Here is a 144179-nt window from a genome sequence, read left to right on the forward strand (position 1 = left end):
CGTCTCACGTTGGAGGAAAATACTCTATGGGGAAATCAAAGAGTGAGAAAATGAAAAATGAATGATCTACATTACCCAAGGAATTACCTTGAGGCGGCCCTTTTCTTAGAGGCAGCTAGCCTCTGGTATCCAGGAGGGGGAGTGTCCCCTTATAGTCACACATACATCAAAGGGGACGCTCGCCGTGCGCCTACTTCGTCCTCTCCTTGGACCGCTTGTGAACGCTTGTAAACTTAGTATTTAAGGGCTCACCAGAACCTAGGAACTCATATTCCTGCAACCTAAGAAGAAGAGGACTGCTGAGCTGAAAAACCCTGCAGAGAAGACGGAGACACCAACTGCTTTGGCCCCAGCTCTACCGGCCTGTCTCCCCACTTCTAAAGACACTGCTCCAGCGACGCTTTCCCCAGGACCAGCGACCTCTGAATCCGCAGAGGACTGCCCTGCTCTAGAAGGACCAAGAAACTCCTGAGGACAGCAGCTCTGTTCACCAAAGACTGCAACTTTGTTTCCAAAGAAGCAACTTCAAGACAACTGCGTTTCCCGCCAGAAGCGTGAGACTTGCAACTCTGCACCCGACGCCCCCGGCTCGACTTGTGGAGAACAAACACTTCAGGGAGGACTCCCCGGCGACTACGAGACCGTGAGTAGCCAGAGTTGCCCCCCCTGAGCCCCCATAGCGACGCCTGCAGAGGGAATCCCGAGGCTCCCCCTGACCACGACTGCCTGACTCTCAGATCCTGACGCCTGGAAAAGACCCTGCACCCGCAGCCCCCAGGACCTGAAGGATCGGAACTCCAGTGCAGGAGTGACCCCCAGGAGGCCCTCTCCCTTGCCCAGGTGGTGGCTACCCCGAGGAGCCCCCCCCCCTTGCCTGCCTGCATCGCTGAAGAGACCCCTTGGTCTCCCATTGATTTCAACGACAAACCCAACGTGTTTTGGCACACTGCACCCGGCCAACCCCGTGCTGCTGAGGGTGTACTTTCTGTGCTAACTTGTGTCCCCCCCGGTGCCCTACAAAACCCCCCTGGTCTGCCCTCCGAAGACGCAGGTACTTACCTGCTGGCAGACTGGAACCGGGGCACCCCCTTCTCTATTGAAGCCTATGTGTTTTGGGCACCACTTTGAACTCTTCACCTGACCGGCCCTGAGCTGCTGGTGTGGTAACTTTGGGGTTGCTCTGAACCCCCAACGGTGGGCTACCTTGGACCCAAACTTGAACCCCGTAGGTGGTTTACTTACCTACAAGAACTAACCAATACTTACCTCCCCCAGGAACTGTTGAAAATTGCACTGTGTCTAGTTTTAAAATAGCTATATGTGTTTTATTTGAAAAGTATATATGCTATTGTGATTATTAAAAGTTCCTAAAGTACTTACCTGCAATACCTTTCATGCAAAGTATTACATGTAGAATTTGAACCTGTGGTTCTTAAAATAAACTAAGAAAATATATTTTTCTATACAAAAGCCTATTGGCCTGGAATTGTCTCTGAGTGTGTGTTCCTCATGTATTTCCTGTGTGTATGTACAACAAATGCTTAACACTACTCCTTTGATAAGCCTACTGCTCGACCACACTACCACAAAATAGAGCATTAGTATTATCTCTTTTTGCCACTATCTTACCTCTAAGGGGAACCCTTGGACTCTGTGCATACTATTCCTTACTTTGAAATAGTGCATTCAGAGCCAACTTCCTACAATAGCAATATGCCTTCAAAGATAAGTAGGAGTCCTAGGATTCATTTGTATATTTGGGGATAGGATGTGGCTTTGGGGGCGGGAGAAAACTTTGCCATCCAAGGTTATAGAGCAAATCTCTGCTCTCGTTGCTGTCCTTCATATGGTGACCCCACAGTCCTCTGTGATGGCTACTATGTGGGACTCCAGGGGGCATTAGACTCTCTGGAGGCCGATTGTGCTTGTTCTGCATTTAAGTAACCAGGACAAAGACTAAGGTGGCTGTTAAATTGTAGAAAATATTAATAATTTTAATAAGTGAAGGGGCCCATGTTCTGTTTTGGATCCCATTGGTGGTGTGGCCTGGTATTGAGATTGCTGAATACCAAGGCTGTCCCGTTTTGATTCTACCTGATGTCTCTTTTGTCCACCTTCTTACTCTTCCTCCCTTTTTATCTCACTCATGCAGGCTTTTTTCCCAAACTTTCGTTATCACTTTGTCATGTTTTCCCTATCTTTCTTTTCTCCTCTCGTTGTCTTGTTTCTGCCTTTTTTGCTTTTGCTCTTGTTCTAAATTTGTTGAAGGCAAATACATCCTAGTCCACAAAAGTTAGTGCTGGTGCTCGTCAATGGCACCTCTCGAAATTATTTTTAGGGGTGGGGTGTAAATAGGAGGGGGCACACAATGGGCCCAGAAAAGGTTATAGGGCTCATCTACAACAGGCAACTGTGGAAAGTGTGCATGCATGCAGTGCTTGATTTGAGCCGGTGCTTGACCCTGGGGACTACTGGCACTCATTTTGGGGAGACCAGCTCTTATTTTTCTCCATCAGACATTTAAAAAAGAGGGCCAAACAAAGCAGAAAGATGGAGGAGACGGAAAATCAGGTATAAAGGTGAAAAAGCAGGAACCTGAAAGAGTGTAACACAGGTGCAGGGAGAGTCTGCTAGTGGATTAAAGAGGGATTCACGACTGTGTAGACCTGGTATTGGGGGCACCAACATTTAATTGCACCCACTGAGAGATTCTGAGCACAGCTTTGGGAACTGGTACTCATTCTTTTACAAATTAAACACTGCATGCCTGTGCATATAGATATGGTACATATCTAGGTGTACACATATACAAACATGCATTAAAAGTCATGTTCAAACATCTTAAGAAAAGCTGTAGGCTTAGGCATTTCCTCAAACAATTGACAGGTACTTGAATAATATATTCCAATGTGTGGCAAGGCGAGTTCTGTCCTTGTTGCAGCCCAGTAGGATGCTCCATTTAACCGCAGTGGTGGTAAGTCACCAAGGGAGAGCCAGGAGAAAGGGTTCCATATGTCCCTCCCACCAGAGACAACAATAATGCCACCTCTTTTGAGGTGTCATTAACTAAACAATGGTTTTCCACCGCAACTGCAGTTCCAGCCACTGCTACAAGCCAAAGCGAATTGTAATAAGGAGGGGATATCCCTTTCACGCCTCTTACAACTGCATTTCGAAATGGGTTGCTAAGCCCAGTTGGCAAATTGGACAAACCTATCCGACTCACAAAATGGATTTAATACATACAAACAGGCCATTTTGAAGTATCAAACCCTGTGATTTTGCAAATCAGAGCGGTTTGCAATTACAAAATGGCATTGTACATCTAGCCAGTTGTTCCTAATCTGGATTCTCCATGCTTTCCACCCAAGGTGCCATATTCCAAAATAGGTCAGAGCAGAATATGAATGGTTTTCTCAGATTTGAAGAAAGGCTCACACTCAAGGAAGTTCCGTCACTTGACCTGCTATGGTTTTACCACCGAGGATACAGCATTGTTATGCCCTGTTCAAGAGAAGGGGAATCATTGGAACACGTGCTGTATGTTTGCTCAAACCTCTGCCACATATATAATTTTACTTTTGTGGTTCAGTCATCATCTCAGCTGGGGCGTACGTGTTTATGTGGTTCTCAATCACCCATGTATTCATTGCATGCTGTAAAACGATGACTGCATTTTGGAATTCCAAAAAACAACATGTTTTTTAAAAACTGATCATAATTTGCTGTTGATATGTTTAAATGCTTTTGTATTGTGTTTTAGGGAAATTGTTTATTATTTACTATTTTATAAACTGTGCGTCTAAAACTATAAATCAACTTTAATTAAAACTAAACAATATATATGATGAACGTGGATTAAGAGAGAATATGCTGAAAAAGCTGCAGCATGGGCTATGCAGTGAAAGGGCTTTAGACATTTCTAGATGCTCTAGACCAGTGATACTCAAAGTACAGCCCGGGGGCCGCATGCGGCCCATCTGACCTTTACATGTGTCCTCCAGGTCAAGAGCAGCACTGGATTGCTGTTTTCTTCATTGTTAAATAAATAGGCAATCCTGTATTTAAAGCTTAATTGGAGTTCCTGCAAGGTCGTAACTAGCTTATCCTGCACAGCCTAACTTTAAGAAACACCTATATTTTTAAAGTCGTCTTGCAGCAAAAGTGTAAAAATCTAAGGTATTTTCAAAGTTCAAAGAGGGTAGTTCATTAACATGAAGAACCGTTTCCCGCTAATACATCACTTTATACCAGTGCACTGAGAAGTATTTTTTAAGCATTAGTTTTCAAACATGAATTTACCTTCATTCTCCCCCCAACCCACACCCTGAAAATAATGCAAGTCAGTTGTTAAGTGCACATTTTGGGCTGGGATCCTATAATAGTATAGTAATAAAACATTAGTTTATTAAATCAAACACAGGAGAAGTTTTTTTACAATGCACACACAGAAGTGTTGTATTTCAATTATTTCAATGTCCTTTTATATATGATAAAGAAGAATAAGGAGGGATAGTGAAATTAAACGATTGACTAGGATCACACAATATAGGGAAACTGGGAATAATCCCAAATTTTCTGGTTTCTCATTAAGCAATCCAGCCAATGGATGTATATGCTTCGCCTCCCCTACCTACACCCACCTTTCAGGCACCGCCTCCCCCTTTCCTGGTTTTAAGCCCCCACCCCCCAACCGCCACCCTTGTATTATCAATGCGGCCCTTGGTCACATCTCAGTCAAAACCTTTTGGCCCCTGGGAAAATGTTTGTGAGTACCCATGCTCTAGACCTTTTGAAACATTCTTTGATTGAACTGCAGTTCTGCAGTTCATTCTGCTGCGTGATGATGTGCACAACACTTTACAAAAAATTGGGTTTCTTAGAGGCTGAAGCTTCCTAATTTAACTTACATGTCATAGAAAGTAAAGATTATTTCAAACGTATATGCATTCCTTTTGACCTTTGGAGTGATGAAAGCTGGAGTGTGAACCAAGGATATCCCTGGGAAATGTGTTAATACTAACCCGGTATGGCATAGAGTCAGAATATTCTGCAAGTTCATAACTCTCCAGGAAAGGCTGGAAGGCCCTCCCCAAGATTTTCTTTAGAATGGAGACTAACGTTTTAGGTAACAGTATACCTTTTGTAAATACTGGCAGTACCCTGGTGCATTGATTTTCTACACTAGTAAAACGTTTTTGTATACATACAAACGTCGAGTGCTGCCCCCTCTGGACTACTATCAAGGCCAAGCCCTCAGTCCACTGTGGAACGAAAGTAGCTTCCCATACATCAACCTCCCAGAGTAGTTCTTTGTGTCCCACCTGGACGCTCCGGGCTTGGCTAGTTGGTCTCAGATTGTGAAGGTCTGGTTAACAAAAGGCTTGGGCAACAGAGGCAGACCCAGATGCAGTTCACTCACCAGATCTAAACTTTTCTTGTCATGTCAATCACGTAAATGTGTTGTTTGTTTTCTTGGAGATTTCTCCTAAAGCACGAGCGACACACACCGAACAACCATACTATTTATGAAAGTCCAGGACAGGAAAAAAACACGTGACATGGTTTCAGAAAGCTGTCCCTAAATATGGTGTACCTTCCGAAGCCACGTCAGCCAGTGGTCTGGCCAATTGGGTCTCTGATGGCGAACCGCCTCTAAATAAGACACGGGGACCGAGTGTTTGGTGGACGTGGCACCAGCTAATTTTTGCCTGATGCCCTGTTGCCTTCAGTGACTAAGTAAAACCCCTTCATTGCTTCCCGGGTGCCCTTTAAGGAGGGCCAGCCAGATGCACATCAGGCTGACTCCATTCCCAAAGGAGCTGTACTGCCCAAACTGCTACCCCACGTGTTCTCGTCACAAAACAAAAGCAGTCCCAGATTCATTTCTGCCTCCTTGGGATCATTAGTAAGTTGTAGCACCACAATAAAAAATGCAGCCTAGAAATATAAGCTACACCGCCGTGAATTCTCTAAAAGAGGCAAAATACATCTGCGCTTGCTTCTACACTCTCAAGGGAGGACTTGCCATAGCAGAATGCGCAGGTCTACTTCTCTTGGAGAGAGGTCAGACTTGTTTGCAAATGATTAGTCCTCATTTAAAAGGGCTGCCACTTAGCACTACAGAAACATAATCTTGCAAAGTTGCAATCAAATAAATGTTTCACTGCATTTATCTTCACTTCCTGATGGTATAAATGGTTCTTTAAGTTGATGGATCACACTCTATAGCAATCACTCTAAGTTAATGGATCACACTCATGGGGGTAGGGTGAAGGAAGAAAGCCATAACGTTCAGTAGGGTTCCAGAATGGGTGAGACGGGCTTTCACAGAGTGAAAAAGGATTACACCGCCTTCTTCATGCCAGAATATTTTACCACCACTGGGCCATTGACCAACTGCTCACTGCTGGTCTGTGGGATCTGTGCACAGGGGGCAGATCAACACGACCGTTCAGGCTCCCAATCTGGGGCAGTTCTTTGGTGTCTGAGGCTCATTTTTACCCTCTTGTGATGCAAATGTTGTTCTTCTCAATTTCGATGCAAGACCTCTACACCGCAGATTCTTGTGGTGTTTTGGAAAGGCCCCCTCCCCTAGTTATCCTCCTCAGTTAGCTCAGCTTTGTTCATGTTCTCAAGGTCACGGCAGCAACCCTCCCTTCCAGGTAGATCAGTTACTTGTCTTCCAGGCATGGCGGAGCAATTAGGCACATTCATGTTCTGAGACTAATGTCCAACCTTAGGCTAAAAGCGCTACTAGCTGTCCTGATCTGTTACGACACCCAATTCAAATGAGAGAAGCACTGCCAACCAGCCCACATGTGACTTTTGTAGTTATCTTTCTGGGGCACCCTAAACTGAAGGGAGAAGATGATCAGGGGTTGTGTATTAGGGAGTCACACAATGATATTCCCAGTGAAGGTTTGCTTCTGCCTGGTAGATCAGGAGACTGACTTACACAGGTAGCAAAACCATTTCGACAGGAACTTGCGGGACAAAATCTGCATAGATTTCTGTTCAGTACCCGACTGAATTGTAGAGGTGAAAAAGCAGACATTGTAAATTAGCCTCAGCCGACCGTCAGTCTCACATACCACAGAGGTGAGCCCACTGGGAATCACATAGGACCAGCCAGAATGATGGCGCGGTGATCTGTACTGTAGGGAGGCTTTTAGCCCTGAATTCAGAGGCACGAGCTTCGCAGGAAGTGTCATCCTGAGCACGAGCCATGACATCTGTTGCTATTCTGAGGAACAAATATCACAACTTCAGACACAAGTGGGTGAACAAACTATCATTTCCTGTAGCATGAGGACATGTTTTGCAATGTGACAAGCAACTTTTAAAATAACAACACTCTGAAACTTCTAGACTCTGACAAAACTTCCCTTTTCTCTGGAACCTGCCAATGAACTTATGCATATTTTGTCTTAAAGCTTTTCCTGTTTCTACATTGCAAGGGAAGCCAAGAGTCATCAGGGACCTTGGGTAAGCACTGTAATACAAAACAATGGCCCTAGACATATGAATGCAATAATGCTACCAACCAAAGAGTTATTTATTCCAAACAGCAATCAGAAACATGGGGTCAGATGTACCAAGCTTTTTTACATTCACAAACGGTGCGAATTGCAAAATTCGGCTGTTTGCAAATGCAAAAATGCCTTTCAGAATGTATAAAAGGCATTCGCAGTGCAATTTTAAGGAATCGCTAAAATACCGCTTCCTTAAAATTGCGACCCCATTTATAGAATCGCAAATTGCGATTCTCTAAGTTGGAAATCGCACATAGAGAATTCCTATTTGAGATTTCCAAAGCTCATGTATCAAGCATTTTCTAAATGCGATTTGGGCATTTAGGGAATGCAATTACCACAAACTAAAGTTTGGTGGTAACCATGTGCAAATTTTACAAATGCATTATGAATGCATTTTTCAAATTGACATGTAGCGCACACATGCCCCTAAGGCATGTGTGTGCTTCAAATGTCCGTAAAAATATATTTGGGATGCAGCAGACCCTGGGATTTGTATTTCCTAATTTGCAAATTCCTAACTGGAATTTGCAATTTGGGAAATGCAAAAACATTTGCAACAGGCCCATAGGTGCGAATGGGGTTGGATTCTCTATTTGCGATTCGGTATTAGCATTTGCGAATTTTAAAAAATCGCTATTACCGAATCGCAAAAATCATACATACCATTTTGCATTTCTGAAATAGCGATTTCTTAAAATTAAGCTATTTGAGAAACGCAAATAGTTTTTTTGATACATCTGGCCCATGGTTCTTTAGAAAAGCATTATATAAAAGTGCAGTGGGTGAGTGAAAAACGTGCTCGGTTCTCTCTCACCGGTGCTCCCTTATCGGTAATACACGCCCGGGACAGTAGTGATCAGAAGTGCATATCTGAAAATAAGAATAGCACAGCCCGTTATTGGCTCACCAACAATATAGATAAGGGTCCGCGATTTCAGTCATTGACATATGTGTCCTTAAGTAAAACTGGTATGCATAAAGTTGAAGAAGCACTTTTTCTATCATGTGGTATGCTAGGCTGTCCTGTTTACTCAATATTATGACATTGTATAGGTTGTCAACCCTGCCAACAGCATAGAATGTTGTTAAACTTCTACAATTTTGAATTACACAAGTTTAATGTGTAGCCCTGCATTCTGGGACTTGTGAAATGAATGTTTCAAGAATGCTCACCTGAAACCAAGCTGTCCAGCTATCAGAGAGTGAGTGAGTTTGCTTTACAATGTGAATGCAAAAAAGGATTAGGTGCATCTATCTCCTGTTATCTGCTTACATTGTTTACATGTGACATTGTTGAGAAGTTAAAGTTAAATAGTTTAGAAGCTAGACTGGAGATGACCTAGTAGTACCTTGGCTGTCCTGTGTCAGCTTTTAACCTATAATAATGGATAAACTCCACTGAAATCTACATCTAGAGCTAACTTGAGGTAGCAGAGAACATACTGAAGACAGAGAAGTAGCTGAGTCACCTCAACAACTGCATGTGCTGCATGCAAACCACAGTGTTTAATTCCGGGAGTTAGGTGTCTCTACTTCAGATATACGATTAGAAGCGTAATCCCCAAGGACAGGCATTTCCGAAACAAAGGCAGTGCAAAGTGGGCACAAGAGTTATTGCACCCTTGTTCTCTTTGTTGTGGTGGCAGGGGTAGGTATAGATTCTGTTTTGAAGAAAGCAGTGAGGAATGACATTTCAACATTCACAGGCATTGTGCTGATTGGCCATAAACAGTACAAACTGGTATTTGTTTTAATGTTTTTCATTCTTCCTTATTATCATGTCTACGTCATATTCTATATTCTTTACATCTCCTGTGTGTCTGGTCCTATCGTGAGCTGTCAAATGAGTTAAACCTAGATGCAACTTTTTATTGATAGTTTATTCGTCTCATTTGTGCACTGTTCGAGAACATCACTCGCAGAGATTGGACACGTGAAAACACTGCATGTAAATTAGCACAAAAAATGAAGGGCGGCTTCTAGAAGAATCTTCGAGGTGGGCAACGAGATATAAGTGGATGGGACTTCGTAGCAAGTCTCACAGCATTTTGCAATGCATGAAAAAGGCAGCATTTTAAGCATCAGCAGGAGAAAAAAAATCTACTGAGAGACCTTAACTAGCCAATTATGTTTGTCAAAAAACTCAAATGTGAGTTACCAGAGCTGCACATCTTTGAATCATACCTTTAAACAACAGAGGAATACATGTTAACCCTTTCAGACAGAACCACTGTATGTGTTTATTTCTCAAAAGCTACCGAATAGATGTTCACCTAACAAACAAAAGCATACTTCCTGCATAAAGGTCTACTTGCATGCCAGGTCTCGTGTACATTCGTTTAGCACGTTTTGCTGCAGACATGAGCAACATTTTCAATTGGAGCTACAATCGGAAAATACATCGTTTGTCAAGCCCCAGACCTCCCTTTAACCATTTTCCCGTCCACATATCTGCACCGAAATTGACATGCTGGGCCATCCCTGATTAAGCTGACTGAGTGCCAACTGTGAAGCAAGTTATTGATGGAGTCAGCAGTTTGAGGCAAACTAGAAAATCATTCTCAATAGAAAGCAGGCCTGAATCGTAACTATACAGATCTATCTATCTATCTATCTATCTATCTATCTATCTATCTATCTATTTAGAGAAGAAACACAAAATGGCAATATTACAGGCTACCTCTCATCTATTCTGTACATCACTTGTTTATGATGAGTTAGGTATCTTGCAAAGGGTGTTTTTGAAACAGGGAAATGTTTGGTGGAAACAGTAGCTTGAATACTGGACTAAAGAGTTTGCTTACATGTAGTAAAGGGAAGAGGAAACTTACTTAAAAGGATCATTAGAGTTTGGCGGAATGATGCATCAGCCATAAAACAGCGGATAAACCATTCCACTAAACCTGCGGTTTCCCCGCCCCCGTCAAACGTGGAGTACGGCTAGGTTTCTGCCAGCAAAACCTCAGCCAGCCCCAACTGTATTCCAAGGTTTTCTTGTGTTCTTCCAAAGAGAAGAGCCCAGGACCTGCTCGTTAGTGCCTATCTGTAGGTTTCTACCTTTCACATTTTCTTGCTTCCAATTTTTGCATTAAACAGGTGTTAGACTTTAATGCACTATCCAGCGTGTCTGTTTTAATTTCAAGTGTAATAACAGACCAGACCAAAGTGAAAAGTTTTGTCCTCGAAGATTGTTGAAGTAAAATCTTCCTGCCCGCCTACTTGAAATCTGAGCACATTTATTAAGCGAATTATGAAAAGTGTTAGATTAAAGTGACAAAGGTTTACCCATGATCGCATTCAGCATCTAATGCTGACTCTCTCACCAGTATAGGGATTGTTTAAGACTTTTGCATACAAGCACCATTGGGGCAAATGTGAACAAGCCCCGAAGCAGTTACATTGTAGGTGTACAGCGCTGTCATGAGAAATGTGCCAATGACCTCCAGAAAAGACAGTTAGGGGCATATTTAAGAAAAGTGGCTCTGCACAAAGTGGAGTGCCATTTTTCTTGCGCTCCTTAGCACCCCCTTTAATGCCACCATGTTTGCACCGCATTTTAAATACGCCACACCATGGCAGTACTTAGGGGACTAGCATCAAAAAAATGTATGCTAGTCCAGCGCTTTGCAGGATTAGCGTAAAAAATGTTGACGCTAATCCTGCTAAGCACCCAGAGGCCCATTGTAACCAATGAATGACTGCTCTGAGCAGGGGTTAAAAGTGGCAAAACAAATGGTGCAACGAAATCTCCTAGATATTCTTGCGCCATTTTTTTGGCTTCCCTAATAGGGGAACACCCCCTTTGCATACAATATGCTTGGCACAGGCATAATGGATCAAAAAGGGCTACAAAGTGGTGCATTGTGCCACTTTGTAAATATGGTGCAGTGTTTTTGGCCTTCTGACGGCACATTAACACCAAACAATGACGCTAATGTAGTGTTGGAATGGCAAAAGGGGCTCTTAAATGTGCCCTTTAAACTTCTAGTTCAATGCTTATATATCCTCGCTTAGAGTTGTCAAGCCTGAGAATGAGGCAAAATCATAATGGCACAATTTGTGTGACAATGGTTAACAAAGGCAAATGAAATGACATAGGTTAGCATGGTAAACTTAACAGTACATGCAATCAGTTTCTCTATCATGGCCTTTTAGGGCTTGGAGAAGTAGCTAACTGAGAGTAGCATAGCTATCAACCAGTCCTTGACCTGCTTCCATGACAGGGACAGGCGTTCAATATTCTAGGACAGTGATACAAAACCGTAGCTGGTTAAAGAAAAAAGTGTTGAAACTCAATCTTTAGTTAATGAAACAACCAACAATTTTATTTAAGTAGCAGTAATGACGAAAACATACGAATCAATGTTTGGATATGCACATTATAAACAAGACGTAGCAGATCTACCTTCAGAACTGGGTCATCCAATTAACAGGTAGTAACAAGTTGTCTGACACAAAACAATATTGCTATCTCTAGTCATTATATTCCAGCCCCTCGCTCCTGTTACACCTCTCGGTAGCTGACATTATCATCTGTGAACCTTCCTGTACTATGACCCCACCCACACCTACTAGAAATAAATAACCATACTGTCCCCGGTGTCCATACTGGGTTCTATACTCTTGCTGGCTTCTGCCCCAGGAGTCCACATTCTTGCCGGCTCTGTCCTGGTATCAGTCTTCCCTCCAGCTCCTGCCCATGGCATTATTACAAAGCATCACCATTCCCTTGCAGCGCTTGTAGATTGATGCTGGCATATTCCACATTCTCGGAGTTGTACCTTCCATCAGATACTGGCTGTTTGCACTCAAACCCCAGGTTACTGTATGTGGCCTCCTCCTGGTCACGTCGTGCATGAAGAGTGAGGGTAGCATATTTAATCTCTTGGCTGTTTAGTTCATGGGAAATGGTTCCAGAATTATTTTCTGCTGGTGTCCCGTTCTGCAATCAAAAGAGAACAGAGGGTTAATTATATTATGAAGGTATCTGCACCAACAGCCCTAATGCTGGTGGCACCTGCATTATAAAGTGTTTTCATTCATTCATGCATTCATTCACTCATTTATTGTTAGGCATTGATAATAGTTATCTTGTGCACTATATCTTAGAGTGTTGCTCAAAGCAATGGTTCATGGGAAGAAGAAAGGCTAGCACTATGCTTTCAATGTCTCTCGAGCTCACTTGCTGACATACAGGTGGACAATGCCTAAGTGATATTCTTTCCAGATTACACAATTGCTGTACAGAAACAACGCAATGCCTTTCTGGCAGTGACTCAACGATTGTGAGAGTTGGGACTTGGCTACTCTCTGTACTGGCACATAACACCACACACTTCTTCACCACCCCAGAAGAAGCCTGGACCTGGCTCGAAGGCTCTGATGTCCGTGCCAACCATCTTATGAAGGCGGAGAAAGTAGGAGAGGGGAAGTCTCAGCGCAATCACCGGGGACAGCGAAGGCTGCGTTCAGAAACAGGGAGAGGCCCCTCTGCTGTCCCACACCCGGAACAGAGAATCGTGGAGCGGCGCAATGCCTTACAACAAGTGGCCGGGCTCGCGGACTCAGGGCACTGCTCCAGCCAGAACACCCTGGACTCTCTATCAGATGAGGAGAGCTCCATTACTACATGGCCCTCTGTGCAAAGCTCGCACATCCTTCTGGACATAGCCCCACAGACGGCAGACACCTTCATCTGATGTAGTCTACCTCCACGCAATTGCAGCTGCTGTTTATGTGTAGAATTATGCAATTACGCGTCTGCCTACCCCTGCTGTAAGGCCAGCTTTTTTTCTATCTTTCTTGACGCTGTCTGGTTTGGGTGGCCACGTGTTTTAGTGTGCTACTCTTATGGTATTTGCTGTGCTGTTGCTACAGTATATTGTTCACTACCACCTCTCACATAACCCATTCCCCACTAGGCAGCTCATGACAATAATTATCACACATCGACATGATCCTCTGAATGCACTGTTGGCATTAACAGATAGGCATATACTGTTTACAGCACCTACATACACTAAAACTTTTCCACATGGCTCACACAAATGTATTGACATGGAGTATCTGCGGCATGCACAACTCAGCACGCAGGTGTGCTGTATACTCCTATCTGAAGCGCCGCAATGCTCATATTGCCCTACTACAGGAGTCCCACCTGACAAGGTCAGAGGCAGACGCACTTAGAAGAAGATGGCGTGGGAAGGTATACTCCACAAACTACTCCTCATATGCACAGGGTGTTGATATGGTCCGACCCGGAGTCCCATTCGAACTGGTGGAGCATGTTATAGATGCCGATGGCCGCTATGTATTCAGTAGAGGAAGATTAAGTGGCCGCCACATTCTTATTGGCAACATATATGCCCCCTTTGTAGATCAGACTCCCTTTCTGCTCACACTCAATGGATTACTTGCACGGTGGAGCGATGTTCCTTGGCTAATTGGTAGGGATTTTAATTGTGTATTGGATACACATCTAGAGAGATCCTTTCCAACCCTGGTACACACTACCGCCACTTCAAATGCTCATTTTCTGGCAACCTGGCTGCGCCACTGGCGACCGACAGCCATCTGGCGCCTTTATAACACTACCACCAGAGTGTGCTCATTTTACTCGGCCCCCTCATGACTTGCATGTCTGCCTTGATGGGCTACTTTGTATGGCCAGTTTGATCCCAGACGGACTATCTGGGGCGTACTCACTCCGACCACAACCCCCAGTACCTCCAACTTGATTGGGGGAGACTGCCCAACCTCCTGTTCCCACGTGGGACTACAGCCTGCGGCGCTGGAGGACCCAGCATTCCGTGAATTGACCGAACAACAGATCACCAACTATTTTGAACTTAACGAAGGTACAGCCTCATCCTGTTCAGCGGAATGGGATGCATTTAAAGTTGCGTTGCATGGTCACTGCCTGGGGCTCAGCAGGGGCATGCACAAACAGCTGGATATGGAGGTGTTTGCTGTGAAACGGCAGCTATTACACTATGAATCAGAAGTAGCACGGAATCCCAATGCTATAACACAGTTACAGGCCAAGCATAAAATTCACTCAGAACTTCTTGAAAGATTGAGATGCTTAAATTATGCTGCACACTCAGCTAACACACATACAAAGGAGGATACAGTGGGGTCTCTACTTGCCTGGTTAATACACCAAGAGAATTCACCAAACCTAATTATGTCCATCCACTCACAGTCTGGCACTCTGTTATATGCACAGGGTGCAATTTACGATGCATTCCACCCACATTATGTGTCATTATATAATTCTGCCTTGCCCCCGTATCAGGTGATATTGACCTGTTCCTCACTGAATTTTCTCTACCTCAAATCACAGCCAACTAATGTTCGGAACTAGAGGGCCCTATAACGCTCCCTGAAATACAAGATGCCATCCGCTCACTTGCTAATGGCAAAACACCTGGCCCTGATGGGCTGCCAGCTGAATTCTATAAAGCATACTCTACTCAACTTGCACCCCAATTGCTTAAATTAAATGAGGAAGCCCTAAACCTAGCACGTTTCCACCCTACACTTTGGGAGGCGACATTGGTTTCCCTACTAAAGCCGCATAAAGACCCTACTAATCTACACTCGCATAGACTGTTAGCGCTCTTAAACACGGACTATAAGATACTAGCCAAAATTGTTGCAATGTGACTGACCCCACTGGTGCCTGTATTGGTACATGAAGATTAGAACGGTTTTGTACCAGGTCACACAACATCTCTTAACATATGCCGTTTTTTCCGTATACTGCGATATGTCCCATTTCACTGGCCACAAGTGGTTTGCCTCCTGATAGACCTAGAGAAGGCGTTTGACTCATTGGAATGGTCTTTTCTTTTTAAAGACCTACCAAAATATTGGTTAGGCTCTCGTTTTCTCCAACTAGTGAGGTTATGATACACACTCCCAACAGCCCGGACCAAGTTTGGACACCATGGGCCAGATGTAGCAAAGGGTTTTCCCCATTCTGTGTCAATGGGAAAATGTGTTCGTACATATGGCCCCATGTGTCATCACCGATTGGAAGAGGTACGTGACAGGGGTGTCCTTTATCACCTTTACTCTTTGCCCCAGCGATGAAGCTCCTGGCGGTCGCACTCTGGAAGGCAGGGAATTCCTCAGGGGGATGGGATCCACACAGTGTCTCTATATGCGGCTGACCTTCTGATGTACATCAGGGACCTAGCGGACTTCACCAGGGATATAATACCCCTATTTGATACGCATGCGAAGGTCTCCGGCCTACAAGTCAACTGGGCTAAATTCTGTGTTTTCCTGTTATCACCCACCATAACTGATCTAGGCCCTATCTCTGTTGCCCCTGGACTGGTGTGGCAGCAGGATACATTCAGATATCTTGACATTCAAGTATATCATACTAACACTGATCTGTTTGATGGGAATTTAACGCATGCCACAGCAGCTCTGCGCAACCAGATGACGTTCTGGAAGACGTTGCCACTGACAGTGATGGGCAGGGTGGCCCTTGTTAAAATGATAATCCTACCCCGTCTGTTATATCACTTTGTGAGTTTGACACTATACATCCCAGCCTCCTTTTTTCCCTCCTTGGAGCAAGATATACGCAACTTCATCTGGAATACCTCCTGCTGTAGAGTGGCCCTTCCTAAACTATATCGCCCAATGACCCTGGGTGGGTTGTCACTGCTTAACCTAGAGCACTGTTATCTAGCTGCCAAGCTACAAAGGGTAGCTCGCTGGTTCTCATCCCGACACCTATCGGATACTGCTACCAACCTGCCAGCATGGTCACGTTATAAACTGCTCAATTTATTCCACCCTTTTACCAAAGCTCCCACACCAGAGCCTTTACTACTGAACCTAGCACACTGCTGCTATCGAAGGTGTTGTTACCTTACTAGGGACATTGTTCCTTAGCACCAATCTACATCGCTACTGGACCGCAGTTCTGAACTGCTTAGCACACTGTGTGGGCCACTATACCACAGACATGGGAAGCATGCATTTTAGGATTGTTCCTTGTGGACAAAAAGCGAAAGTCACGTCCCGTTTTCTGGATCTGGGCTTATTACTGGCTAAACACCTCATAACTCGTAAATGGCGATCCCCTGATCCGCCAACAGATGAGGCGTGGGTACAATCGTTAACTGGCTGGGCAAGAGCGGAGGGTACAGCTCTTTGTCGTGAAGATACACTAGGTCTACAAAAATACCCACTTGCATCACAATGGGATTTAATCCTAACAGACCTTTGCACCCCATTAATCACTTTACTGCACAGTCCTGACACCCTGTTGCAGGCGGTGGCTGCCTGTGTACAGCCTTTTCCACATAACGAGCCATAACTCTGCTTGAATTGGGGCACTAGACGAGCAGTGCCCCTGACTGCATACTAACGCACCAGAGATAGACTGGGATGAGCGTGCATGTTGGAGATCGCTGATGTACAGATATGGTAAGTCAACGATCGTCAAACTGCATTTATTGTGTAATGCCATGCATATGCTTTGCCTGCAACCCCTCCCCTCATTTTCGAAATTGTAAGTTGGTGTAAATTGCATACATGTGGTTTATACGTGTTCTCGTTATGTTACATGATAACTGTATGCATCGCTACACAAATGCAATAAAATAAAATTTTAAAAAATGGTTTCAATGTCTCTGAAAAGCTTGTAAACACTGTTGATTGGTGGTGGTAGGTGAACTGTGTGATCACAATTCTTCCAGTAACCCCTGGTGCAGTTTGGTTACAGGGCCAATGAGTTTCTAACATTCGGTGGAGATGCATATTACTGTTTGTTGCTGCAGACCCTGGAACCTAGCTTCAAGGATTCTGTACCATGTGTATTCCACAGGGGCCTGGACAGTGTTGTAAAATATCTCTGGAGTCCAGACCAGAAGTTCCCCTTCAGTCAGTTGTGTACTGGATGGTGACTTCTTGGGTATTTCTGATGTAACTGCATACATGAAGACAGGTTCATGCCTCAAATCTGCCCCCATCATGTGGGACAGGCACACCCTCAACCCATCCTTCAGTCTCTCCTCTTCCTTTGCGCTCCTCATCCACCTGCAGCGATAGACAAGAGTTTCTTTTTTCCCATGGCTCCAGACAAAGAGTTGGATGTACAGGTGAGAACAGGCTGACTGTTAAGCTGAGGACTTACTAAATCACTGGGTGTAGTAAATGTACATTTTTATCATTTACATTAGTTATTGACATGAGTAGGACCTTGCCTGAATCTCCTTATTCTCTTGCACCATCTAAGTCAGTATGCATTTCATTTATATTGTGCAGGCTTAGCTGTAAAGCAACGGAGAGCTGAACAATATGGTGGTGTTACATCGAGCAGTCCAGATGAAGGGAAAGAGCGGAAAGAAGAGTGGGGGTTACAGGGGAGAGGGTGAAAGTACTTCAGTGAGGTTTACAGGGAAGAGTCAGGTAGTGGGGGAGAGGTAGAGCTCTGGGAGATAGGGTGTGGTGGATAGTGGTCGACATGGGAATTCTTAAGGGGTTCTCTGCTCTCCAGGTGACCTGGCAACATCAGTGAGCAGTGCTACTTTCCTAGGACTGCAGGTATGTGCCACCGACCACCACTGAAGTCCCTGCCATCATCTGTAGTCATATTTACACAACGCATGGCCACATTTTTATGCTGACCCTTTGTGGGCATCAATGAGGTGAGCACCTCTGGGAAGAAGAAAGATCTTTGGTCAGCTCAGATGAATTATCTTTTGGAACAATCAGTAAACAATATAAATGCTGCTCTATTGCTAAGCTTTCCCTTTTGTTTCTATTTCTAATATCTATTGTTGCAGTATATTATTAAGTATGTAAACTATTTAGTGATTTAGTGGTACGTTACTTATAGTTGCTCAGCGGGTCACTAGGTGTTTCCTATGCCATCCTCACCATGCTTCTGTAACCTTCCTCAATACCATTTGAAGTTTGTCCTCAAATTCCCAGCTTCCCATCTTACCATGAAGGCCTCCTGGCCTGGACTGCTGTGTGCATCACTGCTATCTGCAAACGAGATAAGCATAATATTGAAGTTTAAACCACATAGAAACAAACACATTCGGTAAATTACTTGTTAAGAATCTCTTAAAGTGGGCCATTTATAAAGCACTGTTGAGCCACAAAGGTGATGGACTTTATAGATGATTCAGTATCACAAGGAGACAGTGCTTATAACTGCCGTAGGTCTACAGGAAGCAGAGAGGGACGATGCAAGAAACAAAAGAGATATTCCTATACTCTAAGAAAAGAATCGAGAGATGATGTGATGCAGACATTTAAATTCTTCTGAGGTATGAAGAAAATAGAAGGGGGCATGGGGAGGCTGCAGACACTTTAATGTTCTTGAGAGTGTACTATAACGTCTGGGTACTGGAGGAACAATAGGTAGAGCATAAATAGCAGATCACACCTATATTACCATTTTTCCCAGCCACCATTTTCAGGCCACTTTGTGGATTCTGTACCGGGACTGAGGGCAGGTGAGTGGTTTGTCTTGATGGTTGATGTGTAAGACTGCCCTGTTGGTGTAGTTAGGGCACACCTCGTGCAACGTGTTGGAAGCCCCATGAGTATTGTGAACACTAGTCCAAGGGTTTATATTACTTTCTTAGGGCTAAGCCCAAATGACCTAGAAACAACTGGTCTACCACATAAATATGGCCGAGATACCTTAAGAGTAAAACCAGTGCAGTCTTGCAATGTTTTAACAGTGCACAGAGGGTAGGAGGTTGCTGGTGTGGCTTCCCGTGCACAAAAGAACGGGATTGTGTGCAGGGCTGACTTAAGCTCTGGTGGCGCGCAGTGCAACAATGTTTTTTGGCGACCCCCTCCCCCCAATGACCTCCTACTCCATGGATTCCCTCACTACCACCCTCCAACAGTGCCCCTCATCTCCCCATTGCCCTTCTCTCACATGCATTTCATTGTTTTATAGAGCTACTCATTCAAGTGTAGGGTGCTAGAGCACTTTAGATCACCAACACATTATACAGATGCGTATGTGGATCGGTCTATATGAAATGTTACATAAAACAATGAGGATTACACAGAGTAGGAAACTCCTGTTATCCATACCATAAGAATATTTTAAGAGACTTTGGTCTGGAGAAAAACGTACCACAGTGGATGGGGTTGGCTTTATTTAGAAGAATGTATTTCTAACCAAACTAACCCTTTTTAGCAATATTAGGATAACGAAAGACTAGGGGCAAACAAAAAAGTTCCAATCCTGACCCTTGCAGTTTTCATGCAGTTCTTCGATGACAGTTCATAGATCACTGTGCTCATTAGGGTTCTAATTTATGACCTGGAACTTACAAAAGGATCTCTGATAAAAGCAGTAACCCTCTGAATACATAAATATAAAATGCAGGGGCTGATTTAAGAGCCCCTAGCGCCTCCTTGCGCCACATTTGTGTAATTTATTTTACACTACCGTGGCCCAATGAGGCCAAAATCACTGCGCCAAGTTTACAAAGTGGCACAATGCTTACATTGTGCCACTTTGTAACCCTATGCGCTACATTATGCCTGCACCAGGCATTATGCATGCAAAGGGGGGCTGAAAAAATGGTGCAAAGAAATATAAAAGATTTTTCTTTGCTGAATTGTTTTGGGCACTTTTAACGCCTGCGCAGAGCAGGCACTAAAAGGAGGCACACCATTGTTTACAATGGGCCTCAATGGGCTTTGCAGGATTAGCGTAAATGTTTTTGATGCTAATCCTGCAAAGCTCCGAACTAGCATCAACAATTTTGATGCTAGTTCCCTAACTACTGCCATGGTACACCGTATCTTAGATACGGTGCACACATGGTGGCATTAGGGGGCGCTAAGGGGCACAAGGAAAATGGTGCTGCACTGTGTGTAAATCATGCCCACAGTTCTGTGATCGGCATGGTACAGGTTCTTTGGAGCAGGTATATTATTATATTGCTACTTTATGATGTCAGAACTGCCACTAGACAAAAATAATTTCTCTCCAGCAGAAACATTAATCACCAGTGTTGCCTAGACATTTTAATTGTTGCCTGAAAACTGCATAACCGTAAGTTATTTCTAAACACAGTACAAAGACACACACACAGGTACAGAAGTAATCGTTGTACAAGAGCGAAGACCGAGCTTTGAAAGGAAATTAATTCTGTAGCATTGCCACAGACATCGACATAGGACGACTGAAAGTCCGTACATTAGCATACTTGCCTCTGTCAGTGGACAGTGTTATAGTTCTAGAAACATCTACTAGGCACTCACCGATGACTCTCTCATTCTTCCGTTTCCGGGCCCATAGTACATAGAAGAGTGTGATAGCGGTGAGAAGGAACAGGACGCCCACGCCCACAGCAATCAGTATAATGTACAGATCTGATAAGCTGGAATAAAACAAAACAAGAAAGAGACCAGCTACACAAGAGCAAAGTATGCAGTGAGAGGAACTATCCAGGCTGCTTCAATGCTTTCAGGACCAAGCCGGAAACAGCCTGAATAGTAATGCATGCATGCATCATCCCACTTTCTAGATACTGAAGCCCTCTGTCACTTATCAGGAGGAGGGCTACATGTCACTCACCATGTCAAGACTTCATTCATGCACCATCTTCCCAGGTATCTACTAGTGGATTCAATGTATGGAGGAGGGGAAAGGAAGGTTTCCCTACAGTAGATGATGGTGGTTTGGGTACTGGTGTGGATTGAAAGGATGATCCAGAGTTTCAGGGTTTGCAAAGGCCAGCTATTGTCTTTTTGGCATTGGTAAGGTATGGAACGGGGGCGTTCATCGTACAGGGGTGAGGAAGGCCTGTGTATTGTTCTAACCGGTGGGACAAATCACCTTGAATTGGATCCTGGTCGGGGAGTGGGGTCACAGGTTTATTCGTTAGGCTGGCCATGCGTCTGGTGGCTCCACCGTGTAGGCGTTTGAGCAGCAATTTGATTTGCATATTTAAATCTTTCTTGTCTTTGTGAGTCAAGTCAAGCATCTTCTAAAAACTGTAATCTGGGTGACAAATCCTAAATTTAGTATCACTTTATACAACCCTTATGGGTCCTTTTTAGGACGAGCCTACCAGTTAGTGCAAGCTGTCTGCTTTTAAAAGGCCTATCGTGAACTCACAGCGAGCCCAACTATTGCTTATCATTGGCTGCCTTTGTTGTCAGTCTAATTTGCTTGCTGCTTCTTTGATGGCTTGCCATCCATTCTTGCGTTTGTCGTTTCCATGAAGCATAGCTTCTTTAAAATATTTTGATTGGCTAGCTTGTATTCTTTCACTGCTCACTTTTAGGAAACTGCTTTCTTTTCATGCTATTCCGCAACACCATGAGAGTGTATGTGTTTTCCTGCTCTCTCCCATGCACTTTTTCCTTTATCATATCCCCCACTCTCCTTGCTCTCCCAGACTAATTTGGACTGACAAAGCACATCACACAATCAGTCTCTGGGGATTACGTTATTTTGCTAATTCGAAACAAACACTTAACTTTCTAATTCGCCAGGGAGCATAACATTTGCCACAGCCTGGGAATGCATTGTTGTTACTTAATGGGTCACCTGCACATCCTTACTGTTCATAGAGACAGTGAACAGTACACTATTTGATCTTCATCCCCGGGATGTGATAAGATCAGCTTAGCTGCAGTGGCACATCCATCAGCACAATACTAAAAGTAAGTTAGGAAATTACCCAGTCTTGCTTATTTTGGGCGAAAAACTGTGTGTATTTTTTTACTCCCCATGCTAACTGTATCTTTTACCTCGGTGAGGTTTAATAAAAGTGTATCGTAAGAAGTCCCTTCACACAAAGATGGGCAACTCAAATTTGGGACTGGTGATATTATTGCTTCGGTGTGTTTGTTTGTTGTCCTTGTCTACTGCTTTCTGTATCTTCCTGGGCCTGTATCTGGTTACAAGAGTAATATCTGGAAGACTGTATCAGGAATATTGCCCCCTTTCTGCCCCTTGCTCATGGAGAGCACATATTTGGATTGAAGCTGAAGCAGCAATCCCTCTTTACACGATGGCAGAGAAAAATCAGGTATTGCACCATTTCACCTATATGATCATAGGTGGGTAGCTAACATTGGACATCAGAAACTCATTTGGAATATATAACAGTCCAGTTTGGTGTATGATTCCCCTCAAGTCTGTAATTGATACAGGCCAGGATGACAACTTTTTTATCATACATTTTTTTTACTTGATGTGTGTGGCCTCCTATCACACTCTGTTGCCACATCCATGTCCACACGGTTGAGCCTCACTCATAGATATTCTCCTTCTGGAGAAAAGAAAACCTATCTACTCTGAAAACACTATGAAGGATACCACCTTTGTTTTACGGTGATGCATCTCAGAAATCAAGTCCAAATACGGTGGTGATAGGAGACAAAAGCTTCTACTTTGAGAACAAGAATACCACTAATGCCAGATGTTGTACCTGAAGTAGGAGCAGGAGAGTGACACTAAAACAAAGCAAAGATTTTTTCTCTAAGGTCAGTCAGTCAAATAACTTTATTCGGCAATTGCCATAAAAGTACAAACCAAGACACATTTCACAATCTATAAATAGTAAAATAAAGCTTAAAAACCATTACTGGAAGCACCAGATGAACATCCACACTGAAACCCCTTGACATACATAGATAGATATACTAGACATGATTAAAAATCACAAAGTCAGAAAAGTACAAATGTTGGCGTTAAAAGGATATACTATACGTACATAAAATATTTAAAAAGGAATAGGCCTTTTCCTAATGCGTAAAGAAGCTGTGACAAAGTCTAATACATGGTGACAAATTTGGATATTAGGCAACCTCTGAAGGTATAGCAGGGCTTCCTTATAATGAATAGGTCTAAAAAGACGTAACGTGGGTAAAATAAAGGTCCCTCTAGGTGCAGCATATAAAGGGCAAAAAAGAAAAAAGTGCAAAGTGCTCTGGGTTGATTTGGAGTCACAGGGACAAAGCGGTAAATCCTTTTTCCAGAAACATGGTTCAGGGAAAGCTACCTTAAAATGAATTAGATTAAGTCTAAAAAGTGTTAAAAAGGAAATTATTTTAAAACTTGAAAACCAAGACAAATAGGGTTCAAGGCATGGAACAGTCACAATCCGAGAATAAGAATCAAAAGATTTCAATTTCAGGGAACTATAAAATCTCAGCTCTGATATGTGCTTGGAATAGGTAGACTTCAAAACAGACCTAGAGTTTGTGGTTAATAGATGGGGATCATCAAACATATATCTAAGCCCTAGGTTCTCAAAGGAGTTTTGCAGAAACATAAGCCAGGGAATCCTATTTGAGTATTCCAATTGAAGACAATCAGTGATACAGTCTTGGACCAAACTTGCCATAGGATTTGACCAACATTTGATCCACAGCAGTAGGGGAGCCATAAAGACCCTGTCCTCCAAAAAGCACTGACCCAGTTCTTCATGGCAGATTATGTTTGCGGTGCATTTTGGAACCAACAATAATCTGCGCAGGAATTTATTTTCTACACTCTGAAGAGACGGTATTTTATTAAAGCCCCAGACGCCTGCCCCATAAAGGACTGATGCAGTGCATTTGGAATTATAAAGAGTTTTCAACTGAGCAGGGGGTCTGTGACCTAGTTTATTTGAAAAGCGAAAAATTGCTTCATTGTTCCTTATCAACTGTAGGAGCTTAAAATTAATGTGTGTCTTCCAGGACAAAGAAGAACTCATGTACATGCCTAGATAACAAAATTCTTTGACCTTATTAAGAGTGTGCCCTCCCATAGAAAATAGTTTAGACTTAGTGTTGCGTGGGCCACAAGTCATAACAAAAGTCTTTGTGTAATTTACTTTCAGATCCAGATTCAGCATAAAATCGTAAAATACATCCAGTAGTCCCTGTAAACCGTTTGCAGTACGGGCAATTAAAACTGCATCGTCAGCGTATAATAAAACTGGGAGGTGTCTCTGACCCATCTTCGGTATGTCCTTTGCATGTTTTAAAAGTGAATCATAGAGCCCATTTATATAAATCAGAAAGAGAAAAGGGGCTAAGATACATCCCTGCCTTACGCCCCTAGTTGACGGGATGGGGGAGGTTCTCTGCCCATGTGAGCCGACCTGAACAGAAATTGTTAGGTCTGTGTGTAGGCGTTTAATAAGCTCCAAAAGAGGCGGATCGCAGCCTAAGGCTTCCAAAATTTGCCATAACTTTGACCTATTAACCATATCAAAGGCACTGGTTAGATCAATGAAAGCCATGTGAATAGACTCTTTTTTGACTGTCACATATTTGCTGAGTATCAGCTGCAAGTTTAAAACTTGCTCAACTGTGCCTACACCAGGTCTAAAACCAAATTGAATAGGGGATAAAATATGGGCCTCGGACACCCAGTCTTCTAACCGGGACAAGATCACTCTACCTAAAATCTTTGCCGTCGAATCAATAAGAGAGATTGGTCTGTAACAGGAAGGATCTTGTCTATTACCTTTTTTAAAGATAGGAACAATAATGGCCGATTTCCATGAAAGGGGCACGTTACTGTTTACCACACTATTCAAAACATTTGTAACTAGCGGACCCCAAAGATCAATTTCTGATTTAAAAAGATCAGCGGGAACCCCATCTAAGGTCTCCTCATCTTTTCTCTCCCCATCTGCAACAGATTATCATAAATACAGCAAAACACACACTTAACCTTAAACCACACTTCTGGGCCCTGGTGCCATTGCACATGCTGCACTAATGATAGCTGTGCCCCTGCCAGAATGACTGCAAACAATCAAACATTCAGGAACTTTGATACAGCCAACTAGAATACTCAACAGGAAATTGGGCAAGAAATCCCAAAACATGACCCACATGTTGCCAAGACCTTCATGCCTAATGAAGAAAGTGTAAGCCTGCACACAAAGGGGCAGATTTAAGAGCCCCTAGCGCCTCCTTGTGCCACATTAGCGTAATTGTGTTTTATGCTAATGTGGCCCAATGATGCCAAAATCGCCGTGCCAAATTCACACAGTGGTGCAATACATGCATTGCGCCACTATGTAACCAATTGCACTACATTATGCCTCTGCCATGTATGCAAAGGGGGTGTTCCCCCGTTAGGGGGTGAAAAATGGCACAAAAAAATCTAAGAGATTTCTTTGCGTCATTTTATTCGGCACTTTTAATGCAGGCGTTAAAATGAGACATACCATTGTTTACAATGGGCCTCAATGGGCTTTGCAGGATTAGCGTCAAAATTTTTTATTTGATTTCTAGTCTCAAAATTTTTGACGCTAGTTCCCTAACTACCACCATGATGTGCCATATCTTAGATACAGCGCTCACATGGTGGTGTTAGGGGAGGGCTAAGGGACGCAAGAAAAGTGGCACTTTTCTTAAATCAGGCCCAAAAGGTCTAGTTGCCAAAGACAGAATTTCATGCCTGTAGTATCATATGGACTTTCCTCAACTACCCAACTAAAGGGGATATTAAGATCCAAACATAATGCAAGATTAAACAGGAGTGTTTTTGAACCCACTTTAATGCCTGTGTTTTGTAGCTGCAGTGCAGCAGTGCAGCTATAAAAACAGACCTTTTGCTTGCAATATACATTGAGAGGGTTTTGGGTCCACCTCTTTCAGGTATTGGGTTTCTTCAACCTCTTCCAGCCTTTGCCTAGCGACATTTTTTCAATTATACCGTGGTCAGCCCCATGGAGTATTCATCTGTCACCTAACGCTAATGACCATTTGGGTGTATCTTTAGCCTCCACTTACGTGTTTTTATTGAACAGCCTGAGGGACAATCTTACAACTCTTGCCCTCTCAGCCCAGTGCTTCTGGCTTCCTCTAGTTTGCCTTGCTTTGCTTCTTCCTGCCCCCCCTCCTTTTACTGTATATACTTCATTCCCACATCCACCACCCACCTGTATCTTCCTTTTGCCAAACCTTTCTTTCCAATGTGCTCCTTCTTCACCTGAACCACAACCCTCTGATATCTCTTTCCTCTGTGTTCTGCTGGGTATTTTTTCATAGGAACAAAAGGTGGACTATATTGAAGGCTCCCCTTTTTCCAACACCATTCTCTTTTTAGTTCTCTGCAGTTGAAAGACCTCTTGGAGACCATGGCAAAAACGTACAGTTGGCTTATATTGCTTACCATTGCTTGGCTTTTTTCCACTCTAATTTGCTTGCTTTTTACTCTATTGCTTTCCATCCTGTTCTTGTGTTTATCCCCCACCTGGGGCATCATTTCCTTACTATTCTTCTGAATGGAGGACTTTTATATTTGCCCTTCTCACATTCAGAGCACTACTTTTCCTTAAAGCACTCCTTGAGAGTTCATGTGATTTCTAGCTCTCTCATGTGTGTGGCCGTCCCAAGGGCACCCCAGGTTGCTCAAACCTTCACTCTACCTCAGCTTGTTAATATTTTTTGATTTTTGAAAGACTTCTCCCCTCCCCATGCCTCTCTCTCAAGCTCCTCCTTTGCTCCCTTTGCACTTCTCCTACAGCCGCATTGATTTCTCTCTTGACCACTCGTCCGTTGGTCCCCAGCCCTTTCAGGAGCAATTTCTTTTCATTCATTTTATTTACTGTTCCAAGAGGCATCTACCATTTTGGAATGGTAAACCAAATAGATAAAATGGGGCCTGCATTGTCTTGTATGCGCATACATACTTGATGATGCATGCATGAGCATATGTCATCACACATGCATGCATATACATATTGTCATGGTCACCAGCAGTGTCATAATGTGTACTCCATAATGAACACGTTCATGTTATTGCATCTCATTTTTATGCTACACAACATTAGCAAAAAGCATTTATTTTTGCGGATGCGGCACATCATCTGCAAAACGCCTTGGCAAAGCAGTAGTCAAAAAGTTGAAACCTATTGGTTTTGCCAATGCTTGTTATAAAATGTTATTATAGGTGACTTTAAATTGGTTGACAAAGCTGCCGAAGGTACGACAGAGTTAGTTGCTGCAAAATCAATGGCAATTTGCCAGCCTGCCCACCCAACCCTAAATCACTACGAAAGATTTCAATTAAACCCTTGAAGCACCATGGGTAATTGGCCATACCCACAGACTTTCTTCAAACATTTCATTTAATATTCATTTTCCCTTATCATAAGCTTCTTCTAGTTTCAGTAATTGTTTGCACTTTATCTTGCGACAATGTAGAGACTTGCTGCTGCTTGCTTCTCCAAATATAATTCGGCTTGCATCATCGAGCTCGAAGCGCTGAAGTGTTGTTTCAACATGTAACACCCCTCCCCCCCACACTTCTCCTGCAAGCCAGTTTCCTAGCTAGAGAGATGAGCGAATTATGTACAGGATAGACGGAGATGTGCTTACTTTACACAAGATAGAGAGCCATATGCACAATTTGCACAGGATAGAAGGTGATGTGCAGACTTTGATAGAAAGAAATGTGCATATTCTGAGCAAGATGGGTGAGAGACACATACTAGACATGACAGGAGATGAGCCCATATCTGTACAGAATACTGGGGATGTCCACATAGACCTTTTCATGGAGGAAGAAATCACAAGTCATACCTGGAGCCCTCAGAACTCGTTATTTCTTCATTTTGGCTCTCATCTGTGCTGTCAGTGGCTATTCTTACTGGGACGTTTGTAAAATCTGTTCGAAACACAGATAAAGAGGATTGTAAACCACTGATGCTCGCATTGAATTAGAAATGACAGCCAATGCAGCATGTCACTTAAACTAAATGAAGACAACAAAACAGGCCTGAAGGAAATGTTTAAGCCAAAGCTTTCTGACCCCTCCCCTCTTTCGAGCATCGCCCATAATTAAGTATGCTACACCCAATGATCAATGCACACAGTAACCATTGCACAACCTGCAGCACCCCTTGCTGAGCATAAAGCCACCATTGCAAAACGAGCAGCATCCTACAACTTGAGGCATCACTGATACAGCATTCAGTATTCTTGTCACTGTGACTCAAAGCTGCAATTCTCCAATGGAGTAGTGACAAACGGGTCCCCTTGCAGCACTCAAAAATTATTCGACTCCGTTGTGGACCTTACACCTGTGGTCAGTCATGCTCATACTCCCTCATGAATTGCAAAGAATGATGGCTGTTTTACCATCTTGCCATTCAGATGTGATGAGCAGAGGTAGTCCTGGGTGCTTGAAGGCACTACTAGGAGAATTCTAGGGGCTTATTTACAAGACCTTCGCATCGCTGGTGTGTCACTTGTTCCCATATAAAAAGTGACATATGGTGGCGCCAGGGGCTTGTAAATAAGCCTCTTAGTGCCTTCCTCCAAACACCTAACATCATTACTACCTCCAAAGAGAGACTGGTGTGTCCCTCTTCTATGGAGACTCGAGGGCAGAATCATTTTCTGTGACCTTTTTCACCTCACGCAGACCCACCTTACCTGGGCTTGGTCTAGGCATCTTGACCTCATTCTCTTTCTTAAGCTGATGACTGGACCCTTCTTTCTTCAGCTTCTGTCCCTCCTGGGAAAACTGGCAGCTTCCACAGCATTGTTGAAATGTTGTTGACTATGTTTCTGAAAACGTTTTACTCCACCACACTTAGGGCCTGATTTACAGGTGGGTTGTGAGGAAAACCTGCTAAAAACCAGTGAGTTTGCCACTAGCCCACCATTTTTTTCCCTACCTCATATGGAAGCACCATCTGCAGGCGTATAGTAGGAACCACCTTGCCAACAGGCTAGCCATCGCAGGAATACCAGTTCATGGCCTCAGAAGGCCCACATGGTTTTCACAAGCCGGAAAAAATGCAACAATGTCCTTAGAAAACAGCCAGAGCATGGAGGATGTTACTTTGAGAAAAATACTAGTGACCGAGAACACTTTTGGCAAAACATTCCCACCACATTGGCACTGAACTTTAAATTTAGCAGGACACCCTCTGCTGGACCGGTGTAGGTGGGACCTTCAAAGCCCTTGTGTCTTGGTGGCAAACCACCGTGACCTAAATGAGGGACATGATGTGACCCAAGTCTTGCACATTCTGCCCTACCAAGCCTGCTGATGGAGTGCTACTGAAAGTCAGCCAAGAGCTGCCTCTATCCCACAGGACAATTGTCCAAGAGAGGGAAGCCAACACGAGCATATACAATGCATCATACACTGACCTATAAATGTGTGTTTGACCCCTTGAATCCAGAGTCATCCATAAGACTACTTTGCAATACCTTTGATTTTTAAAGTTCATGTAGTAAATGGGTTGGGGAGAGGCCAAAGCACCCTTCAGGCACCCTTCACATACTCATACTTCTGTAGTTACCTGAGTTCACATCAAGAATAGCCATGTTGCAATTTGAATAAGATAACTCAGTGGAGCCCATGCCCTTTATGGACAACTCGGTTTTTGAATATGGTAAGTCACTTTAAAACTCAACGAAAGCCCTGGGGCTTTTGGGGGAAGAGGGAGAGAACGGTCATTTGCAGCTGAAACTGCATTTCATCATGTCATTATCCAGTATTTCTTCTCTGACCTTGCCACTCTCCTTCCAATCCTCCTTTTGATTCTGTTGTGCTTTCTAGGAGTTCCCTCTTGAAACCAACTTGGACCTCCTGCCTCTCAAACATTGATTTGTCTAAGCTGAGAGCAGTGGCATCAGACAACCTGTGGTTATGGGACAGTATTGGGGGTGGAGACTGCTGTTTACCACTAGTTCCAAAAGACCTCAGTTTATATTGCACTGCAGTTGGATAATATTGTTTGTCCTTTTGCACACTAGGGGCCATATGTACAAACACTTTTTCCCATAGACACAGAATGGGTAAAAACCTTTGCTACATCTGGCACTAGATTCTCTATAAGTAGTTAGGGTGAACAGTCTACATTTATTTGGCAGAGTAAGACTTTTGTTTACCACTAGTGGCTCCTATGCTTATGTTGAGAGCTACTTCGGGGATAAAAAAAATCACTGGTGAGAGGCCTTGTTAATTGTTAAGTAAAGATATTCTACAAGTCCAAATCCTTGCCTGCATGCCAGCAAGCACAAGTGACTACCATCGTCATACTTAAAAGGCTGACATATTAGCTGTTTAAAGATGGTTTTATATACAGGATGCAATCACAGATGAAAGAAAGCTGAAGAAGTGAGATTGTTTATTTGGTGGCAGTGGTGCTGGGTGATATACAGTGCGGGTTTATGAGGTTGACTGGGTAAATGCTTATGCCGAAGATGATATTCTCAAAAGAGTAAGGGACTATCAACTGCTGGAATGTCCCAAAAATTTCTTCTTTGGTCTGGTTTATTTTGAGAAATTGGACATGAGTTATGTCACAACAGGTTAATTATGGTAAGCTCAAATTTCTAGTAGCTTTAATGGCTTTTTAACAGGGCTGGAGTTGGAGGTAGTGTGTATGGTTTTTTATGGATATGTTTTACCATGAAAAAACATCTTACACAAATAGCAGTAGTAATGGAGTGCAGTTCAGATCTGAAAAAATAGAATGATTTTCTTAAAGAGAACTGGTGTGACCCACTAGTTGGATTCACTTTGCCACCACAGAAGTAATGGCTATTTTGAAAGATGTAGGGCCTGATTTAATAAAGTTGTCCTGCATCCAATGCAGTGCCACTTTTCTTGTGCCCCTTAGTGCCATCCTAATGCCATCATGTGTGCGCCATATTTGACATACAGCCCACCATGGTAGTAGTTAGGGAACTAGCATCAAAATGGTTGACGCTAGTTTGGCGCTTTGCAGGATTAGCGTAAAAAAATTTACACTAATCCTGCAAAGCACTTTGAGACCCATTATAACTAATGGTGTGCCTCCTTTTGCCGCAAAAATCTTTTAGATTTCTTTGCGTCATTTTTTCGACTCCCCTAACCAGGGAATGCCCCCTCCTTGCACACATTATGCCTGGTGCAGGCATAATGTGGCGCAAGGGGTTATAAAATGCCGCAAACTATCTAAAGCAATAGTTTTTACCAAGAAACATCAGTGAACTATGAGACACATGTTGTGTAAACTCTGTATGTGGCACACATTATTACAGAGGAATATTACAGTCTATTAAAGCAATCACAATAGCTTATTGTACAGTTGTTATTGCAAACTCCTATTTGAAAGTGCTTTCATGCACTATAAGGATGAAAAAGGAGTTTGGGTAAAATAAAATATTTGCCTAAGATTATGCACTGTAAGCAGAGAAGCCACGATTTACCCAGGTCCTCTGGTTTCACTTTGTACAAATCAGCCAGTAAGTGGGTATCCATTTGTCTTTCTTTATGTTAAGGCTTTAACTTTACCTTTTTGTGTATTTTCCTGCAGTTTTGATGTAGTGCAAAGGGCATGCAAATCAGAAGGAAGAAGCCACAAAGCACCTCGAATTGATAACACCCAGAGACTATAAGGGCCCATCGTGAACCTTCAGTGGCAACTTTGCACTGAAAGTTTGGACCCTGACATTTGTATGTGCATGCAGGCGAAGGATATTGAAAGGGGCTGAAGGGCAGAATGGTGCTTAGTCAAAACAGATGAGAGTGGTGGGTTGCGCAAAGGTTGTGTCAGCCTGGTGCAGATTTTGGGCAGTATTTGGTTGAGTGCTATGGGAACAAATTAATGAGGACATTGGTGAAGAACACATCAGCGGTTTAAATGACAAGAGAGAGAATCAGTCATAATTTCATGTTTAACAACCTCGTGCAGTCAAGTTCAGTGACAGCTCCCCAAAAATGTTGTGCCACCTAACGTGAACCCTCAATGGCCTGGCAATACCCTACCCCCAGCCCTAGCACTCTTAAACTTCACCAGCCACCACTGGTGTGTTGTTTTACTTTGCTCGATAAGGAAAGGGGATATGTGTAGCACATGGATTTTAACATCCCCGCATTGCTCTAAAGCATTCCACATGAGGTACTGCTACATTATTTGTGCAGGTAACTTAGATTCCACAACTGACAGTTACGTGTGTTTGATTGTGCTGGGCAATGGGAGGAGCTTCACTCTTGAGTAAACTACCCGCTGCCTTACTATGTGTGTACCGTTCATACTTCAGGCCGCTTCACGTTCTCTCCTGGAAGAATCGCAGAGTTCTTTGAGAAAGGGAGGAACATTTAAAGCTGAAGGGACTACACTAGACGTCATTCTGTCTCAGTAAGTTAGAATCCTAGCATCCTGCCTTCATCTAGTTTCTCTTAGCTGGAATGGGTAGCTGCTAGGGCTGAGGAGGAAACGAACACGAACCTCCAAATTCACGAGACCTCGCGCTGGTGCTATGATTAAATTCAGGAAGCATGCAGGCCCACAAGTGAGCTCACTGCTTCACCTTAAGGATACCAGTTAAGACAGCCATGTGGAACTGCTTCCTTGAGTAGGAAATCACTCAACAAGAGCCACTGTGCTGTTCTTCTTGGGACACGGGTGCCTCTTGGCTTGGGATACAGAAGCTGCATCAGTGTTTCTAAGCTGGCGCTCCTTTAGGGATAAACATATTTAGCCAGGGGGGTCCTGCTTTCACGGGGGCTCACACTACCTACCCAAGCTTCCTTTGCAGCAGAGGCTTCCTGATGTACTGCGAAGCGCCCGGAGGCACATTTAACAGTCTCTGCGCCCCCATCCTGTTCAACATCTAAGTGGTTCCTCTTCATATGTTTAAAAGGCCTTGCTTTTTACACACACTCACCCTTATTTTTTCTTGACTTTTGTTCCCGGTTTCCACATGAGAGGAGAAACCTCATCCTTGTGGTAGGAGTGAGTGGGCTCTGGTCTGTTTCTTTAGTTCACCAGTCTGTTTTCTGTTTTTGTTTTTTTACAAAGATCCAGTTGTGGGGTTACAATACAATTCTACTTCTTTGTCGTCCTCCTTTGTTATCCTGCTAATCTTATCCACTCCTTTCTGTTTTTTCCACGTGTAATTTGCATTAGTATTGTTACGCGAAATTCCTGAAATTTCACTCTTAAATATACCTTAAAATTACAGATTTGCATAATCTCATGGTCATTTTGAGTAATTACACAAAAGCAAATTACGTGTTTTAAACACCCCTAGTTACTTCCACAACCTGTCTCAACTTTAATAAAGTGATAATACTAAGAAACTTTAGTCTTTGGACTGAAGATCTGGTTTCACCGGTAGTCTCACAATGAATCACATCTTTTCTTCTGTCCCAGCTATTATCTGGCCCTAATCACTTAAGTGGATTCACCCTTGATTTGGTGTGCATCACTCCTAATATGGCCGACTGGAAGCACAACCCTGAATTCCCAAGGACGGACCACATAGCAGTATTAGTCCATATATCTTCACCATGTTTTAACTCAAGCCCACCTGCCTTCGCTTGCCAGGAACTGGTCCAAACTCTTTTCTCCTCTTGTAATGCGTTCTTTAGAGGCAGCTCAGTCTAATTTATCTGACAACTTAGAACTCAGTGCTTCTTACTTTAATGAATGGATTGCCTATGCTCTTTGTCCCAATATCTTAAACCTACAGCTTCTCAAGAATCCATACAAATCCTTGGTGTAGGAAGCTGGCTCTTTATATAGCGGACCAAAAAGAGGTACACTGTGTAAAGCACTGGTTCCCAACCTGTGGTCCGGGGACTCCTGGGTGTCCACGAAGTCTCATCCGGGGGACTTCTACTGCCTCGAAAATTAAATAATATTAACATATTAATAATGTGTATATAAATAAAGTGGTTAAACGTACAATTGAACATTTTAAAATATATTGTAAATGTCAATCAATGTGAAATTGGAGGCTAAAATTTAAAATAGTATCCTCAGATAGATTCATGGGAGCAGTGCAGGTGCCTCAAACAATATGCAGTATGGATGATGCCTGGCTTCAATGGAATTTAAAAAAGCTTCAACCTTCCTATTAACATTAATAATTTTATTTTTTTAATTTTATTTGTTTACAAATTAAATAAAATGTGTTATCATTTGTATATGTTTTTGATGAATGCTTGTTTCTGTATTTGTTTGGGCATTGTTTTGCATCAACAATGTTTAAATTGGGGTCCTCCCTTCCAGTAATGACTTTGTGGAGGGGTCCCTGGATTCCAGTGATGATTCAGTGGGGGCCCTGGGTACCAGTAATGATAAATTGGAGGTCCATATAAATCAAAAGGTTGGGAACAACTGGTGTTAGAATCCAAGCAAACCCCAAAGGAAATACAGAAGCACAAATGACACCCCAAATGCTCTCTTTTGTGTTAGTGTGGGCGAACAGTTAGGCATATCAGAGGGTGGTGCTAAGCATGCAATGAACACACATAGGTAGTAAGTGAGACACAGACTCAATAAAGAAGTCTAACACCAACTTATAAAAATAACACATACTTTTATATAAATATTGACACCAAGATCATCAAAATTCAGGAAAGTACTTTTGGATATATTAATTTTTACAGTTTTCAAAAATTGACAGTGTAATTTTTTGAGCGGTAATGTTATCCTAGGGGGGAAAACATATACTGCATTTGGACACTTCACAGCGACTTACGGGACTGTGCTACAAGACTTAAAGTGAGTATGGGGCAGGGTCCAAGGCCACACCAACAGATCACCTTGAGAGGCTCTGGGGGGGTCTGGGTTCAGAGGTGTGTTACGGCGCTGGGTGTACCATTCACTTCAATGGGAAATGGGACAGTCGGGAAGTTGCTGCTAGTGGGGACTAGAAGGTGAGTCTGGGGGAACCCACAAAGGGACTCGCTCCTTCAGGTCCTCAGGCACGTGGGGACACTGTTTGTCCACTTCTCCTCGGGCTGGAAGGCTTGGGTGCAGCTGTGTCTTTTGCCATCGGGTCTGGTGCTGGAGTTACTCGCCATTGCAGAGGGGGCCAATGGAAACAGTCTCCAGGCATGAACTGGCGGTCCAAGCCAACAAGTGGGCTCAGGTCATGAGGCTAGGAGACGTGGGGACAACCATGGTCCTCTTCTCCTCAGTTCAGGGCGGACGGGTGCAGAGGTATTCTGAAGCATTGTATCTTTGTCTCCAGTTCACTTCAATGGAGATCCATCCAGTCAGAAAGAGGCTGCAAGCAGGGGCTGGGGGAGGGCAATCCTTGGGAACTCTCAGGGGGGCTCAACCCTTGAGATCCTTGGGCACGTATGGACACTGTTAACCCACTTCTCCTCGGGGTGGGGGCTTGGGTGCAGTGTAGGTAGCCTTATGTATATGTGACTTCTCCAGGGCACAAAGAAGTATCTGCAAGACTGGATTGTTACACTTTCTCTGAGCGCTGAACAAGCCTGCTGCCTAGGAGGACCAGTAAATAGCATACACTGCAAGAGTTGTGCTTCACAGTACTGTAGATAACCAGTGTTCTGTTGCCCACTCATGCTATCAATCAGGGACAGATAAAAAGGCTGATTGGTCCAACAAGACATCTGACAGAATTCTATATTTATAGTAGGTTCTTTAAGCTACCCTGATATCCTACTACATCTGTTCAGTTTTAAAAGTAGTCACACAAAGTTGCTCATCGTTTAAGTAAGCACCTTTTCTAGGGTCGTTTTGTTTGTGAAGTTTCTGTGTTTCGTCCTGCCACAGGATAGCATTTCCATGGTGTAATAAATAACGAGTGTTGGTATTGTATGATTACTGTTATTGACTGAACACTAAAGGCCCAGCCTAGGTGCATGGAATTGATCCTGATACTTTCAGGTTACACACAGACCAGGTACTCTAAATTATAAAATGATTGCAGAAGTGGGAGGAATATTTCATCAAATGCTCTTACCAGATTATTCATTTTGTGTTCATCAGTTTTACTCATAACATTATTGCAAACAGAAATAAAAATAAGGTGTGCACTCTGTCTCAAGTAATCCTCTTATCACTGAACAGTCACAGAACTCTCCTGTTAACTGTGCCTAGGATGGAGAACAGCTTTGACTGTCAGAAGACAGCACCTCTGAGTTGGCTGCCATGCTGGGAGAGAAGGACAGTGCTACATGTTTCTTAAAAGGTGCCAAAATGGAGCTTATTTTATTTAGGTTTCAAACTGCATTTGTGTCACTCAATGCTTCTCTTATGCTCCAAAAGCACACTGAGGGGGCAGACTGTGATTAAGATTAAATAAATGTTACCACAGTTGTTTACCTCTCAGAGGCCAGTGTACCATTCATGCCACCAATGATGTACAATGCAATGAGTGTCCACAATATATACTCTGGTTTCATCATCTAAAGCTTGTCATATCATGACTGTCCTGATTAATTCTTGTGTTGCTTTAATTGCTTCAAAATATTTATTGTTTTAGTTTGATAATTAGTTTGAGTTCATTCTTTATTGCTGATGGTTGTGTCATTGTTACTGAACACAAGCAGTTCAATCCCATAACAGGTAAGCAGCAATTACAGGTTGAATGATGGATGTTTTAACCAGTTAATTAAACTACACTAAGGGGGTTATTACAACTTTGGAGGAGGTGTTAATCCGCCCCAAAAGTGACGGTAAAGTGACGGATATACCACCAGCCGTATTACGAGTCCATTATTTCCTACGGTATATCCGTCACTTTACCGTCACTTTTGGGACGGATTAACACCTCCTCCAAAGTTGTAATAACCCCCAAAATATCCACTCCATAACACATGGCTAAAAGACAATGCCATTGCCAATGCAAATACATCTCAGCTTGCTGAGACCTATTGGCTTTGCCAAGTTTTGCACTCCAGTAGCATCTCATCTCGCCCCTTTCTATCTCCCCCAATGGCCGACCATGACTCCTATTCCCATCCAGGAGTCTAGAGGATTAGACTAGTATGGATAAATATTTTGAAGGCCATACTACTCTGGGCACACTACATGTAACTCTAAGGACATTGGGTAAAGAACTTCTGATTTCTGTATGTCTAAATGCTTAGACTTAATAGGATAACCATGTTAAACCCTAGAGTTAGAAAAACATTCACAGCTAGTAATTATAGTAACTTTGATTTCTAAGGTTAAAGACATTTTTGAAAACAACACATCTAAAAGCTTTGAGCTCTAGTGACAGAGCATCTTGAAACTCCAAGGAAGTGAACTAGTAGGTTTACACTATAGGGATCTATAAGTTTTGAGCTCAAGAGGTATGGTATCTTAAAAATGAAAGCATTTTGAAGGCTTATCAATATTTAGAAGCTTTAAACATGAATGATACAGTATCTTTAAAGTCCAAGGAAGGTGGTATAGAACCTTCAGAATATGATGATGAAGATGGTTTGATCTGTAGTGGCACAATCACTCTGTGCATTTTTCCAACCAGTGTATGTTTCCAATTCTCCTTTCTTTTCGTGCTGAATTGCCTCCCTCCTTTTCCTTCATCTTTTCTTGCCCATGCCAGTGCTTTTAGGCTTTATGTAACAGAGAGATTTTAACTGTCTCCAGGTGAAATCTCCTTGTGGACTACACCAAAAACATACAGTGGGCTGAAAGCCAGTCCGTTGTTTACCATTGGTTGACTTTCTTGACACTCACATTTGCTTGCTTCTTATCGACTGAGTTGCTTTCCTCTTGTGTTTGATTCTCTCCTGTGTCCTAGCCCCTTTCACATCCTTTTGCCTTAGTTATGTGTATGGCACTACTTTTTTCTTTTTCTTTCAGTACTCCATGAGAGTGCAAGTGCTGCTTTCCACTCCTAAACATCCACCCCTGTGGGTGTCCCTGGTTGGTTCCTCATTTCTTCCTCTCCAGCTCATCCATTGCTTCACCCACCCTTTCTCCACCAGGCCAGCATCCATTGTGTGTGTTTTTGAGGGCCCAGTAACTGTCATTTGCTGCCTGCTCACTCAGCAGTGCAGAGAGTAATTACATGCAAAAAAAAATTATAGTTTTATTTACTGATCCAAGTGGCATCCACCATCCTGGATTGGTAAATAATTTGAAAAAAAGAAGAAAATGGCACCCACCTAATTCCGTTAGTGTGATCATTAGCACACATCAGCACACATGCCAGCTCAGAACCACAACTGTACACGAAATCTCAGAATTGACAGCCCTGCACAGTAACCAGGTAAGCAGACTATATCATATAAAATACCATAAAGAGACCTGCAGAGCTGTTTGAAGCTACAACCTTACTGAAAACCAAAAAAACTGTGTTTCTGGTTGTCACATTTCATCATCCAACACACTGCTACGTAACATATCCCATAACACAAAAATCGCACCTCGATGGTCATAACAGACAACACGGAAACACTTCCACATAGGTTCACAACAAAGACAGTAGTCTTCCAACCACACACCCTACACTGTCTAGCATGCCACTCATGTAGGCAAGGGCTTCAGTGACCTGCATAGGGATAGTAAGGGCTATGTAAATAACGCTACACAATACAATACATTCTCTCAACCAACAATACTTCCCTTCCTTGTCTTCTCTGTCTCTCGCCAACAGCTACTCCATCAATCCCTCCCATCTCTTTTCCATGCACACGTCCTCTCATATCACTCTAATGTCACTTCCTAGCCCTCTCTTCTCCACCCATCTCCACAGACCTAGCCATCTTACTTCATAGCACTTCCAGCACTCTGTCTCAATGTTTGTTTCTATTCAGGGCTACACCACTTCCTATTACTATGATTCCACTCATCAACCCGAGGTTGAGAGAAAATAAAGACATAAAATAATCCCTCAATGCGACCACATGACAGATGCCCAGCACAGTTTTACAGGTATTTGTATATTTTTCTTTGCTTCATTGAGATAGTTGGTGGTTGCTTCAAAGTGCTTTGCTATGGAGGGAAGGGAGGCTACAGGAGGTGAAAACAGGAGCATTGAAGTATTGTCTCATCACACCTTCAGTATGATCCAAAGTTCATTCGTTCAGGGTTTTACTAAATGTAATATGTCTGATATTGAGGAGGGGGGATAAAGTGAGTGCCGTCTAGGGAGAGGATTCTTGCATTGGAAGCATTCTTCACCCAAACCATATGCACCTCACTGGATGGGCTCATTGTCTGTTTTCAGTAGTGAGCATCGGGCACTTTTGGAGCATGTTCATTCCTTCTACTCGCCTGTTAGTTGTAGACCAGTGAAAGGTTATTTGTCCTTGGGAGGCCCCTCCCCCAGACTATTCTTTAATTTGGAGGCAGCGTCCGATTGAGGAGGCCCTGTTTCTTGAAACATGTTGAGTAACGATCAAGATCCATCTGGACCCAGGGACTGAAACACCTTCAGACATGAAGGTGGGTCGCAGAACTGGGAAGAGGAAGGGAAAATAATGATTACCAAGGAGTAATAATGAAGTCCCTAGTCTTTTCAACCCAGTTTCAGAGATGAGCACGGAACACACCACAGCTGCCAAGTGCGTACTAGGGCCTCTGTAGTAGTGCACACGTATTGGATAAACAAGGGAAGATCTTCTGATTGTAAAATAGAAGGAAACCAAAAAAACCTCAGTCACTACCTCAACTGTTAATGGGAGGCAAATGGAAATAGATCAACCCCTAAAGCCTCACTGCATAGGTCTGCAGGTGCACCACCTACCAATAAGCAAAGTATTCTCCGTGCAAATTTCCTTCGAGCATATGGCAGGCACATAGATACCCTCAACAATGTTAGTTCAGCACGACCCAGTTCAGTGCCATTGTTCTGAAGTGATATTCTAAAGGGGAGGATAGAATAGTCTTCAATCACTTCCGTGGTGGAAGGCATAACAAGCTAACAGACGCTACACACCTACTAGAGCACTCTTTAACTTGAAGGAATGCAATGTAGACCCCACAACCATCAGAACCTAGAGTATGAACCCAGCTTCATGACCCCAGTGTCTGACTCAAAGCTATTTGCAGCAAAGTACAAAATCACCCAAGATGAGAGCACTTTAAACAAAGGTATGTGACTAGCAGATACTAAAGTTTGTAACAAACCATAGGTCCTGTCTGAAGTAGACTGAAGTAAACAGGCATAACCCTACATGGACCATGGATAACGAACAAGGCAACTCACAAGGAAAACCAGGTGCCTGGGTGCTTCCTCCAGGATCCTAACGATTACCTTGTCTCCTTAAGGGTCCAGGTTCCTTCGTATATAGCCCATATACAGAAGCGTCCTCATAAGATCTTTATAGGTATGAATATTGCTAACTGGATGAAACCTCTACCTCAGACTTACACTCTTACTCTTCCCAGTAACACTCTCAGTCCTACTTTCCTACATTATACAGTGATGGAGTATGTACAAGCAGTCTCTCCCTTTTATCGACTGGTGAAACTGAAAAATGTCTATAATGGTATCATGTGATGGAATCTTTCTAATAGGTTATCCCTTCCAATTCTTATCTCTTTTTGCACACAGCTAACATTTCATTCTCATTGCTTGGTGCTCTTTGTCTCATGACTGAATATTCACAAGCAGTTTCTCCTCTATACCAACTGGTATATGGGAAACATGACTTTAACAGTAACGCTTTCCTAAGGTATTCCTAACAGGCTGTCCCAGCTAGCCTTACCAATCTCCATTAGCGCAACATAACTACATAACACACATTGCCAGCTGTCTTTAATACTCCACACATAGCAGTTGTGGCCATGAGCTCTTTATCTCTAGCATCCTTCTCATTAACCTACATTTATTATAACAGGGTAAAAATGTAACAAAGATTTAATATGGAAATATTTATATTTGTACTGTGTCCAGGCTTTAGCACACATATTGGATTCACATTGGACCGCTTTGACTGAGAATCAACCCGTCCAATGGTAAACGACCCATATGCTCATTACTATCCATGTACTCAAGGATATGCATTAGAGAACTACAAATTACTAATCATTTGGAGCAATAGAAAGTCTTCAAATCACCTGCACAGGATCACTATGCCATTTTTATTGCCCAATGTCTTGAACAGTTCATGTTTGCTGTGCTTCACATAGTGGAAATCACTTTGTTTGTTCATTAAAAAGTAGGTAAAAATTGTTCTAACATTAAAGACCTTTTATAAACATTGATGTGAAAACAGTGTGAATGCGCGTGTTACTATGTATCAGTTGCAGCCTTGGAAAAAGCCCCAGGTCTGTGCCTTTTATCAGTCTCTGATTTATTGTGCATTGAATCTTGAAGAGTACTATGTGACTGTAAACTTATAGATAGTGGGATTTTCAAACATCTGTAAATACTATCAACCTCTAAGTAGGCAATAGGGCCTTACCCACAGCATGGAAAATGCAGGGCAAACTATGAGACAAATGTGTCTGTACTAATCAGGCTACTAATAGAGACATTTAGGGCACAGGGGCCCCTTCTTCACTAATACATGATCCTGGATGGAGGAGAAACCGCAGCCCTCATCATACTGGATCCCTCTGCAGCGTTTGATACAGTATCACACCACATCTTCCTCAGACGACTACACACGATTGGCATCCAAAGACCAGCCCTCTGTTCTTTCGTGAAAGGAAGAACGCAGGGAGTCAACCTGGCTCCATGTTTCTCAGAAGCCTGGGAACTCATATGCAGAATGCCTCAAGGCCCATCACTCCGTCACACCATCTTTAGCACCTACATCGCCCTTCTGGCCAGTGACATCAGGATCCCTACCTACACAGATGATATGCAACTCATACTGCCCCTCTCGGGCAAAACACTGCCTGCATGTATGAAGTACCCAACTGGATGAAGTTCAATTGCCTCAAACTTAACACTGACAAACAGAGATAGTGATTTTTTGAGATAACACCTCCTTCTGGCACTCAACCTGGTGGCCATCTGACTCACTCCCCGATCACACTCCAGAAACCTGTAGATCTTCACTGACAACAAGCTGAATATGTCCACCTAGTCAACTCTGTTTCCTCACCCTGAAGATGCTGAGGAGAATTTTCAACATGGTCCCAAGCAACATCAGAAGAACCGCCACCCACACCCTCATCACCACCAGACAGGACCTTTGAAACTCTCTCTAAACCGGGATGACCAAACATCTCACTAGAGGACAGCAAACCATCTAGGATGCCGCATTCAGACTTGTTGTTAACCTCCCAGGCAGGACCCACATCACACTACACCCGAGGGAGCTCCACTGGCTCCGGATAACACAAGTGCGTACACTTCAAGCTTCTCACCCACACATTCAGATCACTACATAGCACAGGCCTAGTCCGCCTGAACAGCGGCATTTCCTTCCACCAACCATCTAGGCTCCCCTGCTTAGCCAGACTCCTACTCATGCTACAGCCCAAGCATACACACTGACAGAACTGGTTGTCATGCCTTGTTATTTATTACTCTCAAAGCATGAGCGACCTCACACTCCACTTGAGGGTCCTCTCCTCACTTCCTGTATTCTGCCAAAGACCTGGCTTTTCGACTAATCCCCCACTCCTGTGGCCAGACTCCCACTTCTGCACAGCACCAGGATACCCTTGAGGGTGATTTTGTGCTCTACAAATGCATATAGCATAAGATAACACAACACACAACTGCACTGTTTACACTGTCAGATGATGTAGAAAATGGACACCAGTTGGGTACCAGTCAGCAAATTGTATGGCATAATCTCCCATTTATATAAGGCCACCTGATCCTGATGTGGGCCAACAGCTTCAATGTTGAAAATGGAGTAAGGTACCCAGAAGTTTCTACTGACATGAGTATAGCATAACTACAACCTCTCTCCATCCTGCAAGCCTGTGTCTTCAGTGACCTGGAAAGCACTGGGAGATCTGCAAATGGATGTGGTGTTCAAACATTTTACATGCCATGATCCAAAATACAGACCACAATGAATTCTCCCCAGACTAAGCAGGTTTGGAGGATATGGGATTTCCTGCCTAGGCTGGGAGGATATGGGATAGTCATCATAGTCAGTCAAGTGTTACAAATAAGGACCGTATGTGCTGCGCTTCCTTCACAAACAGCATTTCTGTGAAGTAAATGAAGGTGTGCACAGACAGCATGTCAGCCATCAAGAAAAGGCCATTGCGTTCAGTTCATTAAACTATTTGTTAATAAATATATTTAGTTTGACTAGCTTTTCCATTGCCCATTATGTGTTCTAGTAAATGAAAGCAGGGAAACCTTTGTCACATGTGCTCATGCACAAAGCCAGCAGTGATGAGGGATGGGGCTGGAGGAAGGGTCAAGCTACACTTATGCACAGAGCAAGCAGTGATGAGGGAGGGGGGTCGGAGGACAGGTCAAGCTTCAAGTTAGGAGGGAGTTAGGCAATGGCAAGCAACACCACAATGCAGAGCAATGGGACGGGATAGAAACAAGATTTACAGGCCTGATTAGAGAATCACTCAGAGCAAATGTCAACATGAATTTTTGTGAAAAGCACTGTTAACCAAAGAAACAAGATTTATAGGCCTGTTTAGAGAAATGCTCAGAGCAAACGTAAACATGAGTGCTTGTGAAAAGTGCTGTTAAACAAAGAAAAAAGTAGTCCCGGAAACAATTCCTAAAATAGCCGCTATGTATGGATAAAAGTAATTTGTCCCTACTCTCGGGGGGGGGCTCAACACAGGAAGAGGCATGACGCATGCATGCCATGGACAAAGGGGGATAAAGAATAGAAGAGTGACGATGGAGCCAGCAAATGGGAAGCCTGTGAACGGGCTGAAGCCCACAAAGTAGATACAACATGTCTCTTGTGAGACAGCCCATGCGCTGTCTAGAGCTGAGACCTAAAAAGGGGCAGTATGTCAGTGGAACTGATCACAAAATAATCAATTTGTCACTCTTCAAGATTGGACCTGCCCTTAATTACAGAGGCCACATTTCACCAAAATTAACTTTAATTACACTTCATAGGTTATGTCCTGCCTCCAACTTGTCACTCAGGTATTTTTTAAAGCTGTCTTCATTATTTTTATGGTGAAGGTTAGCTGTAAGGACAGATGGAGCAGGCCCAGAAGCCACCTGTCTCAGCACCCCTTTTTAGGTGGAGCGTAAGCGTTAGACCTCGTGTATACTTTTAAGTACACTTATACTGTGGGCTTAAAGCAATTTCATTTGTTGGTTGCACTGTCCTTTAAAAATCCTTGTTCGCTAGTGGTCAGTTCTGCCTCTTTGGCCCTTCTTTTTCTGTTTCAGAGCAGGGACCAACTACTGTATAATTACACTTTGTCCTGTTTATCTCTTTTGTAGGGGACTTTTTTCCATTTTTGCCTGCTCTTCTTACACTGTGAGTGTGTGTTTCAGAGCAGCCACGCTTCCTCTGGAAAGTCTACAGCAGGTCTCCCTTCCCTCCCTAGCTCCCTCTGCAAACAAACTACGGCAGAGAGGGGTGTTTCCAGGGCCAGCTCGCCCTAGCTCTCTTTGTCATTTTCTTTTGGGTAGTCCCTATCAAAACGTTTAGGCTTTTCATGTTGGCGTAGACAGTCACCATCTTGGAATGGATATGTTTTCCTGCAGTTGTCTATCAAGTATGTTATGTCTTTGCTGATGTTAAGAATCCCGTGCAATGCATTGATTTAGTATTTTTTGTAATCTTCAATTGAAAGATTTATAGAAGGGATGTGTGCTCGACTAAAGTCTTTTTGAGTTGCAGAGCTATGCAGAGATTAAAACGCAACACACCCAAAAACAGAAGCTTTAAATACAGTCCTTTGATGTGTCGACTGTGTTTTGTAGTTTCCCTTCTACGATGTTTCCTTACGGTTTTTGTTTTCCCACGTCTGGTGATTGATGTTGAGGCTGGGAGCAAACAGCTGCTGATTTGATGATTACAGTTGCATCTCCTAACCTTTGGAGCATTACAGGAATATTTATTCATCTAGTCCCGCCTAATGGCATTTAGTGCATCTCCACAGAAACCCGACAGTGGAGTAATGCTGTGAGGAGGCTGCCTAACTATTGCACCGTATGTTTATTACCTTCACGCACTGAAAGGGACACTTCGTTTGGTCGCATAGAAACACCCAAAGTGTATTTTGTGCTGGGGAGACTTTCATGTGTGCATCATTATTGATGCAATTGCAAGTGTTGTGAATATTAAGAAAAGCTTTGTAATAACAGTTCACATGCTGCTCTGGCAGTTTTATCACATAAGCTAATTTGCATAAGGATAATGATGCCTTGGCGTCTAAGCAGTGTAATTAGTGCATAATATATGCTGATAGTGCAAACTGAAGCTGCTGCTATAGGTGTTCTCTAGACATGTCTTTGTGGTGGTGTTAAATCTGAAAATCTGCATGTGAGAGTGTAGCTGAAAGCATATCTGCCATGCTGTTGCACCAAAGTGATTTCTTCTGCACAGGGCTACTGTCACAGTTATGACACACAGATTCTTTACTCAACAAAGACACAATTTGTGGGGCATAGTGATTCTCAGGGTTTGTCATCATTAGCTTATGAGGTCTGGTATTGCTCAGGTTTCATATGTGAAGTCATTTTCTAGAGCATTTTTTTGTGTGCTTGCCGCTTATTATCATGCTATGTGCTTAAATGTATTTTTAGGTCGACCGCAAGCACTTTGACTTGTTGTAATCTCTATGTGGGCTTTTAGTCACTCCCACCGAACGCCCATCACTATCACTCGTTCATGGGCTTGCCTTTCAAAAATCCTTTATCATTGGTAAATGCTTTACGTTTGTCCCTCCTTGTTTGAGTGTGACCAAACTTCTTTTTCCTTTTGTGTCTCTCCTTCGCTCTCATGCTCATGGTGGGTATGGCGCTTTGAATCGGCTCGCTTATGCCAACTGTTTTACTTTTCATTTTCAATTTATGTGGCAAGAAAAGTCCAGTTAGGAATTGACAATGCTAATAGCTCTAACTCGAGTAAACGTGAAACCCATTGCATTGCCAATCCTTGTTTCGGATTGCAAGCAGGACCAGGCCCACTTAAAGTACTGGAGGAACATGATCCCTGTGGAGAGAAAAAGAACAATAACATAGAAGAACATAGTAGAACAGCACAAAATCAATGGCTTTGGTGATTCTTGAATAAAACAAGTACTCATATGCAGATGACTTGTCCAGCATTTTCTCTGCACCTTATTAACAGTCTTATCTGTCTTTGTCGTATGTCAATTGAAATCAATTGAGTGGTAAAACATTTGAACAAACACATAAATTAACAAATTAACAAATTAACAATCTGAAACATTTACAAAAATAAATTAACACATTTTGTATCATGGTGCATTCATTGGTCCCAACCATGTTATGTTTTAGTACACATCCTGAATAAGGCGCTGCTTACTAGACACAATTTACCAATATATGTTGACACAACTATTGCGATATAGCATTGTGTATAAGTTGCCTGACTAATGTTAGAGAATTTTCCAACCAGTTATCATGACTGCTGATACATACATCTATACTGAAAAACTATCAAAAATAATATTATTCATCTTTCTGTATATCAAAATTGTGAGAATGAGCCAATTACACTTAAACTGACAATATATCAATAAATCAGCAATTCTAGGAGGAATCATGCTTTTCAAATTTCTTTCAAATTGAACAAGTAGCTTAATTTATTAATTTGGAAATTCTGAAGAGCAACTGTAACCCTGGGGCAGGGTACCTTTACACTAATATGACAGGATGAAAATATGAAACATAGGCCTTGCAAGTGTATATTATTGAAAAAATGGAGTAAAACCAAGAAGCCCCAGTGAAGAAAAAAATTAGTGGAATAAAACTCCATCACCTAATCTGTCTTTATTCACAGAGCAAATTGCACAAACTAGAATGATACCTTTGGAGGCGTTACAAATCGGTGATGAAGAAAGATAGATCCAATGCCATGTATTGTTCTTAAACAAAGACAAAGGCGTTTAACCAAGTGCTCTAGCTGAAATGCAGTTAATGAATAGTAACCAAGTGGGAGGATATAAGTCCTTCTTGACTAAGGGCCAGTCAGGCCTCTGCATTTTATACTAGCTGAAGCGGAACTTAAGAAATGTTTGAAGCCAAAAGTTAATATCATTGCCATCAAGGTGAGATGTTACTGTAAGTCTGAATAATAGATTTCAAAGAAGAGGTAAAGGGAGGATCTTACTAGGAAAGTAACAGTGACAAAAAAGGTAGCAACAGTTTTGTTCATGTGAATCTTGATTGATAGATGGTCAGTTTTATAAAGAGTAACAATAGCTTGGGAACTGAGTATCCTGACACTAGGGAAGCCACCTCAAGTGAATAAGAAAAAATGAGTTTTGAGAAGTTTCTGATAGAATAAGAGAAAGTTTGCAAAGAAAGGAGTTGATCATTTCATGCTTTAGCTTTTCCAGCAGAAGAAGTTCTGCCACCAAGTGCGAGATGGCAGATGAGCTGAGGCGTAACCCAAAGATCATGAAATAGAAGGGCCAGTGGATGAATTGCTCATTGACAAAGGCACAGAGGTTCGAAGAGACAGTGCTTGTGAATTATAAACCAATGGAGAGCCCTAGGATGATGAGAGATCCAGGAGCTTCTCTTAAGCCAAAACACTAGCTGTGCTGCTGCATTCTAGATGGCTTTAAGACCATAAAGAAGTTACTAAGCAAACCCACATAAGGAGAGTTATAGTAATCCAGCCTGGACGCCAGGCCTGCTTGTACAACTATTTATAGTATATAAAAAAGGCTGGAAGAAATAGAAGGATTTAGATAGAACTAGCTTTAAAACAGGAAGAAGTGAGCTTGGAATTATGTTCCTTAAACGAAAGCTGGAAGTTTTGAACGACAATGAAACTGGGGGTTGAGCACATAGGGAGATGTGACAGACCAGATTTGCTGGAACACCAATTGTGTCCTCAAATGGAGAGATTACCTAAGATCAATATCTCTGTTTTGGAGAAGTTTAAACTTATTGAATTGCCATGCACCCAACCAGTGAAAGCCGGGTTAACAAACAAAGTAAAGCCAGCCAGGCACTGCCTCTCGCCCCAGCCCCTAAAAGCCTGTTTAGGAGGACGAGATAATTCACATTTTTGCATGGCACAAAGAGGTCAAGTAGTATGAGTGCAGCTGCTCTACTTTCAATACGTTTCATGCAAAGTTCGTGGACCATTCTGATTAGAACAGTTTTTGTTCCATGCAGCAGGTGAAAAGACTGAGCGATGGGGATATATGATAGAATTAGCGTCCAGGTAACTGGAGCCCTTGAATTCCAGAAAACTGTCCAGAATTTAAGCGGTAAAGTTTAAATGATTTAGTCTGACAATTATTAAATTCACTGGAATCAGGCGATTTTTTAAAGAAAGCAGATTACCAGAGTGTTTTCTTTTCCCAAACATCCAGGATCATTCCCAAAGAAGGATATCACTTACAGCGACTGTATAATATGGGTCAATTGATGGGGCAAGGCATTCCATTACTTCATAAGGATGGATCTCATGGACACAAGTGGAAATAGATAACATTTCAGACAAGACGCCATCTTAGGCAATGATCGGAAAACAAAATGTATGTGTCTGTGCTGTTCCGCAGGAATGTGGAGCCAAGGTTCAGGGTGACTCTCAGTAGATGCTCAAGTATCTGCAACTACAAGGCAGCTCCGGGGAGTGCTCTCATGTTGTCACTTACTTTAGTGGGTGGCATCTCGTGGAGGTCTGCAACACTTTCTCTCATGAACAGTTCTGCCGGACCTGGTTCCAGCTGGGGCAGACATGTTTGTGGGCTCTTGATGCACGAGAAGACAGGGCAAAAGGAGAATCAAGAAGATTATGAATGCCTGTTTAAAGGTCTTTGCCGGTTTTATGATTTCTTTTGCACGAAAACCCATCTCCAGATGTCTGATTATTCAACGTACAGTAAGAATGAGAAACCGGCAGCGTGGCTTGATGCCGTTCGAGGATGGCTGCATTCTGCTGAGCTCCGTGACCGCGACTGGAGTTGGGAGACCAGGCAGATTCATTTGGGCATAATTAATGTCCCTGCAGTTGGGAGAACTCGAGGGAACATGCCTGGATTGACGTATGCTCCTTGAAAGCACTTCAGAGGTACATTTTAACCCTCTAATGATTTTTATGGCGGTCGTGTGTGGATTTTCATTGCGGTCGCCATTTAGTTTTTTTCTCTTTACCTCACAATTCTTCTTTTTGAGTTTGCTTCGATGCCTAAAGGACTTTTTCTGCATTTTTTTACATAAAGGTGTAGGTTTTTATGCTCTCTGCTCATTGTGCCTTATCTTTTGGAGCAATTTTGTCCAGCTTTACTTTGTTTTTTCGTTCTACTCTCTTCTCTGAGGTGAACCTTTACTTTATAAGGTATATACTTTATGACATTTTTGGCCAGAATTATATATTTTTGCTTATGGGCAGATCCAGGAACCTTCAGTTGACTAACAACAAAGTACAGTGTAATAAAAATCCTGACAGTATTCCTCTATTAAACTCCTTTGCTCCTTTATCAAATATGGAAAGTACAGGAGATACTTCTCTCGATGTTACACCTTCAACACCTGTTTCTCCTCCTGCTCTGGAAAATAAAGTTTTGTCTAAGCTTCCGGTAACGGTCTCGACATCCACAAATAAGAGAGCTAAAAATGATCCTTCATCCCCTATTAAGGTAGTAGATACCTTATCTATGGAATTACTTCTTGTGCAAATAAGAGCGCTTAAACCTTATATGGAGGATACCAATAAAAAAATTCAAATATTGGACGACAAATGGTCTCTTGTGGAGAACAGAGTCTCTTGTGTGGAACGAAGAGTGGACGTGTTTGAGGATTCAGTTTCATCAATACAATCTTTACAATCTGAAGTTGCCATGCTGAAAAAGCATGCAGAGGAGATAGAAAATCTAAACCGCAGGAATAATTTATGTATTTATGGTCTTCCTGAAGGAATTGAAGGTTCAGACCCTTTATCTTTCTTCCAAGCATTTTTGCCCAAGATTCTGGACCTGCCTATTTCTCCTGTTATGAATATACAACAAGCACATAGGCTTGGTCATCCTTCACTTTTGGCTTCAATGTCAAGAAAACCGTGAGGAATAATATTGTATTTTTTGGAGTGTACAGACTTGCTGAAGGTTCTCAGAGCCGCAAGAGCCAAAGGTCGGATCACGTGGTCAGGGTCCAAGCTTTTTTTGCTCAAGATTATGCTAAGTGGACGGCAGACAAACGGAAGAAATTTCTAGGTATGTGTCCGGCATTGAATTCGCTTACTGCTCGGTATGGTATTTTTCATCTGTGCTTGTTCAAAGTGACTTACAACAATAAGACTACAACATATGAGGACCCAGTGTTACTTCAGCAGTTTATTGACTCTTGTAGAGGTGAAACAATGGACACTTCCAAATTATCAGAGACTTGAGTATTAAATTATTTGTTTTTTCCTTTTATCTTGCTCCTATTCAAGGGATGTGGCCTTTGTTGGTTCAATGTAATCTTAATAGTGTTCGATTATTTAAGAGATTTAAATGTTTCCTTTGTTTCTCTCTTTTTAGATCTTTTATGCATTCAGTCTGCCCGTCTTTTGTGGTTGTAACCTGTGTGGTCGGATCTCCCTTTCCTTCGGTGTCTGCGGTTATGGAGTGGGGGTTGCGTCGTCCTCCCTTTCTGGTTTCACCACCCTCACGTTGTTTTTGTCTTATAGGTATGTTTTTATTACCCGTTCAATGTTCTTTCTGGAGTTTTAATGTTTTCTTCTATATTACATTTTCTTTGTTTTCTTTAATGTAATCTTCTCTTCATTTTCTTTCTTCTCTTTTCTCTTTTCTTTGTTCACTTGTTTATACTACTATTCTTCACTTTCTGTACACAAAATATTTTCTTTTGGTTCAATTTCTCCATATTAATAGGTGGTCTATATGCATTACTCTCATGATCATATTACTTATTTTTTATATTAAATGACAATTAGATTTCTTTCATGGAATGTTAAAGGGTTGGGATCCCCAATAAAACGTCAAAGAGTTTTAACTCATATTTTAAAATTGAAAGCTGATATTGCCCTGTTACAAGAGACTCATATAACAAGTGCTGAGATGAACAAACTTAAAAGACAATAGGTGGATCATGTTTTTGCTTCTCTGGGTACGAGGAAAAGAAATGCGGTTACTATACTCTGTCATAAAGCTTTGAATATTTCAGATTTTTCCCAAGAGTCTGATGAGCAGGGTAGATGGGTTATAGCGTCAATGAATATTAATAAAGTGCCTTTAACTATATTTAATGTTTATGCTCCAACCCAACCTGATAAATCTTTTGGGAATGAAATATTAGCTTAGTTAATGACTCTTTCAGATGATTATTTAATTTTTGGAGGTGATTGCAATATGGTTATGGATTATGGATCCCTTCCTTGACCGTAAATCTAACTCTAGATTTGTACCATCCACCATATTTTCACAGTTTACCTCCATTCTTGAGCAAAGAGCATTAACAGATGTTTGGAGATTGTGTAACCCCACATTACAGGAATTCTCTTCTTTTTTTCCAGTGCATTCTTCCCAATCGAGGACTGATTATTTATTTGTCTCACAGCATCTCATGCAACATGTTTTGAGATCAGAGATTGGTACCATAATAATATCGGATCATGCTCCAGTGAGTTTGGATCTTGATATTATGCCATATCAACAGCCAAGTAATAGATGGAGATTTAATAACTCATTACTTCTTAAAACTAATTTTACTAAGCTTTTTGAGAGGTTTGTCACACACTTTTTTGTAGAAAATGATAATCCCCAGCTATCTGTTCAGATTATCTGGGATGGTTTCAAAGCGGCCTCTAGGGATTTTTTTTTTTTTTGTTGCCAATAAACGGAAAACGGTTAATAAAAAGTTATTTCACTTAATGGATCGCATTAAACAGCTAGAAAACTGGTATTATCCTTCCAAGTCTGAAAGTTGTTTTAGGGAATTACTTCAAGCTAAATTCACTTTTAATAAAAACTCGACTGATATTGCTAATTCTTATCTTCTTAAATCCAGTGCTAAGTATTATGGGGGCCAAAATAAATCAGGAAAACTTTTAGCAAATTATCTTAAAATTAAAAAAGATAGAACGAGGATTGCATCTATTTATAATTCTTCCCACCTTTTACTACACAAAAATGAAGATATCTTAGATGAATTTGTTCATTTTTTCACACAGTTATACACCCATGAGTCTGTTCCCATGCAGGAGCTTATTGGGGATTACTTGTCTACTATTTATGCACCTGTACTTCCCTCTTTTGAGTTTACTGCTCTCGACAATGACATCTCTATTAAAGACACTCTGGATGCACTAAATCTTATTAAAAAAGGTAAAGCTCCCGGCCCTGATGGCTTTACTATTGAATTCTATTTACATTTTTCTAAATTATTAGTTCCAAGATTATTTAATCTTTTTATTTATTTTGTTAACACAAAATCTTCTGGAGGGTCTTTTCAGGAGGCTTTAATTGTCCTTATACCAAAAGACAACAAAGATCCAAAGTTTTGTAAGAATTATAGACCTATATCTCTAGTGAACTTAGATCATAAAGTTTTTGCTAGGATTATTGCGATGCGTCTGGAATTGATTCTTCCTAGGTTAATTGGTAAAGAACAATCTGGCTTTATTAAGGGACATCTATTATCAGACAATACACCCTTATTTTTTAACATATTAAGTAAATCTGTGACGTACAGAGATTCACTTTCTGCAATTGCCCTTGATGCTGAAAAAGCTTTTGTGCGTGTTAACTGTTTTTTTTATTTTTTCAACTCTTTCATGGTTTGGCTTTGGAACTAAAGCCCATATTTATACTTTTTTAGCGCCACATTTGCGTCATTTTTTGATGCAAAAATGGCGCAAACTTGCAAAATACAATTGTATTTTGTGAGTTTGTGTCGTTTTTGCGTCAAAAAGCGGCGCAAATGCGACACTAAAAAGTATAAATATGGCCCTAAATTTATGAATCGTATCTTATTATTATATTCCTCTCCTAAGGCTGTTATCTATTTAAATGGTCTCATCTCTCCCTCGTTCTCACTTCATAGAGGAGTCTGTCAGGGATGTCCATTATCACCGCTTCTGTTTGTTCTTGCCTTGGAACCCTTTTTATTGAAACTTAAGGCTAATTCAAATTTATATGGTTTCCGGTTCGGAGAGTGACAGATACAATTTTCAGTTTATGCTGATGATTTCTTACTTTTTATGTAAAATCCGAAATCTTCACTTCCTTCTTTTCTTTCTGAGGTAGAACATTTTGCTTCTATTTCAGGGTATAAGTTGAATTTTAAAAAAGTGTGAAATTCTCCCCTTAAATAAATTTTGCCTTCTGGATGATTTTAAAGCTTCCAATTTTCACTGGAACAATGGCAAAATTAAATATCTTGGTCTATGGTTTAAACCTTCATTTCAGGATACGATTTCTTGTAAGTTCCTGCAATTATTCTCTAGCCTTGATTCTCTTATATCTAAATGGAACCCTTTATTTCTATCCTGGTGGGGTAGATTAGATTCTCTAAAGATTATGTTACTTCCTATCATTCTCTTCTATTTATCAAATATTCCAAATAATTACTTTAAGTGGTTGAACTCTATTTTAACTAAATTCTTATGGAATAATAAGAGATCCAGAATGTCTCTTCAAAAATTGATGAGACCTAAAATTATCAGAGGAGTTAATTTTCCGAATCTTCGCTCTTATCATATAGCTTTTTCTCTCAAGCAGGCTTCCTGTTTATTGACCGAAGATGTTTCTACTTTTTTACCTTTATGGGTTGTGGTTGAAAAAACCTTTGTTGCTCCTTTCACGTTTCCGGAAGTATTAACTCTGTCAAAAAAACCTTCATCTACTTCCCTCCCGATTTTGAAAAATTCATGCAGAATTCTACAACCTATTTTTGCTTCATATGATGGAGGCAGAATACAATTTCTGAATTTGTCAATCTGCTACAACAAACTCATCAAGTTAAATAATAAAACCATTTACTGGAAATCGTGGCATTTGAAGGGGTTGAAATGGGTTCACCAACTTTTTGACAATGATTCTCCTCTTTCTTTTGAGTAAGCACGTTTTATTTTTTCACTTCCATCCTCTTTTAATAAGAAATATGATGCTCTAATACATGCTATAAATACTTCTTATCAATCATTTTCAGTCCAGCAAGCACCATTAGTTCGTTCCTCTCCAATTAAGAACTTGTTGCTACAGTCTGCCTCAGCTTCTAGTATTTACCAAACAATTACAGCTCTTCCTGCAGATAGACCTAAATCAGCAATAGAAATACAATGGGAGAAAGATTTGGCTATTTCACTTTCACCCTCATTATGGAATGAAGTGTGGATTAAAATATGAAAGACCTCAAGAGCAGCTAATGCAATTCAAACTTTATTTTTATATATAATAGACTATTAATTACACCTTCATCTTTACATAAAATTAATTTAAACCTTTCGCCCGCTTGTTGGTCTTGTAGTGAACCGGTTTCAGACTTCACATGCTCTTTGAGTGCCCATGTACTTTTCAATTTTGGGTTAAGGTTTGGAATCAGATTAATATTATTTTTAAAACTCAAATCTCCTTAACTTTTGCAAATATATTTTCAGGCAGCCTTGCCACAGACTGGTCACGTTTTCCAAGAAACGCTATTGTAATTTTAGATTTATTGTTGACTGTTGCTTTTCAACAAATTGCGAAAACTTGGAAGGACTTCTCTCAATTATCCTTTCAAGCTTGGTGGTACGGTATATGTTATAACCATCGGTTAGATAGAGCTTATGTTTACCCTGTGTCCCTGGGTATTAAAAGAGACATGTTATGGTTACCTATTACGAATTACGTAAACTCTTTGGCTTACTCTTCATGTAATCATTTTCCTAGAAATGAGGAGGCTTCTAAACCACCATGAATTGCTTCTCTTTACTTTTTATTGTACTTATCCTACTGTTTATAACTTTTTCTACTGATATATTTAATATATGCATGTATATTTTGCGATTTAAAGTATTAATAAATGCATTATGCTTCTCATGATGTGCCTTTTAGGAAATTGAACTGTTACTGTTTTCTTTTCTCTCTTGTTATCAAATGTATTTATATCTTTTGACTATTGTATGAATCTTCAGTAAACTTTCTATTTCAAATTTAAAAAAAAGAATGAGAAACCAATCTAAAATGATCACACACTTCCTGTGATGTTTCCTCTTCCTTCTTCCATGTATTCCAGCATATAACAGATCTGAATAATGTACTCACTGTGTTGCCATACAGTCGTAGTATTATTTTCACTGGGTTTCACATACCCTTGTTTCCACTTTTGTCGCTTTTGTGATGTTCCATTTCTGTTGCTTTGTCAATCGTGTGTTCACCATCAGTACTGTTGTGCCTGCTTTTCCCTGAGCACTTGTTTCCTGGTGATTGCACTATTTTCTACAAAATATATGCTGCATGGACCAAGATTGTGCAGTGCATTGAGACTATTGGAGGGTGTTACCATTATCTTAGACAAACCAGGTAAAAGAGTCCAGAGCATAAATTACATTCAGCCCTTGGAATTTTCTTCGACTGGCTTTCACGGTAAGTCAGTAAGCTGAAGAGTGATCAATATATTAATAAATTTATGATGAAAGAAATCAGAAACATGAGAGCACATTTCTTGAGTGTCTGTTGAAGTAGTAGCTCCAGGATCAGTCAGTTTTAATAACAATATTATAGATTTATTTATTTTGATGTGTAGAATGTTCAGTGTATTGTTGATAGAAAGCAGCTCAAGCAGAATAAAGGAGTTTTTGTAGTGATAAAGTTCCTCCATATAAGGAGGCCTTTTAACAACATCTTAAGGAATAACCCAGAAGGGTTCTAAATTCCTACATATGCATTTGGCAACTGCTGGTTCTGGTTTGTACCAAGTGTAGGAAGGTGGGTTCTGGTTGCAGTACTCCCCCCTCCCCAACCTTTTGCCTGGTGTTTGATACAATTTTGACTGAAGTGCATTGGGTTCCTGCTAACCAGGTCCCCAGTGCCAGTGTTCCTTCCCCAAAGCAAGACACCTAGTCAGTTGATCCTCAAGTGGCCAGGCCATTTAGGACCTCTGTAAGTCCCTAAAAATGGTACCCCTGGTACCTAGTGCATGGGTCCTGAAGAGAGGCTCTAAGAGCTGCAGCACAACTTGTGCTACTCAAAGGGACCCAGCACCAACCTTATACAGACTGCCATTGTAGGCCGCGTGACAAGGTGCTCCCTGACAGTGAAACCACACCAAGGCACACAGCTGCATGTAATATTTGTAAGTCACACCTACAGCAGGCCTTACAGCCCCAAGGCGGGATGCCTTATATTACATGTGTGGGTATATCTGCAATAGCAGTTATGCCTCTGCTCTGTCTTTGTAGATTTTTAGACATAGTAAGTGCACAGAGAAGCCATTTTAAGTTCATGTGCTGGACACTGGTCAATACTAGTTCCCCACCTATACAATGGCTTCACTGAAAATAGAGATGTTTGGTATCGAATATCTCATATTAATAAGCCCTCACTGATTTCAGTGATGGATGTATTAATACATGCACCCAGAGGGCACCTTAGAGGTGCCCCCTGAAAACCTACCATCTACTGGTGAACTCACTGGCTAGTTCTAACCAGTCTGCCACCAACAGACGAGAATCTGACCCCCCAGGGTGAGAGCCTTTGCTCTATAGAGGTAAAAAAAAGAAAAAAAAAGCCTGCTCGGGCAGGTGTGTAACACACCCCTCCCACCAGGATGACCTGCATTCCAAGCCTACCCGCCTTTGGTATGTAGATCAGGCCTCCCTCAGAGGGAGATGCTGATCCCCATGTCCAAGGGCCCATCTGGCACCTGGACAGGCGGGAAAATTAGCTATGCAGGAGGCGTGTTGAATTTCCAGGCAGGACACATCCCTCATGTGACCAGCCTGAAATGCACACAGCCATAGAAATTCCACCATCTTGTGTGTGGTGGAATTAGGAATTAAAGGACATGGTGAGGCCCATTCCTCAAAGGAAGTGGTCATCTAGGATGTGTAGTGACCCCAAGAGTAGGTAGCCCATTGGCTACTTCCTTTCACTCCCCTTTATGCCCCCTAAATTGAGTGGTACCCCCTGATACCAGATCCTCAGATCTTCGCTGGACACAAAAGAAGGAGTGGACAAGAAGTCTTCTGAACCCGAGAACTGAGGAGCATGTCTGACTTGGTGCCAACCCTATCAGCCTATATGCCTGCTGCACTCGACCCTCTACGGAGCACCTGACCTGTCTTGCAGCAGCAGCCTCAAGAAGCACCTGACCTGTCTTGCAGCAGCACCCTCCAAGAGACCAAGAGAGCTGCCAGTGCTTCACAAACCACTAAGAAGAACTCCCTTGGAGCAGAGGAGCTGCTTCCATGCATCTGCAGGCAACGCAAGAAAGAACTGTGAGGGTCAGGACTGCCAGACCCCGACACCAGACATCATCACTGCACCCAAGCTGCTTAGGCCAAGCTGAAGAGGACCAACGGTGTCAACATGGTTCCCAGACCCTCTAGAGATGAAGCCCACCTTGTGTTTACCCATTGTGGACTTCCCAAAGGCACTTACAGCCTTTTTCTGCAAGCCCCCCAGCTAACCGCAAGCACCCCCTGCACTGGTACCCGATGCCAAAAGACATCACTTTTGACTTAGATTTTCATCTTTCTGATTGCAGTTCAATTATGATACTGCAAGGCACGTGGGAAAGTTATATATTAAAGCACACTCTGACTATGAGGCTTCTACAAGCCGTAAATTTGAGCTACTGAATTTGGCACACAACACTGAAAAATATTTAAAAGAGCATCAATCACCACCTAAACCACATGGGCTCTCATTTCTTAACAAAGCGCTATTTGTGCAGTTTACACAGCAGCACAGATAGCTAATGGTGTGAGCTTGTGGCAAAGCACAGGGTGTAGAGCAGAACCAGGGCATTGTTTGCATTAGTTTCACTGACCTGAAAATGCAGTTTCTCATGAGCACTAGCGCAATCAACTTCCTTTAGAATACTGGCAATATTTTCTTTATTTATTTAAAGAACCCAACAGTGAAGGACTGGGGTACTATCAGGTGTGGGAGCAGTGGACAGCAGTCAAAGCACGAGTCAGCTGTAGCCAGGGAGGGGCTAATGGGTAGGAGAGCAATAGAGGATTTTGGAGAGGGTGGGGCTTAACCAAAGATATGGTCTGAGGGGGTGGGAGAAGCAACCGGTAATAAGTAATTTTGCAAACAAACAACACCAGGCACAAAAGTGTAAGTCTGCTCCCCAGTGCCTTAATAACCACTTTACCGCACGTTTGTGGAAACAATGTGTTTATAATTTAATGACGAAATTAATTTTCATGAACGCATTCTAGATGCAGCTGAAGAGTAAGTTGAAAAAAATAAACAGCAGATGGCAAACAATGTGGCTCCCTGCAGATACCAGGAGCTTCACAGGGAGTTGTTAAACATGGGGCTCTTTTGACGTGTGTCTGGTTAGGGGCAGCCATGCTGCACTGTTAACATCTGCTTCCACAAGCTGGGCTCCAACCATGAAGAGTCACTCACTGTCTTCATTAGGCACAAAAAAGAAGGTATACAGAAACACAAAAATGCTGACTTCGATTTTATAAGCTCCTTTCATGAGTGCTTCCGAACAGGCACTCGTTCTCGACCGTGTTGACATAAAAGTGAACAAGCTGCACCAGATAAGACGGTGGGATGTTGGTGATAATATAAAAGCAGGACAGAGGGTGGTGTGGTGTGGCAGAGGGTGGGAAAGCAAGCAGAAACAGCTAGGACGGGGGCACCACAAGCGACGTACAGCAATGGCAGTGGTGAATTAGGGACTGCAGAGACACGCAGAAAGTTGATAAACAACATGAACATGCCTTGTTAAAGAAGCATAATTTTAAAAGGCTTACGCCCCTGCTGCAGTTGTCACAAATGTACTACAAAGCCTCGTAAACCAGTTCCTGAGGGATGTAAATGGTCTTTTTTAGGGTTGAGCCTGCGTTGCATGCACTTGCGCATGCGTTTCGCTTGCGAGACACTTTAGGAGTTAGAAAAGGGTTCGGAGCCCCGTCCATGTCACGTCAGTGTCTTTCATTGGTTCGTGGGCTTACCTGTTAAAATCTACTTGCTTTCATTAGTGGAATGCACGCATACGTCATGCCTTTTCCGGTGATTACCCCTCCTCGAGCGCAGTGACCAAGTACTGAAAACATTTGAGGCTCGCTGTTTCCCATCAGGTTTGTGGACTACTTTTTATCTTTTGTTCGCAGCGCAATCTCGCTTGGCAGAAGTCGAGCACTTTGCATAACATCGACCCTGTTACATAGTTAATTGCACTTTTGTTGGTTATGTAGAAAATTGCACTTTTGCCGATAGGTTTCACTACGAGTGAACTGTGACAGCGCGATCTCGCTGTTTTTTCCCATTCAATGTGGCAAGAAAAATCTGGTTGGGAGTTTACAACTGCTAATAGCTGTAACTCGGAGAAATGAGAGACCCTATTGCATTGCAAATGCTTGATTAAAGACCTGTGAAATACTCGGTGAGGCTGAGTTAAGAGGCCAGATACTGCCCACAGAACCCACAGCAGCTCAGGGACTGTGTGTGCGCCCTGGAAACTGCATCAGTTCGGACTGAGACACATGAAAGGGAGGGGAGCTGCTAAAGCCTGCTGTGGGCACATATCATACTCCCCAAACGGCAGCAAGACGACGGACTGCCAGAGACTGGGAGCAGTGGCGCTCATGGAGGAACAGGGGCACTATCATGGGATGAAAGTAGCTGCTGGAGAGGAAAAGGGACTGGGAGGAGGATGGGCAAGGAAGGCGCAACAGGCAGACTGTCTGGGGGCTCCAGGAAGAGCTTTTGGAAAAAAAACAGCTCTCATGTGGAGTGTTCAAACAGAAATAAAAAAGTAGATCCATGGGAAGGACACAAGTACTTAGTCCCTGCTCTGGGGAAGGCCTAAACACAAGAGGAGGCATGACGAATGCAACAATGGAGCATGCACATAGGAAGCCCTTGGGCAGGCTGAAGCCTATAGATTGAAATCTACATCTCTCTTCGAGACAGCGCAAAAAAGGGTAGGCTGGCAGCGTGTTGGGTTGTGACTGGCAGGAAATGGTTATGGAGAACGTAACTGGATACAGTAAGCATTGGATGGGCTATTCAACATGACCTGGACTCACCTTCGGAAATACGCAGGACTATTTGCTTCATTACCAGAACTTCTTTTGTGTAATATAAATACACTCCGCACCAGTACACTCCTGCATCCGGCTTCTCTAGCTTCTGAACCGTGACAGATATCCGTTGTGTTTCTTTGTTGTCACTTATAAGGGTCCTTCCGGATGTGGCCTTTACTCGTGGCACACCCCTCTGCAGTGATGTTATGAGAATAGTATCACAAATGTTTCGCCCTGTCTCTCTGCACCATATTTTCCCGTAATTCTTATAATCCTCTCCATAGCCACAGTGCACAGTCACAGTCTCTCCTGCGCCGCGTTGTATCTCCTCTGTGCGCTGTCCTGAAAAACAACAAACTGGTTAGACCGCCGGAAGACAATTTGTCTGCGTCACTTGGGGAATTATCAATCAGCATGAAATTGAGTTATTTACATAAGTATTGTGAAGGTGGCCGAGCATGACGTTAATGCGCAGAGGACTTACAGTAAAGAGGGTCCGGGGTCAGGTGTCCATTAAATTACGTGAGGTATAAGCGATGTCAGGACTTCCTGTCAAGCCTCCCTCTCTCCCACCTCAATGGTTGCAGCTCCGGGCTCATCCACTGCCTTGCTGCAGGACGCCTCATCAGGACCCTGAAGAAACATGAGCCCTATCCTGATGGACCTCGGCTGGCTGCAGTGCAGACTGACCATTCCGGTGACGGGAGGCCAGCTACTGAAGGCCCGGGGCTGCGCCTGGTGCCCCTGTCACTCTTCTAAGCGCCCCGAGATTTATGGCAGCAGCCACAGCGGGGACATAGAGAGGGGAGGAGGGAGACAGACGAGAGACAGCGAGAGCTAGGGGAAGACAGTGAGAAGCTGGCGAGAGGTCAGAGAGAAGGTGAAGAGAAAGAGAGGAGAGAGACAGACAATGGATGGATGGAAAGAGAGGGAGAGGGCGAGCGCTGATTTGAATAGTCTTGCCAGGGCTGCTGCCAGCTCCCAGTCAGGCCCTGGTCAGCTCTCCTTGCTAACCTGCAACACTTTCAAAGTCAACTGCACTAGCTGCAAAACCACCACAACTAGCACCCGGGACTACCTGGCTCAAAGGCTCCCGACCTCAGGTGTCTTTCCGCAGACCCACAGACAGACGCCATCAGACAGGAGGCGAAGAAGTGCAAAGTAGAAAAAAACAATCACAATTAGCCTTCTCCATCTGTGCACTCATAATTGAGAAAGAGCTGAAGACACACTCCTTTATGGAAAACTACACCACGATGAAGTAAAAGTCGACCTCTACTCTTACTAACTGATTATCTTGATCATTACCTCTCAGCATATACTGTGCTCGGTGGCCTCTAGGCTTGGTTTGCAACATTCAAGTACTGGAAACGTGCATAGGCGCCTTGGGCAGGGTGCTGACTGTGTGTGTTGTGGTGTCAGAAAGGCAAGATGGTGGAATGGGGTTTCCTAAAGATAGCAGAAATGCTGAAGGCTCTCTCATTTTGACCCTTCACCAGGAGCAGCTCCTCCATTAGGACGGATGAGCATCACCCCTCTGTCTAAAATGTCCCCCAGGGATGAAAAATAAAATGGTAAAAAAGTTAATTTATTAACATTTTATTTTCCATCCTCTCGTCCTGAAGTGCGTGTCAGGAAGGGGAGGGCCACTGCTGCTGAGAGGCAGCAGTGAGCAGTGCATAGTTTAAAGTATGCATGTCACTGGCCAGATGTCTTGCGATGGCCAGTCAGACATGCACATTTGAAACTTATTTAACCTAGCTGTATTACGACAGCTGGATTAGAGAAAGCACAAGCCTCCAGTGCTCTTGAGAGCACTGAGATAGGCAGCTCCCTCCAATCCTGGCACTGCTCTCATGCTGGTGGCCAGCATGGGAGCAGCGCCAGGATTGCATAAGGGAATTTGCTGGAGCCCGAGGAGACCGAAGCGAGGAGAGCATTGGACGTATTGCAACAAGCAAAGCAAGTGGTTTTTTTTTCTTTTTATTTACACACACCACTCACCTTGCATGCATGCACATTCGAACACCACATTTGCCCGCGCCCTAAACCCACTCTGCCTACATGCCATCAGTCCCTGCCCTAAACAAGATATTTTCAGACAGGTCATCTTCTAGACTTGTATATCTTTATATACAAGGTTTGTTATTGTATTTACAGAGAAGTGTATATGAGGAGGAGGTTTACACATTTAAGTTACTCAGTTTCATGGTAAGGCATTGCCACTGTCATGGGACAATATAACTAGGACCAGGAGCCCAGCTCTGAGAAAATAGGGAGGAATAGTAGATTTGAATTTAGGTTTCTGACTAGATGCTGTACTTTGCACAAGTTCGAGCAGCAAGGTGCAGTTTGAATTTGAGATCAGCGGTGAAGCTCAAATAATTGAACAAACAGGACCAGTTTGAATAAAATGTCTAGGTGTGAGGACTAGGCAGACATATTTGCCCTGGAGGGGAGATCTTCTGGGGTAGAGGAGGAGGAATTCAGTGTATGCAGTATTAAGTTTCGGAAATTTAGATGTTGAATAGCTTTGAAACTTTCAAATGAAGCTTAGCATACTGTTGAGTCCATTTGTGCCAAGCGGTTCCATGTAGAGTGTGAATAGAGAAGGCAGTAGCCTGACTGCTCTCGATTGCACTCTACAGGCCTCATTCACAAGGTCCTAACAGCACACTGCACCCCCAGAGCATCATCTTTGTTTGGTGCTCTTGTGGCACCTTGTGTGGCTTTTCTTGGCCTTGTAAATATGGCACCCTTTCACGCATAACTCTGCATGAAAGAGGCACTCCATGGGTGTTGCTGTGGGTGTTCCCTCACAATACCCATGGAACCTGATGGAATCTGACGCATTCCCAGATTTGCAAGGCTGGGAATGCATCAGACTCCGATGCCACCTCAGGGGTGGTATTAAAGTGGTGCAACAGGGAGAAATAACATTATTTGGAGCAATGTGAGCTGCATTCTGCAGCACTTTTAGAAAGAGGAAAAGGTCATTAAAGATTGTTTATGTGCAGGAAGGTCCCTGCACTAGACAGCAGTTTGTGCACCAGCACTGAGGAAAGTACAAGGATGCGTTGAATTTCTGTAAATACGACGCATCCCTTCACTTTCAAAATGACGCCGCGCGGCGCAGCAAGCTGGCTTGCAGCGCCACGCTGCATCATTTCCTTGTAAATGTGTCCCTATGTTTTTAGAGGTAGAGCCCGGGATCAGGTGTCAGGAACGATAAGAACCAGTTCAATACTTGACCCTCTATGGACACAATTTTTACCCTGTAAACAAGATGGAAACAAATATCTCATGGTCAGTAATTCAGTAAATCGTTCACATGTCCGTCGAACATCCAGAGCATGTCACATTAAAATGAAGATACGAAAGAGCGGCACAGCAATCTGGGATCTAGCTGGATCTTCCTTTTTTGTGAGTTGGCATATCAATGCCTCTGGAAGTGTGAAAGTTTTATTATTTCATAAATTACAGCAGAAATACACTGCCATCATAAATAATGATTAAACCAGAGGAGGTAGATGAACAGGAGCATACATGCTTTGCAGCGTTCCATTTGTAAAGTACATACCTCCAAGTCCACAGCCTAAACACACTGTAAGTAGAACTGTTTCTCGAAACAAGTCGCCATGATAATGTAAGGTCTGTGACAAGGAAGAGGCATGAAGTGGTAATGCAAGTAGAATTAGTCATCTGAACACAATCACATGTGGAGGCACAGCGTTGCTCCATCTTGCTAACTGTGGAAAGCAGAGCCCTGCATGAGTGCCCATACAGCATGTGCACTGGCAGTGTTTTGTTGCAGGTTTGAGGGCTCATTCACATGTTGAGGTATGACATTGTTTGTAAAGAGATGATATTGGATGGATAATATGCACCAAGACAGGTATGTTTCAGAGGCCCCATCAAGGGCACTGGCTTCCTTTTATTTATTGGTTTTCTGCATCTGTGGTTGACGATATAGGAAAATAAATCCCTCTCTCCAATACACATGATCAAGGAGGTGGAACTCTTGGGGGATGTCAAGATGGATAGAGATAAATAGAGACATAAAGAGAGAGAGAAAAAAAGAGAGAGCGTTATGGGAGGAAAATGGGAGCAAAGGACAGAAGGGGGAGAAAGAAACTGGGGAGAGCAGCCAAATGTTTGTACATGAGATAAACCTGATAGAACGGAAGAGGATGGCTTTTGTTGACAGCTTCAGTATCTTTTGGCTGCCATTTTCAAAGAATTTGTGCATTAGGCGCCATTAGAAGCAGTGATTTGGGCTAGGCTAATATGACATTCTGGAGACAAAGAGATGTCTAGGTGGGTACATGGCGGTGATTCCAGGGGAATAGATCTTATACCTATTCTGGCATTATAGAGAACAAAATCTTTTTTTCTGGGATGGGGCAAGGCCAATTGCAGCTGTAAGGTTTATCGAAGTAAACCTTGTGAGCCATGACGTGTTCACTGGACTGTGGCATGACTATGTTGCCATTAACCCCTAAGTGAATGGCAGGTCTTGCAAGGGCATCTGAAGGTTGGCAGTGTGGTATGGCTGTCTCAAAAGACCCTGGATCCCGCTGCCTAAAGGTGTATATAAAGGTTCACAAAGTATTTGCAGCTATGTTATTTGACCTTTGTTGAGATGTGTTGTGGTGGTGACATGACCTTGTTTCATGGTACTCGAATTAAGGTATTTTCAAGCACACCTCCAGGCCAATTAGGGGGGGACAGATGTGCCCCCCTTTGGTTGCCTTTGGCATGTCAAGGTATCTTCACAGTAACTAGGTAATGGCTGTTTGGACAGGCACTGCACCACTTCTGTAATCCTAAATCTCTTTTAAGAGCATGCAGAAAGTAGTCAGCTTCTTCACTGACACAATTCCAGTAAGAAGTGATCTTGCAATGATGGAACCCGAGAGTAGGAAAGTCCTCCTTATTGCCCTGGTCACCCCCAAACCTTTTGGACAGATACTGGTGGTTACTGACTCTTGGCTGTGCCCTGGGAACTGCTTACCAGTCTCAGGGCCAGTGCATTGTGTAAAGTGGATATGCAAATTAGGCTAATTGTAATTGGCAGTATCAACCTATCTATAAGTTCCTTATATGGTAGGGCATGTAGGTTTAGGGACCACAGCATAGGTAGTGCACCCATCAGTGCACTGCTGAGGTGCCCAGTGTAATTTTAAATTTTCTAAGAAATATATGGCCCCAAGGGGGGAAGTGTGGCCCTTGAATTCCGCGGCAACAGTTACTTCTAAAAAGAACATTCTAAACCCAAAAGGTCAAAGGAACTTATGATATATGTCTTTTTTATTCAATTGTTAACGTGATTGATTTAGCAAACTTAGGTGCTCCTAAGATAACGGTCAGTGAAATGTGATTAGTGTGAAAAAGTGTCTAGTGTTATCTACAATATATACAATTTGTGATTAAAAATATATAAGAGAAAGAGTGAACTTCTATAGGACTCCTTCAATCCAGGTGTCCTGAAGTCACTCATTACATTCTGTAATAATCCAAAAGAATTAATGTTGACGTTTCGACCCCAAAAAGAGAACCAATAAAAAAGGGTCATCATCATGACAAGATTCATGTTTGTACAGGTAGCACCTAAAATAAAAATAGATTCAATCAGTCTTCGCATTTAGCTGAGCCATATGAGTGAACAAAAGAGGATATCCCATTAGGGACTACTTACCCTCATCAGAACAAAAATCAAGCTTCTATTTGTGTTGCGTCCAATTCACAATTAATGATTTCTCTACATGAAAAAACATACAATAATCTATTATACTTCCTATTGATCAACCTTATTATTAAGAAGATAAACAGGTAGTGAGCCAAATCTGTTTCCCTCCACTCACCCCAGAATCCAAGCCAAATTCTTTCACTCATTGTAGTTATATGAAAAATGAGTCTTATTCAATGTGTGTTTGCCTTTCACACATCTGTGGGAATTGTTGTAAAATTTGCAAAAACAACCCCTACTTCCACCTACAAAGAGCAATGAAAAAACCTGTATCAACGATATTACTGACTTGGCTCTAACACAATAGGGAAAGTCCCTAAAAACTTGGCCAAACCAGGGATCACCTGCAGGTATCATGATTATTATTATTGTATTGTTCAACCCCAATATCCTCAAAGAGGCCGAAATATATAGCAATGCTAGTGCACTAGCTAATCGTTATTGTTCGTAAAACGGTGAAAAACATTTTTGGGCTGTATAATATCTAAAGTTATTTGTTATAACTTGATTTCAGCCCGAATGACTAAATATCTAGCAGACCATAAAATGTAACATGAAACCGTGTTTGACACTAATAATGGTGGGAAGAACAAAACTGAATAATGTAAGTAAATAGTGAACAACTTCTAAATTCATGCCGTATGTCACTCACTGTATTGTACAGGCATCACCTAAGATCGAATCTGTGCCCAAAACGATAAGATACTATGATCCCATATTTAGTGACATTACAATCTCTGATCTCGTAGGTAATATGTGTATTCTTAAATCAAATCTGTGACAAGACAAGAAAGTATCATAAAACAATTTTTTGTGCCAAAACCTAACATTTCCATAATGTATCATTGTTAGAAATTGGATCTTTGGTTGACAGTCAGGTTACCCCCTGTTCAAGCAAGGACCCTCACTCTAGTTAGAGTAAAAGAGAATCACCCTCAGCTAACACCTGCTTACCCCCTTGGTAGCTTGGCAGAGCAGTAGGCTTAATTTCGGAGTGCTAGGTGTAAAGTATTTGTACCAACACACACAGTAACTTAATGAACTCACTACAAAATGACACAGCACAGGTTCAGAAAAATAGGAAATATTTACCTAAACAAAACAAGACCAAAACAACAAAAATCCACAATACACAAGTCAAGTTATCAATTAAAAAGCAAAAATAGTCTTTATGTATTTTAAAACACACACTAACACTGTTAGCGTGAAAATGTACCTTGGGTGCGTCAAAAATAACCCTGCACGGGCGAGTGTGTGTCAAAAAGGGCTTGCAATGCGTCGATTTCACTCACGAGCGAGACCTTGCGTTGTTTCTCCTTTCGTCAGGTCAGGGCGTGTCGTTCCTTCTCTCCGCAGGACAGTGATGCGTTGATCCGGTCAGCACTCTCGGGTCCGGCAGGCCTTGTGTTGTTTTTACACGCCCAGCGGTACTTGCGTCAGAAATCCAGCTGCACGATGTTAAAAAAACCACGCAGCGTGGGTTGCGATTTCCCAGCCTCCATCAGCGATGCTGCGCATCGTTTCTCCTGCTCCATGCGTTGATTCTTCGGTCACGTTTCCAGCGAGCGTCGATTTTTTGCCGCAGAGCCGGCGGTGCGTCATTTCTTCAGCCGCAGATCGGAGTCACGTCGATCTTTTCCCCGCACAGTGCTCTGTGCGTGGATTTCTTCCTCTTAGGCTGCCAGCTTCCCCTTTCAGGGTCCCAGGAACTGGATGGGCACCACAGGGCAGAGTAGGAGTCTCTCTAGAGACTCCAGGTGCTGGCAGAGACAAGTCTTTGCTGTCCCCGAGACTTCAAACAACAGGAGGCAAGCTCTAAATCAAGCCCTTGGAGATTTCTTCTCAAGATGGAAGGCACACAAAGTCCAGTCTTTGTCCTCTTATTCTGGCAGAAGCAGCAACTGCAGGATAGCTCCACAAAGCACAGTCACAGGTAGGGCGGCTCTTCTTCCTCAGCTCTTCAGCTCTTCTCCAGGCAGAGGTTCTTCTTGTTTCCAGAAGTGTTCTAAAGTCTGTGGTTTTGGGTGCCCTTCTGATACCCAATTTCTCCTTTGAAGTAGGCCTACTTCAAAGTAAAGTCTCTTTTGAATGTGAAATCCTGCTTTGCCCAGGCCAGGCCCCAGACACTCACCAGGGTGTTGGAGACGGCATTGTGTGAAGGCAGGCATAGCCCTTTCAGGTGTGAGTGGCATCTCCTCTTCTCCCTCCTAGCACAGATGGCTCATCAGGACATGCAGACTACACCCCAGCTCCCTTTGTGTCACTCTCTAGTGTGAGGTGCAACCAGCCCAACTGTTAAACTGGCCCAGACAGGGAATCCACAAACAGGCAGAGTCACAGAAATGGTATAAGCAAGAAAATGCTCACTTTCTGAAAGTGGCATTTTCAAACAAACACACAATCATAAAATCAACTTTACTAAAAGATGTATTTTTAAATTGTGAGCTCAGAGACCCCAAACTCCAGATGTCCATCCGCTCCCAAAGGGAATCTACACTTTAATCATATTTAAAGGTAGCCCCCATGTTAACCTATGAGAGGGACAGGCCTTGCAACAGTGAAAAACAATTGTAGCAATATTTCACTGTCAGGACATATAAAACACATTACTACATGTCCTACCTTAACCATACACTGCACCCTGCCCTTGGGGCTATCTAGGGCCTACCTTAGGGGTGTCTTATATGTAAGAAAAGGGAAGGTTTAGGCCCGGCAAGTGGGTACACTTGCCAAGTCGAATTTAAAGTTAAAACTGCACACACAGACACTGCAATGGCAGATCTGAGACATGATTACAGAGCTACTTATGTGGGTGGCACAACCAGTGCTGCAGGCCCAGTAGTAGCATTTGATTTACAGGCCCTGGCACCTCTAGTGCACTTTACTAGGGACTTACTAGTAAACCAAATATGCCAATCATGGATAAGCCAATTACATACACATTTTGTAGAGGAGCAATTGCAGTTTAGCACTGGTTAGCAGTGGTAAAGTGCCCAGAGTTACAAGAACAGTAAAATCGGAGTCCAGCACACATCAACAACCTGGAGAACAGAGGCAAAGAGTTAAGGGAGACCACGTCAAAGATGAAAAGTCTAACAATCATGAACTAAATACTTAGTAACCTTGTAATCTCTATTCTGAGTTCATGTTTCGGTCAGATAGATGATGTTTTGTTACATAGTAACCCCAAAAAACAACTGGTGTGAATCGAGCGAAGATGGAGACTTACTACTCGCTCCGTAGATGGACGCCAACTGGTAAATTTCCTGCTCTACAAACCCGGCTACATTAAATGGAAACAGTTGCACGTAGCGTCCTCGCGGAGGAGTCGGAATACCCTCTGGTGTCCAACGCCATTGGAAATTCACAAAACTTTCAACAACTCGCACAAGCCTTACCCGGGAAACATCCCATTCTGAGAACGAGTCGCTAACCGACACATTAGTGTAGTGAACTGAAAAGGGAACTATTTCATTACTGCTGAATCAAAAATATTGAATGAATAAAATGAAGAAACAAGCAGCTGACACGGAGGACATAGACCCAAAGGGTACAAAGTCCCTTATATAAACATGAAGGAAATTTGGCTCCACCAGAGTTAAAAAACGGGGCCCTGAGACTGCGCAAAGATAGATGCAAAGACAGAGATCGAAACATCCATCACACAGCAGACACGTAAGTATATCAAGTCTACTCTCTATGTGGTGAATCTAGAAAAAACAGAGGCATTCCTATTGAACAGTGATTACGGGCCCACAGAGTTGAAATAAAAGCCCGTGCAGGAGGATACTTGGGTCCCTTATCTATGTGGATCTGTGTAGTGAATCTAGACTAAACAGTAGCATCCATTTTCTAACAGTAATAAAGGGCCCATAAAGTTGGAATAAAAGCCTGAGAAGGAGCAAGATAAGGAACAAATTAGGTAACCTATTCATTCATTCACAGGCAACAATGGCCAGTCACTATATATATGAAACCGCAAGTGAAAGACCAATTATAAAAGGTCTTTATGTACAATTGCAATTAATATGTGAAAATTAATGTCATAGCCAACAGTGAAGTGAATATTTAGAAAAGGGCTTAATATTTCATGTACTATTGTAATTGATCTTCATACAAAAAAATATATATATATATAATGTGTTATTGTCACAACTATCTATGGAAATCAAGAACTAACTCACATCATGTATAATAATGTTCAAAATGTTCATAATTAGATTATCAACTATAGTCCATTTGATTCATGTCACCTAGAAAGATGCTGACTGATGCCAGTCCTCCAGACTATTGAGACCTCTTGCCACTGTCCCACATCTCTCTATCCAATACATTTCACGCTTGAAGAGTAGCTTTTCCTTTTCACCTCCACAGGGTCCCATTTTCACTTGTTCCACGACTTGCCATATTATTTCCTCGCTGCTGTGTCCTTGATTTAGGTAATGCTCCACAAGTGGTGCTCCCATGATTTTACACTTACTCCTGTTTTTATGTAGCAGAATTCTACACTTCACTTTTTGGGTTGTCTTTCCTATATACAACAAATCACAGGGACACCAGATTGCATAAACAACGCCTTGTGTGTTGCAATTAGTGAAGGAATTCAAGTTGACCACATTATTATCAAAGGGAAATTCTTTTGTATTCAAACTTAGTGTGCATGTCAAACATTTATCACATTTGTGATGCCCTAGTGCAACTGGAAGACCCCATATTGTGTTGATGGAAGGTTGTGACAAATGTGGGAATGCTGCTTTCATAATGCATCTTTCAGATTTTTTCCTTTTTTGAAAGAAAATACAGTAGAGTTAGATCTTTTTCAGTCAAGAAATCCCTTACTAAACCCCGATGTTTATTCCTTGCCTCATAATCAGCCATAAATAGATTTGCTAAGTCTGGAGCAAAGCTTGCTCTCATCGCTACACCTTTCACTTGATAGTAAAAAAGGTGTCAAACTGAAAGTAATTCTGTGTTAAAGCAAGTTCTGTCAGTGTTACAATAAAGCACGTGGGTACATGAACTGGTTGTGTACGTGTGTCCAATACACCTGTAATGACCCGTAAAGCTTCTTGTTGGGCAATGTTAGTGTATAAAGACTATGTCCATTGTAACCAACAGATCTGTAGTTTTGTAGAAGGACATGTCCTCAAACATCTTGATTTAATGCATGCTGTCTCTTACATATGAATTTGTCAGTGGTACAAAAGATTTCAGGAAAAAAAACACATATTAGCAAAGTGGTTCCAAAATGGTACCACATCCTGACACTACCGGTCTGCCTGGAGGATTGTACAATCTTTTGTGTATCCAGGGTAGAGTATAAATGACGGGAATTCTAGCATGTTCCACATTAAGAAACTGAAATTCATTTTTGCTAATGAATCCTTGATCAAGTCCCAGTTTCATTACCTCAGCAATTTTACATTGCAAATTCTTAGCCGGATCACTCTTGATTTTAATGTAGCAGCTAGTTATCACTCAATTGGTTTAAAATTTCTTGTTGATATTCTGTAATGTCCTGCAAGACTATACCAACTCCCTTATCAGCAGCTTTGATCACTATGTCCGGATTGTCCTTTAGCTTTTTTAATGCCAAATTTTCCTCTCTTGTCAGATTATATTTGGCATACTTCCTCTTCCTACTTAGGGTATCCACTTCCTTTAAAACATCTTTCTCTAAAGTTAATATTTCGCTAGGCATAGTGTGCGAAGGGGGTGTAAATGTTGATGGGGGTCTTAAACGTGTTGAATCTTGGGGACTACTAATAGGAGATCTCCCGTAAAAGTGATTGAGACGCATCTTTCTGTAGAATCTTTGTAGTTCGAGCTATACCTCGAAGAAATTTATGCATGCTGTTGGCACAAAAGAATGGCCCTTGCTAAGAATTGATATCTCATCTGCCGTAAGGCTGTATTTGGACACATTAAAAATGGGAGCCATGTCCTCGGTACTAGTCTTATGTAAAGTGTCATTAAGCAAAACTTGATCTTGAGAATAAGACCCATTACCAGGTTTTTTTTTAAACTGTTTGAGTGGCTGGCTCAACCAATTGATTAAGAGCACTAGACTCTGCTATTGTTAATGTGGCTCTGTCTACTGGTGTTTGATGTGGAATGTGAAGCGAGGTAGAAAAAGGGTCCTGTTCCCTCGACAGATGGGCATCAGTAGTACCGGGTTGTGGTTCCATCATGGTTATGTTAAGTCTGAATCTGAGTAACACATTTTTCACTTGCAGGAACAATATTAGTTGTATTCCCCATGAATTCTGCTGACGTCTAGTCTTCCGTTCCCCGTGAGAATCTCAGCCAAAACCTCGACCTCTGTTTCTGCCTCCGCTCCTCCTTCCTCTTTTTCTCACCATTTTATGAACAATAAGGGATCAGTTTACACTAATAAGCTAGTTCACTAGCATTGCTATATATTTTGGCCTCTTTGAGGATATTGATGTTGAACAATAGAATAATAATGATGATACCTGCAGGTGATCCCTGGGTTGGACATGTTTTTAGGGATTTTCCCTATTGTGTTACAGCTAGATCAGTAATATCGTTATACAAGTTTTTTTCATTGCTCTTTGTAGGTGGAAGTAGGGGTTGTTTTTTGCAAATGGTATAACAATTTCCACGGATGAGTGGAAAGCAAACACACATTGAATAAGACTAATTTCGCATATATCTACAACAAGTGAAAGAATTTGGCTCAGATTCTGGGGTGAGTGGATGGAAACAGATTTAGCTCCCTACCTGTTTATCATCTTAATAGGTTTGATCAATAGGAAGTATAATAGATTATTGTATGGTTTTTTCACGTAGAGAAATAATTGATTGTGAATTGGACGCAACACAAATGGAAACTTGACTTTTGTTCTGATGAGGATAAGTAGTCCCTAATGGGATATCCTCTTTTGTTCACTCATACATGGCTCTGCTAAATGTGAAGACTGATTGAATCTATTTTTATTTTAGGTGCTACCTGTACAAACATGACTCTTGTCCTGAGGACGACCCTTTATTCATTGATTCTCCTTTTAGGGTCAAAATGTCAACATTAATTCTTGTGGATTATTGCAGAATGTAATGAGTGACTTCAGGACACCTGGATTGAAGGGATCCTCTAGTTCTCCCTTCATCTTATATATTTTTAACCACAAACTATATATAGTAGATAACACTTGACACTTTTTGACACTAATCACATTTCACTGCGCCATTATCTTAGGAGCACCTACATCTTCTAAATCATATTAACAATTGAATAAAAGTGATATATTTCTTAAGTTCCTTTTACCTTTTAAGTTTAGAAGGTTCTTTCTAGAAGTAACTGTTGCGGCGGGATTCAAGGGCTACACTTCCACCCCATGGGGCCATATATTTCTTAGAACATTTACATACCCTAGTCCTGGGGTTACTCAGTTTGCCTCATTTTCTTTATGCAGTGTCATTTTAAAGGCAGGCCTGCCTTGCTGGCTACTTTTAAACTAAAGTTAAATGCAAATACGACTTTGGAATTAAAAGTTCTTCCAAAGTCTTAAACAACCTTATTTTTACATATACGTCATCCCTAAATTGTGCCCTGTGTGCCCCTAGGGTTGGGTGCCATGTAACTATAAGCAGGGACCTTATAAACATTGTTTTATAAGCCCTGGTGAGGTAAAATAGCCAAACTCATTTTCCCTCACTATAGTGAATGGCCTTCATAGACTAAAATAAGCAGACTTTATTTTAATTAACAAAGTCCCCGTGTCAGATACCTCGAGCTTGATTTAAAATTAATTGTTATAATAAATCCTACAATTGTTGGATTTAATATAACTAGTTCAGGTAAGGAGTTTTAAACTCTACCTGAAAAGTTGCCAACTTCAGCTCTGTAGTGCCCTTCTCTGATTGGCCAGCCTGCCTTGATGAGGTGTGAAGTGGTCTGGGCTGAACTCCAAGGATGTGTCTGGGGGAGGAGATCTGCCTCAGCGGATGTGGATGCTGGAAGGGGGGAGGGGTGCCAAACTGGTCTTCAAAGGCAGGGAAGGATATTTGGAGCAACCCAGCACCTCCCTTACATCCTGCAACCCCAGATAATTATGTGCCCTCTTGATTAGGAGAGGGCAGGAGAAGGGTGTGTTTAGAATTTTTTGCGACACCAGTGGGTGGGCTCAGCCAGAACTAACCTTCAAAAATCATTTTCAGCCATGTTGGATTTTTGAAGAATGTTGCTCCCTGGGACTGATTTTTGCCACACTTCCCAGAAAGTGGTCATCACAGGGGGAAGGTACCCTGCCTCTGATTGGACAGCCAGGACCCCTCTGTTTTTCACCCAGGAGCAAGGATAAATATGGCAGAGCTGCACCCACAACTCAGATCCCTACAAGGAAGAACATCAGAAGAAGATGGACTGCCCTGATGGACCCCTGACCTGCACCTGGACACTGCACTCTGAAGGACTGCACCAGCTGCACACTTGGGCTTCACCACAAGAAGGACTTTGCCTGGCTTCAACATGTTCAAGGAGGGACTCCCTGTTTGCTACAGGTGAAAAATTGCTAACCATAGTCCCCTGTCTCAGATCCTGAAGAAACTGACCTGGTGACCACTGTTCAGTGGCCGTTTTGGAGTTTGAGCCAGGTGCATTCTCAGAGTTGTAGTTCACACCCTCAAGGAGCAACTCAGAGCTTCTGGAACCTTGGGGTGAGCTGTGGACTCCTAAAAGATCTTAAAATACCTTCTTGAAGAAGATCCAGAAGTTTGAAGAAGATTGGAGGGCCTTTTTGAAAAAGCTCTATAGAGGGACAGACCCGCCGCAGTGATCCTAGCCGGCTTTCCTCAACCGCGATACGGCCTGACTTGCAGGTTCATCCAGCTGAAGAATTCTCCGAAAAAATTACTAACTCCGAACGTAGAAAGTTTACTGGGACCTCCTGCGCAGTCTATCCGAAGAGAGCTCCAGGGACGTTGGATCAAGATTCAGGTTCGGCCCGGTCGAACGATTTTCATCTCAAAAAGTCATACAAGTTCGAACGTAGAAATCTTCACTGAGGTCTCCTGCGATGTGTATCTGAGAAAGGGCTCCAGGGAGGTCGGATCGGACTGGCAACTTTGTCCCGCTGAAGAAAATCTTCAAGAAAACGACCAAGTGCGAAGGTAAACTTTTGACCGAGGCCTCCAGTTTGCTGTAGCCAAGCAGGGCTCCATCACGGTTGGCCTTAAACTTTGACTTTGCCCTGGTTGACGTGCAACCAGAAAACCAGATTGGCGTTATTCTATTTAATTACTATTTTTTGATACTTGAATGCTTTACACACTTTGGGTCTGATTACAACTTCGGCGGAAGGGATTTCTCTGTCCCAAATGCAATGGATATCCCGCACACCGTATTACGAGTTCCATAGGATATAATTGACTTGTAATTCTGTGGGCGGGATATCCGTCAAATTTGGGACAAAGTAATCCACTCCACCGAAGTCGTAATCAGGCCCTTTGTCGCCTAACTTAAGCCTTGTCGCTCGTTGCCAAGCTACCAAGGGTTGAGCTGGGATTAATTTATTGAGACCCAACTGAACATAGTGGGGATTAGTGACCTATTGCTAAGTGTAAGTACTCACCTGCCTTTACCAATAATCCACTTTCCAACATATTTGGTGCGCAGTGATGGGATCCAGTACTTGTGTTCAGTATCACACTACAGTTTTAAGTAAAGCAAATTGAAATCCTTTAAATTGTCCATGTGCAAAAATTGTTTTTTATTTTTTATTTAGATTAATTTCCGTTTTGTGATTTTTCTAAATTCTTGATTCCAATTTTTGCAAAATGTTTTTGTTGACACAAAACTAGGGAACCATGGAGCTTGATCTGGCTGGCTTATCCACAACAACAGTAGTCCAGCTTAGGGAGTTGTGTACTGAGAGAGGGTTGCCTGCAACCACTAACCTCAGAAAGAATGTTTTGATTAAATCCCTGACAACCTGGGTGAGGCCCAAGAAGAAGACACAGAGGAAGCTCCAGGGGAGGAAGACGTAGGGGAGGATGCCAGCTCAAACCACTCAGGGGAGGGAGGGCATCTGAGCCTGGGTGAGGATAAGCAATACATGTCCTCACTGCACACTGATACCAGGGCCATACCCAAAGATAGTTGGGGGTAGGAGGTCCCTTCAGAATGAGAGAACCAGTCCCTTAGAGAAAGAGAGATTGAGGCCCAGCTAGCATATATCGCTTTGGAAGCAGAGAAGCTAGCCCTGAAAAAGAAAAAGTGGGCAAAGGAAGAGAAAAGAGATGGTGGCAGCGGCAGAGAAGTTGAGATGTTCAAGGGTGGGGTGTTTTGCCCCAGACTACCCGGGGGGGTGGTTCCTGCCTATGTAGATGGGGATGATATAGACAAATGGCTGGGAGCCTTTGAGAGGGCCCTCCAGATGAGGAGAGTTAAGGCTCAATACTGGGATTCACTTCTATAGGAGTTGTTCCCCAACTCTGGGAGGGACAGGCTTCTGACCTTAAGTGGGGAGGAGGCAGAATCGTACCCTAGTATGAGGAGGTGCTTAACAAAAAAGTTTGGTCAGACCACAGAACAGTATAGGCTCAAGTTTAGGGACACCCAGAAGACAAGTACCCAGTCCTGAGTTGATTTTGTGGACATCTCATTTAAGGCACTAGAGGGCTGGATAATGGCAACAAGGTAAGTACTTTTGAGGGGCTTTACAATCTGATTATGAGGGAGCACCTTCTAACTTATTGTGCCCAAGAGAAGCTCCGCCAGTATCTAGTTGACTCTAAGTTGACCAACCCCAGATAGCTGAGGGAGGCAACAGATGACTGGTTAAGAACTAGGGTTAACCAGAAACCCCTAGGGTGTGACCAGACAAAGGGAGGACATGGTTCTTCTCAGAGGAAGAACCAAGGGAAAGATGACAAAAAGTCTAAAGATTCCTCACAAGAGGCCCCAATACCTTCTCAGGGTGGCAGAGCCCCGAGCCAGGCCACTTCGAAGGGGTACCAGGGTACCATTATGATCCTGTTAAGGCAGGAAAGTTTCAGGAGCTTGCTAAGGGTGGCAAGTGTTTTGAGTGTCCTCAACCTGGACATAAAAGAGGAGATGCTATCTGCTCCAAGAAGCCCCCACTGGTGGTCAGTCCCATGGGATTGCTAGTGTAGGTGTGGAGGTGGAAGTTGGCACAGGGCTGGGATCAGGGTACACAGAGGTCACCTTATTGTCTGTGGGTGGGGTGGAAATTGCAACTATTGCCATCTTACCTCCCAGCATGGAGAGGTATAGGCTGAGACCTAACGTCAATGGGACTGAGGTGGAAGCTCTGAGAGATAAAGGAGCCAGTGTGACATTGTACACAGAGAAGCTCGTTTCCCCAGAGCAGGTCTCACCTTGTGTCTTCCACCAAGTAACATACGTAGATAGCAGAACCAAACTCCATCACATGGCCATTATGAGCCTGGAATGGGGAGGTGTGGCTGGCTCTAAGAAGGTAGCTGTAGCTCCTGCCCTCCCAGTAGAATGCCTGCTGGGAAATGATCTGGAAGCATCTGAATGGTCAGAGGTGAAAGAAGGGTCCATACACAGATGCTGGACCTCCCTGAATGGGTGTATGCTGTGACCAGGTCACATGCCACACAACAGGAAAGTGCTGGACACTTGGACCCTGGAACAATGGGCCTTGCCTCCAAGAAAAGGAGAAAGGGCACTGTGTCTGGCTTGCCAGCCCTCCAAGTACAGAGAGTGAGGAGGAATCCACACCTGAGGGGGAGGATCTGACCTCTGAGGGAGGGCACCTTCCCCTGCACTCTCTGCCTGACTTGGCAGAACTGCAAGGGGCAGGTGGGCCCACCACAGAAGAATTGTACCAGGGACAAAGAGAGTGTCCCACTCTTGAGGGCCTGAGGCAGACTGCTGCCAGGCAAGAACAAGGGGATACCAGTGGGACCCACAAGGTTTATTGGGAGGATGGAGTTCTCTACATTGAGGCAAGGGACCCTAAATCAAGGGCAACAATGAGAGTGCTGGTCCCCCAGAAGTATAAAGATTTCCTCCTAACATTGAGCCATGATATCCCCTTAGCTGGACATTTGGGGCAGACCAAAACCTGCAACATGGTGATCAACCATTTCTATTGGCCCCACATGTCAGAGAAAGTCAAGGAGTTTTGCAGCTCCTGTGACACCTGCCAGGCTAGTGGCAAGGCAGGGGGCAAGCCAAAGGCTCCCTTGATACCGCTCCCAGTAGTTGGGACTCTCTTTGAGAGAGTGGGGATTGACATTGTTGGTCCCCTAGACCCACCAAGTGCCTCAGGTAACAGGTACATTTTGGTGGTTGAGGACCATGCCACCAGGTACCATGAGGCAATACCCCTCAGAACAGTCACTGCTCTAACAGTGGATAGGGCCCTACTTAGTGTGTTCACCAGAGTGGGATTCCCAAAGAAGGTGGTCTCAGATAGGGGCACAAATTTGATGTCAGCCTATCTGAAAGCAATGTTGGATGAGTGTGGTGTTACTTATAAGTTCACCACCCCTATTATCCCCAGACCAATGGTCTGGTGGAAAGATTTAACAAGACCCTGAAGGGCATGGTCATGGGTATGTGTGAAAAACTCAGGAGGAGATCAGATGTTCTCCTCCCATGCCTGCTGTTTGCATATTGAGCGGTGACACAGAAAGGGGTTGGATTCAGCCCCTTTGAGTTACTGTTTGACCATCCTGTAACAGGCCCATTGTGCTTGGTGAGAGAGTCTTGGGAGAAGCCTCTCAAAGAATCCAAAGAGAATGTGCTAGACTATGTACTGGGCCTGCAGTCACGCATGGCTGAGTGCCTGAAGAAGGCAAGCAGCAACCTGGAGGCCAGCCAAGCGCTTAGGAAGCTGTTGCATGACCAGGAGGCTACCATGCCTGAGCATCACCCAGGTTAGCTGATATGGGTTTTGGAGCCTTTGGCTACTATAGCACCTCAGGCCAAATGGACTGGGCCCTATCCAGTTTTGGAAAAGAAGGGTCAGGTTACCTACCTGGTGGACCTTGGCACCCCCGGGAATCATCTTAGGATCCTGCATGTCAACAGAATGAAACCCCACCAGGATAGGGCAGACATGACCATGCTTATGGTCACTGATGAAGGGAAGGGAGAGGAGAGTGATCCTCTGCTAGACCTCCTTTCCACAAATGCACAATATAGGTCAGTGGAGGGAGTGGTACTCTCTCCCAAGTTGACAGCTCAGCAGCAGAAAGGCTGCAGACACATTTTGGAGCAGTTTGCTGGCCTGTTCCCTCTGACCCCTAGACTCACCAATTGGTGTGTCCATGATCTTGACACTAGTGACAGCTTACCTGTCAAAAACAAGCTGTACAGGCTCTCTGACCAGGGCAAGGCCAACATCAAGGCTGAGGTGGCTAAGATGTTGGATCTCAAGGAAATTGAGCCCTCTGATAGTCCTTGGTCCACTCCAGTGGTACTCGTCCCCAAACCTAATCACCAAGGGAGGAAAAAGTAATTAAGATTCTGTGTAGACTACAACGGTTTAAATGTAGTCACCAAGACTGATGCTCACCCCATACCTAGAGATGATGGGCTCATTGATAGGTTGGAGGCTGCCAAATTCCTGAGTACATTTGACCTGACCTCAGGGTACTGGCAGATTGTCTTAATTCCAGGAGCTAAGGAGAGGTCAGCATTTTCCACACCAGAGGGCCACTTTCAGTTCAAATGATGCCCTTTGGCCTGAAGAATTATCCTGCCACCTTCCAACTGATGGTAAACAGAGTCCTTTCTGGGGTGGAATCTTTCAGTGCTGCTTATTTGGATGATATAGCTGTTTTCAGTTCACCCTGGGAGGACCACCTGGTCTACCTGAAGAAAGTGCTTCAGGCCCTGCTTCAAGCAGGCCTGACTATCAAGGCAAGCAAGTGCCAGATAGGGCAAAGTTCTGTTGTGTACCTGGGCCACCTTGTTGGTGGAGGCTATGTACAGCCTCTACAGCCCAAGATCCAGACTATCCTGGGTTGGGAGGCTCCTAAAACCCAGACTCAGGTCAGGGCCTTTCTTGGCCTGACTGGGTACTACAGGAGGTTTGTTCAAAATTATGGGGCCATAGTGTCAAACAGCCCAAGAAAGTCATTTGGACCCCAGAGTGTCAACAAGCCTTTGACACTCTGAAACAGGCTATGTGTTCAGCACCAGTGTTACTGGCCCCTGACTATAGCAAAGAGTTTATAGTGCAAACAGATGCTTCAGAAAAAGGGACTGGGGCAGTGTTAGCACAAGTTAATGAAGAGGGCCAAGATCAGCCAGTTGCCTTCATCAGCTGGTGACTACTCCCCGGAGAGAAAATACGGAGTGCCATTGAGAAGGAGGCCTTTCCTGTTGTCTGGTCCCTGAAGAAGTTGAGGCCATACCTGTTTGGCACTCTCTTCTGTGTTCAAACTAACCACAGACCTCTCAGATGGTTCATGCAAATGAGGGGGGAGAACCCAAAACTGTTAAGGTGGTCCATTTCCCTACAGGGGATGGACTTCACAGTGGAACATAGACCTGGGAGTGCCCATGCCAACGCAGATGGCCTTCTCCAGATCCACTTAGCTGATGAGGACTACCAGGGTGTAGATTAGTACCCATCACCTTTCATCTGGGGGGGCAGCGTAGGAAAGTCCTCATTTTTGCCCTGGTAACCCCAAACATTTTGGACAGATACTGGTGGTTACTGACTCTTGGCTATGCCCTGGGTATTGCTTACAAGTCCCAGGGCCAGTGCTCCCTGTAAAGTGGATATGCAAATTAGGCTAATTATAATTGGCAGTATCAACCTACCTATAAGTCCCTAGTATATGGTAGGGCGTGTAGGTTTAGGGACCACAGCATAGGTAGTGCACCCATAGGTGCACAGCTGAGGTGCCCAGTAACATTTTAAAGGCAGGCCTGCCTTGCGGGCTGCTTTTAAATTAAAGTTATATGCAAATTAGACTTTGAAATTAAAAGTACTTCCAAAGCCTTAAACTACCTTACTTTTACATATAAGTCACCCCTAATGCGTGCACTATGTGCCTCTGGTGTTGGGTGCCATGTAACTATAAGCAGGGACCTTATAAAAATGTTTTATAAGCCCTGGTGAAGAAAAATAGCCAAATTTGTTTTTCCCTCACTATAATGAATGGCCTTCATTAGCTAAAATGGGGAGACTTTGTTTTAATTAACAAGGTCCCCTTAAGTATCAGATACGTCGAGTTTGGTATCAAATTAATTGTTATAATAACTCCCACAACTTACAAATGTTGCATTTAATATAACTAGTTCAGATAAGGAGTTTTAAACTCTACCTGAAAAGTTGCCAACTTCAACTCTGCAGTGCCCTTCTCTGGTTGGCCAGCCTCTGGCAGCCTGGCCAGGCTGCCTTGATGAGTTGTGAAGTGGCCTGGACTGAACACAAAGGATGTGCCTGGGGGGGGGGAGATCTGCCTCAGCAGATGGGGAAGCAGGAAAGGGGGAGGGCTGCCAAACTGGTCTTCGAAGGCATGGAAGGACATTTGGAGCAACCCAGCACCTCCCTCACATCCTGCAACCCCAGACAATTAGATGCCCTCTTGATTATATTAGGAAAGGGCAGGAAAGGGGTGTGTTTAGGATTTTTAGCCACACGAGTGAGTGGGCTCACCCTGATCTAACCTTTAAAAACCATTTTCAGCCATATTGGATTTTTGAAGAATGTTGCTCCCTGGGATTGATTTTTGCCATAGTTCCCAGGAAGTGGTCATCACAGGGGGAAGGATCCTGTCCAGTGGCCGTTTTGGAGTTTGAGCCTCATGCATTCTGGGAGTTGTAGTTCACACCCTCAAGGAGCAACTAAGTGCTTCTGGATCCTTGGGTTGACCTGTGGATTCCTAAAAGACCTTAAAAGACCTTCTGGGAGAAGATCCAGAAGTTTGGAGAAGACTGGAGAACTTTTTGGATAAAGCTCCATAGAGGGAACGACCTGCTGCGGTGATTCTAGCCGGCTTGCCTCAACCGCGACCCAGCCTGACTTGCAGGTTCGTACCGCTGAGGAAAATCTCAGAAAAAGAGACTATTTCCAAGTGTAGAAAGTTGACCGGGACCTCCCGCACAGTGTATCTGAGGAGGGCTCCAGGGACGTCGGATCAAGATTCAGGTTCGGCCCGGTCAAAGGATTTTCATCTCGAAAAATCGTCTAAGTCCAAATGTAGAAATCACCATTGAGGTCTCCTGCGACGCGTATCCAAAGAAGGGCTCCAGGGAGGTCGGATCGGACTGGCGACTTTGTCACACTGAAGAAAATCTTCAAGAAAATGATTAAGTCTGAAGGCAAACTTTTGACTGAGGCCTCCCGCTTGCTGTAGGGCTCCATTGCGGTCGGCCTTAAACTTTGACTTTGCCCCGGTTGAGCGTGACCAGATTGGCGCTATTTGTTTCTAAGCGCTAAAAAACACTTAGGGCCTCATTATTACCCTGGCGGCCGGCTATAAGCTGGCGGTAACACCGCCAACAGGCTGGTGGTGTAACGCCAGCTATAATGACTGTGGCGCAATAGCCACGGCCATACCGCCGGCCCCTCCAACATACCGCCAGGCAGAGCACCGCTGCCCTGGGGATTATGAGTCCCCAACCACCAGCCTGTCCACGTCAGTAAACACCACCATGGAAAGGGTGGCGGTAAGGGAGACTTGGGGTGTCCCTGGGGGCCTCTGCACTGCCCATGCACTTAGCATGGGCAGTGCAGGGGCCCCCAGGCAAAGCCCCTTCGCGCATTTCACTGCCCGAAATGTGCGACGGGTGCCACTGCACCCGCTGCACATCAACATTGCCACCGGCTCTATTATGAGCCGGCTGAAATGTTGATGTGACTTTTTCGCTGGGCCAGCGGACGGAAACACTGTTACCGTCCGCTGGCCCAGCGGAAAAGTCATAATAGGGAGCCAGATATACCACCAGCACTGGGGGTATACTGGCACCCGCGGCTTCGGCGGTCTTGGAGAAAGACCACCGAAGTTGTAATGAGGGCCTTTGTCGCCTAAGTTAAGCCTTGTCGCTCGTTGCGAAGCTACCAACGGTTGAGCTGGGGGTCAATTTATAGAGACCTAACTGAACCTAGTGAGGGTTTTTGGCCTATTGCTAAGTGTAGGTACTTGCCTGCCCTTATCAATAATCCACTTTCCAACACTGAGATGTATTGCAAATTGTGTGAACTCATAGCTATGGAACCAGGAGCCATTGCCTAACTGCATGAATGCCTGCGGGTTGTGTTCTGCAACAGTCTTGTTATGTTTTTCCCAAGCTATTATCAAAAACATTGGATTTCAAATCTGGTTTTCACTGCTATTCCGTCAATACATTAAAAAAATGTTGTTTTGCAGTTGTGATATCACAAAGGGTAGTACTCACTTCTTCAGGTGTGTCTCCATCTTTCCCAAGTCTCCAGAGACCCCAACAAACTAGGGCAATGGCAATGAATAGACTCACTTTCTCTCGTGGATGCCCGCAGACCTAAGGATGGCAGTGTAATTAGGGTGGTGCTCTCGTGCCACCAAACTCTGTTTGCAGAGGCCTGTGGCTAGCAGGAGAAGCGCAATCCATGCTGACGGGGCCAAATGAGGCCTACTGTCAGCACGGACACAGGCTCTCTGCTCTCTAAATGAGAGTGAAGAACACATTAATACGTAGAGCCCGAAATGCTTCTATTCGGTCAAGTTATTATTGCTGATATTAAATGCAAATTTAAGAAAATGGAGAGGTAACAAAACACCTTATGGAGGCAGACTCACACTGGGGCCCCAATTTCGAATGATTCATTTCCATGGAAGAAAAAAAAACAAAGGTGCAGCACTTACAAGCGTTTGCTACTGAACAGGCATAGTTTATTCCCTACACAATGTAAAGTTTGATACCTGAAAGCTGTTGGATCAAATCGAATCTACCATCAGATCGCACAACCTGTTGTATTCACACTAAGGGCGATAAAGATACTTGTACCAAAGTTAAGAAAGCTCCCTTTCAGGCCCACAATGCTGAAACCAACGATTCTATCAAAAATGATTCCAGATCTACAAGTAATATTCTCCCACACACCCTCTCCTAGCCTTACCTCCTCTTCAGATCTTTGAGGCTATTCAGGATTGTATGGTTTCTGTCTTATTGGTAAAGACTGACAGAAGATTACCTCTAACACTTCCCAGTCTCCAGAGTTGTGCCCCTCCCCCCCCCAACCTTCACTGTGCAGGTCCGCTCCTTGAGTTGGCACTGATCGCTGAATCCGACCAAGCCTCATCCTGGACCAATTTAAAAAAAAATCCCTCCTTTGAGATATTGATAATGTAAAAGTCATTAAATTGTGCCTCCCATCTTTTACACTGATCACCAGACTGATCGATTCTGCTCTGTCCTGTGCAACAATTCTCAAGCCCCTCAAACACTCTATCACCACACCAATATTAAAGAAAAACCCAGTACTGATACTAACGACCTAGCAATCTGAAAGCTCACCTCCAACCTTCTCTGTGTTGCAAAGGCAATTAAACCTGCTGTCACTGCCTAATAGTCACCCACTCGGAATCTAACTACCTGCCAGTCGTGTTTAAGACACTGGAGGGGCACAGAGACTAGCCTACTAAACATAAGGTAAGAACTCCTCAACTGTCAAAATCAGTGCTATCCCTGCATGCACTCGTCCTGCTACAACTCTCTGTAGCTTGGGACAACATTCATTATCATGTACCAAGAGTAAGACGGTATTGGCTGCCCTCAGTGAGACAGAAGTGGCATGGTTCACTTCCTTCTTGCTAGACCACACACACCACCTTAAGATAAGCTATTTCTTCCCCAAAAGAAAGGGCGTCAAATATTGCATCCTTAAACAATCAATCCTGTAATCCTGTCCCCACTGCTGTTTTATATATATATATATATATATATATATATATATATATATATATATTTATGTATTCATATGGCTCTACTTTCTGCCATACTATAATCTTACACGCTGGGGAATCCAAATATGCAGATGGCACTCAGCTCCATTGCAAGACTGTAGAAGAAACAGACATTCTTCCCACCTTGGCTCATTGCCTATTTCAGATTCACCGATGGACGCAGAACAATTTGCTGTGCCTTAATGGTGACAAAACCAAAATCCCTCTACTGGATCCAGTTATTTCAAAACCATTCCCTCTACCATGGTCTGCAGATCTGGGCTCCCTCACAGCCTCTGTGGCCTTCATTCACCACCCAGATAAACAGTATCACTAAAATTAATTTCCATCACTTTGTCTTCTTGAAGGGGTTCGGCCAGTATTCCTATGCTCATGGAAAATCACCCTATTCCTTGACAAAACTACATCAACAATGTATGTATAGGCAATGCCCAGCTTCTCCCAGTCTAAACTCCTGAAAGTTCAAACATTTGCAGCACATCTACTGTTTGGCCTTAAGCAACATTAGCCTGAGTCTGCAGTCCCACCACTAGTTACCTCTAAAAGAGAGAGACAGCAACATTCAAAATATTGTATTGTACAGCAGTTGCTCCATGCCGCTCACTAAATCATGCAAAAGCCTCAAGTTTGCCAAGCAGTGGTTGAAATTTTACTGCTAGACCCCATCAAAACATAGTATTGCTTGCACCAGCTCTGTGGACAATGTTATGTCATTTTCCAGGTACATGATGGAAAGACTGAGCAACTACAATACTGGAACAAGGTGGTTGATGCTTAGCGACGCACATCTGAAACCAAGAAACAAAAAACAACAAACACAATAGTATGTCGTCAGCAAGTCCTGTGGCGGGTGCCAGCCTGGTGCAGAGAAACCCAACCACCGAGGGTTCCAAGGTGCACACACACAAAGGTGGATGGCGACAACCACCTCTGTCGAGCGCTGTAGGTTACAAAATCTAAGAAAAGAGCAAACCAGGGCACTCCAAACAAAGAGAGTCCAAAAGTCGGGTGACTTAGTGTGGAAAAGTTTAATCCTCAGTAATTGGTCGTTGAATCATAGTTCAAAATTGTTTGAATCCACATATGAGAAAGTATAAAGCAGGTTACAATAACAAACTGACTCCTCAGAATGAACAGGCATAGATGAGCAACAAAACAGCCAACACGTGTTTCGTCCTCTCGGACTTTTTCAAGGCTCTAGGTATACTTTTTAGGTAAAGAATGGCTGATGGTGTTCAGTTAGATATCCACACGATGAAATAGACCTGACTGTTTCTAACCGTAGAGTTCGGGAAGCAAATAACAAAGGCATATGTGCTTGCCACTGCAGCGTCTGATACCGCTGCCGTTTCACCATATGAAGTGATGGAAAGACTGGTCTTAATCTTGTGTGTCCATTATCAGAATTGCTCCTCCTTTGTCCGCCTCCACCAGATCTAATTTCCACAGATGTATGATGAATGTTGCTGACTGGATGAAGGACAACTGTCTCAAGCTCAATACAAACAAGAAAGAAGTCTTCATCTTGGGCAACAACACCTCGTCATGGAACGACACTTGGTGACCTGCTGAACTCGACCCTTCGCCTGCCCAATAGGCCACAGTTACAACCTCAACATCATCTTGGACAGCAAGGTATCTATGCATAAACCGGTAAACACAGTCTCGTCCACCGTAAGATTTTCAGACAGCTCCCAATCAACACCAGAAAGACTGACACGCAAAAAAGACCGACACGCAAACCCTCATCACCAGCAAGATGGACAACGGTAACACACTTTATGTGGGAATCACTGCACACCTCCTTTAGAGACTACAAACAATACAAACTCAGCAGCAGGACTCATCCTTGACCTCCCCAGACATTCTCACATCAACCACACCTCAGAAGCTACATGGGCTCTTGATCCAGAAAAGATGCGAGTTCAAGATGATGACCCATGCATGATACAAAGCCCTGCACAAGGAAGGACCAGCATACATCAACAAACAAATGACCTTCACCAACCAACCAGACACCTGCAGTCCGCCTCCCTCTTTCTCACAGACACACCCACCCTTGAATCCGCCGATCCAACAGCGGAGGATGCTCCTTCTCTCACCTGGCGGCCAAAGTCTGGAATTACTTTTCACCTGCACCCTAGGAATGCTGCGTTGCTCTGGGAATTCAGTAAAGGACTCAAGACATGGCTGTTCGAATGAACAGAGCAGTGCGAGGCAGCAGCACCTCAAAGCAGCTAGCAACTCTAGTGCCATGAGACCCTCATAGGTGATTTGCTGCCCTTTATAAATCCTGATTGATTGATATTGTTGTGTTCCTTTTTATAGCTTTCTCCAAATCTTAATCAACTTCAGTGCCTTTTTAATCTTCCTTGTGGGAGTTTGATTGAGAGGAACATTCATTTCCTGGAGCATTTTGTCCCATTGGTTCTAAAATCTTCCAGGTATTCAGGGTCCTCTATAAAGATGACAGGGACATTTTTGACTTGCAGCCTTAATTGTTCCTGAACTCAGATGTAATAATCAAATTTCACCATGGAGATTAGTGTGAATCTGACAGGGGACATTCTGACGGACCAGGAACATTTTGATGGATCCGTTTTCTCCCTCTAAATCTTTAGAGCGACTTGTTGCACTGCCAAAGAACCGTCTCATAAATGAAAAAATAAGGAATATTGCTTCCTATCAGTACCAGGTACCTCAGTGGCTCAAAAAGAAGTACCATACCATATTTATTCCTCACATCACTAATAGAGTACTATCAAGTTACTCACTTTTTTTTCAGCATTGCATGAATGAACATTATTACCACATAGTTTTAAGAAACCTCGTTGGGTATGTTCTTGAAAGCTCCCTTTAATCAACATATCTTAAAGATTGAGTACTATTTATGTTTATTCACAGTGTTTTATCACACAATAGGGTTAGTGTCCTGAGGGTGACCTCACCTGCAAATTACATCCCGCTGGAGGTCAAAACGCATCATATTTAGAGTACTTTTGGTACAGTGCCCTATGACATTTCCCCATTGTCTATTAAAAAAGACAGTCTAATCACAGACCGTTACTGCCATGGGGAACATATGGACATGAACATTCTATTCTCTGGGGCTTTACTTATTAGTAGGAAAAAAGTTTTTCAAAAGACTGCCAACATTTTTTTTCAGACTGACTGGACTGCACAGTCCCCTGATTTTTTTGCTTTAGCATTTAAGGTATTTTTTTTTTTTTCACCTGACTGTTTCTGTATTTGTGGGGATGAATGACTTTGGTCGTTTGGTCCTTTATTTTTTTACTGTGTCACTTTTTGAATGTTCGGTATCCACGTATACCTATGTTACTAAATATATATGTTGATTTATAGTGCTCTAAACAAATCGATTATTCCAATAATTATAGAGTACTTATTGGGATACTGAAATATATCCTTGTGTTTTTATTCAAAATGAAGAAATGTTAATGGGGGTCTCTAGTTTTTCATTTAGTTAATGGTCCTTTTCCTTAGTGCTTTACCAGCACAAAATCCCGTTTTTTGTTCAGGGTGCTTTCTTGGATAGCACTCTTCTTGACATCCAGTACACCAGCCCGATGCATAATTGCCCTCTGTATCTCAAAGCTATTCACTATCTTCCATCAGGACAAATTCATACTTCAGACCTACTGCTTCTTCGGGCCTAATGCATAACGCCTTTTGTCAGTCGCAAAAGGCAAAAATCGCAGTTTGCGCCAGCACAGAAGGGCAGGTACAATGTACCATCCTTTTTTTACAAGTCAGTAGGCAGTTACCGACTCGCAAAATAGGGATTGCAACTCGCAATTAGGAAGGGGCGTCCCAAGGGCGTCCCTTCCTAATTGCGAGTTGCAGTGGTATGTATGATTGTTTTGTGACCGTGAATGCAGCTGCAAAACAATCTCAGATAACACCAATTTCAAACTGGTGTTAACCCATTCGCAAATGGGAAGGGATCCCCTTGGATCCCCTTCCCTTTTGTGAATGCATGCAAAAATATTTTTTCAGAGCAGGCAGGGGTCCCACGCACCACTGCCTACTCTGAAAAAATGAAAATAAATCTTTTCATTTTTCTTTTTGAATAGCAGTCCTTTTTCCTTTAAAGAAAACTGGCTGCATTAAACAAAAACTGCTTTATTGAAAAACATTCACAGACATGGTGGTCTGCTAAGCTCAGCAGGCCACCATGCCTGCGAGTGCAGACATTTCCTATGGGGTTGCAAATTGCGACATACCTCATGAATATTAATAAGGTAGGTCATTTGCTACCTCATTGGGAATCACTAAGGGCTACATATACAAAGCATTTTTCAAGGCGCTAATGGGCCGATAGACAGAATCGGCCCATTTGCGCCTAGAAAAATGCTTTTTAGGATGTACAAAGCCTAAATTGCCCCAATTGCGATTCTGTAACTTGTTACTGAATCGCAATTTGGGTTTTGCGATTCAGTATTAGGAAGGGGCATGTTTAGGACGTCCCTTCCTCATACTGAATCTGAATGGTATGTGTAATTGTTTTGTGACTGTGAATGTGGTCACAAAACAATTGGAGTTAGCACCAATTTCAAATTGGTGGTAACCCATTCACAAAGGGGAAGGGGTCCCCGAGGGGCTCCTTCCCCTTTATGAATGGTAGCAAAAACATATTGGAAGAGCAGGCAGTGGTCCCACGGACCACTGCCTACTCTTAAAAAATGAAACTGAAATGTTTAATTTTTTTCTTTTTAAATGCTTCCCGTTTTATTTTAGGGAAAAAGGGCTACATTTAAAAAAAAAAGATTGCTTTATTTAAAAGCAATCACAGACATGGTGATCTGCTGACCCCAGCAGGACACCATCCCTGTGATTTTTGCAATTCCCAGTGGGTCACAAATTGTGACCTACCTAATTATTATTAATGAAGTAGGTCTATTTGCAACCCACGGTGAATCACAAAAGAAACTCAATGGAGTTTCTTACGTTCGGAATAGTGATTTCCTAATTGCGATTCACATGGAATCGCACTTAGGAAATCACAATTCTAAATGTTCGTACGTGGAACTAAATTTGTCTGAGACACATTTGTACATTTCATTTTGCGAGTCTCTCACTGCAATTCGCAATGAATCACAATTATAGACTCTCAAAATGAATTTGGTCCCTTCATTCTAAAAGTGGATTTAGTCTGAATGAGAAGCTTGTCTTCATGTCTTTTCACGCCCTCACACTGCCTCGGCATACATGCTGCCTAATACTGAAGGTCCCCCCTCAATTTCCATCTGGACAGAATCAGATATCTGGGGCCAGATGTATCAATTTTCCCAATAGAGATAACCTAATTGTGATTTTTTGCAAATGACAGTTAGGTAAATTCTATATGAATGTAAAAAACTCCAGGAGTTTCATTTAGCGATTCCCTACGGCTTTCAAATCGACCTACCTCATTAATATTCATGAGGAAGGTCACAAGTTGCGACCCAGTGCGAATGTCTACAATCACAGGGATGGTGGCCCTCTGGGCTCAGCAGATCACCATGTCTGTGATTGCTTTTAAATAAAAGCAATAAATTTTTTTTAAATGCAGCCCGTTTTCCTCTAAGGAAAACAGGATGTGTTTAAAAAAGAAAAATGAAAAGTTTTCTTTTAATTTTTTAAGAGTAGGGAATGGTCCATGGGACCACTGCCTGCTCTTAAAAAATGTTTTCGCATACATTCACAAAGGGGTAGGAGTCCCTTGGAGACCCGTTCCCGTTTGCGAATGGGTTACCACCTACTTGAAATAGGTGGTAAAATGCTAATATTTTGCGACTGTATTTTGGTCACAAAACACTCCTACATACCTCTGCGATTTAGTATTAGGAGGGGACGCCCTTGACATGTACCTTCCTAATACCAAATCGGTATGTACTCACAATTCCAATTTGCGATTCGGTAATAAGTTACCGAATCGCAAATTGGGATTCTTACATACCAAAATACATTTTCGGGCCCTTTGCGATCGCAAAATTGCATGATACATCTCGCCCCTTGTTTTGCTCACTAATGACCGAGCTGAAGCAGTCATGCACTGACAAAAATCTCTGGAATGCACTTCTTAGTCTGAAGTAGACATTTTATTAAATCACTTCACAAGGTTCGTAAAGGAGATTAGCATGCTGAAAGTGCACATTTAAAAATGGTTACAACAATGAAATGAAAACATGTACAAATGATTCTCCACTTCCATATATATAACATATATATATATATATATATATATATATATATATATATATACTGTATATATACGCAAAGATACAAATACCTATATTGACATATATATTCATACACAATACAAAGCAAATAATTAGTAAAAAATTCATCACCATGGGGCCTATCTAGTGCTTCATCCTTCTCCTGCCAGCAAGTTGTTGACCCTGGTTCGACTGCAATGAAAAAGAGTGATCTACCCTCATGGGAAATATATCAGGCATTCAACGTCTCAATCCTGATTGAGGTCTCAGAATCTTCCCACCGTCAACCTGGGTCTCTTATATACTTTTAACAAACAAGAGAGGAGAGTTCTAGAAACTTCCTCCCTCTGCATAAGTTTATTATTCAAAAAATGCTGGTTACTTTAGGTCAGCTTTGAAAAGAACACGTCGGGAATTGGCCAAAATCCCAAGAGTCCCTCTATCAAAACAAAACAGTTCCCTGCGGTCCTAGTACATTCTTATCAGCCTAAGCCCTTGGTGGAAAAGAACGCGCAGAATAAAAACATGAGCAAGAAGCACACTGTATTATGGAAAAATACTTGCAGCTTTTAACGTGGCGGTGGCTAATCCTAAAATAAAGTCAATAGGCATAAAGAAGCTGGTGATCACTAATGTGATGGTGTGCTACTAGGCTAAGTGCAACGTGGAGTCAGTGGTCAAAACACAAATATCATTACACCCCTGGTTTCCTCTGATCAGACTTTTGCTAAGTGGGAGCATGAATGCAGGCGAGCCCAGTTACAAAACAGCATTTGTCAGGCAGATCATTTCCTGATTCCCACCCTTTTTAACTCATAGTGAATGCTCCTTACTTTGAATCCTGTGTACTTTCCACAAAAGCCTTCTATTGCATTCTCGGGGCACCATCCCAAGGCAGGCCCATGCACTCTATTCAACACAGATTATCAGGAAGGAAAGGGAGACAGAATTACTGTGCAATGAGGCGACTGATCAGTGATTGCCAGAGTCAAAGACTTAGGGCTACCATGAAGTTCAATGTAACAGGGAGGCCAAACAGCCAGTCTTGGGCTGTGTTTTAACACCTAATTTTTATGAAGTGGATGTCGCTCTCCCCCACCCTCATTTGACAAAAATGCTTTTCCACTACTATATATATATATACAGGGAGTGCAGAATTATTAGGCAAATGAGTATTTTGACCACATCATCCGCTTCATGCATGTTGTCTTACTCCAAGCTGTATAGGCTCGAAAGCCTACTACCAATTAAGCATATTAGGTGATGTGCATCTCTGTAATGAGAAGGGGTGTGGTCTAATGACATCAACACCCTATATCAGGTGTGCATAATTATTAGGCAACTTCCTTTCCTTTGGCAAAATGGGTCAAAAGAAGGACTTGACAGGCTCAGAAAAGTCAAAAATAGAGAGATATCTTGCAGAGGGATGCAGCACTCTTAAAATTGCAAAGCTTCTGATGCGTGATCATCGAACAATCAAGCGTTTCATTCAAAATAGTCAACAGGGTCGCAAGAAGCGTGTGGAAAAACCAAGGCGCAAAATAACTGCCCATGAACTGAGAAAATTCAAGCGTGCAGCTGCCACGATGCCACTTGCCACCAGTTTGGCCATATTTCAGAGCTGCAACATCACTGGAGTGCTCAAAAGCACAAGGTGTGCAATACTCAGAGACATGGCCAAGGTAAGAAAGGCTGAAAGACGACCACCACTGAACAAGACACACAAACTGAAACGTCAAGACTGGGCCAAGAAATATCTCAAGACTGATTTTTCTAAGGTTTTATGGACTGTTGAAATGAGAGTGAGTCTTGATGGGCCAGATGGATGGGCCCGTGGCTGGATTGGTAAAGGGCAGAGAGCTCCAGTCCGACTCAGACGCCAGCAAGGTGGAGGTGGAGTACTGGTTTGGGCTGGTATCATCAAAGATGAGCTTGTGGGGCCTTTTCGGGTTGAGGATGGAGTCAAGCTCAACTCCCAGTCCTACTGCCAGTTCCTGGAAGACACCTTCTTCAAGCAGTGGTACAGGAAGATGTCTGCATCCTTCAAGAAAAACATGATTTTCATGCAGGACAATGCTCCATCACACGCGTCCAAGTACTCCACAGCGTGGCTGGCAAGAAAGGGTATAAAATAAGGAAATCTAATGACATGGCCTCCTTGTTCACCTGATCTGAACCCCATTGAGAACCTGTGGTCCATCATCAAATGTGAGATTTACAAGGAGGGAAAACAGTACACCTCTCTGAACAGTGTCTGGGAGGCTGTGGTTGCTGCTGCACGCAATGTTGATGGTGAACAGATCAAAACACTGACAGAATCCATGGATGGCAGGCTTTTGAGTGTCCTTGCAAAGAAAGGTGGCTATATTGGTCACTGATTTGTTTTTGTTTTGTTTTTGAATGTCAGAAATGTATATTTGTGAATGTTGAGATGTTATATTGGTTTCACTGGTAATAATAAATAATTGAAATCGGTATATATTTGTTTTTTGTTAAGTTGCCTAATAATTATGCACAGTAATAGTCACCTGCACACACAGATATCCCCCTAACATAGCTAAAACTAAAAACAAACTAAAAACTACTTCCAAAAATATTCAGCTTTGATATTTATGAGTTTTTTGGGTTCATTGAGAACATGGTTGTTGTTCAATAATAAAATTAATCCTCAAAAATACAACTTGCCTAATAATTCTGCACTCCCTGTATATATATATATATATATATATATATGCCGAGTTATTTTGTAAGCTTATGCAAGTATGTATACTGATGCATGAGTTTGATTACAAAATGAGACAGCTGCAGTGGCTGCTTCATTTTTGTTTTTATTTCTCTTTTTTGGGGCTGCTGCACAACATCGCTAAAAATATTGACAATGTCAATTGGTCCCAAACCCACAACGTATTGGCTTTGCCAGTGCTTGTTTTTCTAAGCACTCAGCTCTAACGAGGGTTTCTTTTTTACTATGCTCACCTTTAGGGGTTTTGTTATAACATTAGTAGGACAGCCCCTCTTAAAAATCTAGGCAGTGTGAGTCAAAGGATGACTTTCAGCAGCTTGAATTTCTCCTTGCCCCATAAACTCTGCAACTCACTGATCAGGTGAAGCGGAATAACAGCAACTTGCACATAGTAGCATCTTTTATTTACAGTGATATGAAAAGGCACATCTTTAGTAGCAAGTACCAAAGAAAACAACCTATTGTAAGGGGAAATCATTGAGGTGGGTAGTCTGACGAAGAGAAAAGACAATAACATCTTTACCCTTATTTAACTTTCCCAGTCCATTCCCCATACACAGTGATGCAGTTTCACCTAATCTGTTAGCGGAAGTGATCATTTTCAACCACCATATGTTTTCATGTGACCTTTACCCCAATAGCAACGCAAACTTACATTATTTAAATGGATACAAATCCCACGCTGGTTGTCATTGAAAGCCCCCCTGGTAGACAGAGGCACACACACCGTTAATTCAACTAACAGCGTGGGCAGAAGTGACATTCGTGTGGTGCACTTCCTTCCCACACCCTTGTGTGGCGTCCGAACACCAGAGGTTAAGCATCCTACAAGAAGACTTGATGGGTGTGCAGTTCTACGCTTCTCTTTAACCCCCAGGGTGCCTGGGTCGATCTGTTCTCATCCTTGCACACGGTTCCTGTGTGCCGGGGACGAGACCAGCTTGTCCTGCACCTGGCCCACGGGTGAAGTGCTACCGCTCCCCCAATGGGCCTAAGGGCAGGGATGGAAGGGGAATCGCTTCCCTTTCCAACCCTGACTCCCTCACCCCCCCCAGTTACGTCTGATGACTTTCATGTCTCTGTCAGCATTTCTGCTGCTCGATCGCGATGCGATCGGGCAGCAGAAATGCCCACTAGACACCAGGGATTTTTTTTAAATCTATTTCAATAAGGGGAGCGGCCATAATATTTTTAGGCCATTTCTGCCCCCCCGGGGGCTTAGGCCGATCTGTCCCCAGGGGCGGAAGAAAACCCCTAGACACCAGGGGTATTTTTTTTTAATATATATGTGGGGAGCGACCCCTTAGGCAAGGGTCGCTCCCTGGGGGGCAAAATTAATATTAGGCGATTTCTGCCCCCCCTTGGGGGCAGATCAGCCTATTTTTATTAGGCAATCTGCCCCCAAGGGGGGCAGAAACCACTAGACACCAGGGATTTTTTGTTCATACTTACGCATAAGGGGAGCGGCCCCTTGGGCAAGGGGGGCAAAATATTTTGAGGCCTTTTGGGCAGATCGGCCTATTATAATTAGACCTATCTGCCCCGGGGGGGGCAGAAACCTCTAGACACCAGAGATATATATATATATTTGTATTTACTTTATGTTTTTATGTATGGGGAGCAACCCCTTAGGCAAGGGTCGCTCCCCTGGGGGGCAAATTGTACTTAGGCCATTTCTGCCCCCCTTGGGGGCAGACCAGCCTATTTTTGTTAGGCCAATCTGCCCCCATGGGGGGCAGAAACCACTAGACACCAGGGATTTTTATTTGTTTGTGCCAGTTTCACGCAAGGTGAGCGACCTCTTAGGCAAGGGTCATTCCCCTCAGGGGCAAAGTTATTTTAGTCCATTTCTGCCCCCCTTGGGGGCAGATTTGCCTATTTTTATTAGGCCCAAGGGGCAGAAACCACTAGGCACCAGGGATTTTTTTTGCGCCAATTTCATGCAAGGGGAGTGACCCCTTAGGCAAAGGTCGCTCCCCTGGGGGGGGGCAAATTTATTTTAGGCCATTTCTGCTCCCCTTGGGGGAGATCGGCCTATTTCTATTAGACTGATCTGCCCTGGGCGGGTGGGGGGGGGCAGAAACCACTTAGGCGTCAGGGATTGGTGTGTGTATGTGTGTGTTTTGTTTGGGGGGGCAGCCCCTTGGGCAAGGGTCGCCCCCAATGGGGGGCACATTACTGTTGGCCATATCTGCCCCCCTTGGGGACAGATTGGCCTATTTTTGGAAGTCCCATCTGCCCCCAAGAGGGGCAGAAAGCCCACCAGAGACCAGGGAAGATTTATTTTTCAAAATAAGAGGGTGGGTGTATGGCCATACCCCCTCCCCAAATAAATGGGTCTAAAGTTGTTCTGTCCACCAGTGGGCAGATGGGGCAATTACCTCTGATCCACACCCCAGGGGGGCAGAAAGTCTACTAGATGCCAGGGAATTTAAAAAAAAAAAATAGTGGGGTGGTGGCTACCAACAAGTATGGGCCTGGTTATGCCCCCACCCCAACTGAAGGGGTTAACAGTCTTTCAGATCTCCCCCCCGCACAACTAACTCTCATAATCGTCCTACTTGGAATTGTGAGGGCTGCACTTTTTGGACTCTGGGACTCTGCCATGTAGAAAAATCCACAATACCTAGACACATCTGAAAACTAAACATCTGGGTCATTCCAGGGCGATATGCTTCACATGCATCCCGCACCATTTTCTTACCCACAATGCCCTGCAAACCTCCAACTTAGCTGGAAATCACACATTTTTTGTGATGGAACTTCCGGAATGTGCAGTAATCCCCAAAATTTCTACCACCCAGCATTGTCTCATCTATACCAATAAAAATTCTGCTGCACTTGTCAGCCTAAAAATGTTTTTTTCCAAACTGCCCTTTTGGACCCGCTTTGGTTCCCCCTCAATTTCAACATGTATTTGGCTCTTCCCTGTCACAGGCACTTGACCCACCTACACAAGTGAGGTATCATTTTTACCGGGAGACAGAGGGGAATATTGGGTGGTAGGAAATTTGTCCCGGTGCAGTGATCCGACACAGAAATGTGGGAAAAATATGATTTTCTGACAAAATTTGAGGTTTGCTGAGGATTCTGGGTAAGAAAACATTGGGGGATCCACGCAAGTCACACTTCCCTGGACTCCCCCGTGTGTCTAGTTTTCAGAAATGTCTGGGTTTGGTAGGTTTCCCTAGATGGCTGTTGAGCCCAGGACCAAAAATGCAGATCCCCCCCCCCAAGCCCCCACAAAAACAGGTAGTTTTGTAATTGATCATTTTGATGTGTCCAGATGTTTTGGGGCATTTCCTTTCGCGGGCACTAGGCATACCCACACAAGTGAGGTACCATTTTTATCAGGAGACTTGGAGGAACACAGAATGGCAAAACAAGTGTTATTGCCCCTTGTCTTTCTCTACATTTTGTCCTTCCAAATGTAAGACTGTGTGTAAAAAAGACGTCTATTTGAGAAATGCCCTGTAATTCACATGCTAAAATGGGCACCCCGGAATTCAGAGATGTGCAATAACCACTGCTTCTCAACACCTTATCTTGTGCCCAATTTGGAAATACAAAGGTTTCCTTGATACCTATTTTTCAGTCTTTATATTTCACCAAATGAATTGCTGTATAACTGGTATAGAATGAAAACCCATTGCAAGGTGCAGCTCATTTATTGACTCTGGGTACCTAAGGTTCTTGAACCTACAAGCCCTATATATCCCCGCAACCAGAAGAGTCCAGCAGACTTAACAGTATATTGTTTTCAAAAACCTGACATTGCAGGAAAAAGTTACATTGAGAAAAGTGGCTGTTTTCTTCACCTCAATTCCAATATTTTTTTATTTCAGCTGTTACTTTCTGTAGGAAAACCTTGTAGGATCTACACAAATGACCTTGCTGAATTCAGAATTTTGTCTACTTTTCAGAAATGTTTAGCTTTCTGGGATCCAGCATTGGTTTCACACCCAGTGTCACTAAGAGGAAGGAGGCTCAAAGCAGAAGAAATAGTAAAAATAGAGTATGTTCCAGTAAAATGCCAAAATTGTGTTGAAAAATTTGGTTTTCTGATTCAAGTCTGCCTGTTCCTAAAAGCTGGGAAGCTGGTGATTTTAGCACCACAAACTCTTTGTTGATGCTGTTTTTCAGCGAAAAAACATCAGCCTTCTTCTGCAGCCCTTTTTCCCTATTTTTTTAAAAAAACCTAAATTTTTGCTGTATTTTGGCTAATTTCTTGGTCTCCTTCTGGGAACCCACAAACTCTGGGTACCTCTAGAATCCCTGGGATGTTGAAAAAAAGGACACAAATTTGGCGTGGGTAGCTTATGTGGACAAAACGTTATGAGGGACTAAGCGCGAACTGCCCCAAATAGCCAAAAAAAGGCCTGCCATCTGAGGGGTAAAAGGTCTGGCAGCGAAGGGGTTAATAGCCCGTGGACTGGGCCGGATTTATGGGAAAGCCTGGCCCCAGAGTTAAATAAGCTACCGAATTTCTATGACTGCAAAAATGTATAACTAAGGGTAGAAAGTGTATTTTACTCAGGCCCATATTGCAAGCATTCGTACAACGCAACACTTAAATATTGTACATTGTTAGGTGAGAGATAAATATATTTTAATGCATCACAATGTAACATTACAATGTGGTGTAACGTACTATGTTGTAAACGTGGTGTGACGTATTATGTTGTAAAGTCACAAGTAAACGTACTACCTAAAGACCCAAACTGTTAAAAACGTCTACTGCAGACGCTTGGCTACACACACATATATCTCACACTAACATTAGAACACCACACAGACTTTACCTCAGGGGCACTGAACAGCACAGCACCAAAACAATCCAGTTGGCATCGTGATCCAACCTACTGCAACGGTACAACACATTATAGACACACACAATGTGCACAATTAACAACAGAACGCATTGGGCAGTCCTTTCACATAATCACACACACGCACAGAACATGGCGCCATAGCCAGCCAGTTGTAAAAAGAAGCTGTCTAGTCCCAGCAATACATCCCAGCACCAATGTCTAGACACCAGCTAACTGTTTATTCTCATTAAAAAGGAAAGCATCGTCCATTCCTGAGGGGCTCACCCATACAAAGTCAATCATCTCAGAGTTCAATCGGAAGCGGTTCTTAGTTAAAACCAGAGTGAACATTCCATCGTCAGAAACAAAACAACGCTTTCTCAAAATGAAAGTGGTCAACAAGGAACCCCACAATCATAAGGTATGATTACGCCCAGACTGCTGCAAGTGGCATGCGGCCATACAAACGGCAGACTTGTGCTATACATAACACAGCAAACAGTGAATGAGTCTCTGGAATGGGAGCACCAGATTATTGTGGGCTGTCCTTACCTGAAACACCACCGATTAAAAGGAGGAGGAGCTGAAATGCCATCATGTGCAACTCTACGACGACGGTATGAGGAGCCCCCTCAGGAATGAAATGTCAGTCGCTTCCCCTGTCACATTGTGTGATTCCAGCTCTATTTAGAAGAAGTGGTGAGAGCTCTTGACGTAGGCATTTTGTTGCCAATTTTGCAATATCCGGATTCTTTGGAGTGGGTTCTGTGGGTTACACAGATAGGCAGATCATGAGTGAGGGGAAGTCTGACTGAGTCATTTCATAACCTGAAACTCTAGACAGTAGATTATGACTTTTAGGCATACACTGCCCAACGCCATCCACAGGTCACGAGGACATGGTGAGTGGGCAGTATGAGATTCTGAAGTCACCATGATGTTGGCACATATATTTGGGCAGTGCTACCTCTTTGCAGTGTGGGTGCATTGGATATTCCTTGGCACTGTCCCCACTCCCTCCATGAGTGAGCGTCTTTCTTTTGGGAATAATGTATTCGCAGTATCAGTGCTGCTTTATGGAGCTCAGTGAGACCTCAGGCGCTGGGACTAAACTAAGTGGGCCATGTGGTGGATGCTTGTGCCAGCAGACCCTTCAGTGCTTCCTGCATCTAGTGCTGTATCCCACATCTGACACATAACGCAGAGCTCAGGGATGTGCTGTTCCATATGAGTCTATTGTAGAGACATAGCAGACATACCTGCAACTTTCCAGCAACCCTTCGTGTGTGATGCAATCAATGCTCCCAGTGTATACGATCCATTAGTTTGATCAATTTTCAAGAAGACGAGTACCACTGACTTGAATGACAGTTATTTGAAAATAGGTTTAATTTATTTTTGAACTTTCAATTTTTCAAGCCGCATGAAACATATAATGCTGTTTTGTAGTATTTTGTGTGCTTTCACAGTGTAATGCTAGAATTTCTATTTGAATTTATTTTCAATCTCAAACTTTGAATTATTCAAAATTGTTTTCCACTATCATTCTAGGCCAACATATCGGACAGATAATATATATATATATATATATATATATATATATAGGTAGAGTACGGGGTTATCACTCATAAAAAGGAAAAATAAGAGTTTATTAACATATAACAAATATATAAACATATAAACAGGGATCTTGACCTTATATTTTTCAAAAGTTCTCTCTTTTTTGATTGAATTCCTAGCTTTAAACCTCACCAACCTTACTATTGACAGTGTACCTCAAAGACTGTGGGGCTCTTTACAAGTTTGTTGGCCCCAACAGGGGACCACCAAACTTGCGGGGAGGATGCCACCCCCAAAGCGGTGGCGTCCCCCCGCCATATTACAAGACTTCCGCTGGCCTGACCTAGCTGACCGGCAAAAATCTTAAAATAGTGTGTTTCCGCCGGTCTGACCTGCGGGAACAGTGCTAAGAGATAGCACTCAGCTCCCTTAAAGGAGCCGAGTGCTGTCTCGTAGCACGGGGGCCGACCAGCACTCTCGGAAGGGGACCTGTCTGCAAAGCAGGCAGTACCCATTCCAATGGTGCTGGGCAGGGGCCCCCCTGTGGACCCGGCACCTGTTTTCCACAAGCCTTTTCATGATGGGGAAACCACCATGAAAACACTTGCGGAGAACAAGGTTATAATCAGCAGGGCGGTGCTGAATTCAGCACTGCCCTGGTTGATAACAACCAAGACTGCTGTCACCCAGTTGGGATCATGGATCCTGGAGGAGACAGTAGTCGGTTGATGGTCCAACCGGCAAACTTGTAATGTGGCGATTGGACTGCCACAGCTGCAGCAGTCTGACCGTCACCCTCGCTAATGAGGCCTTGTGACTTGATTTCTCTGGGAGGAATACACAAACTTCAGGAACTGCCCGAAAATGATCCCAGAGCGGAACCTGTGGAATATCCAACTGTCTGCAAATTTGGTGTATGAATGAGGGCAGGCAGTACAAGTTTATTTCCAAGATTTCTTAGCAACTCAAACTAGGGGGTCCAACACTAGTGTAGAATGAGAAAGGCCTTTTGAAAGGAAGCTGGCTCTGTATATACTATATCAAAATGAGAAACAGTGTGTGAGGCTTGACAGAGGCAATAATAGATGATACTAATGCTCTATTTCTGGTAGTGTGGTCGAGCAGTTAGGCTTATCAGAGGGTAGTGTTAAGCATTTGTTGTACCCACTCAAGCAATATGTGAAAACACGCACTCAATAACAACTTCATGCCAATATGTTTTTATAAAGAGAAGTATTCTTTTGTTAATTTATTTTTAGAACCACAATATTCAGATTGCAGGTAAGTACATTAAATGTAGGGTACTTGGCATAGTAATACTTTGAACTTTGAACCAAAACAGTAATGCACAGAGTTTTTCATAAAATATCAATAAGCTATTTTAAAAGTGGACACTGCAATTTTCAACAGTTCCTGGGGGAGGTAAGTACAGTTTAGTTATTATGGTAAGTAAAGCACTTACAAGCTCAGACTTCGGGGCATAACCACCACTGGGGGTTCAAGTCAACCCCAAACACCCAGCACCAGAAACACAGGGCCAGTCAGGTGCAGAGGTAAAAAAGGAGCCAAAATAAATGGGCGCCTCAGGAGATAGGGGATGCGCAGATTCAAATCTGCTGGCAGGTAAGTACCCACGTCCTTGAAGGGCAGACCAGGGGGGGGTTAGTAGAGCACTGGGGGAGCCCCAAGTAGGCACACAAAACACACCCTCAGCGGCACAGGGCCAGCCGGGTGAAGTGGACAAACAGGGCGTCGGGTTTTCAATAGGATTTAATGGAGGGACCCGGGGATCACTCAGACGTTGCAGGTAGGGCACATGGCGGCTTCTTGCGCCAGCCACCGACTGGGCAAGGGTGAGGGCCACCTGCTGGTCAGTGCTGCACCGGTGGTCGGTTTCTCAAGGGCCCGGAGGCTGCGGGTCCAGTGCTTCTCCAGGCGTCGGATATCTTTGTCCCGGGCAGTCTCTGTCAGGGAGGTCCTCGGGATTCCCTCTGCAGGCACCGTCGTGGGAGATCAGGGAGGTCAGCCCAGGGTGGACACGTTGTTGGAGTCGCCTGGGGATCCTCTCTGGGTCATTGGTGTCGCTGGACATGGGCCAGGGGCATCGGGTGCAGAGTTGTGGGGACTCACACTTCTAGAGTAAGGTGGGAGTCCCTTTAAAGATGGTTTCTTCTTTCTTGGTTGGACAGGTCCGCTGTCCACAGGAGTTCTTGATCCTTCTTAGGTGCAGGGCAGTCCTCTGAATCAGCAGAGGTCGCTGGGCCCACAGGATGTGTCGCTGGTGCAGGTTCTCTGAAGGGCTGGAGACAAAGCAGTTGTAGTCTTCCTTCTTCTCTACAGGGTTTTTCAACTAGGCAGTCCTTCTTCTTTATAGGTCATCAGGAATCTGAAATCCTGGCTTCAGGGTCGCCCCTAAATACTGAATTTAAGGTGTGTTAGGGTCACAGGGCAGTAGCCAATAGCTACTGCCCTTAAGAGTGGCTACACCCTTCTTGTGCTCCCTACCTTTCCTTTTGGGAGGGGAGCACATCCCTATCCCTATTGGGATAAATCCTACAAAGCCAGATGGAGGATTTTCCAAGGAGGGGGTCACTTCAGCTCTGGTCACCTTAGGGGTGGACCTGGCTGATGGGGTGACTCCCCCTTGTTTTTCTCATTATCTCCCCAGACTTGCAGTCAAAAGTGGGGGCTGTGTCTGGGGAGTGTGCATCTCCTCTAGCTGGAGTGCCCTGGGGCGCTGTAACACCAGGCTTGAGCCTTTGAGGCTGACCGCCAGGTGTTACAGTTTCTGCAGGGGGAGGTGTGAAGCACCTCCACCCAGGACAGGCTTTGTTTCTGACCACAGAGTGCACAAAGGCACTCACCCCATGTGGTCAGAAAATCATCTGGAAGACCAGTCAGTCCCACACTAACAGTGGAGCTGACATACAGGGGGCATCTCTAAGATGCCCTCTGTGGGCATTTCTCAATAAATCCCACATTGGCATCAGTGTGGGTTTATTGTGCTGAGCAGTTTGATAGCAAACTTCTCAGTGTTTGGTGTATCCATTATGGAACGGTGGAGTTCGCTTTTGACAAATTCCCAGACCCTATATTCAGTATGGCTACCCTGCACTTACAATGTATAAGAATTGACTTAGACAATGTAGGGGCATAGTGTTCATGCAGCTATGCCCTCATCTGTGGTATAGTGCACCCTGCCTTAGAGCTGCCAAGCCTGCTAGAGGGGTGACTTACCTATGCCACAGGCAGTGGGTTGTGGGCATGGCACTCTGAGGGGAGTGCCATGTTGACTTAGTCTTTTTCTTCCCACCAGCACACACAAGCTGTGAGGCAGTGTGCATGTGCTGAGTCAGGGGTCCGCAGGGTGGCATAATACATGCTGCAGCCCTTAGAGACCTTCCCTGGCCACAGAGGTAGGGGTACCTTTTACAAGGGACTTAACCTACAACCCCCCCCCTAAACGAAAGAGGATGAGACTAACCTTTCCCAAGAGAGTCTTCATTGTCTAAGTGGAAGAAACTGGAAAGGCCATCTACATTGGCATGGGCAGTTCCAGGTCTGTGTTCCACTACAAAGGCCATTCCCTGTAGGGATATGGACCACCTCAAACGTTTAGGGTTCTCTCCTTTTATTTGCATGAGCCATCTGAGAGGTCTGTGGTTAGTTTGAACTATAAACTGAGTACCAAACAAGTATGGTCTCAACTTTTTCATTGACCAAAATACAGCAAAAGCCTCCCTCTCAATGGCACTACAATGCTGCTCTCTGGGGAGTAACCTACTGCTAAGGAAAGCAACAGGCTGGTCAAGGCCTTCATCATTGGTTTGGGTCAGGACTGCTCCTATCCCATGCTCAAAGGCATCTGTCTGCACAATAAATTGTTCAGAATAATCTGAAGCTTTTAGAACTGGTGCTGAGCACTTAGCTTCTTTTAGGGTGTCAAAGGCCTTTTGACAGTCTATGGTCCAGTTAACTTTCTTGGACATTTTCTTAGAGGTACGTTCTGTGAGGGGAGTCACTATGGATCTATATCTCTTCACAAACTTCCTGTAGTATCCAGTCAAGCCAAGGAATGCCCTGACTTGAGTCTGGGTTTTTGGAGCTTCCCAGTCCAGAATTGTCTGGATCTTGGGTTGTAAGGGTTGCACTTGGCCTCCACCTACAAGGTGGCCCAAGTATACAACTGTTCCCTGCCCTATCTGGCATTTAGATGCCTTGATAGAGAGGCCTGCTGCTTGCAGGGCCTGCAAAACCTTCTTCAGATGGACCAGGTGATCCTGCCCATTGGAGCTAAAGACAGCAATATCATCTAGATGTGCTGCACTAAAGGACTCCAAGCCAGCAAGGACTTGATTCACCAACCTTTGGAAGGTGGTTGGGGCATTCTTTAAGCCAAAGGGCATGACAGTAAACTGATAATACCGATCAGGTGTTGCGATTGCTGTTTTCTCTTTTGCTCCAGGTTCCATCTTGATTTGCCAGTACCCTGCAGTTAAGTCAAAGGTACCCAGAAATGTGGCTGCACCTAACTTATCAATCAGCTCATCTGCTCTTGGTATGGGGTGAGCATTTGTCTTGGTGACAGAAGTGAGCCCTCTGTAGTACACACAAAACCTCATCTCTCTCTTTTCATCTTTGGTGTGAGGTTTGGGGACCAAGACCACTGGGCTAGCCCAGGGACTGTCAGAGTGATCTATAACCCCTAACTCCAGCATCTTGGGGACTTCCACTTTGATGCTTTCTTTGACTTGGTCAGACTGTTTGAATATTTTGTTTTTGACGGGTAAACTGTCTCCTGTGTCCACATCATGGGTACACAGATGTGTCTGACCAGGGGTCAAAGAAAAGAGCTCAGCATACTGCTGTAGGACTTGCCTGCAGTCAGCTTGCTGTTGGGCAGAGAGGGTGTCTGAATAGACAACTCCATTTACTGACCCATCCTTAGGGTCAGTTGAGAGGAGGTAATTGAGAGGTTCACTCTCTGCTTCCTGATCCTCATCAGTAACCATCAACATAGTTATGTCTGACCTGTCATTATAGAGCTTAAGGCGGTCCACATGGATTACCCTCTTGGGTGTCCTGATAGTGCCCAGGTCCACTAGGTAAGTGTAGGGTTATGCTCACAGGAAGGAAATGGAATGTGATGAGGGAATAATCTAGGAGCGGGGGTTTGCAATGGAGTGAGGAGGAGATTGGAAGCTGTGGTCTGGGAGGAAGCTGGGAGTTATGTACGCTGTTCTTGACTACTTATTGGAAATAAAGAATTTATTATTTATCATCACCTACACGATTACTACACGTGTAACTCCCAACCCCTGGCTGAAGGAAGCTGGATAGTGGAACAACGATATGAAAACCGGAATCGATGTGAGTTGTTGAACCTACGTGGAATTTTCAGTGTTTTTGTTTTGTGGAGAACGACAGTGATATTTCGGATTCGACAAATGATTTTGGTGTGAGGCCTAGTGAACTATTGTACGGGGCACTGTACGAAATTATCATATGGGTGTAATTGTATCTAGTACTAGCAATTGTACCAGTGGCCATAAGTGGGACAAATATTGCCTTGTTAACTGCACTCGCTGAATTAAACCGTAAAAAGTGAATTACGAGTTTACCAAAGCGCAACGGCAGCTGTGCGTGGGGACGCTTTAAAAAGAAACATTACCACGCGCGCTGCTTGGCAAGCAGCATCGTTATGCGCACGCGTTAATGCGTGCCAACAGCACTGGTTCGGAAAGTGGCAAAGCGCGTCAGTATACCTTAATACTCGCACACCGTGTGAGAACAGACGCAGACTCATAATTGTTGCTGGATCGGATTAGGAGATCGGAGAACTAGAGGTGTGGCAAAGCTGTCTTCCTGATTACTGAACCCACGTGTTGCTGCAAGCTGGATTCAGGCTTCTGAAAGCATTGAAATGAAAGAAGGACTGTGTACATATTACAGCAATAGAAAAAGAAATGGGACCGCTGCATCTGCAAAGAAGTAGAGTCTACTCAGAATAACTGAGAGGATATAGTATTAGAATTATTTTAAATTATTATTTTAAATTGTTATTTTAGATTGTTACTTTAGTTTGTTAATTTGGATTGTTATTTTAGTAATTTTTGGTAGTTTGTTATTTTGCATTTTCTTTGCAGGATGGCTGAGCAGAACATTTCTGCACCACCATGCTTTCTACCTGTACCAGGTGAACCAACAATAACGGGGCAAAGGTGGAAGAATATATTTACAACTTATTTGTTAGCCATAGCGGGTGATAAATACAGTCCTATAAGGAAACAAGCGATTTTACTACATCATCTGGGAGCAGACGGAAGAAGAATATACAATGACTTGCCTGAAATATCCTTGGGTACGGGAGAGGGGCAGCCTATGAATGTTTAAAGGATGTCCCTGCAAATGTTGGAAAAACATTTTACTCCCAAGTTGAGTATAGTATTTGAACGTCACAAGTTCTTTTACCGAGTTCAAGGTTAGGATGAGGATGTAATGTCGTATCTGGCTGCTTTAAGAGGTTTGGCTGTCACGTGTGACTTTCGTGACTTATGTGACTCTTTAATATGTGATCAAATAGTACATTGCACAAGCAATAAAAAAAGTGAAAGAGAAACTGTTTTCCATGGATCCGATGCTGGAAGAGTGTATACAAATAGCAAGGAGCATGGAACATACTGCTGCGTGGATGAGAGAAATTGAGGTAACTAGAACTTACGTGAAAGATTCAGGAAATTAAACTGCTGTAGAGGTGAAGGAAGTTAAATCCAAGAGACAGGAATGGATGCCAGAGAAAGTTGGGGTAAAGGCTGGTGAGAAGAAAAATATGAATATTTTATGCTTCAGATGTGGATGTCCTAGGCACATAGCTTCTAGTCCAATCTGTGCAGTGCGAACGTTGACATGTAGATCATGCGCTAGAAGAGGTCATATAGCTAAGGTATGCAGATCTAAATGAAAAGTAATAAGTAGTAGTATTAAATCTGTGGATGACATGAAGGACGAACATCAAGAAATTGTGTTATCCATTGATGAAATCGAGGAGTCTGATCAACGGGTTGCGGAATCTATGAGCAAGGAAAATTGGAAGAGAGAAAGTTCAAGTAAATTGGGGAAACCACACTGCAGTGTGACTATAGATTCTATAGTTGTGAAAGTATTAGTGGACTCTGGAAGTTTGTTTACACTTATATCGAGAGTAACTTATGAGAAGATACTGGGAAAGAAATTTGAAGACTTGTTTAAGACTGATGTGAAAGCAGTCGGAAATGGGGGAAAGAGAATGGAAATATTGGGAATGCAGTGGATGGATATTGCATTTAAAAGTAATGGAGTTCGTGGAAAAGTGTATGTTACTGGTGAAGGATCACACCTCCTAGGATGGCGGCATCAGAAGGACCTGAACATTATTCTTGTTCCTAATGTGACTTAACCAGTTATGGTTGTGGAGCGGATGGCTAATGTGGAAGATTTAAAATCTAATGAACAGTGGTGTGAAGAGTTGATGGCCAAATTTTCAAAGGTCTTTACTGACAAATTGGGAAAATTAAAAGGATTCACATACCGTATAATTTTAAAAAGTAATGCGGTGCCGGTGGTATACAAGATGAGACCTGTACCGTTTTTAATGAGGGAACCACTACAAGGAGAGCTGGACAAGTTGCTTGAACAAAAAATAATCAAACCCATCTAGTCATCTGAATCGTTGGCACTGATAGTTGTGGCACCTAAGGAGGGGAATAAGATCTGTTTATGCATTGACTTGAGAGATCTTAATAGGAGTATTTGGGTGGATAGATAACCTTTACCGAAAATTACAGAAATGTTAAGTGTGATGGGTGGTGGCAAGGTATTTAGTGTTTTAGACATGTCTGCAGCGTATCATCAAGTCAATTTGCATCCGGAATCTTAACCCCTAACTTCTTTTGTGACGCCACTGGGGGCATATCGTTATTGTAGGATGCCTTTCAGTCTAGCGTCAGCGTCAGCCGTATTCCAGAGGATAATACAGAACATTTTTAAAGATCTAAACAATGTACTGTGCTTCCAGGATGACATAATAATTGTAGGCAAGTCTTTTGATGGGCATGATGAGTTATTGGAGAAAGTGTTGCGAAAATTTGAGAACTATTGATTAACTGTGAAGAGAGAAAAATGCCAGTTAAGAAAGAGTTGTGTGAACTATCTGGGGCACGAAATATCCGCAGATGGGAGCACACCAAAAAAGAGTATTGTAAAGGCGATTAGTGAAGCTCCCAGACCCGGCAACAAAGATCAGTTAAGATTGTTCCTAGGATTAGCAGAGTATTGCTCAAAGTTTGTACATAATTTTGCTGAGCTTGTGTAGCCTATGAGAGTATTGTTAAAAAAAGGAGCGGTATTTGAATGGAAAACTGAGAGTGAGTGGGGATTTGAAGAAATTAAGCAATCGATTCCCAGTGCCCCAGCTTTTGATTTGTTGGGGCCGGTGGACAAATTGGGAAGAAGGAATTGTTTTCTTATGGTCTTGGTAGATTATTATAGTAAGTGGTTTGTAATCAAGACTGTTGAGCAGATTACTACCAACAATGTTATAGAATTTCTTAGAGTAACATTCTTGGAGGAAGGTATTCCAAACATTTTAGTTACGGATAACGGAGTGCAGTTTGTTTCCGCAGCTATGACAGAGTTTCGTAGTGAGTTGAGGGTGAAACATGAGAGGGTGGCACTGTTCCGACCACAGGCGAATGGGTTGGTGGAAAGGGTGAACAGGATTGTAATGGAGAACATACAGTTGTCATTGGCAAATGGATTGAATTGGAAGGAGAAATTGAACAAGATGTTGTGGGCACACAGAGTGACACCCCACTCGGTGACAGGAGTGTCACCTTTTAATGCCTTTAGAGGGAGGGAACCGGGAGCTAAAGAATCTCCTTGGTGGTTGAAGGAGAAGAAACAGGTGAGGGTTGATCAGGAAAACTTGAAGGCGAGGGTTATGTACTTCCAGAGGAAGAATAAAATGAGTTATGACAAAAGTAAGAGTGTGAAGTGTGCTAATGTGAGGATTGGGGATTTGGTTGCGGTGAAGAAAGTTGGGATTGTAAAGAAAGGTGAGAGCAAGTTTTACGAACCACAGAGGGTAGTAACAGTGAGGAATTCTGTAGTTAAGTTAGAGGATGGTAGAGAATGTGTAAAGTTAAACATGAGTAGAGATTTTGCTAAGTAAATGGATGGGATGGAATATTATGTGCACATAGTTACTTGTTTGTGTACCAGGATAAGGGATACAATATGTATATAGTTCATTGTAGTTGTTTATGAGATTAGTAATGTGAATAACCTTTTTGTAAACTCCTGTGTGAATGAAACTTTTGGATTTTATAAGGGGGAAGATGTCTAGGGTTATGCTCATAGGAAGGAAATGGAATGTGATGCCGGAATACTCTAGGAGGGGGGTTTTGATTGGGAGTGAGGAGGAGATTGGAAGATGTGGTCTGGGAGGAAGCTGGGAGTTATGTACGCTGTTTGTGACAACTTATTGGAAATAAAGAATTTATTATTTATAATCACCTGTGTGATTACTACAGTAAGTGACCTGGCTCTTTTTCTCACACACTGGGTAAGGGACACTCCATCTGTCCTGGAGTGCTTTAGGAGCCACAGTTTCCAGAACCCAGACTTTCTGCCCTGGTTGGAATTCAACAATTGCAGCCTTTTGGTCATACCACAACTTCTGGTGTTGTTGGCCGGCCTCAAGGTTTTTGGATACCTTTCCCATGTACTCAGCTATCCTTGAGCGGAGGCCAAGCACATAGTCCACCAAAACTTGTTTAGGCTCTTGGAGAGGGTTCTCCCAGCCTTCTTTTACAAGAACTACTGGTCCCCTTACAGGATGGCCAAACAGAAGCTCAAAGGGGAAAACCCCTACTCCCTTCTGTGGCACCTCTGGTGAAAAGCAGGCATGGCAGGAGGACATCCCATCTCCTTTTGAGTTTTTCAGGGAGCCCCATGATCATGCCTTTCAACGAGATCGTTGGTTTGTGGATGATAAGGTGTGGTGAACGTATAAGCCACCCCACACTCATTCCACATGTGTTTGAGGTAAGCTGACATGAAGTTGGTACCTCTGTCAGAAACCACCTCCTTAGGGAAACCCATTCTGGTAAAGATACCAATTAGGGCCTTGGCTATTGCAGGGGCATTAGTTCACCTAAGGGGAATTGCTTCAGGATACCTAGTAGCATGATCCACTACTACTAGTATGTATTGCTTCCCTGAGGCTGTGGGAGGTTCAAGTGGACCCACAATGTCCACACTAATCCTTTCAAAGGGGACCTCCACCACTGGAAGTGGAATGAGGGGGGCCTTTGGATAGCCACCTGTCTTGCCACTTGCTTGACAGGTGACACAGGAGCTGCAAAGCTCCCTTACCTTCTGGGACATTTTGGGCCAATAGAAATGGTTCACTAATCTGTCTCATGTTTTGGTTTGTCCCAAATGCCCAGCTAGGGGAATGTCATGGGCTAAAGTGAGTATGCACTCTCTCAACTCTTGAGGCGCTATCTTTCTCCTAGTGGCACCAGGTTTGGGATCTCTTGCCTCTGTGTAAAGGAGTCCATCCTCCCAATAGACCATGTGGGCTCCACTGACACTTCCGTTTCCTGCTCAGCAGCTTGCTGTCTCAGGCTTTCAAGAGTGGGATAAGTCTTTTGTCCTTGGCACAGCTGTTCCCTTGAGGGTCCCCTTGGGCCCAAGAGCTCTACCCGGTAAGGATCCAGCTTCATGGACTCAGTTCCCTCAGGGGATAGAACATCTTCCTGGGAAGAGAGGTCCTGTTTATTTTGCTCTACAGAGGCTGGTCCCCCAGTCCTCTTACATTTTCTCTTGGAAGGTTGGGCCATTATTCCAGGCTCCAACACTTCATTTTCACCCAGTGCTCTGCTCTGTGCTCTTGTCTTAAAACACACTAATTCAGGGGTACCCAGCATGGCTGCATGGGTCTTGAGCTCTACCTCAGCCCATGCTGAGGACTCCGGATCATTTCCTAGCAAACACTCTACTGGGATTGCAGAAGAGACCTGTTCCAGGCAAGTAACCACTCCCCATTCTAAAGTCACCATTGCCACGGGATAGACTTTAGTTTCATTATCAGCATTGGTGACTGGATATGTCTGTCCAGCCAGATACTGTCCTGGGGAAACCAGTTTGTCTGTCACCATGGTGACACTGGCACCTGCATCCCTCAGGGCTTCTACCTTTGTTCCATTTATCAAGAGCTGCTGGCTGTATTTTTGCATGTTAGGTGGCCAGGCAGCTAGTGTGGCTATATCCACCCCATCCTCAGAGACTAAAGTAGCTTCAGTGTGAACCCTGATTTGCTCTGGGCACACTGTTGATCCCACCTGGAGACTGGCTATTCCAGTGCTAACTGGAGTAGAAGTTGTGGGACTTTTCTTGGGACATGCCTTGTCTCCAGTTTGGTGTCCATGCTGTCTACAGGTATGACACCAGGCCTTCTTGGGATCAAGGTTTTTACCCTTGTACCCACTTGTGGACTGTGAAGAGGCTCGGGCCCACCCTCCTGAGCAGGTTTTTTGGGCCCTTGAGAAGACTCTTTAGTTTTGTCCTTGGATGTCTCACCACCCCTGGGGAGGCTTTGTGACCCCCTTTCTTTTGGTCACCTCCTGTGGAAGTCTTGGTCACCATTGTCTTAACCCAGTGATCTGCCCCAATTCTTGGGGAGAAATTGGACCTAGGTCTACCAGATGTTGATGCAACCTGTCACTGAAGCAGTTACTTAACAGATGTTCCTTCATAAATACATTATACAACCCATTATAGTCATGCACTCCACTGCCAGTTATCCAACCATCTAGCGTCAACAAAATAAATCCAGGACTGGCTTGAGGTTTTGTGAGCCCCCTGAACCTAATTCTACACTCCTCAGTTGAGAATCCAAAGCCCTCAATCAGGGTAGCCTTCATGAGGTAGGTCATAGGATTCTGCACCCTTACCAGAGAGTGTGAGGAGTCTATCCCTACACTTACCAGTGAACATTTCCCACAGGAGAGCTCCCCAGTGAGATCTGCTTACTTTTCTAGTTGCACAAGCTCTCTCAAAAGCTGTGAACCATTTGGTGATATCATCACCTTCTTCATATTTTGAAACAATCCCTTTGGGGATTTTTAGGATGTCAGTATTCTCTCTATTATATATTTATATTGCTGCCACCATGTATGGGTGCTAAACTCATTTTTTGTCTCTCCCTTTCTAAAGCTAGCGGCTGTTTCTCCAAAGCTAATCTTTTGACCATCCTTGCTAAAAGGATGCCCTCCTCATTGAGGCTGCCCTCAATGTTCACAGAGGAACTGGACTCCCCTGTGCAAGAACCAGAGTCTCCGATTCTGATTTGTGGAGATAGGGGTCTTGGAACCCTGGTCCCCCTAGTTAGGGTAGGAGGGGGAGTTCATCCTCCAGATCCCCAACTTCTTCCCCCTCTGGGGGGGAGTCTTCCCCTTCAGTAGGGTGGTCCCTAGTGTCCTCTGCCAAGAGCTCCTGGAACTTGACCGTGGTAGGGCTGGACCCAGTTTTGATTTTTCTTAACTTACAGAGGGACCTTAGCTCTGTCATCCCTAGATGCAGGTAAGGGATGAGGTTGAGTTCCATCACCATCTCCTCTGAGTTACTCATTATGGCCCTCATTACAACCCTGGCGGTCAGTGTTAAAGCGGCGGTAACACCGCCAACAGGTCGGCGGTAAAATAAATGGAATCATGACCAACACAGACAGCCACTTTAACACTCCAACCGCCATGGCGGTAACAACAAACACCATGGATGTAACCGCCAACAGTCAGGCGGAAGACAGTGTACCGCCCACAGCATTACAACCTGCTCATCCGACGGCTTTTCCGAGGTGGTACCAAAGCCATCAAAAGCACGGCGGAAACAGTGTTCTGAAGGGAAACGACTCACCTCTCGACACTCACGGAAGAACCAGGGCACCATGGAGCCCAAGCTGTAGGTGTTCCCCATGCTGGTGTATCTTCTCATACACCAGGAGCACCAACGCCGGTGACAACGACCACAGTGAGTACTGCCCCTAGTACACAAGGGGGGGAGGAAAAAGAGAGTGACACACACACACACGCAACATGCAACACCCCCACCCTCACCCCCAACACCATACACCATACACACAAACACAGGCAACAACATTATATATACACCCTGTAACCCTCAGGAATAACGCAAGGACAAAAGGAATGGAGTCAAATGAGTGTAATATTAGAAATACTTAGAAATACCTTCATAAATCAAAAACAGTATATACAATATATGTACAATATATACAAAAGGCGGGACATGCCCACTCAAAAATGTCCGTGGCCCACTGGGCCAAAACACATAGGCCAAGCCCACACTTGACTCCTGCCTCAATACGGAGAGAACACTGCAGGGGCATTAGGTCAAAAACACACAGACACCTCAGGGGGATGGGGAATGGGGGGGCACCTCAGCCGGAAGATGGTACAACGCCACTGCTCCTGGAGGGGACTGCATGCCCATTGCTTGGTCCTGAGGAGTGCAAGGCCACAGTCTCTCAAGTGGGTGGTTTGCCCACTGCTTGGTCCAGGGGAGTGCAAGGTCCCAGTATCTCTAGTGGATGGCTTCTCCACAGGTTCTGGAGGGGGCTTTGTGCCCAGTGTGCTACATCCTGGCAAGGAGGGGGTGAGAGGATGCCTTCTTCCTCTGGTTCTGGAGGTGGCTTTGTGCCCAGTGTGCTTCATCCTGGCAAGGATGGGGTGAGTGGATGGCTTCTTCCACTGGTTGTGGAGGGGGCTTTGTGCCTAGTGTTCTTCATCCTGGCAAGGAGGGGGTGAGTGGATGCCTTCTTCCACTGTTTCTGGAGCAGGCATTGTGCCCTGTGATGCAGATGTTTTGGAGTGCAAGGTCACAGTCTCTCACTTGGGTGTCACAACAACAGCTTTTGCAGGGGCCAGGACACCCTGCAGCCCATGTAGTCACCACTACACATTGCTCTCCGGCGGTAACGGCTGCTTATTGAATTGCAGTTGCACCACAGGTGGAGGTGCTGGCGGTTGTGGTGGTAGCCTCCAGGCCTTCACCTGCAGCCTCGGACGGCTTCCCTCTGGGGCTGCTGCTGCTGGTAGTGGTGCTCCTTGCGGCAGTGCAGGTGGCGGTGCTGGCGGTTGTGGTGGTAGCCTCCGGATCTTCACCTGCAGCCTCGGACGGCTGAAGTGCCCTGGCTGGTGTTCTGTGCCCCTTCCTGCCCTTGGCAGATGCTGTCCCCTTCTTGCCCTTGCCAGGTGGTGGAACCTTCTTGGCCTTAGCAGGTGTTGGTGGCACATTGGCTGGGCTGACGGGTGCCTCCTTGGAGCCTCTCACAGCAGCAGAAACCACAGCGGACGTGGACTTGGTGGCTGAGGTGCTGGGCTGGGTTCTGGCCACCCTGGCCCGAGGTGAAGGACGGGGATAGGGAAGAGGTCAATGGTGGCGAGGAAAAGCTTCTTAGGGACATTGGGGTGGGAAGAGGGTGAAGGTTTGGGAGTGGAGGAAGAGGGAGTGCTTGTAGGAGGTGTCAGTCTGCTGTGTTTGGGTGCGTGCTTGCATTTGTGTACTTTGTGAGGAGGGGTCACAGACACATGATCACAGTGTACTCACCTGTTTGTCTGGAGGACCATAGAGAAAAGTGTACTGGGGTAGGACCCCATCCACCAGTCTCTCCTACTCCTCTGAAGTGAAGGCAGGGGCCCTTTCCCCAGACACTCAAGCCATTGTCGCTTCCAGACACAGGTCACAGCAGCACGTGCAGTGTAGGTCCTCTCCTGGTGAAGGTCAGGTAGCAAGTGAGTGAACAGATAGAAAATGGTGGTCACGTCCGCGGCACTGTGTACCGTCACCCCCGGTGTACATCCCCATTGGCTCCTGGAACCCACAGGGCCCAATGATAACCAATGCGAAGTTGCGAGGCGTTTGTCGACCGCCGACCACAACGGCGCACAACGCCAGCAGTATTACCTCATTTCCACTTGTCTATCGTCACAGGTGAGGCAGCTGCCATTTCAGGGGGGCACAGGTCATGGCACCTAACTGCGTCACAGCAGACATTGGCACATCAACTGACTCTAGAATTCACATTCTGTTTCTGTAAAGGAAAAAATGCATTTTTATTTTCACATATATGTGAATATGACCCTCTGCTCACCGTTTTCCACCCTAGAGTTCAACTGCTGAGGATGAATAGGAGATGGAGACATCCCCCGTGTACAGACCCCTGGTGGACCTGGCGACAATGGAGGACAGACACATTATCCTTACCTAGAGACTTGATAGGGCCACAATCCAAGATCTGTGTGCCCAATTGCAGCCAGACCTGATTTCAGCTATCCGCCAGCCCACAGGTATCCCCCCTCTAGTGCAGGTCCTGTCAGTGCTCCATTTCCTGGCAAGTGGTTCCTTTCAAGCAACAGTGGCCATGGCATCAGGGATGTCTCAGACAATGTTCTCCAACGTGTTGACCAGAGTGTTGTCTGCCCTGCTGAAACACATGCGCAGCTACATCGTATCCCCCCAGGTGGAGGATTTGGCCACAGTGAAGGCTGACTTTTATGCCCTTGGACATATCCCCAACATCATTGGTGCCAGTGATGGTGCACATATAGCATTTGTCCCACCCACCCCCCCCCCTGAGAAATTAACAAGTGTTCAGGAATAGAAAAAGCTTTCACTCTCTGATTGTGCAGATGGTGTGTTTGGCGGACCAATACATCTCCCATGTGAATGGCAAGTATCCTGGCTCTGTGCATGATGCCTTTATCTTGAGGAATATCAGCATTCCATATGTGATGTCTCAACTCCAGAGGCACCGGATGTGGCTAATAGGTGAGCCCATGGCCCCCACCCAGTTGATGTAGGTATATGGGTATGGGTTTGGCCCTAAGGGTGAGTGTGCGGCTAACAGGTATCCCTCGATATTTGCAGGTGACTCTGGTTACCCCAACCTCTCATGGCTACTGACCCCAGTGCGGAATGCCAGGACAAGGGCAGAGGAACGTTACAATGAGGCACGTGGGTGAACACTGAGGATAATTGAGAGAACCTTTGCTCTCCTGAAGGCCAGATTCCTGTGCCTCAATCTGACAAGTGGATCCCTGTACTACTCACCCAAGAAGGTGTGCCAGATCATCGTTGCATGTTACATGTTGCACAACCTGGCCTTGAGACGCCAGGTGCCTTTTCTGTAGGAGGGTGAGCCTGGAGATGGTCTTGTGGCAGCGGTGGAGCCTGTGGACAGTGACAAAGAGGAGGCAGAGGAAGAAGATGTGGACAACAGAAGTTCACTCATTCAACAGTACTTCCAGTGACACACAGGTAGGACATTGTAACTTCACTTTTCATTGCAGTTTTGTGTTAGACTTTGAACATGGCAGCCTGATTTCCCTATGCCTATGGCCACTTACTGTACCCTTTGGCATCTCTATTTTCAGATCTCTGTGCCCCACTCTGGCTCCTGGTGTGTTTACTGCTGCCCACTATCGGGCATACCTATGTATATATAAGTGTACATTTGAATTGCAATGTTTACAGCTTGTTAAACTAATACATATTTCAATCAATTGACAGACTCCATACTTATATTTGTTCCAAGGGTGTTTATTTATGTGCTAATAAGTGGAGGGGGTATTGCAATGGGCTGGGTTGCTGATGGAGGAAAGTCCAGGGTAGAGTCCAGTCTATTTGTATCACAGGTGCATTGTCCAAGGGGGCATAGCAATGTCAGTTGAAGGTGGTCAGGGTGACAGAGTGGGACACAGGAGAGTCTTATTTCCTGGCGTGGGTCTTGGCAATGTTCTCTGGCTTCTGCCTGGATCGCAGGGACCGTTTGTGGGGTCGTTCTTCTTCTGCAGGGGGGTGGTGCTGGTGGCCTGTTGGTCATGTGGCGGGTGTAAGAGGCTGGCCTGGATCACAGTGGGTACCTGATGGTACTTACACCTTGTGCAGGTCCAGTTATCCCTTATTAGTAGATTAGTAGTGTTATAGCAGTTTAGGCTGATAGAGGTAGCTATAGCAGAGCAGCTTAGGCTGAACTAGGAGCTATGCAAAGCTCCTACTGTACCACTTATATCATATAGCGGTATATCATAAGAATCACAATTTCAGAGTTACTAAAAATAAAGGTACTTTATTTTAGTGACAGTGTGCCAAAAATATCTCACAGTATATACTCCCTTAGGAGGTAAGTAAAATACTCACAATATACACACAAACTAAAATCAGTTAAGTAAACAGTTAGAAAAGTAGTGCAAACTCTGTAGAATACAATAGGATGCAATAGGCCAAGGGGCAACACAAACCATATACTAAGAAAGTGGAATGCGAACCACTCAGGGACCCCAGGCCTAATGTAGTGTGTAGAGGATCGCTGGGAGTGTAAGAAAACACTAAGGGTGTCCAAGAAATCCCACCCCAAGACCCTGAAAAGTAGGAGTAAAGTTACCCTACTTCCCCAGAAACACACTAAAGTCGTGATAGGAGATTCTGCAAAGACCACAACTGCAAAGCACTGAAGACGGATTCCTGGGCCTGAGGACCTGTAAAGGAAGGGGACCAAGTCCAAGAGTCACGAAAGTGTCCAGGGGGGGCAGGAGCCCACTAAACCCCGGGTGAAGGTGCAAAATGGCTGCCTCCGGGTGGAAAAAGCTGAAGATTCTGCAACAACGGAAGACGCCAGGAACTTCTCCTTTGCACAGAAGGTGTCCCACGGCATGCTGGAGGATGTAGAGTTGCTTCCATGCAGAAAGACCTCAAATAAGCCTTGCTAGCTGCAAAGGTTGTGGTTGAAGAAAAAGGGTGCAGCCCGGGCCCAGGAAGAACCAGGAGGTCGCCACTTGGATGAGGAGACAGAGGGGGCGTTCAGCAACACAGAGAGCCCATGCAGAAGCAGGCAGCACCCACAGAAGTACTTGAACATGGGTTCAAGAAAACTGAGCACAGCAGTCGTCTCAACACTACAAATGAGGGTCCCACAAAGCCAGTGGTCAACTCAGCAAGTTGAGCAATGCAGGACAGAGTGCTGGGGACCTGGGATCTGCTGTGGAGAAACGATTCCTTGCAAAAGTGCACAGAACCCCTAGCAGCTGCAGTTCACGCAGTACACAGGATTACTGTCTGGCGTGGGAGGCAAGGACTTACCTCCACCAAATCTGGACAGATGGACCACTGGACTGTCGGGGTCACTTGGATCCAGCTCCTGTGTTCCAGGGACCACGCTCGTCATGATGAGAGGGGACCCAGAGGACCGGTGAAGCAGAAGTTTGGTGCCTGCGTTAGCAGAGGAAAGATTCAGTCAACCCACAGGAGATTTCTTCTTGGCTTCCAGTGCAGGGTGAAGGCAGACAGGCTCCAGAGCATGCACAACCAGGAAACAGTCGAGAAAGCCGGCAGGATTAGGCGCTACAATGTCGCTGGTAGTCTTCTTGTTACTTTCTTGCAGTCTTGCAGGCGTCCTGAAGCAGTCAGCGGTCGATCCTTGGCAGAAGTCAAAGAAGCAGATGCAGAGGAACTCTGGTGAGCTCTTGCATTCATTATCTGAAGAGAAGCCCACAGGAGAGACCCTAAATAGCCCTCAGAGGAGGATTGGACATCTAGTCAGGTATGCACCTATCAGGAGGGGTCTCTGATGTCACCTGCTGGCACTGGCCACTCAGAGGCCTCCACTGTGCCCTCACACCTCTGCATTCAAGATGGCAGAGGTCTGGGACACACTGGAGGAGCTCTGGGCACCCCCCTTGGTGTGGTAATGGACAGGGGAGTGGTCACTCCCCTTTCCTTTGTCCAGTTTTGCACCAGAGCAGGGCTGGGGGATCCCTGAACCGGTGTAGACTGGTTTATGCAAGGAGGGCACCATCTGTGCCCTTCAAAGCATTCCCAGAGGCCAGAAGAGGCTACTCCTCTCAGGCCCTTAACACCTGTTTCCAAAGGGAGAGGGTGTAACACCCTCTCTCAGAGGAAATCCTTTGTTCTGCATTCCTGGGACTGGGCTGCCCAGACCCCAGGAGGGCAGAAGCCTGTCTGTGGGTTGGCAGCAGTGGTAGCTGCAGTGAAAGCCCCAGAGAGCTGGTTTGGCAGTACCTGGGGTCCATGCTGGAGCCCCGCGGAATGCATGGGATTGGCACCCTAATACCAGATTTGGCATGGGGGGACAATTCCATGATCTTAGACATTTTACATGGCCATATTCGGAGTTACCATTGTGAAGCTACATATAGGTATTGACCTATGTGTAGTGCACACGTGTAATGGTGTCCCCGCACTCACAAAGTCCAGGGAAATTGCCCTGAACTATGTGGGGGCACCTTGGCTAGTGCCAGGGTGCCCTCACGCTTAGTAACTTTGAACCTACCCTTCACTAAGTGAGGGTTAGACATAGAGGTGACTTATAAGTTACTTAAGTCCAGTGTAAAATGGCTGTGAAATAGCGTGGACATTATTTCACTCAGGCTGCAGTGGCAGTCCTGTGTAAGAATTGTCTGAGCTCCCTATGGGTGGCAAAAGAAATGCTGCAGCCCATAGGGATCTCCTAGAACCCTAATACCCTGGGGCCTAGGTACCATATACTAGGGAATTATAAGGGGGTTCCAGGGTGCCAATTACAATTGGTATAAATGGTCACTAGCCTGCAGTGACAATTTTAAAGGCAGGGAGAGCATAAGCACTGAGGTTCTGATTAACAGAGCCTCGGTGACACAGTTAGGCACTACACAAGGAACACACATTCAGGCCACAATTATGAGCACTGAGGTCCTGGCTAGCAGGATCCCAGTGAGACAGGCAAAAACAAACTGACACACAAGTAAAAATGGGGGTAACATGCCAGGCAAGATGGTACTTTCCTACACAACCCCTCCCCCCAAACGAGGGACAAGAAGGCTAACCTTGCCCAGATGAGTCTTCATTGTCTAAGTGGAAATATCTGGAGAGTCCATCTACATTGGAGTGGGTACTCCCAGGTCTATGTTCCACTATATAGTCCATCCCCCATAGGGAGATGGACCACCTCAACAATTTAGGGTTTTCACCTTTCATTTGTTTAAGCCATAATAGAGGTGTGTGGTCTGTATGAACAATAAAGTGAGTACCAAACAGGTATGGTCTCAACTTTTTCAGTGCCCAGACCACAGCAAAGGCCTCACTCTCTATGGCAGACCAACGCTTTTATCTAGGGGTCAACCCCCTGCTTATAAAAGCAACAGGTTGATCCTGGCCGTCAGTGTTAAGCTGTGATAGAACTGCCCCTACCCCTAATTCAGAAGCATCAGTCTGGACTATGAATTTCTTGGAGTAACAAGGGCTTTTTAGGACAGGTGCAGAGCACATGTCCTGTTTTAGCTCATCAAAAGCCTTTTGACAGCTAGCTTCCCACAATTCCTTTTTAGGCATCTTCTTACTAGTGAGGTCATTAAAAGGAGCTGCAATGGAGCCATAGTTCTTAATGAACCTCCTATAGTACCCTGTGAGGCCTAAGAAGGCTTTCACCTGGGTTTGAATTGTAGGGGGAACCTATTCCATAATAGTCTGGATCTTCCCCTGCACTGGTGCAATCTGTTCCCCACCTACCGGGTGGCCCACATAAACCACTTTCCCCTGCCCTATCTGGCACTTTGAAGCCTTGATAGTGAGGTTTGCCTTTTGCAGGGCCTCCAAAACTTTCCATAGGTGGACCAGGTGCTTATCACAGGTGGAGCTAAAGACAGCTATATCATCTAGATATGCTGCACTAAAAGCTTCCAGACCTTGCAGGACTGTGTTCACCAACCTCTGAAAAGTGGCAGGGGCCTTCTTCAAAACCAAAGGCTTTAACAGTTAACTGATAGTGCCCTCCAATGGTGGAAAATGCAGTTTTAGGTATAGCATCTTCTGATAATTTAATCTGGCAATACCCTGCAGTTAAATCAAAAGTGCTTAGATACTTGGCAGGAGCCAGTGTATCTATTAGCTCATCTGCCCTGGGTATAGGGTGAGCATCAGTTTTGGTTACTTGATTGAGATCTCTGTAGTCAACACAAAACCTCATTTCTCTTTTACCATCTTTACTGTGAGGTATTGGGACAAACACCACTGGGCTAGCCCATGGGCTTTCTGAAGGCTCGATCACTCCTAAGTCCAACATTTTCTGTACCTCTTGTTTTATGCAGTCCCTGACATGGTCAGGCTGCCTATAAATCTTACTTTTGACAGGTAAACTGTCTCCAGTGTTGATTGTGTGCTCACACTAGGTAGTTGTACCTGGTATCAGTGAGAAGAGGTCAGAGAATTGGCCTAGGAGACTTATACAGTTGTTCTTTTGCTCAGCAGTAAGGCAATCTGCAAGTACAACTCCCTCCACTAAGCCATCAGCTTCAGTGGTGGAGAAGAGGTCAGGGAGAGGGGCGATCTCTTCTTCCTGCCCCTCATCAGTTGCAATGAGCAGGGTTAAGTCAGCCCTGTCATAGTAAGGTTTCAGGCGATTGACATGGAGCACCCTAAGGGGACTCCTGGCAGTGCTTAGGTCAACCAAATAGGTTACCTCACCCTTCTTTTCAACAATGAGATGGGGTCCACTCCATTTGTCCTGGAGTGCTCTTGGGACCACTGGTTCCAATACCCACACCTTCTGTCCTGGGTAGGAATGGGTCAGGACAGCCTTCTGGTCATGCCATTGCTTTTGGAGTTCTTGGCTAGCCTGAAGGTTTTTACTGCCCTTTCTCATGTACGCTGCCATCCTGGATCTTAGGCCAAGTACATAGTCCACAATGTCTTGCTTTGGAGCTTTTAAAGGTTGTTCCCAACCCTCCTTCACGAGTGCAAGGGAACCTCTTACAGGGTGCCCAAAGAGAAGCCCAAAGGGGCTGAAGCCCACTCCTTTTTGGGGTATCTCCCTATAAGTAAAAAGGAGGCATGGCAACAGGACATCCCATCTCCTTCTGAGTTTTTCAGGGAGTCCCATAATCATACCTTTGAGAGTTTTATCAAACCTCTCACCCAGACCATTTGTCTGTGGATGATAAGGAGCAGTGAACTTATAAGTTACACCACACTCCTTCCACATAGCTTTGAGGTATGCAGACATGAAGTTACTACCTCTGTCTGACACCACTTCCTTAGGGAAACCCACCCTGGAAAAGATTCCCAGGAGGGCCTTTGCCACTGCGGGAGCTGTAGTGGTCCTTAAGGGAATTGCTTCAGGACACCTAGTGGTATGATCCACTACCACAAGCAGAAACCTATTTCCTGAAGCTGTTGGGGGATCAAGGGTGCCAACTATGTCAACCCCTACCCTTTCAAAGGGCACCCCAACCACTGAGAGTGGAACTAAGGGGTCCTTAGGTGTGCCACCAGTCTTGCCACTGGCTTGGCAGGTCACACCGGAGCGACAAAACTCCTTAGTGTCCTCTGACATGTGAGGCCAGTGAAACAATGGAACAAGCCTGTCCCAAGTTTTGCTCTGGGCCAAATGCCCAGCCAAAGGTATATCATGTGCCAAGGTCAGAAGAAACTCCCTATACTGCACAGGGATGACCAATCTCCTGGCAGACACAGGTTTGGGATCCCTTGACTCAGTATAAAGGAGGTTATCTTCCCAATAGACCTTATGGCTATGAGTGATATCCCCATTCTGCTGTTTAACAGCTTACTGTCTTAAACCCTCTAGTGTGGGACAGGTCTGCTGTGCCTCACTCAGCTCGTCCCTAGCAGGGCCCCCTGTACCCAAAAGCTCAGCAGTGTCTGCTGCCAGCTCATCTGGTGTAGGTTCTGCACAGGGAGAGGATTCCTCTTTCTCAAAAGGGGACTCTTCTGGAGAGGAAGGGATAGTGGACAAGGATTTACCCTTTCTACCCTTAGCTTTTGGGAGCACTTGGTCCATTGTTCCAGGATCCAAGCTTCCCTGTCCTCTTTGCTTCTGGGCCTGAGCCCTTGAGAGAGCAAAGATATGCCCTGGAATGCCCAGCATTGCTGCATGAGCCTCCAACTCCACTTCAGCCCAATCTGATGTCTCCAAATCATTGCAGAGTAAGCAGTCTACAGGTAAATCAGTGGCTACCACAACTTTCTTTGGACCAGTAACATCCCCCCCCCTTCCCCAGTTGAGATTCACAATGGCCATGGGGTGGCTAAGAGTGTTGTTGTGAGCATCAGTCACTTGGTACTGCTGACGAAGTAGGTGTTGATCAGGGTGAACCAATTTCTCAATCACTATAGTGACACTGGCTCCTGTATCCCTGTAGGCCTCAACCTCAACACCATTTATTAGGGGATGTTGCTTGTACTTACCCATATTAATGGGACAAGCAACCAAGGTGGCAAAGTCAATACCACCATCAGAGACTAAAGTAGCCTCTGTGGTCTCCCTAACAAGACCAACCTCAACTACATAACCAATTGTGAGCCCAGCTACACCCTTTGATTGGCTATTTGTAGTAGACTTCCCACCACCACTGCTATTACTAGGGGAACTAGAGGACGTAGTTGGGGTTGTGGTAGTGGGAGCTTTGGTTTTTTTCTTTGGACAAGTGGAATCACTTGCCCAATGACCTTTACTCTTACATAAATAACACCATGGCTTCTTTTGATTGTGGGAAGAGGATTTGGACCCACCACCCCCAGAGGATTTATGTGGGCTCAGAATGTTTTTATCTTTGTCCCCACCCTTGTCAGAAGACTTACCATCATTCTTCTAGCCACCCTTGTCACCACCTGAATGAACTTTTCTGTTCACTCTTGTTCTGACCCATTTGTCTGCCTTCTTTCCCAGTTCTTGGGGAGAGGTCAGATCTGAGTCTACCAAGTACTGATGCAACAAGTCAGACACACAATTATTCAAAATATGCTTTCTCAGGATTTGATTATACAGGCTTTCATAGTCAGTCACTTTTCTGCCACGTAACCATCCCTCCAAGGCCTTCACTGAACAGTCTAAAAAGTCTGTCCAGTCTTGAGAAGACTCTTTTCTGGTATCTCTGAATTTTATCCTGTATTGTTCAGTGGTTAAGCCAAATCCATCTAAGAGTGCATCCTTCAAAACTTTGTAGTTATTGCCATCACTTTCTCTGACATTAAGGAGCCTATCCCTACCCTTACCAGTGAAAGATAGCCACAAGATAGCAGCCCACTGCCTTTGAGGGACCAACTATACCATACAGGCCCTCTCACTTGTTAATGTCATCCCCCTCCTTGTAAGGGAGGACTATCTTATGCAGGTTCCTAGAATCTTGTTCTCTTACAGGATTACTATCAATAACACTGCTGCTGCCACCATGGGGAACAAAACCCCAACCTCTGCCTTTCCCTCTCTACATCTAGAGATTCCCTGACTAGGCCAACTGCTGCTGTCTCAGCTTCAGTCTGGCCTCTTCCAACCTCAGCTTTCTGAGTTCCCTATTTAGGGTGTCATTCTCAGGGTGGGAGGCTTTGGAATTCTGAGACACATAGGAAATGTGGGAATTGGCAGAAGTAGACCTGTCTCTAACTGGCTGGACTCTGGTTACCTTGCATTTTGGAGTGAAAGGTGCCCTACTAGTGTGTGACCCCCCCACTACCAGCTTCACTAGATGGCCTGTTAGCTGACAGGTCTTTGGATGAACCCTCACCAGAGTCCTCAGGGCCCTCATCTGATTCTTGTTGGGTACCCCCCTCCTCTACCTCCTGATCCTGGGATGGGCCAGACTGGTTCTGGTCACTTTCTAGGAGAAGGCTAAGGAGAAGATCTTTGGTCGGTTTCTTAGCAATGCTTAAACCTCTTTCTATGCAGAGACCCCTCAAACTTTTAAAGTTTTAACTACCATAGGTTGCCTGGACAACTGTGGGAGTAAGTTCTATTGCAGACATAATTGTTAGAAAAGGTTTAGGTCGAGAGAAAAAAGTTTAGAAACTTTTTAAAGAAAAGAGAAAAACTTTTAAAACTTTTCAAAACTTTTGCAAACCTTTTAGAAACTTTGAAGAAAGTTTTTAGAAAGAGAGTTAAACTGTTTAGCTTAACTGTGTATATTTTTAAATATTTGGAATATGTTTTTCCTATGAAAAGCACCAATGACAAAGTGGTAAAGCAGTTACAAGCACTTATCCCACCACTGCACCACCAATGTCGGAGGCTGGCCTGGCTTATAGTGGGTACCTGATGGTACTTACACCTTGTGCCAGGTCCAGTTATCCCTTATTAGTAGATTAGTAGTGTTCTAGTAGCTTAGGCTGATAGAGGTAGCTATAGCAGAACAGCTTAGGCTGAACTAGGAGTCATGCAAAGCTCCTACTATACCACTTATATCATGTAGCACTAAATCATAAGAATCACAATACTCAGAGTTACTAAAAAAAAAATACTTTATTTTAGAGACAATGTGCCAAAAAGATCTAAGAGGATATACTCCCTTAGGAGGTAAGTAAAATACACAAAATATACACACAAACCAAAATCATGTAAGTAAACAGTTAGAAAAGTAGTGCAAACACTGTAGAATACAATAGGATGCAATAGGCCAAGGGGCAACACAAACCATATACTAAGAAAGTGGAATGCAAACCACTCAGGGACCCCAGGCCTAGTGTAGTGTGTAGAGGGTCGCTGGGAGTGTAAGAAAACACTAAGGGTGTCCAAGATACCCTACCCAAAGACCCTGAAAAGTAGGAGTAAAATTACCCTACTTCCCCAGAAACACACTAATGTCGTGATAGGAGATTCTTCAAAGACCACAACTAACTGCAAAGCACTGAAGACGGATTCCTGGACCTGAGGACGTGTAAATGAAGGGGACCAATTCTGAGAGTCACGAAAGTGTTGAGGGGGGGCAGGAGCCCACTAAACCCCGGATGAAGGTGCACAATGGCTGCCTAGGGGTGGAAGAAGCTGAAGATTTTGCAATGACGGAAGATGCTAGAAACTTCTCCTTTGCACAGAAGATGTCCCACGGCGTGCTGGAGGATGCAGAGTTGTTTCCATGCAGAAAGACCTCAAACAAGCCTTGCTAGATGCAAAGGTCCTGGTTAAAGAAAAAGGGTGCTGACGGGGCCCAGGAAGGACCAGGAGGTCGCCACTTGGATGAGGAGACAGAGGGGGTGCTCAGCAATACAGAGAGCCCATGCAGAAGCAGGCAGCACCCAGAGAAGAACTTAAATACGGGTTCAAGAAAACTGAGCATGGCGGTCGTCTCAACACTACAAAGGAGGGTCCCACAAAGTCGGTGGTCAACTCAGCGAGTTGAGCAATGCAGGACAGAGACTGGGGATCAGGGCTGTGAGGTGCATGAAGGATTCCTTGCAAAAGTGCACAGAAGCCCTAGCAGCTGCAGTTCACGCAGTACACAGGATTACTGTCTGGCGTGGGGAGGATTTACCTCCACCAAATTTGGACAGATGGACCACTGGACTGTCGGGGTCACTTGGATCCAGCTCCTGTGATCCAGGGACCACACTTGTCACGATGAGAGGGGACCCAGAGGACTGGTGAAGCAGAAGTTTGGTGCCTGCGTTAGCAGGGGGAGGATTCTGTTGACCCATGGGAGATTTCTTCTTGGCTTCCAGTGTAGGGTGAAGGCAGACAGCCCCCAGAGCATGAACCACCAGGAAACAGTTGAGAAAGCCAGCAGGATTAGGCGATACAATGTCGCTGTTAGTCTTCTTGCTACTTTGTTGCAGTTTTGCAGGCATCCTGGAGCAGTAAGCGGTCGATCCTTGGCAGAAGTCGAAGAGGGAGATACAGAGGAACTCTGGTGAGCTCTTGCATTCGTTATCTGAAGAGAAGCCCACAGGAGAGACCCTAAATAGCCCTCAGAGGAGGATTTGCCACCTAGTTAGGTAAGCACCTATCAGGAGGGGTCTCTGATGTCACCTGTTGGCACTGGCCACTCAGAGGCCTCCACTGTGCCCTCAAACCTCTTTATTCAAGATGGCAGGGTCTGGGACACACTGGAGGAGCTCTGGGCACCACCCCTGGGGTAGTGATGGACAGGGGAGTGGTCTCTCCCCTTTCCTTTGTCCAGTTTCGTGCCAGAGCAGGGCTGGGGGATCCCTGAACCGGTGTAGACTGGTTTATGCAAGGAGGGCACCAACTCCATCTGTGCCCTTCAAAGCATTCCCAGAGGCCAGGAGAGGCTACTCCTCTCAGGCCCTTAACACCTATTTAAAAAGGGAGAGGGTGTAACACCCTCTCTCAGAGGAAATCCTTTGTTCTGCCTTCCTGGGACTGGACTGCCCAGACCCCAGGAGGGCAGAAGCCCGTCTGTGGGTTGGCAGCAGCGGTAGCTGCAGTGAAAACCCCAGAGAGCTGGTTTGGCAGTACCCGGGGTCCATGATGGAGCCCTGGGGATGCATGGGATTGGCACCCCAATGCCCGATTTGGCATGGGGGGACAATTCCATGATCTTAGACATGTTACATGGCCATATTCAGAGTTACCACTGTGAAGCTACATATAGGTATTGACCTATATGCAGTGCACGCATGTAATGGTGTCCCCGCACTCACAAAGTCCGGGGATATTGCCCTGAACTATGTAGGGGAACCTTGGCTAGTGCCAGGGTGCCCTCACACTTACTAACTTTGCACCTAACCTTCACTAAGAGAGGGTTAGACATATAGGTGACTTATAAGTTACTTAAGTGCAGTGTAAAATGGCTGTGAAATAACGTGGATGTTATTTCAGTCAGGCTGCAGTGGCAGTCCTTTATAAGAATTGTCTGAGCTCCCTGTGGGTGGCAAAAGAAATGCTGCAGCCCATAGGGATTTCCTGGAACCCCAATACCCTGGGTACCTAGGTACCATATACTAGGGAATTATAAGGGTGTCCATTGTGCCAATTAGAATTGGTAACAATTGAATTTTCCATAAGGTTTTTGAACATGACTACAGCCCGAACCACTGGATGGAATTACACCAAATCTGGCAGGAAAGTAGCTCTTGGTCCAGAAAGAGCCCTATTTGTTATTTGGTGTAGATACATTCAGAGGTGCAGTGACAATTTTAAAGGCAGAGAGAGCATAAGCACTGAGGTTCTGATTAGCAGAGCCTCAGTGACACAGTTAGGCACTACACAGGGAACACACATTCAGGCCACAACTATGAGCACTGGGGTCCTGGCTAGCAGGATCCCAGTGAGACAGGCAAAAACAAACTGACACACAAGTAAAAATGGGGGGTAACATGCCAGGCAAGATGGTACTTTACTACAGCGGGCCTCCTGTCCGCTAGCACCGGTGGAGGTGGAGGGCTGTTCATCAGTGTGGCTAGTGTCAGGGGCCCGTTGGTGTGCCAGTACCTCCCTCACAGTGTTGGCCATGTCTACCAGCACCCCTGCAATGGTGACCAGGGTGGTGTGGATGTCTTTCAGGTCCTCCCTGATCCCCAGGTACTGTCCCTCCTGCAGCCTCTGGGTCTCCTGCAACTTGGCCAGTATATGGCCCATGGTCTCCTGGGAATGGTGGTATGCTCCCAGGATGTTGGTGAGTGCCTCGTGGAGAGTTGGTGGGCCTGTCCTCCCCCTGTTTCACAGCCGTCCTCCCAGCTTCCCTGATGTCCTGTGCCTCTGTCCCCTGAACCGTGTGCCCACTGCCACTGACCCCAGGTCTCTGATTGTCTTTGGTTTGTGGGGTTGCCTGGGGTTCCTGTAGTGGTGGACACACTGCTGACTGACGTGTCCTGGGGACAAAGGTATGGGCCCGCTGGGTGGGTGCTGTGCTGGTGTTTTCTGAGGGGGGAGGCTCTCTGGGGGGTTGGGACGGTGGCAGGGTAACTGACTGTCCAGAGGTCCCTGATCCAGGTGTGAAGAGCTGCTGTCATCACTGTGTGCCTCTTCTTTGGGGGGACTGGATGTTGGTGGAACCTCCTTTCCAGTGACGTAGAGTGGGGGTAAATGCAGTGTTATTGTATCGGCGTGTACCATCGTGTGCATGGATATGTTTCCCTCTATGGTTGCTATTAGCAAGGCACCTTTGGGTTGTGTGGGATGTTATTGGTTTGGCTAAGTGATTGTCACTAGTGTGCATGCTGTGGTGATGGGTGTCCATGCAGGTCTGTGAGTGGTGTCCATGCATTGGTGTTGCATGCAGGGCTTGGTATTGGGATGGGTGGGTTGTGATGGTGGGGTATATGTGAGGTGGCGGAGTGATGGGGGTGAGGTTAGGGGTAGGAGTTTGTGATGGCATGCAGGTAGGGTGGGGGATATAGTAGTAAAGATTTGACTTACCAGAGTCCAGTCCTCCTGCTACTCCTGCGAGGCCCTCAGGATGCATGATCGCCAAAACTTGCTCCTCCCATGTTGTTAGCTGTGGGGGAGGAGGTGGGGGTCCACCGCCAGTCCTCTGTACGGCTACCTGGTGTCTTACTACCACGGAATGCACCTTCCTCCGTAGGTCGTTCCACCTCTTCCTGATGTCATCCGTTGTTCTGGGGTGCTGTCCCACGGCGTTGACCCTGTCCACGACTCTCCGCCATAGCTCCATCTTCCTAGCAATGGATGTCTGCTGCACCTGTGATCCGAATAGCTGTGGCTCTACCCGGATGATTTCCTCCACCATGACCCTTAGCTCCTCCTCTGAGAAACTAGGGTGTCTTTGTGGTGCCATGGGTGTAGTGTAAGTGGTATATGTGAGGGAGTGCGGGGTGATGTGTTGGGGTGTGTGCTGTGAGGTGCGTGGATGGTGTATGGGTGATGGTGTTATGTGGCTCTGAATCAGTGGGTGCTCCTGGCTTGTCTCTCTCTCAGTTGGCAATATTTTTTTTTCGTTGTAAGGTGTTGTGGGTAGTGTGGGTGTGTGTTTTATATTGGTGTGTGTGTGTGTGTCAGGTGTGGTAGTTTGAATTGCCCAATGTGGTGTAGTTTTGTTAGTGTGTGTATTTTGAGCGCGGTGGTGTGTACCGCCAGTGGTTTACCGCGGTTGAATGACCGCCGTGGTGATTCGTGGGTCATGATGCTGTGGGTGTATTTCTGTTGGCGTAACGGTGTGGGTTTTGGTACCGCCAGTTTATCACTGACCTTTGGGTTGGTGGACTTGTGTGGGTGTCTGTATAGTGGCGGATTTCTCTGTGTGGGTCATAATACTCGTAACGGTAAATGGCCGCGGTCACGGCATGTTGGCGGCCGTCAGCACAGCGGTCGGCGGCATTTACCCCCAGGGCTGTAATGAGGGCCTATGTCTCTAAAATTTGGGATTACTTTTTAAGAAACTAAAAACTACTTCTAATACTTAAATCCTAACTTTTACAAAACTTTTAAACTTAAAAAAGAGATGCTAACAGGGTCTACACAAGGCCCTAGCAGGACTTTTAAAAATTTGGAAAAATAGTCAAAATTCAAAAATCTATTTTCTAATGACAATTTTGGAATTTAGCTGTGTGATCAGGTATTGACTGAGCAGTCCAGTAAATGCAAAGTCTTAGACTCCACCACTGATCCACCAGTGTAGGAAGCTGGCTCTGTATATACTATATCAAAATGAGATATAGGCCCTCATTTCAACCTCGGCGGTCTTTTCACAAGACCGCTGAGGTTCCGTCGGGCCAAAGACCGCCAGTGTAGGCGGTCTTCCGCCAACCATATAATGACTGCTGGCAACCCTCCGCCCTTTTTTGGACGGAGAGCTGCCAGCAGCCATACTTGCGGTCGGCGGTGAAGTATAGGCTACTCAACCATCACCGCCACGTCATCAGAACACCGCCCACCGTAATACGACCCAGTATTTGGCGTGGCGGTGTTCTGGTGATGGTGTGCTGGCAGCGGAGCAGTCCTCATGGATCCTGTCCCCTCCCGGAGGATCACCGGAACAGGTATGGTGATCGTCCGTTAGGGGAGGGGGTGGGGGGTGTTGTATGTTGAGTGCGTGCATGGGGGTTTGCTTTTGAGTGTGTAGAGGGGTTGTGTGAGTGCGTGTATGCATGCGGGGGGTGTAATGTGTGTATGGGAACTGTAACGTGTATGTATGTGTGCATGTGTGCATTTATGTGCGCGTGTATATGTGTGAGTGGTGTGAGCGTGCATGTAGGGAGTGCGGGTTCTTTGTGTGTGGGGCTCCAAGGGGGTTCCTACCACGTTTGAGGGGTGGAAGGGGGGTCGTGGGTGTTGGGGGAGGACTCAGGGAAGGGAGATGGGGGAGGGGGAGACCCCAATCAGTGCCAGGGAACGAATTCCCTGGCACTGATGGTACATACCGCCATGGATTTCGTGGCGGTAGAAAACCCCACGAAATCCATGGCGGTATGCAGGGTCCTGATACCGCCGACGGTCTAGTGATGGCCGCCGGGCTGGAGACCGTTGTCTCCAGCCTAGAGGTCGTTACCGCCGTGGCGGAAGGTGCGGGACATTGACGGTTTGGCAAGACCAGGGGTGTTTAGTAGAGCACTGAGGGGGGGCCCAAGTAGGCACACAAAACACACCTTCAGCGGCACAGGGGCAGCCTGGTGCAGTGGGCAAACAGGGTGTCAGGATTTCAATAGGATTCAATTGAGGGACCTGGGGGTCACCCAGAAGTTGCAGGCAGGGCACAGGGGGCTTCTAGCACCAGCCACAGACTGGGCAAGGGTGAGGGTCACCTGCTGGTCACTGCTGCACTGGTGGTCGGTTTCTCACGGGCCTGAGAGCTGCAGGTGCAGTGCTTCTCCAGGCATCAGATATCTTCGTCCCGGGCAGTCGCTGTCAGGGGGGTCCTAGGGATTTCCTCTGCAGGCGTTGTCGTGGGGGTTCAGGGAGGTCAGCCCAGGGTGGACACGTCATTGGAGACGCCTGGGGATCCTCTCTGGTTCGTTGGTTTCTCCGGACACGGGCCAAGGGCGTCGAGTTAGAGTGGTGGGGACTCACGCTTCTGGAGTGAGGTGGGAGTCCCTTTAAAGTTGCCTATAGGAGGATATTGGCTAGTGGCCAGTGATCAGAAGCTGCACTTGGTCCAATCTCCACACAAGGAAAGGACGGTGAAGCATAAGCATAAGTGAAAATGGACAACGTGCTGCCCAGTCAGAAGCACTTGAATTAGGGTGACGTTGGAATGAACAAATGGTAAATTCAGGTATGTTAGGGGCAGGTCTAAGCCCCTTTTAAGATTTTTTTTTTTTTTAAACTTTGTCTGCAGGCAAAACCAAAAAAGGAGTATGTGAGATAGGAGTTAGACAAACAGAGGGATTGTAGTGGTGTTAGAGCTGGCATCCTTGGTGTGGTTTGCCCTAACTTTTTACCCTCTGACTTTGTGTTTGCTGACTTCATTTCCTGCTGGATTTTAGCATTCTGCGCTCTTAACCACTGCCTACCAGTGTTAAAGTGTAGCTGCTCAAAATTGGTACCTTTGGCTTATCCACAATTAGCATATGTTATTTACTGGTAATACCTTAGTAAAGGGCACTATGGCCCATATTTATACTTTTTTAGCGCCGCATTTGCATCGTTTTTTGACGCAAAATCGGCGCAAACTTTCAAAATACAATGGTATTTTGTAAGTTTGCGCCGATTTTGCGTAAAAAAACTACGCAAATGCGGCACTAAAAAAGTATAAATATGGGCCTATATGTGCCCAGGGCCTGTAAATTAAATGCTACTAGTGGCCTGCAGCACAATTTGTGCCACCCACTCCAGTAGCCCGCAAACATGTCTCAGGCCTGCCACTGCAGAACCTGTATGTGCAGTTTTTAACTGCCATTTCAACCTGGCCAGTGTACAAACTTGCCAGGCCCAAACTTTCCTTTTGATTACACATACCCCACCCCTAAGGTAGGCCCTGGTTAGCCCTAAGGGCAGAGTGCAGCATATTTAAAACGTTACATATTTACCTTTTAGTTTAGCATGTCCAGATAGTGGAAAACATTTTAATTCATTTTCCAGTACTTCAAGGCCTATCTCTCCCATAAGTTAACAATGGGATTGCCTTAAGACAGCCTTTAAGTGTAATTTCCAATTGGGAAGAGATGGAAACTTGGAGTTTGGTGTCTTTGGACCCACAATTTAAAACCACAACTTATGATGAAGTCGGATTTTTAATTTTAAGTCTGAAAATGCCACTTTTAAAAAGTTGGCATTTTCTTACTTAAACCATTCCGTGCCTCTGCCTGTCTCTGAATACACATCTAGGGTAGATGGCAGCCCGACTTTGTGCATCCCCTCTAGACAGTCACGCACAAATGGAGCATAGGTGTGACATTTGCATCCTGCTGGCCCATAACCTAGCTAATGGGTCTTCCTAAGCTAGTTGGAGGAAGTAGCTAACACCTACATCCGGAACAGGGCAATGCCATTCCTCACACAAAGGCCTGCAAAACCCCTTATAGAGTGTCTGGATCCAGGGAAGGAAGTGAAGGGACCTTGTGATCTTCAAAGGCCTCTTTTGAAGTCTCTCCCACTTCAAAGACACAATTTGGTATAAGTATTGGATCCCAACCCTCACCAAACCAGTTCACTTAGGGGTCCCAAGGAGACTCTACCAAGAAGAGAAGCCATGCTGCCAGGAGGGACTGCCACTTTGCTATTTTCTTTGCTGTGTTGGTCTGTTGCCTGCTGCTTTTGTGCTGGCAGAAGGGATTGCCATGTTGCAACTTGCTCTGCTGTGATGGTCTTCTGTCTGCTACCCTTGGTAGTGAGAAGGGCTGAAACGAATGCCACAGCCTTTAAACCCCCAGTAACTTCAGGGGCTTGTTGACTTGTGCCCTGTTCTCGAAATCTCAGGGTCATCAAACATTTTGTGTCCTCCTTTGCGTCACTTTGCTGCAGGAGGCGTTCCACGAACACCGGCACGTCTCCAGCACATCACCCTGCAAACAAACCAGCGCTCACTCTCCAAATTGCAACCAAGATCTGCAACTTGCAATGATTAAAATCACTGCCTTCAGCCCGGGTCAACGCTGCAGGACTGAGCTAAACCTCCCAGCATGTCCCCAGCATTGACATCCCAACCACGCTTCTCCTTTGTCACACTGCACACCACAGAGGAGTGTTGAACTTGCTAAACCTGTCGTCAACCAAGAATAACCTTGTATGGCCGGACTTCGCACTGCTTACACCAGGAGGACCGCTCGTGCATCGAGAGGTACTGTGTTCAGGGCGGGGCCAGGTATGCCACATCACGAGCCGCACAGCGACTAAGTAATTCTTTGCTATCTGTTCTAAGGGACCTGTGGTTCATTTGAGTGAGGTGTAGAGGCTTTTTTAACTACCATGCATATATCAGCTTATCTTCCCCCTGGAGGATTCCTATCACCCCAGTTGTAGTGAGAAAGCAACAAATCAGTAATTGCAAGTGCCTCTCTTTTCATCGCATGAACAAACGCGTTTTTCTGCACTAAGACATTCGATGCATACTTGAAAACGCTACAACTTGTAAAGTAATAATTGAATTTTTGTCGTTTTGGTCTTTTGTAAACAGATAAATATATTCTATTTTTCTTAACTGGTGTGGAGTGTTTTTGTTCTGGCTTTCACTGTGTTACTGGACTCAAGCATTGCACAAATTCTTTACACATTGTCTCTTAAGTTAAGCCTGACTGCTCTGTGCCAAGCTACCAGAGGGTGAGCACAGGTTAATTTAGGTTGTGTATCAGACTTACCCTCACTAGTATTGTAGTCCATTCTTGTATAGAGTGCATACCCCTGTCAATTAGTGACCCAGTTTCTAACAAGTGGGGTAAAAGGAGCCTTTAGGGCAAGAGGAATTGGGAGACATGCAGAAGGAGTTTAGCAAGATGAACCTTGGTATATAGTCTATGGAAGGATATTTATAAAACAGACTTATGCTGAGGATTCTTAGCATTGAACAGTAAAGATTGTAAGTGTATATCAGAACACTCTTACAGATGACTAAATTAGAAGGATTTCAGATATTTCCTGAACTGAAATAGCACGGTTTACATGTGAAGAAGGGCAGTGCTTAATTTGTAAATACAAAGGTGCCGGTGCCCAAAGCCCTCCTCTTAAACATTCGGCTGCTGTAATTAAATGTGTGAACATGGAATCCTGAGGCGGGCCTCTTCAATCCATATAAAGCCACTCCCTGCCCCTTCAGCTCACCCTTGCAGCTTTCTACTTTCTCCCTTTGTGACGCTTTTTCGTTGTTCTCTTCATCCGTCTTTCCTACATGTGTCTTTTGCTCGCAGCAAATGCTTGAGGCATAAGAATAAGCCCCAGCCCTCAAAAATAAGTGCTGTTGCTCAGCACCGGAAACAACAAGCACACATTAGGCACTGAAGAAGGGATAGTAAAAGGTTCTAGGCCTTTGTAGCTGTCACAAAAAAGCCCTATCTCCTAAAGTGGCTGTGTGAGACTCAGGAAAAGATAGTAGATATTGGTGTGTGGAGCACAGGGTATGGTTAGGGACATACCAGGAGACATGTGAGGCTTAGAAATTGGGAGATTTTTGATAGGTGGCTTTCTGGACTATACCATTGCTCGCCTTTTAATGAGAAGCCAGTGCAACTGCTTTAACACTGATGAGGTATGTGTATGTTTAGGTAGACTGGCGATGAGCCAAGCAGCAGCACCCTAAACCAATTGAAGTTGGTGAAGTTGGGTCTAATGGGCAGTTAGGCAGATTACATCACTGGAACTGGACAAGGGCATTGATTACCTGAATACTGTAGCTGAACACGTTAGCAGCTAAATATATTGAACAGGCCGGAGCACAAAGTTTGATTGAGAACGACATTTATGAATGACTGAGACCACAAATATATGACCATTAATAGGAACCTATGGCAATCTAGCCACATTTCATTCATGACTCGCGCAGAGGTTGATGCTTACTGCACCTTAATTCTCATGTCCTGGTAACTACTGGCCATTTTTGGGATGTGATTTTTATTGCATCAAGTATGTATCGAACGGAGGTAGGAAGCACAACATTCAGAGTTCGGATATGTGCTGTAACCGGAGTTACTGCACTTATTGGAAACTATCTGCCACTTGTAATGAGGGCCTTAGTATCGTAAACATTTATTAAAAATGGAAGTGGCAGGCATTGAGTCAAGGCACAACTGAACTATCATGAGAGGGTATAGTACGATAGGAGTCATTGATAACACCTAGATAACGTTCTATGTGGATCAAAGCTTTTAGCATGGGAATCTGGACAAACGCAACGGGGTTTAGAGGAAATAAACACGAAAATCCTATTTTAGTAGCATTGACCTAAAGCGAGTGAGACAATAAAAAATTTATATTTATATTAGGCTTCTCCAAAAAATACCTTGGGAGCTTTCCATCTATGAGTAAGCTGCTCTTCTGTATGCAGCCTAGCCTGTTACATCAGAAGCTCTTGTTTGGTTTAATTAATACAGGCATTCACACTTTGAAAAATGTGTGGAATTTGAGAGCTCATAAGCTGATGTTTGAAGAAGAATGTTTGAATTTCCAAAATATCTATTTAAGTTTAAAGCTGATATTTGAATGATAAATCAAGCTGCACGTGAAGACACGTTACTAACATTATCTGGATGCCAGGGGCATCGCAGCTGTGGCCCTGGAGATGCCCATGTTGAGGTATTCTGAATTGCTACAGCATTTTTTGAGATTACTGTTGATGCATAAATGTAATCTCTACTGGTAATTGTGCACAGGGTGACCACTTATAGTATCATCCCTCACATGGTTACTATTACAACATGGACCATATTTGTTAGTAGATCAGGATGATTTTTAATGAATATAAGTAGCTCTTATTATAGAAAACTTTGGAGACCCCCGATTTATATAGTACTTCACACTGCACTTACTAACCAATGTTATTATCATGTGTCACTAATACCCAGTGCCAGGCGACTTTTTCGGGGCCTTTGGCACTCAAGGGCAACAAAGCAATCCTTGTAACAAGTATTTCTGCTATCCCTGGAACTACGTACGTCAGACTTGCAAGCTCAGTGGATTGCCAACAACGTTATATTCAGGCCTCTGGCATTCAAGAGTAGTGAGGTCAAACAGTGAATGTTAACTCATAAAAGATGGTTGTGGGGTGGGTTAGCCTTCAGTTAGCACATAAACATGCATCTCACAATAACCTACCTGTCCAGTCAGTGTTAATTTATATCTTCTGTAAAAGACATCTCTAACAGTATGAAATGTGGTTGCAGTACTAAATACCTCTCAGTGGAGGCCTGTGGGACACTGCCTGTCTATCACACATAAACACTCTCTACATACACTTTGGGGGATAAGGGAGGATGCAGGTAAACAAGTTTGGGTTCTCGGGGAATGCCCAAAGTTCAGCATCATCTTCTTTTAAAGCACTGTCTCGTCTTACTTAGGTCCATATTTATACTTTTTGACTCAAAACTGTGCAAATGCAGTTTTGTGTCAAAAAGTTTACCGCTGGCTCGTGCCATTCCCCAGAGCTATCCGTAGATCATATTTATATTATGACGCACAATGACGCTAAGAAATGGTTAGAGTACAAATTATGACGATAACCCTTGCGCCCTATCGTAAGGCAAAATTACCTTAATGCTGCAAAACGAACTCATACCCGTTTTGTGGCACGTAAAAATGTGGCAAACAGATTTGCACCATTTTAACACCGCAGCTGCGTCAACTTTAAACGAACAAGCAGAAAAGAGTGACATTTAAAGGGAAGATGGAAGCAGCAGGCCAGGAGAGACCCCATGGTGATCCCACACACCCAGGCACCAGCCATGAGGATACACAGAAGTCCCAGGAGAAGGAAAAGAAAAAGAGAAAGTGTTGGTTCAGTGAGGAGGAACATGACATCCTTGTCAGAGAGATGACTGAGCACCAACACCAGGTCTTTGTCACTTCCAAATTGCTAATTGGTAAGAGAGAGACTACGTGGCAGCAAATAGAGGACAAAATCAACAGTGTGGTAGAGGTGAAGCGAACTGTCACTGAGTGCAAGAAGCGCTGGCATGATTGCAAGCGTAAAACCAAGGAGAAAATGGCCAGGAACAGAAAGGCAGCTCTGCACACTGAATGTGGAAGTCCAGCACCACAGGAGGACCTGGCTGAGATGGAGGAGATGGCTGCAGCTGTCGTCCTGGAAAGAGCTGGACACAGAAATACAATGAAAGGACAGAGCAGACTTCCAACAGCCACCACAAATGCAGGGTAAGTTGCATGGGGGAAATAAATGCCAATTTTATAACACTCAATGCATGCTAAAGAATTGCAGTGGGACACATTACCTATGAATCAAGATGCACTATTCACACATAAGCAACACATGTACACACGGCTTGGTTGTGCCATGCACCACAACACATACACAACCTGGACATATGTCAATCACCGGGGCTATACACCAAAATGTACATATGCAGCACATTGGATGGAAGGCACAACTAATTACTGTGCCTGTGGCTGTGTCATCAAAACACCCCTTGCATATAGTCAAACCTACTCTACCTAAACAAATTAGACATCAGAGACGATGAAGAAAGTCAATACCATTCCCACAAGGCAGACACTTCTTCATCATGCTGCATCAATGCCTATCTGGGTGCAGGGAGAACTAATCTGTGCAGCTGCTGGGGGAATTGCAGGGTGGTCCCGTATCACAGTAAACATGGCACTGCGTACCTAACCTGGCGCAGTGTTGAACTACACATATTGATGCTGATCAGAACTGTGCCACTAGAGAAAAACTTACACTACAGATTGCAATCTGTAGAACACAACACATACAGGGTGAACTGTGCCAGTGGTAAATTAGCTGCCCTGCCACAATGCTGCATTCCTTGCACCAGAGTGCAAGTTTGGCTGTGTTGAGGGGGAGATCATAGTTGTGTAGAGGAGCACCTTCCAGCACAACCAGAAACAGAAATGGCAATCTTCTTGGTTCATGTGTGCTGTGGAATGCGGCACACATACACAAACTTAAACATGAGGCGCAATCAAAGTAAACTTCATCATTACGCCTTGATGATGTCATCCCTGGGGTGTTGTAAAATATTGCTGTTGCCTCAGGTGTATGAAAACACATAAATCTGGCACAGTTGCAAAATGCAATGTGTGTTGGTGTGGCTTGACCACCGTAACAGCCATTGCAAGGCCCTCCCATGCAAATTGATGCATGGGAAGGGGCCATAATAACAAGGGGATGTCAAACCACTATAAAGGAATACATCACACCTTGTAAATATGACGCAGCCCATTGTGCCACCTGAGCTTCCCCTTATGTGACACTCTGGTGGGGTAAATGGCGAATAAATAGGACCTATAATGTACAAGAACAATGTTTGGGCTGTAAGTTGTCACTGAGCCTCCAATAGCAATTAAATGATGTGCCATTTCAACTGCCACAACATAGAAAGATTTATTTTACACCATCTGACTGCAGAGGATGATGGCTCTCCTGCTGATCTGCCTGTCCTGGACTTCACTGATGACCTGGATGACCAGCTGACAACCCTCAGCCAACAGACTCTCCAGGATGTCCTGGGATCCCTCCAGACATCACCTCCAGTTGCAAGGAGGACACCCAATATTGCGGCCTCCCCAGATGACCCACCTAACACCCAAAATATACTACCTGCCAGTACAAACACAGCTCAGGACTCCGAGGACCCAGAGACAAGCTTCCAGAGGACAGTGGTAGGAGTCCAGCGGGAGCTGGCCAAGCAGGTGCAGGTGGGGATGGAGACCATGGCAGGCAGCCTAGAGGGAGTGTGCACGTGCCTTGTGACAGCTAATGAAAACATAGCTGCAATCCAAGGCACACACTCCCCACTGCATGGAGTCCAGCAGTGTCTGGCAGACATAGCTGCTGGCATGAGGGAGAGGCCACAACAATTGCCCTCCCAAACAGGCAGCTGCATGATAGACAACAGATTGGAGTCCATTCAGCGTGAAGTGGCCTCGCTCAGGGAAGAGACGGCTGCCTACCACTGCGAAGTTGCAGCTATATTGAAAAATCAACAGTTACTCCTTGCTGCAGTGATGCCGTATGTCATACCACAAATGGCAGTTTCCGTGTGCTTTGACTCCACATCTTTAAGCCCTGAAGAGTGTGTGGCCCCTCTACCTCTCCACCACCAATGGTACAGGAGGCACCACACACATCAGAGGATGAAGATGTGGAACAAGTTACTTTTACTCGGAACAGTACCCGGTAGCTCCAGTCTGTGCCACGTGGCCAGTTTTCTCCTTAGTTCTGGGCTTAAGATCATGCCAGTGTTGTCACAGTAGGATATGTGCACTCTTCACCCACCCACTGTTGACTTGTCTGCTATGGACTGTCATTGTCTCTCACTTACCAATTGGCAATTTGAGTTCCTCCACACTTATCAACACTACTCCGAAGCATGTCTCATGACATGTCCCTCAACCCTGGACTTGTATTGTGTCACAAATATCTGGATTTCACAAATGGGGTCTCTGACCTGGATAATGTAAATATCTAACTTTCAACTTCCACTTGTAAATAAACACCTCGTACACATTTAGCATGTTTACGTCTACTGTGATCAATCTACTCAGCTAAATGATAGTAATGTGTGAATCCATGTCATTGGTCACAGAATATCAGTACATGAGTGCAGGACTGCGGGGGAACAATGCTACATACAAGTATCCCAACATGACAAATGTGTATGCTGGTCTCATCTCCTACAAACAATTCACTTAGTATGTTACAAATGAAGGACATATATGGTTCCCTCATCATATACGGCAGATATGGCTGAAGAGCAAATGTAGGCCAATATTGTCAGCTCGGAGTACAAGAAGAACTCATTGGTGTGCTACAGAGGTAGCTAACCTTACCAGTGATAGCCACTGGTCAGTGTTGCAGGATAGAGTTCCAATTGTGGCTGTTGTCAGATGTGTCACAGTTCCCAACATTGTTACTACAGGACCCCAACACTAACAGCTGAAGTACCAGACTTACCTGTCCAATACAAAGTATACATAGTCATCATGAATAGTGGGTACAGCGGATGGCAGATGGCAAATGTATGGACTAGTAGATGTGATGTTGCAGTCAGTGTGACAACTCTGTTGTCAATAGGGGTATCACATGGTAAATGAGGGTTTTGAAGGCAGGACGGATTCCCTAGGCCATTTCCCCAATTTGCCCAGTGCACTCATGAAGAGAATGCTGAGACTCACACTAATCACACAAAATGGATGCAATCATAACAAGATATTTATTCTTAAAACAATCTACTTAAAAACAACGAAAACCTACCCTATCCTAAACTAACCTATACTAACTATACTTATCTTACAACTACATCTATCTAACGTATGCTAAACTTAACTTACACATGAAACATCACACTCTAAATATTGGACCCCCACCCACCTTAAGAAGCAAGTAACAAGTAGGACAACAATTACTACAACTACACATGTACTAACTAATTCTATGGCCTAAACAAATATATATATATATATGTTACAACAAATGGTTCTTACTGTGGCGCACATACCATGCTGGTGCCAGAGTGAGGAATGGACCCTTCCTCCTAATTCATTTCGAAACAAAACTGAAACCAGTTAAAACGCTGCACTCCAGGAAAGTTTATTTGCTGTTTAATCAATTGTGTGCATCACCAACCATCACCACCAACGCATTTCGACCTCCCGGTCTTGTTCACAGTATGTAAGTATTTCTTCAATGTTTGTTATTTATAGTCTATCACCTCTAACATGTATAGTGCATTATGGGACATGTAGTAACCTATAGAAACATATATCCTGCAAAAGGATATAATCCCCAATGAAATCATCTTAGAAATATACGTATATATGTATCTCAAGATTTTGCGGTCTTCTGCCAAATCCTCCTCCAACTTGTCCAAATGAATGAGGATTAGGTTGATGTCCCGATGTAGATCCAGTTCAAACTGGGAGGGCCTAGCGGCTGGTGGTGGCAAAACAGGTGTCTGTGTGGTAACTGGTGCTGCAGATGTGGATAGGGGTGGGTGAAGGTGTGAGCCCCTCCATGGTTGAGGAGCTTGCTCCATGCATTGTCTTGGGTAGCTGTGTGGGTCCTCCGTGCTCGCCATTCCCCAGAAGCTTTTTTTGCGTGAAAACGGCATGCCTTGCGGCGGTATCCTGTATACACTTCCAGGATGTGGTGGTAGCGTTCAGCCCTCCGTGTGAACTGGTGCCTCTCATCATTAGTCATGTTGGCAGCTGTAAAATCAGGACACGCAACTATCAGTATCAGCATTGGGTGGAGTATGTACAGATTTGTAACTTACACTGCTACAGCTGATTACACATACAGTCGTACACATATTCCTCCCAAAAATTATTTGCTCCTCCTCTGCGTCTATATCCAACCATACATCACCAGTATCTTGTACATGTCAGTGGGATGACGTCAATCCATTTTACCTCAAAAGGGGCCACAGCTGATACGAACTAATAATGGCCTGTTCAACATTACTCATATCAACACGTGTCTCAATAAGTTTGGATTTCCTGTCTCCCTGAGCAGAAGGGGGGTTGGGCATACAATCCATTAGCTCAACACCCCTGTTGATACACCAAGGCCTGTACACTCATCATGGAGTGAAGGGATGGCCCATTTGTTAGGTGGGCTGCTAACTACAAAGCTGGTATTCTATGTTGTAGTACATCTACATTCATGTGTCCAGGTGTAAAGCCTGCCCTGACCCTACTTTACAAGGGTCCAGCTGCATTTTCCATGCTGTAGCCACATGTACAACTGATTCTCTCTTGCCATGAGAAAGGTTGAGCAAACCCAAAGCAGCACATCACTGTTGTCAAGACATAACAGCACTGAAGCCCCCTACCCTGTGCCATGCAGTCCTATGTGTGTTCAATAGTACACACATGGTGGCTGTGTGGATGCCCTCAAGGCCACTGTAATTGTGGCACAGCTCTGGGTGCTGCAACTGTATCCAGAAGCGTCTTACATCGTTAGAGGGTGCATGCCAGATATCCTCACAGCACCAGCTACACACACAGCATTGCCGTCTTATGCATCTGTGATGTGACCTTCATCAGTCACAATTCACATGTTATCTGCACCATATTGGTTAAACAGCTGACATCTGGTGTTAGGAGATCAATATATTTTTACCTGAAACACCTTGAGTGGAGTTGTCCACACATTGTGTACACTGATTACTGCAGTTCTGCACATTATGGCTCCTTGCTGTATCACTACCTCATCATCTCTGGCGGGTCCTGAGGCCCCTGTGGAATGTGCATGTCTCCTACAGAATCACCCTAGATAGTACTGCAGTTAGAACCCTACATCTATGCCATCTTGTCAACAAGTGTAAGCTATGTATGAAACACATTGCTGATTATGGTGCTGTGACAAAGTTGTTTATAACAGGCATGCTATGTACATATACAGCTGGCCTGTGACCTATGATGGCAGACATCCATGAATATGTGGTCAGCCATTACTATTCCTGTTACCCATAATTCCATGACAGCAGAAGATGCCCTTAGACCTACATGCAAGCCAAACTCATTGTACAACCCCACAACCCCTCAGCACCATGCTGAGGGCCAATTGGCGGTGCAGCACTGCGCCATATTCACAACGCAGGGATGTGCTGTATTGATTAGGAGACAGTGCATCACTGTGTTGTCACCTATGCTGGCGCTAATGTGGCTTCCAGTACTTGACCCAGCCACCCTTGCCCCATGTGGCATAGCTGGTTACATTGAGGGGGAGATTGTCATTGTGCATGGAGGGGCACCTTCCTACACAAACATAATCTTCAAAAGGTCATTGCTCTTT

The 144179-nt window shown here is 44.4% G+C and overlaps 1 protein-coding gene across 1 annotated transcript; it reads right to left on the minus strand.

The window, feature by feature from the left end:
* Positions 1 to 11836: 11836 nt before the first annotated feature.
* Positions 11837 to 99619, minus strand: LOC138299814 (CMRF35-like molecule 2). The gene is made up of 6 exons (XM_069238399.1): positions 99496 to 99619; positions 60502 to 60840; positions 28095 to 28179; positions 20811 to 20929; positions 18514 to 18557; positions 11837 to 12480 (listed from the first exon to the last, which is right to left on the minus strand). Exons 1-6 carry the CDS (start codon positions 99539 to 99541, stop codon positions 12247 to 12249), a joined length of 867 nt encoding a protein of 288 aa, XP_069094500.1. The 5' UTR covers positions 99542 to 99619; the 3' UTR covers positions 11837 to 12246.
* Between the last annotated feature and the right edge of the window lie 44560 nt (positions 99620 to 144179).

Source organism: Pleurodeles waltl, chromosome 6 (genome assembly GCF_031143425.1).
Source record: "Pleurodeles waltl isolate 20211129_DDA chromosome 6, aPleWal1.hap1.20221129, whole genome shotgun sequence".
NCBI classification, from domain to species: Eukaryota; Metazoa; Chordata; class Amphibia; order Caudata; family Salamandridae; genus Pleurodeles; species Pleurodeles waltl.

What these genes read in the sequence shown, in the direction of transcription:
- LOC138299814 (XM_069238399.1), bottom strand. Translation starts at nt 99,541, where the DNA reads ATGATGGCATTTCAGCTCCTCCTCCTTTTAATCGGTGGTGTTTCAG. An exon ending in GAAGAATGAGAGAGTCATCG is followed by an intron (nt 18,558 to 20,810) that starts GTGAGTGCCTAG and finishes TCTCGTTTGCAG; the next exon opens with ATAGCAGTGATGCACACAGC. An exon ending in CAGGCCAGGAGGCCTTCATG is followed by an intron (nt 12,481 to 18,513) that starts GTAAGATGGGAA and finishes TTTTGATTGCAG; the next exon opens with AACGGGACACCAGCAGAAAA.